The sequence below is a fragment of the Primulina tabacum genome, chromosome 14, assembly GCF_025594145.1.
Source record: "Primulina tabacum isolate GXHZ01 chromosome 14, ASM2559414v2, whole genome shotgun sequence".
In the NCBI taxonomy this organism is placed as follows: Eukaryota; Viridiplantae; Streptophyta; class Magnoliopsida; order Lamiales; family Gesneriaceae; genus Primulina; species Primulina tabacum.
This window is the reverse complement of record NC_134563.1, coordinates 37543407-37670786: the sequence shown is the minus strand read 5'-3', so window position 1 is coordinate 37670786 and position 127380 is coordinate 37543407. Positions and strand designations below refer to the sequence as shown.

Here is a 127380-nt window from a genome sequence, read left to right as displayed (position 1 = left end):
TAAAATCTCGGGCCTTACAATTCTCCCCCTCTGAGACATGATTTCGTCCTCGAAATCGTAGGCAGTCAAATCATATCAGATAAGAATATATAACAGAAGCTAAAATAAAAGACTCACATCAGTGAAATAACTCTGGGAATTCCTGTCTCATATCTGATTCAGTCTCCCAAGTAGCTTCCTCAATGCCATGACGAGCCCACTGGACTTTCACAAGAGGAATAATCTTCGTTCTGAGTTGTTTTTCTTTAGGATCAATAATCTGGATTGGTTTCTCGATGTAACTCGGAGATTCATCAAGTTCTGCCTCGTCTGGCTGAATAACATGTGAAGCATCAGGTAGGTATTTCCGCAATAATGATACATGAAAGACATCATGTATCTCAGATAAAGAAGGCGGTAAAGCGAGTCGATAGGCACGATCTCCTATCTTCTCGAGAATCTCATACGGCCCAATATATCGCGGAGACAGCTTCCCTTTCTTGCCAAATCTGACAACTCCTCTGAAAGGTGAAATCTTCAAGAACACTCGGTCTCCTGCCTCAAATACCAATGGTCTACGTCTAACATTGGCATATTTGGCATGTCTGTCTTGAGCTGCCTTCATTTTTTTCTGAATCATCTTCACTTTCTCTGTCATATCTCTGATCATATCAGGTCCAATCTCAGGCACCTTAGAGATATCATCCCAATAAAGAGGGGATCTGCATTTCTTCCCGTATAACGCTTCAAAAGGAGTCATCTCGATACTCGTCTGATAGCTTTTGTTGTAGGAAAATTCACAAAGCGGCAATGCATCTTGCCAGTTAGTGCTAAAATCAAGCACTACAGCTCTCAGCATATCTTCCAGTGTCTGGATAGTCCGTTCTGACTGTCCGTCGGTCTGTGGATGATACGCGGTACTCAAATGTAATTTCGTACTTAGAGCCTGCTGTAAACTCTGCCAGAAGTGCGAAGTAAACCGAGGATCACGGTCTGATACAATCGACTTCGGCATTCCATGCAATCTGAACACTTCTCTGACATAAATATCGGCCATCTAGTCATGTCTGTACGTCATCTTGTATGGAATAAAACATGAGGATTTGGTCAATCTGTCAATCACAACCCAAATAGCATCACAACCTCTGGAGGAACGTGGTAACTGCGTCACAAAATCCATGGAAATGTGATCTCATTTCCATTCAGGAATAGATAAACTGTGCAGTAGACCTCTTGGTTTCTTCATCTCGGCTTTCACTTGTTGGCAATTCAGACATTTGGATACAAATGTAGCAATATCAGCTTTCATCTGTTTCCACCAGTATTGTGTCTTCAAATCATTGTACATCTTCCTGCCACCAGGATGAATGCTAAAACGACTGCTGTGCACTTCTGCCAGTATCCGCTGTCTCAAATCTGAAACATTCGGCACAACAATACGGTTATTCACATACAAAACACTGTCATGAACCTGATATTCCGATTGATGTCCAGCTCTGACCATAGCAATCGAATTATGTACATTCTGATCAACTTTCTGTACTTCTTTGATTCTCAATATCAGTTCTGATTCGACCCGAATAGCACATAATCTCAGAGGCTGACAATCTGTTTCAAAAGCTAATCCAGACAAACAGCAATCTTCTATCAAATTCGAAACATCCAATCGTCGATAAGGATAAAGAACATACCTTTCGACTTAGTACATCAGCTGCTGCATTGGACTTTCCCGGATAGTACTTGATTTCACAATCGAAATCTTTCAGCAAATCAAGCTATCTTCTTTGTCTCATATTCAATTCAGACTGTGAAAACAGATATTTCAAGCTTTTATGATCAGAATAGATTTCGAATTTCTCACCGTACAGGTAATGTCGCCAAATCTTCAATGCAAAGACAATGGCCACCAATTCAAGATCATGAATTGGATAGCGAGTCTCATGTGGCTTCAACTGTCTCGAAGCATAGGCAATGACATGCCCTCGCTGCATCAACACACAACCCAACCCTCTGTGAGAAGCGTCACAATATACAACAAAATCACCAGTACCTGATGGAATAGTCAACACCGGAGCACTGGTCAATCTCTTCTTTAACTCAACAAAACTGGACTCACACTCCTCAGACCAGACAAATGGAGCATTCTTCTGAGTTAACTGCGCAATAGGTTTAGCAATACTCGAGAAATCTTTAATGAATCGGCGATAATATCCTGCCAAACCCATAAAGCTGCGTATCTCTGGTACAGATGTCGGTCTCGGCCAACTGATCACAGCCTCAACCTTACTAGGATCAACTGAAATTCCATCACCAGATATGATGTGACCCAGAAATATAATTTGTCTCACCCAAAACTAACATTTCGACAGTTTGGCATACAATTTCTCAGCCCTCAAAATTTTCAACATAGTTCTCAGATGTTCAGCATGTTCTATCATATTCTTCGAATAAATCAAAATATCATTGATGAATATAATCACAAAATCATCAAAATATTTCTGAAACACACGGTTCATTAATCTCATAAACACAGCTGGAGCATTTGTTAAACCGAAAGGCATGACAATAAACTCATAACGTCCATACCTGGTTCTAAACGCTGTCTTCGAGATATCAGAATCTCGGACTCTCAGCTGATGATATCCAGATCTCAGATCGATCTTGGAGTAAACAGATGATCCCTGCAACTGATCAAACAAATCATCTATACGAGGCAATGGATATTTATTCTTTACCGTAGCCTTGTTCAGTTGCCGGTAGTCAATGCAAAGTCTCATTTAACCGTCTTTCTTCTTCACAAACAACACTGGAGCACCCCAAGGAGAAACACTCGGTCTGATGTAACCCTTGGCCAGTAAGTCTTCTAACTGCTCTTTCAATTCTTTCAATTCAATTGGTGTCATTCTGTACGGAGCTCTAGAAATCGGAACTGTACATGACATCAATTCAATGCTGAAATCTATTTCTCGAATCGGAGGCAATCCCGGAATCTCATCGGGGAAAACATCTGCAAACTCGCATACCACTGGCAAATCAGTCAATGATGGGCTCGATTTCAGTAAATCAACTGAATAGACAAGGAATCCCTCCGCTTCTTTCTGCAATAATCGAGTCATAGACATAGCAGATATCAAAGGAATTCTGGATCTAGAACCCTTACCGTAAAATTTCCACTTCTCAGCCATCTCAGGTCTGAATCTAACAATCTTATGGAAACAATCAACGGTAGCTCTGTACTTGGTCAACATATCGTTACCGATAATAGAATCAAAATCAGATAACCCAAGTACAATGCAATCTAACTCAATCTCATGCTCATCATACCGCAATATACAAGATCTAACAGATGTCACTGATATCAAACATGTCCCCAAAAGAGAAGAGACAGATACTACAGCAGCTAGGGACTCAACAGGCAATGCATGCATCAATGCAAATCTCTCAGAAATAAATGTATGTGATGCACCAGTATCAATCAATACATAAGCAGGATAACCAGAAATAAAACAGTTACCTGCAACAACATCATCAGATGCGTCCTGAGCCTGCTCCTCTGTCAAGGCAAATACTCTGGCCTGCTGTCTAAGAGGCTGGCTAACAGTCTGGCTTCCTCCTGGCCTCTGCTGTGACTGGGTCGATGGTGCTGGCTGAAAAGAGTGAACAGATGATGGTCGTCTCCCTGTCTGAGCCACTGATACAGATGACTCTGCTCTCTGGAATCCCTGGGAACCTCTCTGGGGACAAACTCTGGCAAAATGTCCCTACTGTCTGCATATACGGCAACTGCCAAACACTCTTCGGCACTGCTCTGTGGAATGTCTCCCTCCACAAGTGCTGCAATAAGATCCTGTATAACTCTGGCCCTGATCGGTCTGTCTCGAGCCACTAGAACTGGATGAACTGCTTCCAGATCTCTTGAACTGTTTCCCTCTAGCTTTCAACTGATCTTTCTTTCCACTGCCATTGCCACTCTCAAATCTGGGAGGAGGTTGTGGAAACTGAGCTGAGGATGGTTGCTGTGGTCTCGCTGCTGGTGCGACATACGAAGCTCTTTTCTGTCTAATCAGACTAGCTTCGGCTCCCTTTGCTCTATTCAAGACATCAGCAAAGTTGTTTGGTCGTCCAGTGTTCACCAATGTAAAAATGTCAGGATTCAGACCATTGATAAACTGATCAGCAACAACTTCTTCATTCTCAGCCACATGCGGAGCAAATCACAACAATGTAGAGAACTTGGCCACATACTCCTCAATGTTCAGCTGACCATGTCTCAGATTTGCAAATTCTGCCCCCTTGTCTTTCCTGTACGATACTGGGAAGAATATTTGATAAAACTCAGTTTTAAAGACATTCCAGGTAATAGTCGTACCTCGATGCTCCAAAGCCCTCTTTGTCGTAATCCACCAGTTCTTTGCAACGTCATGCAACTGGTGCCCAATCAGTTTCACTCTCCGATCATCTGTATAATCCAATGTGTCAAACAGCATCTCAATGTCATCTAGCCAACTCTCGCAATCAACTGAAGTCTCAGTACCTACCCTTCAGAGTCGGTGGATGAAACGACTGAAATCTCTTCGGCAATGTTTCCATTGGTGTTGCTGTCACATCCATTGGAGGATTCGAAGTACTGCCCTGTTCTGAGATTCGTCGGGGAGGCATATCTGATTATCAAAAGGGTTAGCAACCAAATGCAACAAACCTGTTTCAGTCCTCCTCTGATCATCTTACTGCTGATCAAGAATTGGTTCTGATTCATTCTCAATTAATACACATTACCAATCAAATCAGATAATTTAGGTAAACATGTATTAAAGCAGTAATACATGCTAGCAATCACAAGCAGGAAAGAAAACTCAATCTACCCCGCTCACTAGCTTCTATCTCAATCTAGAGGATCTATAGCTCTGATACCACCTGTTGTGGGGACCCGGACGCTAATTCATTTCTTAATCGTCTGTAGGAATAATTAAATCAATTATAATAAACATGATCTAAATTTTTATTTATTTTTTTTATACAAGTGTCAAGTGCGGAACATAATGGAATTCATTCGAATATATACATCGAAACAAAGTACAAGTCTTGTATCATATACAGTCATTTAAAACTAAGGTTTAACAACTACATCTCAAGTGTTCAAACCCTATCTAGAATCCAAGTCCGTAGTCTCCACTCTACTCACGATCTATCTTCATCTCCTCGACCCTGATCATGTCCCACCTGTTGTCATGCACACATAAAAACACGACAACAGCCGGATAACTCCGGTGAGAAATATATCCCAGTATAAATCAACGATACATGCAATCATATAATCAATATAAAGCATGAGACAGATATCAGTAATATGAATCAAAATCTGAAAACATAATTCAATATAAATCTATAAATCAACTCCTGACTCTATATCTCATATTAGACTCATTCCTAGTCTAGGGATCCCGTTTTCCAGACGTTGGCATACTATATCGAATCTCAGTAATAGAAGTAAATCCACCTCTAATCAAACATCGATATAAACCAAGCATCCAGTGTCTTGACCTATCCGTCAAAGACTTTGGCACCTCCGCCAATCACTATCCTGTGACAATGTGCAATGGGCCAGTGACGATTCCATCACCATTTGACCCTTCTGTCACAAGACCAATCATTTAATACATGCTTCTTATAAATCAATAGAACAAGCATATTAATCCAAATCAATGTACACAATAACAATCAGTATGTGGTTTAGGGAAACTCAAGTATTTCACACTCGAGTCATTCTCCCGGTTCGACATTGACTTATACATTTCGTTCGTAGTCTCGGTCTGAAGAATTGAAAATTCTGAATTCAAGACTGTCTCTGTCAATCTGAAATGACATATCGAGAATAGTAATATCAACATTCCATTCCCAATTCAATACTAAATCCGATCAATCTGAATCTAATTCAAAATTAACAGCATAACGGCACAATCCCGATATCCATGTCAATACAATATCAACAGATATCAATTACAAATCATAACCAATATCCGATACAATCCAGAATCAGTCAATAATCCAAATCTTTTCAATTTTCAATTAATATAATCAGAAAATCATAACAATTCCATAATAATCTGTTCTTCGATCTGACTTCGATTCTACGATGTCTAACATATCCAGAACACCACATAATGATCAAATAATAATTCCTCCAATATCATAATTTCAAATGATAACAGAACTCAATAAAACTTACGTCCAGTTGTTGCTGTTGACAAGAGGAGTACAGAACCGTGCTCGGATTGAAATTATGATAGACGGATCGTACAAAATCAAATTCTAAGCACAGCTGAAGCTTGAGAGAATTTGCTCTGGAGAACTCTCGGTTTCTTGCTTCTGAATTGTGAAGGGGATTGCAAATATATATACTTCAATACATAGCAAGCCAAGTGTCCCACTAAATATCATTAATTGCACTTTAGTCCCTGAAATCTTCACTCTTTGCAATTTAGTCGTCACAATTCTTTTTAATTCAATTTCAGTTCTATGGAATTGTAAAACCATGGAATATAACTCAACATTCCATAATTCATAAATTAAGTAATCTCGAATTAAAATGATAAAATCTCGGATCTTACAGATCAAGTCTTGGAGATATCAGTAATTTGTTTCCTTAGTTTTTTATTCCCTGACATCTCTTACGACATTATTATTATTATTATTATTATTATTAGATAAACAGAACTGAATTAAGATTTGCTGAACTTGTCAAACTTGAGTTTGCAAATAATAATAATTAATTAATAATAGTAAAAGAGACACCCAGAAACAAGTAAAATAGAAAACCAAGGCTTGAAAATACACATAATAAGAATCGAAATTCATTTCAAAGAACCTGTTTTTACATGCATAACATGCATTGATAAAAAAGATTGTTTTTTTAAGATTATTTGTGTGTGAATTATTTCCCCCAAAATTCTCCCACAACACCACGCACAAATCCAATTTCTTCATATAATCAAGAAAATGTTCCATGCATAAAATATTTCCACAATTTCATGAAGAATTCTGTACTTCGAGAAATGCAAGTTGTCAAACAATAATGTGTGTTGATAATTTCGAGTTTATTTAATCTTTAGTTTAAAAAAATAATCTTTATTTTATGAAAAAAATTGAATAAACAGACAATTCTGGTAAGCACATACTTTGCAGCAATGGAGTTATTCAAATCGGCGAACGCTGGTCGATGGAGAGAAGTCCTCTCTTCATACGAAACCCTGATCAAATCTCACCCAAAGCCCAATCTCATTTCCCTCGATCATTTCTACCGCAACGACCTCCCAAATCTTCTCCACCACAGGAACCCTAATCCCTATATCACTGCCGACGAGCTCTCCAAGCTCCTGCAATGGAAACTCGCCCGTGGAAAGTGGAGGCCACGCTTGTTAGCCTTTGTCTCCTCTCTAAGCGACGACATCGTTCGAGCCGCGTCTGGGAAGGCGTTCGATTCATTGCCTGACGTTGCCAAGGCTGTCTCTGAGTTGACTGTGTTGAAGGGCGTCGGCCCCGCCACTGCCTCCGCTGTTCTCGCTGCCTACTCGCCGGATGTTGCGCCTTTCATGTCCGATGAGGTGTGTAAAATTCGAAGTTCAATTATTGAAATATTTTTTTGAATTTTACTTATGCTTTTTTTAATTGATGTGGTGGAAGCTAGGCAATGGAGGCAGCTGTCGGAGATGCAAAGGATTATTCGTTGAAGCGGTATTTGCAGTTCGTCGAGAAGATTCAAGCCAAAGCTGAGGTTAGTAATCCCGTTTGTGCTTATGCAACTTATCAGCTTGATGCCTGATTAATCTCTCACTTAAAACACTGGAGTAGGAAGTTTCAATGATCTCTGGCTCGATAATATTTCATCCACAGTGGTTCTTCTACATCTTTGGGGTTATGAATTCATTGCACTTATATTTTTTTGCCCTTTACTTCTTTCTTCATTTGCTTGGATCCATAGTGTTGATACGAACACTTCACAGTTCACTCTATAGTATCATGGTGGAGTGACGTCTCCAGCTTAGTAATGGCTATTTTCGTAACACATTCAATTACATTTCATCGATAATCATTTTCACCCTTGGAGTTCTCCAACCTTTTCTTGCTAAATTTCCTCGTATTTCCCAGGAGCCTATAAGAAAAGTTGCTTCAAAACTGAACCTGGTAATAAGACTTGAAATTCAGCACGAGCCTTAGAGTGAGAAAGTTGCCTTACAAACCTCTGAGTGGGGTTTGGAATTCAGATAATTTATAATTGTTGGAAATAAGAGGTCCAATGGTACATATGTTATTTTAGCTATACCTCTTGTAATCTGTTATATTCTGCTTCACACATTCATTTTCTGATGTTGTATGGCAATGATACATCATGTTTTGAAAATTTTTGACGAGTCAGAATCCTGTAGTCTTGACATTTTCTCCGCTTTAGTAGTGAGTAGCTCATGATTTATTATCCTGACAAGCATATCCAGGAAATCAGTTCCATTATTTAATGTGATGTGGCTATGCACTTGAAATAGTATTTCACTCTCTCTATGTTGTGCTGATGTGAGCTTGCTTCTCAGTATTAGGTCGTCTACGTTACATGGGAACAAACGCTCACCCTAGAATACATCACAGGACGTGTGGGTCAATCGTGAATTTTACATGTTCTAATGCATATAGCTGCATATGCTCCATGGCTAATTCTTTCAGTGTATCATGAACTAAATTGTTAGTATTAATCCACCGCTTTGCTTAAATGATCCCAGGAATTGTCGACACTAAAGGAACCGTTCACTCCATCAGATGTTGAAAGGGCTTTATGGGCTGCTGCTATAGGTTCCAAATCAACTACCTCGTCATCGAAAACAGATGAGGTTAAGTTGGACAAGAAATCCAAAAGAAAGAGAAAATAGTGACTAACTTGTATTTTAACCAAATACAAACAGTGTTGCCTGTAGGCTGTAGGTGTATCTTTGTGGAACGGGACCAGGCATACATGTTTTGTTTTATGTTGTATGTATTGGTCATGGGGAGTTTTCTAATATACTTGCATTTTCAACCTATAACTATTAGTAATCTTCAATATCAGTAACTATGTTATTGCCTATCTATGTGGCATATTGTGCCCTCGAGTATCTGTACTTACATTTATTTTGGATCGGTAATGGATGAATAACTCGAAAAATATTGTGATAATTTTGAATAGCGTTAACATTTATTATGGTTCATAAAATTATGTATGCTTTTTTTTGTTTTTTGCTGAAAATTTATATGGGATGCTTCCCTGTTTACTGGTGCGACAGCTACTGTTTCCGTTGGTTTCATTTTCCCTGCTGCCATTTCCCACAGGTGAGTAGAAGTTGCAATCACAGTTTAAACTAATGGGATTTAGTTGGAAATCCTAACTTATGTTTATTAAAGTCCAGTGCTACAGTTTCCTTACTTTGTACGGTCCAAAATCACCAACCTAAGTACTCACACACTTTGTTATTTTGGGATTAGACTGATTTCCCAGCTTACCGAATGATACATGGATGCTCACGGGAATCGCAACAAAAAATGACAGTAGTTTCTTGGATCATGATATTCTTGGCTGTATCTTCCAGCGCTGTGGCCATCTGCAGCGATATATACAATGTTGTTAATGATAGGTAAGGAGCTGAAGCATATATTGCAGCTTTGTGTTTAAAAGTATGTTGGGTTACTCTATTCGTTGATCTCAAACTATGCCCGGCAGCCTGGGAAATAAAACACCTGAACTATATGTATCGACCTCAGATAGAGCATAAATCTTGCCCTGCGTTCTCTCTGTTCCTGGTAAATCTTTACAGCTCTCGATTTTCTGATTCATTGTAAGTGTATTTACTTCAAACATTGAAAGGGTGGTGCATCCAGATTTTAATGATGCTGTAGACTCACAAAATTTTGGCATTTGTCTGTCTTCAAAACTGCGGTTTTAGGTAAATATTTGATTGTCGATCCTTTATACAGATGACAGAACAGCTTAGTGTAGCCTTTGAGAGGTGATTTGGTGCAAATTGTCTTGATTGATATATCGCAAATGCAGCATTGGGTTCTGCGTATGATTGATTCATTATCCCTGTTGTCAGCGAGAGTTAGTCGGATTCGGCTTCTTATATTCTTATGTGTTTGAGATGGTATTCGAGTATGGTTAAATTATTTCAGTCTTTGCAAGTCTCTCTGGTCTTGGGACGGATTTCCTCGTTTTCTTCAAACACACTAGCTAGCCAAACTCCAGGTATTTAACAAACTGATTAGCGTATATAAAACAAACAAAAATGAAAGTTCGAAGCATTCTCAATATTAGATTCGAATGTTTTGTTCGGACAAAATTAAATTAGTCACGAGTGATTCTGTGAATTGGGAGTCGACGGTTTATAGAATGAATGGACAACAAAAAGTACATGTGACCATATTTTAAAACATCCACTAGGCCTGATGTTTTTTTCCTTGTGAAAACTTTATGACGAAAGATTTAATTAATACATATACCACCACACAAAGTCGACAGTCCCGCTAAAAGACCTCTCAGGGACTGCTAAAATTTAAGCAGCGTGAATTTGTAAACCAGAAAAAAGTCCTTCCTGATGATAAGCAAACGCCAAACGATACTTGTACATAAAATTATTATACACAGGTCTAACAAGAATGGTTGTATCCTCTCACAAAAGAATGATATTTTTTTAAAGAAAAAAATTAGTTAATATTTGACAGTTTCATTACAGTATAATTAACGAAATCGAGCCTTGTTCGGGGCGGGGTGGGTGTTATAATTATAATTATAAATTACATACGCTTACTGACTAATATGTCATCGTTAGAGACAAAAAGCAGAACATTGACAGTTGAGCTTCGTTTGGCTTCTCTCGCACGTTCTCACAATTTGTGAATTTACCAAATTAGACATAGAAGTGGAGGAGGGCCAATCCGTCGCCGCCAGAGTTCAAGACATCACCTTAAATTACGCAAAACTCGTAATTGCCGTTCAACGGGTCCATTTTGACAAAGGGCGTACTGCATGTTTTGTTTAGAAACATAAGCATCTCTTATTTAGCTTAAATTTTTAATACATAAAGGAGATCTATTTTTAAAAACATAACACACAATAAATCCATTGGTTATAATTTTCTCTCCTTTATATTCACATGAAAGATTATATATACTAGTGGACAATATTTGTGCGTAATATAATATATAAATATATACTTGCATGTGTATAATATATTTTAATGTTCCAAATATTTAATTAATTTAGTTCTGTGGATTTTTTTTTTAAAAAAAAGTGCTCTTGGATTATATTTTTTGATGAGTTTGGGAAACCATTACAAATTGTCTGTGTTGTGAAGGATAATTCAATTTACAGTAAAAATAAAAATTAAAATTGTGATGTATTTATTTAATTAAGAACATGTTAAATGCAAAAAAATCGCGGGTTAATCAAATAAATTGTAATTGTAAACTAATTAAAAGTGAGAGTTGAATCCATGTTCTAATCAACAATATGATGTCATTACATGGCGCTAATCATTCGGAACAAATCGAATGACTATTTTGTTTCTCAATTATTTTTAAGTTTCTTTTTAGTCGATTATTACATTGCCCAGTCGCATGCATGATTTTCACACATCTTAAAACACGGCTTTGATTGATTATAAGCCGCATTTATTTTTACTAATTTTGAAATTTCAATCACCTCATATTAATGATCGTTTACCTCTTAAACTTAAGTGATGATTTCTATTTACTAATTTTAATTTATTATTATACATGCCATCTTAGTAATATTGTAAAAGAAGTTTATAACATATTCAATTAAAATTTTAATTTGTAAATAATAATAATGATCTCATACCCTTTTTTGCATTCCAATTTCCACACCACGTTGATTGGTCTTTTTAGTATTTGTCCATTTTTTGGTTATTTTTCCATACGTTATTGAATTTTTTTGTTTTCTTTGGCTAAAAATCCTCCCATACCATTGGCCTTTTTATTATTTCAATCACCATATTTTCCAAAAATTAAAAAGGGAAAATGAAAATATGGAATTTCCTTTTTATTCTTTTGACAGTTGTGATTCTGACGTTGAAATGAAGGTGGCTATGATTTCATATTTCTGTCTGATTTTGATTTTCCAAAGTAGATTCAAAATCAAATACGTGTTGAGCTGTTACCCTTTTTCTTTTAACTTTTCACGAGTAGAAAAACAAGAAACGAACCAACCTGGCAACTTGCTAATCTGTTTAGCAATATGGTCAAAAATATTTAGCCACAGTTTTATGCTTACATATTTTTCAAAAAATGCCGAATTATTATCATCACTTGCAAGCTGTAAATGAATCGCAATAATGAAAATAAGGGACTTTGGTACCTTTCATACCAGCATTAGCCTTCCCCCATTCCTTCTTCTTCATATCTCCGAATACGTGTGAATATAATATTGTATACAGCAGTACTATAAAGTATAGTATTGAATTTCCGATATTTGTGCTGTATTATATCTGTGATTTCAATATTCTATCTCCTTAACACGCGTCCATTGTTGCTTCTCTTCACCTCCTCCATTATTCTATATCTTAATGTCATCCGGAATGAAGTTTTTGTAGCATTCACTGTCTCTACTGCCGCACCTCTTCCCTCTTTTTTTCTGGACTTCTCTTGGTGATTTCAGTGTGTGCAATAATCAGAAACCCCTGAAGAAAGGCTCCTATGTTTCTAACTTTTGATGTTTCTTCGGCATTTTCCTCGTTAATGCCCCTTCAAATACCTTGAAAGCCAGTCAAGATTGTATCTTTAGGTGTTTCTTGAGCAATTCCCCTCCTGGATTTTCACCATTTAGCTCGAAGAAGACTCACTGAGTCATTTCTTTTTCGCCATTTTGGCTTATTTCCTCTTCTGGGTTTTCAAGAACTTGTTTTTATATAATGACCCCATCCTTGTATTGGTGGGCAAAGGAAACTCACAGGGGGACCCCTGTAGTTGTGAAGATGGAGAACCCAAATAATTGGTCAATGGTGGAGCTAGAATCCCCCTCGGAAGAAGACTTCATGTACCCGACCGGCGCCGTTCCAAAGGGCGGCCGTAACAGGAACGCCAAGCAGCTCACTTGGGTTCTTCTCCTCAAAGCCCACAAAGCCGCCGGCTGTCTCACTTCCATCGCCGCTGCATTTTTCTCCCTCGCCTCCATCGTCCGCCGCCGCCTCGCCGATGGAAGGACCGACTCCACCGACACGTCGGTGGCAGAAAACCCTGCCGTCAAGTCAAGATTTTTTACCTGCATTAAAGTCTTCCTTTGTTTTTCTTTAATCCTGCTCGGGTTTGAAATATCTGCTTATTTCAAAGGGTGGCATTTTGGAGCTCCGGATCTCCAATTGCAGTATCTTTACACGCTAGCAAATCCTTCAACCGTAAAGGGTGTGTTTGATTCGCTTTATTCGACGTGGCTTCTGATCAGAGTCGAGTATCTTGCTCCACCGCTTCAGCTCTTGATCAATATATGTATAATTCTATTCCTTATCCAAAGCGTGGATAGGCTAATTCTGTGTTTGGGTTGCTTCTGGATCAAATTCAAGAATCTCAAACCAGTCGCCAAAAAAGAACTTGTTGATCTAGAGTCTGGTGATGGGGGTGGCTATTTCCCCATGGTCTTGGTTCAGATACCAATGTGCAATGAAAAAGAGGTGACACATTGATTTTAAAGCAAAAAAAGGATCAATTATTGGTCGAATTCCTCATTTCTTGATTGGTTTAGTTAGTTACTCGATATTGTTGGGTTTTGCATTGTGATAGGTTTATCAGCAATCTATTGCTGCCGTGTGTAATTTGGACTGGCCAAAATGGAGAATGCTGATTCAAATCTTGGACGATTCGGATGATCCGACGACCCAGTCGTTGATCAAAGAAGAAGTACATAAATGGCAGCAGAATGGTGCCAACATCATATACAGGCATAGAGTCATTAGGGATGGATATAAGGCTGGCAATCTTAAATCTGCCATGGGTTGTAGCTATGTTAAAGATTACGAATTCGTCGCCATATTTGATGCTGATTTTCAGCCTTACCCAGATTTTCTGAAAAGAACAATACCTCATTTTAAGGTATTTTTACTACTTACAAGTTTGCATAATTGCTTGGGAATTGTTGTATTAACTCAATTTGTGATCTAGAATTTCCCTTGTTCAACTTGGCAGAACCTGTTTATCATCCAAATCTCATGAATGTGGCATTTATTTTGATCGGTACTGATTACAGTTTGGGATAATATATGCATAAAAACTTGACAGATAAAAGTGTCGTGTTAATTGTCGCTGAGCCAAAATAAACATGTGGTTACTATTTGGATTGTAGGATAACGAGGAACTAGGATTGGTACAGGCCAGGTGGTCCTTTGTGAACAAGGATGAGAATCTATTAACAAGGTTGCAGCTCATTAATTTAGCATTTCATTTCGAAGTGGAGCAGCAGGTTAATGGAGTTTTTCTCAACTTTTTCGGGTTTAATGGGACTGCTGGGGTGTGGAGGATAAAGGCGTTGGAAGAATCCGGCGGTTGGTTGGAGAGAACCACTGTTGAAGATATGGACATTGCAGTACGAGCCCACCTTCATGGTTGGAAATTCATTTTCCTCAATGATGTTGAGGTATATCTCAATGCGAGAATGATAATGATTTTTTCGCTTTCTGATCCTTGTAGTTTATTTTTCTGTCTGAGTAAACTATTCCGTCGTGAAATTCTTGATTTTAATGTATTTAAGCTGTTTGCGAACCAGGTTAATTAATGTTGATTTATCGAAATTTTCAGTGCCAGTGTGAGTTGCCCGAATCTTATGAAGCATATCGGAAGCAGCAGCACAGATGGCATTCAGGGCCGATGCAATTGTTCCGTCTCTGTTTTCCGACCATAATCCGTTCAAAGGTTTGTGCAGAATCTTAAGAGGGGATTTCTTCTTTATGATTTTTCTTAAAGACCAAAACGTATAATAATGTGTTGTAGTATTGATGCTAATTCGTTGTGTTTCCAAATTTGGTATGTGCAGATTAGCATTTGGAAGAAGGCCAACATCATCTTTCTCTTCTTCTTGCTAAGAAAACTCGTACTCCCATTTTACTCGTTCACCCTTTTCTGCATCATTCTTCCAATGACCATGTTCATCCCCGAGGCGACCCTTCCATCGTGGGTCGTTTGTTACATTCCCGCAGCAATGTCATTTCTTAATATACTTCCGGCACCCAAATCTTTCCCCTTCATCGTCCCCTACTTGTTATTCGAGAACACGATGTCCGTAACCAAGTTCAATGCCATGATCTCCGGCCTCTTCCAACTTGGATCCGCATACGAATGGGTCGTCACTAAAAAATCAGGCCGTTCATCCGAGGGGGATCTGGTATCGTTGGTCGATAGACAGCCGACCCCTCAAAGGGGTAACTCAGAGGCGAATCTAGATGAAATGAGGGTGGAAATGAAGCAGCAAGAAGAGAGGGATATTAGGAAAAAGAAGCACAACAGGATATATACCAAGGAGTTGTCCTTGGCTTTTCTTTTGTTAACAGCTTCAGTAAGAAGCTTAATGTCTGCTCAAGGGATCCATTTTTACTTCTTGCTATTCCAAGGCGTGTCGTTCTTGCTTGTCGGGCTAGACTTGGTAGGCGAGCAGGTGTAAATGGAGTCTTTCAATTTTATTTTATTTTTGTAAATAAAAAGCGCGAGCAGATCCAAGATGATGCGTGGCAAGTTCAAGATGGCTACGAAGGGAAAATGGTCTTACTAAATAAAATATTACTTTTCCCTTCTTCTTTTTTTTTCCTTGTAATTTCATTTATTTTATGGGATTCTTTTTTTGTTCTTTTTGGTATATTCTTTTTGAACGAAGAATTGGTTTAAAATCAATGAAAGGGTATCCACCTAATAATGTTCTTTACTGATTTAAATATCATACTAGTCATTTTTATTAGTGTAGCTGCTCGTACTTTGTTGATGATTTTGTTAAGACAATATTCTTAAAATAATTATATATTTTGCAGAATTTTATGATTCAAGACGAGTGAGTGAACATTCATTGAGTCTAGCTGTCCTTATCTTCTTTGTGGCTACGATCATTAAATTCTTCATTCAACAATGCATGCACGCGAGTCTCGGCAATCTGGGAAGGTTCGACACTACCTGTGGGAAGGTTCGACACTACCTGTGGGGAAGTGCTCCAACAGGATCTGGGCCATTGATTTTAAAAAAACTGATGTATCTCATGTATGTGTGTATAAATCTGGGCCTTTGATCTTTTCATGGGAGCAGTGTCCCACAAGGTAGGATGAAATCTTCCATTTTCGACATGTACGTATTTTGTATATTTACTCACTTATTTTCAATTAGAAATTGAATTTTTAAACATAAATAAATAAATAAATATTCCATATAAAAGCTTACTCTTTTTTTTTGGCTTAAAAAAATAAAATTACTACTAAGTTTAGTGGTGGGGTTGCTCCATTTTCACACGATTTAATTTTTTAAATTTTTTTTGGGACTGTCGATTTGAAACATGGGAGATAATTTTATTTTTAGTTTGTCTGGAACAACAACATGCCCACACATGTCACCCATACTTATATGAAAACACAATTGTGTTTAGTTTCTATGCTTTGGCATTAGATTATTGATTGTGAATGGCATAATTGACAATAATTACAAAAGCAAAGACTTTTGAAATTTTAATAAATTATAATATATATTTTTTGGAACGCCTCCCCATGATCATTTGCATAATTCACCAAATGTTGGTGGCTTGGTGGTGCTCGACCTCATAGTGATTAATAAAATTTCAAATCTTTCAATAACGAAACTGATAATAATATTAAAAAATTCATAACGGATTTTGAAATTAAATATTTGAAGTAAATAAAAAGAAAATGATTTTGTGTCATACAAATCATACAACCCAATGTACAACTTCAACTATGATAGTAACAAAACTGTTGCATGTGAAAAAATTAACGAATAAATTCGAGACGTCGAGATTTGAGGTGATGCTTATTTTTATTTGGATAAAAAATTGAAAAGTTGTGTGACGTAAAATTGAGTAAAAGGTGCATGGAGGAATGTTTAATTGATTTTTTTTTAATTGTATTTGTCTTTTAAAAACATGCGAAGGACAATTATACAATTTTAAAAAAGTATTTCACCATTATTCTAATAGGTTTAGCTTTAATCAGTTCAGGAGTGTAGAGATTTAGGTCTATACTATATTATAGTAACCGATTTTGTTCAACAGTTCCATTTCCGCCCCAATTTCGTGTTTGATACGCAAATTTCAATAAACGGACGTGTTATATTCTCTGGTATTGAGCTGTGTAAAAATGGGCTTCAAATAAAAGAGAACATGGAGCTAATACAATTTGAAACAAAACAACAGATATAGGATCATGGTAATAAAAGCTGAATACAACAACAAAATCAATCATCTTTCACTATTCCCAATCCAATCCGCATTTACAATAAGGTTTGGTGAATCTAAACAGTCATTTTCTTCTGCTAAAATTCGAAGAACAAATAGTTAGGACTCATAACCTATAACACACCACAATAACAAGATAATTTAATCATATCTCAGCATTTTCTTAAGAGAGAAGGAAAAAAAAATCAATCTCCAATACAGGCAACATTTTGTTTGAGGCGAAACGATCGATTCCCAGCTTTTGACAAATTCTACAGCTACTCTGAAAAGGAGGATAGCATGTTAAGGAGATGATGAAGTTAAAAAAAGATTACTAAAACAGATATGTTTTAAGGGGAGTACCTTTTTGCCCTGGTGGATTGGAACTGGATCCGGTTTGAAGGATACTTCGGAGTTCATTGTCAAATATAGTCTGCATGAGATGCAAACATCTTATCAGTCCTTTGAAGACACTTCAATACAAAATAAGCTGAGGGATCTTTGTGTTACCTGTGGTAAGGGGTAGAACGGCTGAATGGTGCCCGGGAGTCCGTTGAAGTTTCCGTGTGAAAATCCTCGAAAAGCATGAGATGGACTCAACCCAGGGTTGATTCCATGTGTTTTTGCAATGCCACCTTGCGAGTTAAGCATCTAATACGAGTGAATGAACACAAATGGTTACAAAACCATATGTTTGCTAAATTACAAAAATACTACCAAATCCGAGTTTATATTGTATGTTATATCTCACATTTTTTGATAAGATCTGGTCTACATCCACATTCAGTTCTGGATTTACAGTTGCTAGCTTCATCGACAAAAACTGCAACCACGATGTTTACTCATCTTCATGATATACTAAAATATAACATGACAAAACAGATCAAACTATCTATTTTGGGGAGAAGGAACAAAAAGCTTCTATATTTTCCCAAGAAAAAAAGAAATCAATTCTAATTAATGATTAGTACAGCTACCAGACATACCTCAACCTGATGCTGCAGTGATTGAACATAGTTGATAATCTCATCAAGCATCACTGCTTTCCCAGTAATCTTGAATTTCAAACTAACAAATTTCAATATAAAATTGAGCAAAATAGATTTAACCAAAAGTCAAATCAAACAAGCCCGCTACCTTGTTGCATCCCGGAACCAGTTCTTGCAGCAATTTCATCCTCTCACTAATCCTCTCCCTTCTAACCTGTAAACCATATTATCTTGCAGATTTCATTTCAAAATTTTAACAGAAATTTTTCTTATAATTCTACTTGTTAATTGAAAAATTACCCTTTCTGCAAGACTGTGACTACTCGTGGCCTGACCCCTTTTAGCTCTCATATGAAGGTAATTTTCTTTAGAAGGTTCAGCACCAACAGCATTATTATTTGCTTGATCGACACCTTGCTTGCCCCGTAAATTTGTGGAGCAATTTTGATCGACTTTTTTATTCATCTCGTCATGTTCTTCAGGTGATTCATTATCCTCAGAGGGATCCTTACAATATTGTTCTTCAGCTTTCTGCAATAAAAATGACACAAATCAAATGAAAATAGCCAATATGATGTCAATTAAACTCCTTACATGGTACATTAGACATTTAAAGAAAAAACATTTGGATTAATTACCTTAAATGAAGCTCCAAACGATACTTTTCTTTTCTTCTTCCCATTCAAAGAATCTCCTAATACCCTATGTTCCGAATCTTGGCAGTGATCCAGAGAAATTACACCATTTCTTGAAGCCCTCTGAGTGATAACTCCATTATTTTGAGCAAAACTTGAGCGAATGTCGCAAAATGAATTGTCCATTTCTGAAAAGCATTCACTTCCAAAGTTGGGAGCCTTTGGCACAAAATCAACCAGATTAGAATCAGATGGGAAATGAACCAGATGGGATGCTCTTGCCATAATCTGATTTTCTAGCACAGCTGAGTAATGCGGATCGTTAAACTCATTTTGAGCAAAACATGAAGAATTTCCGAGATTCCCACCTTGATTTAATGATATAATTGAATCCCAGTTAGATCCATAAAAAGGGTCTACTTCACTTGAAGCCATTAACATACCCCTATCCATATTTTCCTCAGAACTCATGATCAAGAAACAAACCCAAGAACTTGGAACCCTAAATCTTCTTTTTTGGGAAGGAAATTAACTAAAGTTAAAGTGGGTTGATTTTGACCAATAACAGCTGGAAAAATCTTGCGAGACTTAGCAAGGAACAAATAAAAATGTCAGCTTTAAAGTACTGAGAGGTAAGTTAAAGCAAACAAAAGAGACCCCTGATTTCAGCATCCTAAATTCTGAAGTCACAGAGAAAAGGTTTATATATCTTAGTAATAGGCACGATATCTACACAGCTATCCAAGTCATTTTTTTGTTGAAACCTAGCATTAATCCTACTCTAATGTGGAAAATAATTCTCCCAGGACCAGAATGTAAGAACCTTCATAGCTTAAAATAGAAAATGGAAAAATTAAAGGCATTGGGCCTATTGGCTGAGCAACAGCTCATCAGACTATGATAACAGATTCCCTTATTCACTCTTTTGATTACATAAAATAAAATATATCTCATTACAAATATACTGAACGCTTAACTCAAAATTTAATCTAACCAATACAAAATCTATTCACCAAATATGAATTGAGCTTGTTACTACAAAGGGTCCTAACTCTTAACAAAAAATGGGACTATGCTTAAGCTGCTGCTTGACCAGAAACTTTGACTAGGAACTGAACAACCCTATAAGTAGGCTAAGAATCGAAGAAAGGCAAAATTGCAGGGACCCTTTTGTGATATTCTCATTGTGGGTGGCTAAAATCGATAAAAAGGGATCAAATATAAACAAACAGAATATGAACAGAGTTTCAGAGGTATACAGCTAGCCATTCGGGCATCAATATTAGCTTAAATTCCACCCAAAAAAAAAGAAACAATAAACAGCAAATTTCACCGGCCTGACAAATCATAGCAGAAACAATGCAGCATATGTATCAAAGTATACAAATTTATAGATAGTTAAAATAAATGCTTGTCTTTAGCACCCAAGTAAACAGATGTGTGATGATTTTAAAAGAAAAGCTAACCAGTGTGCCAACTACCCTAGCAGATTAAATTATTTTAGAATCCAACCCTTTTTCCCTTCCTCCCTAAAATGTAAAATTGTCCTCGTTTATCTAATATATTATTTAACACCATCATAAAATAAGGTTCTTCACTTGAATAACAAGCTTACTGACATCTTTTACTTTTTTTTTCTCTGACAAATTTGCCAACTATTCTTACAGACTTGTCCTTGCTGTTACACACTCAGTTCTCTAAGTGCCAACCAACCTAACAATTCTTTAGATAACCTTCATCGTGAACTTGAGGTCCACCTTCTTCTTGTTGTACATATTGAGCAATTTGATGGATTGACCTGCCTTTGGGTAGATGGATCACAAAAAATAAGTTTACTTTTTTTATTAAAAAAATTGACCAAGATTAGTTTCGTAACTGCCCGAAAATAAATCTACCTAACTTGATTGATTTTCAATTCGTTTTCTTGTATCCAAATATATATGTAATAAACGACAAGTTTAATTCTCCTGTTAGGCTTGTCTCGTCGAAATTCTATAATTGGAGTTGCATGTATTATTTTCATTTGATACGTTGCCAATTTAACAACCTACTGGGCTGTAATATGGGCCTACGAGAGAATTTGGACTCAATCCTCGGAACATATTTCATCCTAGGTGTTATGTCCAAATGCTCAATTAGGAGGAAGTATGTGACTGCATGCATATATATTATTCAAATTTATTAGTTTATATAAACAAATATCACATGTTATTTATGGAAAATGGAAAAATTTTGACTGTATTTGGCCTGTAAAGCACATTTTCATCGCAACTCAGTCTTACTTTCATGAAAAAGGAAAAAGTTCAGGGAGAACTCATTGCAACGGAATGGATGGGTAGTTCGGGTCTGGGAATGCCCGGAAGTTGTCATTGTATACTCCCGCGGGTCAAATGACTTGTAAAAGAAGCCTAAAAAGTTTGGTGTAAGAAAATACTCAAAAAAATTATTAGTAATCAGTACACAAAATTTCTTATGGATGTAAAATAGAACAAGGGGAGAGGGTGGGGTCATTGTTTAGACGGCTAAGGAAGGATCCGAACCAACTCGGACCAGATTAAACTCATCTTAAAAAGCAAGCGACATACATAGCACTAAGTTCTGATCTTGAAACTGAAGCTATCATTTCCCATTTAATGCCGTCTGTAGATGACCAATGGAATAGTATTATTTGTGCGTCATTTGCGAAAGTTGAGGTTCGCAAGGCTTTATTGGTGAAATATAAATGTATAAATAAATACAAAGTATTATTTTATTAAATATTATGAGAGGAAAAACGGAATTTAAGTGATGGGTGGACTGTCCTCTGCGGTGGTTCTGCGAATGAATGCTCACTAATTACGATGGGCCACACACCTATTTGATAAAAATCACTGCAAAAACTGGACCATCATTCATGGGTCGACTAAATATTTTTTCCCAAAACAATATAAATAAAATTATTATTATTTTTTTGAAAAAAACACAAATTATTATTATTTTTTTACAAATTTATTATTACAATTATTATTATTATTACCTCGTGAGACAGGAGTACTTGTAGTAAACTTTGAATGATGTAAAAGGACAAGTAGAAATTTGTTGTTTCTGTAGGTTTATCTGAGATATAGACTTATCGTGTGATGGGCCAAGCTGAGCGGATCTGTTGGGCTGGGACTGAATTAAAAAAAATAGGGACCATCAATTTTTGGAAATTAATGTGGGATAGTTTCATGTTAGGAAACAAGTCCCCCTGTGAGGGGACATTTTTCACCGTATTATGGGGCATTACATTTTATTGTTTAGTTGATGTCAATAATATTACTAGGACATGTGACCATCGCATTCGGCATACTATGATGCTTTCCTCCTAAATTGCATAATCTATGAAAATATTTTAGCTCTGTAAATGGAACTCATCGGAGGAGAGGTCCACTTCACACATATGCTTTTATATTTTTGTTCTTTCTATCAAAATAATTTAAGTTACTTAGGTTAGTTTGTCTGGTCATATAAAATAATTGGATTGGATTGAATGTCCATTTATCCTTACGTAAAATCAAAGTTTTTATTTTTCACAAAGTCCAACTGTAAGCAACATATAAATTGGCAATCGTAATCATGAATCTTGACTAATAATAAAGTGTGAAGAATTTCGAATCAAATGTTCGTGATTTCCATACATGATTGAATTGAACAACTACACTTTAATTTGCTTTTCTATCGAAATTTCCAGCTGAAGTGTAATCCTTTTTGACCCAAAAATGCCTTAATGGTGCCACTTGATAAATAAAAAAAAATTCGCCCATTGAACCTTATTCACTATCACAATATCCGACTCAAATTTCTAAATTTTTTGACCCAAAAATTAACATGATTTTTGTAATATAATTACGAATAACTAATGTAAATGAATATGATCATCTCTTTTCAATATTTAGTTAACAGAACAAGATATGTGTCTGTGATACAAATATAGAAATTTAACAAATGAAAGAAACCACTTACGATTGTGGTCAAACAAAGTTTATTGTGCGAGATTGTAAGGCCCGAGAATTTGATTACCGTAATCGAAAATGATTTGGGGTATATTTACCGTAATCTGAGATTATTCTAGGATGATTTCTTGATTAATTGAAGTAATTATAGACGGAACGGAGTGGACCGGGAAAGACGAGAAAAGACGTGAATATATGTGCAAAGGTGTGTACTCGCGCACATGCGCGGCTGGAATGCGCGTACATGCGCGAGCATGGCGGCGCATATGCGCCGGATGGAGGCGCGCATATGCGCGAGTTGTGCGGAAAGAGTGGTGCGTGACCAGAAGGTCTCGCGCATATGCGCGACTTGTGTGCGCGCATATGCGCGAGTAGTCCTGTAGCCAAAGTTTTGAGACAGAACCTTTGGCGCATATGCGCGGAGTTGAGGCGCGCATATGCGCCAGCAGTTGTGAAGCAGCGCATCGAGACCAGTAGGTCTCGCGCATATGCGCCGGTTGGGGTCGCGCATATGCGCGAGACATGCAGATTGAGGAGTCGCCACGTTTCTTTGGCATGCAACATATGATATATATATATATATATATATATATATATATATATATATATATATATATATAACAAACGTAATCCTCAGAATTGAAAGAAGAGGAAACCGAAGGAAATTGATTTTGGTTCTTCAAGTTACAATCGTTCAAAATCCGTCTGTCCGAATTGTAATCCGACTTCAGTACTGTGTTCCTATCAACGCAGGCTACAACTGGACGTAAGTTTTGTTACGTTTTGATATGTCTTGAAATTATGATATTGCCAGAATTGAATGGAATTCATATATGATGTTCTTGACATGTTAGACATCATAGAATCGAAGTCAGATTAAGAAACGGACTGATTATGGAATTATTATGATTTTCGGAGTCGATTTGATTAAGATTCGATATCAGATTGGTGTTATTATTGAAATTATGAATTGCATCGATATTGATTATGAGTTCTGGTATTATATCTGTGGTGTTGGAATTGACGGGGTTATTGAGACTGTATTTTTATGCCGTCAAAACATCAGTAAATTGATATTGATCAGATTCGGTATTGGTTGAGATTTTATTGTGGTATCGTATGTCGATTGGCATTGATCAGATTATGTTTTGATTTGAGTATTGATCAGAACAGGTTTTGAACTGAGTTATATACTGATATTGTATCTATTCGATTGTCATTATCAGATGGGGTATGGACAGAGTTGACTTCGATACTTCGTCTTCGTCGGACCGAGAAGATAAAGGTATAAATTAATGTTGAGTTGGGATTGCACAACTCGAGTGAGGTTTGACTCGAGTTTCCCTAAATCACATACTCTACCTTATTGTATTGATTTGATTGATATACTTGTTCTCTTGATTGATAGATAGCAGGTATTAGACGAGTATCTTGGGACAGAAGTGCCTGATAGTGGTGGGATCGCCACGGGCACATTGCACGATGTCACAAGATAGTGTATTGGCGATAGTGCCAAAGTCTGTCACCGGATGGTTGGCTATCGATGTGGATAGAAATGTGGCTTCTTCTATTACTGGTGATCGGTACTGTATCGATGTGGATAGAATGTAACTCTTCTATTACTGATGATCGATATTATATCGATGTGGATAGAATTGGAGTTTCTTCTATTACTGGTGATCGATACTATATCGATGTGGATAGAATCAGAGCTTCTTCTATTACTGGTGATCGATACCCTATCGAGGTGGATAGAACTGGAGTCTTTTCTATTACTGTTGGTCGATATGGGAATGCTAACTTCTGGAAACCGTGATCCCTAGACTAGGATTGAGTCTAGTCTTAAATGTGACGTCATGAGTCTAACTGATAGTGTATATTGAGTTATGTTGATTATGTTCCTGAATATGGTACATGATGAGTTATGTTCCTGATGATGGTACATGTTTAGAATAGGATTTATTCTTGATATGGATTTATATTCTGATTTGAATACATGTTAGACATATCTGTTATATGCTTTTATATTGTTTTTATGATTGCATGTATACATGATTTATACTGAGAATGTAATTCTCACCGGAGTTATCCGGCTGTTGTCTTGTTTGTATGTGTGCATGGCAACATGTGGGATAGGATCAGGGTCAAGAAGAGAACGAGGCTGGACTAGATAGCGTGGAGATCCGGGATTCGAAGCAACTTATGATTCAGCACTGATATATAGTTGAACCTAGTTGAATTCTTGTAGATAATACAAGATTTGTGTAATTATGTTTAATATGTAATTTGAATTGAATTACATTACGTTTTCGCTTTTTATTTAAAAAAAAATTTAGACCCTGTTTATTATAATTATTTGAATTATTTCTAAAGACGATTAAGGAATTAATTAGCGTCCGGGTCCCCACAACATGTGGTATCAGAGCATTAGGTTCCAGAACAGTAGGTTCTAGAACTGTAGTTCTTGAAATTAAGATAGAAGAGAGTGAGCGGTGTAGATTGAGTTATCTTTCCTGCATGTGATTGCTAGCATGTGATTTACTTATAATGTTGATTTACATTGTGTATGCTAGCATGATATTATGTTTTACTGCCTGGATTTATATAGCATATGATTGAATATAATGTTGAAATTATATTGTATATGCTAAGATTTCAGTATGTTTTTACTGGCTATTAAGCTACATGTTACCTGGATATCTGAGTTGATTTGGTAATATGTATTAGTTGAAACTGGATCAGAACCAATTCTTGATCAGAGATAAGCTGATCAGGATTGGGATTGAGACGGATTTGTCTCCTGTTACCACTAACATCTGTGATTATCAGATATTCCTCCTGGAAGAGTGCGAGAACGAGGTAGTACTTCGACTGATCTGATGGATGTATCAGAAACTCTGATGGAAACACAGTTGATGAGATTTCGGTCATTTCAACCGCCGATTCTGAGGGGTATTGAGGCACCAGGCGATTGTGAGAATTGGCTGGAGGATATAGAAATGTTATTTGAATTTCTGGGGTTCACAGATGATTGTAGAGTTAAACTGGTTGGGAATCAACTACGGGAAGCCGCTAGGAGTTGGTGGCTGGTAACTAGGGAAGCCATAGCACAGAGTGGTTCCATGATTACGTGGAAAATTTTCAAAGTCGAATTTTATCAAAGATTTGTACCTCTATCATACAGAGAGGATAAAGGTGCAGAGTTTATAAATTTAAGACAGGGTCAGTTGAATGTCGATGAGTATTTGGCCCAGTTTTTCACCTTACTACATTTTGCTCCTCAAGTGGCTAGAAATGATACAGCTGTATCTAATCAGTTTATCCTGGGATTGAATCCGGAGATACGCACATTGGTGAATGTGAAACCACCGAGTAATTTTGCTGATACTCTGAATCGAGCCAGAAGAGCAGAAACCGTTCTGATAAGACAAAAAGAAGTTTCATATGTTCTTCCCACATCGATACCACAACTACTGCCGTCCAGACTCGAGATTGGCAGCAGCAGTGGTGGAAAGCAGGAACAATTGAAAGCTCGAAAGAAACAGTTTAAGAAGTTAGGAAGCGGACCGAGTGGTTCATCTAGCTCCAGTGGTTCTAGCCCGAGTTATACTGGAGTTTATTGCAGGACTTGCGGAGGGAGACATCCCATGGAGCAGTGCCAGGGAGTGACTGGTCGGTGCAATATCTGTAAACAGCAAGGACACTTTGCTAAAGTCTGTCCACAGAAAGGTTCCCGAAGATTTCAGGGAGCAGAATCATCTGGTGGTAGTGATCGAGGAACAGACCCAGGACACATGTGATTATATAGTGGCAGGTAATAATCTGTTATGATTATATTGCATATGTATTGATATATACTAATGCATTCCCTACGATTATCTTTGACTGAGTTGTATTGATATATGTTGTACCTGCTGGGTCTGTATTACTGTAGTATTGATCCTTGTACCTTTTGGGGAAAGGAATTGATATCAGTGAATTCTGTGATATATTGGGTACTGCAGTAAAAAGAGAATGAGATTGAATTAGATTGTATTGTACTTGTGTTATCTAATTTTGATTACATTATTGATATTGATATGCTAACAAGTACAGACTATTATAGATTCTTGCCAGGAGATGGTAAGATTCGGACCTGAAATGGCCGATGAACGAATGATATACGGTAAGGATTCTCGATTTTGAATTCATTTATATCCGTATTATGTATGATTCGATGATTATCGAAAAGAATGGAGTAATTCTTTATGTATTCAGTTGATTACTGAAGTTGAGCCTGTCTGGGAATGATTTGTCAGTAGCAGGAAAGTTGCTATAGTCGTTCCATATGAAATTCCGGATTTGTCTTATATCAGGGAGAGTGACTTCAGCCTTGATTTGATATCAGGTATGGCTTTCATTTTAGACTTCTGTACAGAATGATATTGATTGAATTGAAAGAACTGAAATGTCAGTTAGAAGATTCACTGCCTGAGAGTTAGAGTTACATCTGATTATGTGTTTCTCTGAGAAATACTTCAGTTCTGTATATGGGTTGATAAATCCTGTGTTCCGAAGTGTTCTGATGACCTTATGCTCGTTTTATCTATGATATTTTGATATATTCGCAGCGTATGATTGATTAAATTGAACAGTTGAAATTTGTATTGAATATTCTGGGAACTGAGATTGTTGTATACAGAATTGTTCGGCTATGAATCCAGATTGTAACATATTACATTCAGAATCTGTGATATCTGAAGATAGTATAATGACTGATTATATAAACCATTGAGATTATATACAGTCAAGCCGGCTTAGAGCTGATGTTGAAAATTACAGCAGTTCCGAAGTTTAATCATATTGTTCAGAACTTGATTTCGATAGTCAGAACAATGTGTCAATCAGAATACCAGGTAGGTAATGCTTTATTTTATATAATTAGCTGAATTGTTTGTGCTAGATATTTTGAATTTGAAATGACAGGTATTGTCAGAGGCACACGGTAGTAGATTCCGTATTATTCTAGCAACAAGAAATGTGTGATAATACGAACGGACAGTTTTGATGTAAATAAACGAAATCAGTTATGTCAGAGTTGTATTGAAATGTCTAAATCGCTAACAGATGAAGACAGGAAGATAGAAACCAGGAAATTGGTTATACATATTATCGATTCTTGAATAGAAATGGGGGTACATTTCTATGAATTTCGTGATGAAACTATCGAAAATCTTGCTATGACGGTGATATGATGTGATTACTATTGAACGATTGTTCAAATCTGCGGATGTTATATTGTACAGGATGACGTACAGATATGACAAAACGACTGAGAGGTAAGTCAGAAAAGGGGTCAGATGGTATTGAATGCCAGAGTTAATTATATTATACCGTGATTTTTGGTTGATTTTAAACTTTTGGCAGAATGTATAGCATGATGTTTTATCTATGGATTATGGATTGACGGATAGTTGGAGTGAACTATCTAGATACTGGAGGATATCCAGGAACTGTAGTGCTGGATTTTAGCACTAGTGACCTGAGATCTTGTCACTTTATGAATTATTGTACAATAATAGCTATTAGATGAGTATCGAGATAGCTCTAGTCGAGGTATTGTACAGTGAGTACTGTGGATTTTTTTCTGAATGGGAATGATATTACGGTGATATCTGAGATTGCATTTGATAACAGCTGATGATATTGATTTGGTATGAGCTGTTGATTGGTATATACGAGTGTTGTATAGCCAGTATTTGCAAGTAATTTTATCAGAATGGTTTGATAGAATGAATTTTCTGAAGTAACCTCTAGTATACATTTCTTCTTTATCTGATTTGATTGCCCGTGATTTCGAGGACGAAATCATATCTTAGAGGGGGAGAAATGTAAGGCCCGAGAATTTGATTACCGTAATCGGAAATGATTTGGGGTATATTTACCGTAATCTGAGATTATTCTGGGATGATTTCTTGATTAATTGAAGTAATTATAGACGGAACGGAGTGGACCGGGAAAGACGAGAAAAGACGTGAATATATGTGCAAAGGTGTGTACTCGCGCACATGCGCGGCTGGAATGCGCGTACATGCGCGAGCATGGCGGCGCATATGCGCCGGATGGAGGCGCGCATATGCGCGAGTTGTGCGGAAAGAGTGGTGCGTGACCAGAAGGTCTCGCGCATATGCGCGACTTGTGTGCGCGCATATGCGCGAGTAGTCCTGTAGCCAAAGTTTTGAGACAGAACCTTTGGCGCATATGCGCGGAGTTGAGGCGCGCATATGCGCCAGCAGTTGTGAAGCAGCGCATCGAGACCAGTAGGTCTCGCGCATATGCGCCGGTTGGGGTCGCGCATATGCGCGAGACATGCAGATTGAGGAGTCGCCACGTTTCTTTGGCATGCAACATATGATATATATATATATATATATATATATATAACAAACGTAATCCTCAGAATTGAAAGAAGAGGAAACCGAAGGAAATTGATTTTGGTGCTTCAAGTTACAATCGTTCAAAATCCGTCTGTCCGAATTGTAATCCGACTTCAGTATTGTGTTCCTATCAACGCAGGCTACAATTGAACGTAAGTTTTGTTACATTTTGATATGTCTTGAAATTATGATATTGCCAGAATTGAATGGAATTCATATATGATGTTCTTGACATGTTAGACATCATAGAATCGAAGTCAGATTAAGAAACGGACTGATTATGAAATTATTATGATTTTCGGAGTCGATTTGATTAAGATTCGATGTCAGATTGGTGTTATTATTGAAATTATGAATTGCATCGATATTGATTATGAGTTCTGGTATTATATCTGTGGTGTTGGAATTGACGGGGTTATTGAGACTGTATTTTTATGCCGTCAAAACATCAGTAAATTGATATTGATCAGATTCGGTATTGGTTGAGATTGTATTGTGGTATCATATGTCGATTGGCATTGATCAGATTATGTTTTGATTTGAGTATTGATCAGAACAGGTTTTGAACTGAGTTATATACTGATATTGTATCTATTCGATTGTCATTATCAGATGGGGTATGGACAGAGTTGACTTCGATACTTCGTCTTCGTCGGACCGAGAAGATAAAGGTATAAATTAATGTTGAGTTGGGATTGCACAACTCGAGTGAGGTTTGACTCGAGTTTCCCTAAATCACATACTCTACCTTATTGTATTGATTTGATTGATATACTTGTTCTCTTGATTGATAGATAGCAGGTATTAGACGAGTATCTTGGGACAGAAGTGCCTGATAGTGGTGGGATCGCCACGGGCACATTGCACGATGTCACAAGATAGTGTATTGGCGATAGTGCCAAAGTCTGTCACCGGATGGTTGGCTATCGATGTGGATAGAAATGTGGCTTCTTCTATTACTGGTGATCGGTACTGTATCGATGTGGATAGAATGTAACTCTTCTATTATTGATGATCGATATTATATCGATGTGGATAGAATTGGAGTTTCTTCTATTACTGGTGATCGATACTATATCGATGTGGATAGAATCAGAGCTTCTTCTATTACTGGTGATCGATACCCTATCGACATGGATAGAACTGGAGTCTTTTCTATTACTGTTGGTCGATATGGAAATGCTAACTTCTGGAAACCGGGATCCCTAGACTAGGATTGAGTCTAGTCTTAAATGTGACGTCATGAGTCTAATTGATAGTGTATATTGAGTTATGTTGATTATGTTCCTGAATATGGTACATGATGAGTTATGTTCCTGATGATGGTACATGTTTAGAATAGGATTTATTCTTGATATGGATTTATATTCTGATTTGAATACATGTTAGACATATTTGTTATATGTTTTTATATTGTTTTTATGATTGCATGTATACATGATTTATACTGAGAATGCAATTCTCACCGGAGTTATCCGGCTGTTGTCTTGTTTGTATGTGTGCATGGCAACAGGTAGGATAGAATCAGGGTCAAGAAGAGAACGAGGCTCGACTAGATAGCGTGGAGATCCGGGCTTCGAAGCAACTTAGGATTCAGCACTGATATATAGTTGAACCTAGTTGAATTCTTGTAGATAATACAAGATTTGTGTAATTATGTTTAATATGTAATTTGAATTGAATTACATTACGTTTCCGCTTTTTATTTAAAAAAAAATTAGACCTTGTTTATTATAATTGTTTGAATTATTCCTAAAGACGATTAAGGAATTAATTAGCGTCCGGGTCCCCACAGAGATAGTTAGAAATTATATTTTCTTGGGTTTCACTTTTGTAAAAAATGTTGGGTGCGATAATTGTTCTTGTTTGATAGGGCGATCGAACCATGGTGTTACGATTACCACTAGCTATAGTTTTTGTTAAAGTGATAATGACGCGGTCTTAAAAAAAAATTAATAAGCAAAAAGTTGTATTTAAATAGATAGGCTCATGATATTGGGTCCAACGAAAAGACAGTCGTCTTATTATAATTGAAAGTCTCGTCTCTCGATTCGAAATAAATGAACATTAGTACATGTAATTTTTGGAACACTAATTTCACTCCATGTTTTTTGGTATATTATTGACTTTTAGATGGAGATCGTACTTAAAAAAAAATCAAATTAAAATAAAAAATAGGGGAATCGCCTGCTGACCAATAATATTTATTCAGGAAGAAAACACGAACCTAATATTAACTTTAAGTGGCGTCATTTTACCATATTTTGTGGCATTATTTCCTCCTTGTCGCCTCATAACATATAATGCAGATTGAAATATATGCACACCAACACAAGTTTGTCGATAGCTTCTTTCTCTCCATATAAAAGAAAAATAGAAACCCCACCCAAAAGTTTTAATTAATTAAAAAAAAACACTGTTATGAAAAAATAAAAATTTATGGTAAAAAGTAAAAATCTCAAACTCTCAAAATTTACCAAACTACACACTTTATAAAATTTTTCCCTCTACTCACTTGTGAATTTTTTCACAACTGGTGAGACTATTTATAGAATTTGTTTACAAATAATCCAAAAATAAATTCATCATTACCTACATCATCACACACTAATTTTCAATATTTACAACTCTTATTTTCAACATTCAAATATTCAACATACATGTTTTAAATATTAATTTTCAACAAACCAAGTTTCTTTGGCTCGTTTATTTTTATCCTATTTTGAACTCTTAAATATAGAAGGTTGAAAATATATTTCATATTTTGTTTATTTTTTCAATTAATTATCGTGGCAATAAATGTGATATATTTGAGATAGAGAAAAGACGGTCTCATCGGTTGTATTTTATTATACGTATATTTTATTTGGATCATTCATGAAAAAATATTATTTTTTATGTTAAGAATAATATTTTTAATTGTGAATATAGGTAAGATTGACTCGTCTCACAGATAAAGATTTGTGAGACCGTTTCACAAGAGACCTGCTCTTTAAAATAATAGGATGATAAAGTGGCATATGAGGACATAATTTTGCTTTCAAAGTCCAACATAGCAGCAAGTGGAATCAATATCTTAACATAATATCCCCTGTAAATTCAAAAGCGTGCCGACTAAAATCCCCTCTAATCAAAGAATCTCCTTCCCACTCCTTTTTGAATTATGGGAGGGAATGTCTCTTGCCTTTTGGTAAAGCCAAGTAGGATATATTTTTTTAAAGAAAGAGATAATGTTTTTGATTTTATTATATTTTGTCAATAATACACATGAAATTTATCCAACAGCATTCATATATAGGTCCACTCCTGTGATAAAAAAAGTGATTATGGAAATGATTTTGTAATGTAAATTTACGAACATGTGAAATCTTGATATTTTGGTCAAAGCATTAAGCTTTTTCTTTCATTATTGCCGGAACATGAGCTGGTTTTTTTGTACTTGACATGTAGAAAAAAGAGAAATTAAAGCTGATTCACTTGCAAAACAATTAATCATGAAATTCCCTTATAATCATATTAAACATTCCCTCCATTTCGCAAAATCTTGATCCCATTAGCAAAAAGCTTTTTTTTTTTAAGTTTGGAAAAGTTTCCAAACACTTAAATTCACAAACACATAACTGGCTCCACCTTGTCTCCCTCACACAAAAAGCTACCAAATTCCATTTTCATCTTTTCTTTTTCGCCATTACATCCTCATCGTCCAGACAATTACATTCATGCATCGTCCCAGGACGCAAAAACAGGCAACTGAGCCATAGTGAGTGGCACATGCCTCAGCTGTGCAGTAGGGATCCAAGAATTGATATTGCTTGAACCCAAACTTGCAAACACGATAGGGGTTCGTTTTTTGTCAGGGCTGGCCTCCCTCGAGCTGCTAAGACTCGTAGCCAGAGAAGATGGATTTGAAAAGTGTTGAATCACATGAGTGCTCGACTCATCCACCATCGTTTGGCTGGTGTCAATGCCCATCAGATCATGCAGACCGACCGAGAAAGGATAATTTTGATAGTTCCCAATGTTCATGGTTCTCACGTTATTCGGTTGTGGTGTTGGATTTTCTTGATTGTGCAGCACGATTTTCCAATCAGGGACATTTCCGATACTTTTGACTTGGGCACATTCAGCGTTCCCGGGAACGACTGGGTTGTACTCAATGACCGGCACCTCTACAATAGGGTCCCTGTCCTTGTTTCGCCTTGCTATCTCTCCAGTAGGCAATGTGTTGCTTGCCATAATTTTCTCCACATCGTACCGAGATATATCAAAGTTAGTGACAGCATTTGCGCCCCGGAATTTAATCGCAGCAATGTCATAAGCTTCAGCAGCTTCCTCTTGAGTACCTGCATAACAGATTGAGCAAATTAAAAATTTTTCTTCACACAAAACTCAAATTATAATCAAGAAATCACATAAAGACAGACCATTTTATCATCTTTACCATTTTGTCTCGTACAAACAGCCTTAAGAAAAGTTATAGTCCCACTAAAACCAGTCCCTCAGAGTCAAAGTTGATGTATGGTCAGCCTTATAAAAGCATACACCGATAAAGGAGAAGCATGAAAGCAAATAAAGACATAAAACCGAGTCCAATAGGCCCTGAATAATGCCGGAATCTAGCAAGTACAAACAATGTTCATACATATTTCCGGCTTACAGACAAGAACTGGAGTAAAATCATGCCAAAATAAAAAAATTTAACTGCCAGAAAATTTGAAAATATCAAACACAAAAAACTTCATTCATCATAACTTACTGAAAGTTCCAAGATAGAGGTCCTTGTTTCCGGCTACTCGACCAATCCTCGCTTGCCATCTGCCATGCTGATGATGCCTGTCGGCAAACACAAACCTTAACTCCATCTACATAATCCTCAAAAATATAAAGATGATATATAAAACACAATATTTTTACTTTACTTTACGTCGAGGCTTTCAATATGCACAGATAGTCATTGAGTAATATAATATAAGTGAAAATAGAATCGGAATCAACCTTGTGACGCCTCTGTACATAGAAGCACCTCTTGAAAATCCACTACTTCTCCTGAAAATGATATAAGAGATATAATTTTATAGCGACCAAACTCGAGGAGTGAGCCTTACAAAGTCATCAAAGAATTCACCTTCTCAAGTGAGCGACGTACTCCTGCCGAGTCATGTTTTTCATTTCCTCGAGTTCATGATGGTAGTTTTCCAACTGTGACAACAGCAATAACATAACTAAACTCTGGAGACGTACGTATCATATAACTGAAGTACAAATCGATACATACCGGAAAGTTGATGTGGGTTGAAGCACCCCAATACTTAAGAGCAGCAAGATCATAAGCTCTTGCAGCTTTCTCTTCCATATCATATCCTCCTAAATATTCATTATCAATAGCAAATTATGAATTCAATATATCTATACAGAATCCTCACATTAAACCAATGATTTTTTATCTTGCAATAAGAAGATGTTCTTACCGAGATAAACTGAGATTACGCAATTTGATGGAAACAGCATAGGCAGAACAAAAAGAGACCAAATATAAAAGGGGTTAGAACTTTAAAATGAAGCAAATGTCGAAGTCTCAATTCATCGGTTTCATAAAATCAGCGGAAAAGTCCATTGGTTTCTTGTCTTGATAAGTACCTTGCCTTCCTTTTCTCGTTTGCCCCTCTTTCTTACAAGTGTTATCCCACAAGTGAGCTTCATATCGGCCGGTCCACCTATGCCTTTGGGCATAATCATATAACGGCAAAAAAAATTGCAAATCAAGTAGAGATTACACTTAATAATGCCCAAAATCGATAGAAATCAAACCAAATCTTGAAAATAGAGGCGGTGGGGGATGGAGGGAGGGGAGAGGAGGAAGAAACAACAAATGAATATAGAAGTTGAAGAAATGCAAGAAATTCTACCATATCTTAAAACTTTTCATATTGAAAAAAGGCAACAATAACTACTAATACTGTAATCATGATACCGCAAGGTCAAAGTAAGAAACACACTCACCTTGTCACTCCTCGGTACTGTGAAGTTCTTTGTCCAAATGTGTCAATAGATTTCCTGTGAACTGTTTGCTTCTGAGGTATTTTCTCAAGCCCTCTCTTCTTAGTTTCCATGGTTACACCCTCATTAGTTTCAGCGGGTGAAATGTGCCTTGAAGCAGTAACACAGCTTGACTGAGAACCAGGACTCATGGATAGAGTTAAGGATTGTAAATCTCCGCATCCCATCACAACTCTATCATTAACCATATCATTATTATTGCTGTTATTGACCTGATTCTCAAGCACTTGATTTTGATCCATCCATGCTTTCAAACGTGGGATTTCATCCTCGGACATATTGGGCTGTTCCTCAGTTGTTTGGTACATGGTATTGCAGTTAAGGACAGAATAGAAGTGATTTTGCTGTCTATAAGATTCTTGATTGTAAAATGCACTGTCTAGGCTTAAAACCATAGCATCCCTTTGAGGAGAAGGCAGTGGAGCCATATTGATGATTAGCCATTGTTGCGCCTCCCAAGAAGTTTTCAAGTTTTGGAGAAGAATTAGGCACCATAGCTACACCAGACAACACAAAGAAGAGAGAAAACCCATGATTCACTACAAAGTAGCCATTTAAGCTGAAAACTAAATCTCAAACTAGACATAAAATCTAAAAACTGACCTCCAGATTGTGATTTAGAAAGAGCTTCCATAATGCAAAGAGAGCCATCAGATTTGAGTGGCATTACTGACAGGGGGGAGTGAAAGATACCATTTTCAGCTACACCATAACTCAGTGCAGAATTGTGGAGGTGAGAAGAAGAAAGGCAGAAGCTTGCTGCTGCAACCTCATTAGAGGTATGGTTAGCCTCCATTCTCATGTGTGGTGACAGAGAAAATCCCAACCAGTTATTATTGCTGCCATTGCTGTCGTTGTTTAAGGGCTTCATCTTCGACTTTACACGCACGCTATTTTTTTTCCAGTTCTTGAAGACAAGGAGTCAATCATTGGGTGAACATAGAGCAATCATTTCAATAATCTTCTGGTTAAACCAAAAAAACATGGAGACGAAGAGAAAACAAGAGAGAAGCCCAAAAGATTTAGCAAGAAATTTTTTTATTTTTTATGTTACCAATCCACGAATATAAGAAACTGGTCCCTTTAAACTAAACAAAAGGAATGAAGTTGAGCAAGCAACATATGCTGGGAAATGGGTAGCATTCCTCTCTGCAATCTATGGGGATCTGTGTACATATTTATATATGCATACTCCAAAAGCAATGTGGTATCTTCTAACGAAGAATTAAGACACTCTCGCTACTTTAAAAAAAAAACCTTTGTTATTAAAATCTTAAACTTACTTAAAATAAAATCTTAAACTTACTTAAAACCCACGATGGGATTTAAAACATTTGGCATGTATCTTGATCCAACATTGGATCTTTTAGTCCAGTTTTATATATATTACTGAATCTTTCATTTCTGTCCTTTTAGTTTCTGTTTGTTGTTGAATTTCCTTTTCTTTTCTCAATTATTAATGATGAGCTAGTATCTTTCTTAAATACTTATTTTAAAACTCATAAACATAAGAAAATATTTATCAAAAACATTCTTAAAATGTTCAAAATTATATCGATATTTATTTTTATCTTAAATTATTCTTCGGTATGTGTTTTCTTTTATTATTTTATCCCATCCTTTTGACGACTAAACAAATAAAATTTAAAATTTGAAATGTATGTAACCTTTAATTTTTTGAACAATGAACTTTAATATTCGGGTAATAAAGCATTTATAAGTTTATGTATATAATAATAGAATATGCAATAATTTATTTTCAAAAACAAAATAACATGCAAGAATTTTCAATAAAAAAAAAATCTCCTAATGTCATTTTGTCAATGTGTAATTGTTATAGTGAATCTAGTGGTTTAAAGGGCCAATGGGATGAAAGGATGCTCAGAAATGGTAAAATAAAAGGACATTTTTACTTTTTATAAAATTAATTACAGTGGCTAGCTAGATTTGACGGACAGGATCTGTAGATCTGCCTGCCCATTCAGTCACTTCATGCTCTACAGCCTTTTCTTTTCTGTACCATAATACATACACACTCCTTTAGTCCTTAACATATTGTCGTTTGTACGAGGCTACTTACGACTTTCCACGCTCCAAATTAATGACTTCAATTACATAGAAAAATCTAAACAATAGATATACCTCTAGCTTATGTTATACAAATTCAAAAATTTTATAGAGACAGATGGATGTTATATATCAATATTAAAATCTAATAATAATAATCTGTCATATTTAAGCAGATTTGCTTATAATCTAAATTTAGTATCTCGGAATAATTAGTAATTAAATTCCTTTTTTTAGAAATAGTAGTGTATTAGTCAACACCTGCTTAGGGCATCTCCAATCGTCCTCCGTAATGGAGCATTGCTCCATTATGGAGGATGAAATCTTCTCCAACCGTGCTATATTTTTTTCATCCATTTTAGAATATGCAACAGTGATCCTCCCTATTTATGGAGTATCACTGTTCATATAAAGGATTGAAAAGGGGTGGAAAATAATTACAAAATATACATTTTTAAAATTGCAATATAGTCCTTTTGAAAAAAAATTAGGAAAATATCACTGCTTATCGATCCACTGATGACTTGAAAGAAAAGATCGACCCACACACAAACTTGGTCGACTCACACACCGACACTTGAGTCGACCAAAGCAAATTTGGTCGTGCTTTGGTCGACCAACCAAAGCACCATGCTTTGGTCGACCAAGATAAAGTTTGGGTCGACCAAAGTGGGTCGATCTTGTTGATCAAACGTTGTTTTAAATATATCGAGTCGAATATACATGTAGTTGTGTCATATTTAGCGAATTAATTAAGTTTAGTTAAATAATATATTATAAAATTAATTAATTATATGTCAATGTATGTGCATTCGAAAATGAAATAATTTAAAAAAAGAAAGTATTTGGTAATATTTAGAGGATATGGGTTGAAAATGAAATAAATTAAATAAATAGAGTATTTGGTAATATTTAGAGGATATGAGTTGAAGAATGTTTTGGATGATAGAGGATGAAAAATAGAGGATATGGATTGAAGATGGTCTTAAAGAGAGAAAGTAGAGGTGGGTCTGTTTTTACTCCCTGAGTGATTATCAAAGGCCTCGATAAAATCATAATGTCTTTAGAGATAATACAAATAATCTTTTTTCTTAATGTAAGTTAATTATAGTAATTAATTTCCGATGCATCACTTTGCCAATGGATTAATTAAGGAAATTAAATCCTTTTGCAAATTATTAATTGAATACATTAATGTTCGCCAAGAGTTGTAAGTTTGAGGATGTAATTATGATGATTGATTTCTAAGTAGGATTCATTATGCTTTCAAAATATAAATTCACATATCCCGTGCGTGTGGGTTATTTGCATGCAAAGTGCATGAAAGTTTTAATTATTTGGAGACAGATTTTCAAATGTAAATGATTTGGTTTGAATCTTTAATGAAAGAAAGTTTTTGGGAGGGAAAAGAAAGCAAGAGCGGATGGATGGAGTAGCAACACTTTTTCCCATTTTTCGATTATTATTATTATTATGCGGCAATGATGAGCGAATCCACCAATTTTAACACAGAAATGCAATGCCTGTCTTACCAAATTATTGGGGCATGCAAATCATTGTATTTAAAGCTACTAAATTTGTATTTTAACTATAAAAGATATTCCTTTAAATTATATATTGGCTTTTCTCCATAAAATTGAGACAAATAATGAAAATTTACATACATAATTTCAGTATTGTTTAAGAAATCGCAGAATATATAATGAGAAAATACATGGGGAGCTGCTGGTCTTTAAATTTTATAGTGTTTGTACATGAAAGTGAAAAGGACAGGGATGGAGACCCGCTGCGCCCTGCTTGTTTCTATTTTGTAATGAACCGCCCCCACCGTTTAGCCTGGAACATTGGATCCCAGTTCTGAATTTACTGTCATCTTATTTATTTTTACATAGAAAATTAATGAAAGAAACAAGCGGAATATCCATTCCTACATCAAAATCCACCGTGTACCAAAAAAATAAGATGAATTTTAGATCCATTTGATTGTTTGGATGAATTTATATTGGATGAATTTCAAATTTATCACTCTCTTAATTTATGTAAATAATACAATGACTCTGATGTATTTGAAAAATCTATACAATATGTGCTTCATTTCCAATCAACTTTTCAAATCCCTCCACAAATTAAATACATTCATCGGATCCAAGTTCAACATAAAGAATAAGAAAGAGATTTAAAAGATTATAATTTCTTTAAAAAAAAAATTACATTGATTAGTAAATATCAAGGGATCATTTTCTCGCCTGCCAGATTGGTATATGTATGAAGAACGTATATGTATTAGATTAATACATTTCCCTATTTTTTATATTATATTATTCCCTCTCTCAACCAAAGAATGATATGTCACAATCTAAGCCATATCGTATGGTCGCAATCATCTTAGATTCCTCTCTCTCTCATATCAGATAAGTTGAATTGCTCACAAATTGAGCAACAACCTAAGATACCATAATTTCTCATCACTACTCTAAAAATGGGATTAATATGAGATTACTCTGTCGTTTTATCCATTCCAACAAGCGGAATTTTCGATAAGCAAACATTTGTGTGAAACAGTCTTAAGGACTGTTGTTTTGTGAGACGGATCTTTTATATGAATCATCTATGAAAAAGTATTGATTTTTATGCTAAGAGTATTAATTTTTATTGTGAATATCGGTAGAGTTGATTTGTCTCACAAATAAAGATTCGTTAAACCGTCTCACAAAAAACATACTCTTCTTAATAATATATATGTGTTTTTTTTCCTTGATAAACGATGAGTGCGTACCTATTAAACTTTTTTTTGTGAAAATATAGAAATTCTATTAAAATTGAAAGTTTCAAATATAAACAAAGACAAAAAAATTATTAGGATGTGGTAGTTATATAGGATACACAAATTTATCAGAGAGACTGTGATATAATGTGATTTTGAAACATAAAAATGAGTAATGCCATCCTTGAATATGAAAAAGAAATCGAAATACTCTGTGAAATATTCTGACAGTTGGAATGTGACAACTTTAATGAAAAAAATTCCTTTAAAACAAAGAAATTGAATTGTCTCTATGTAATCCTCAAAAACAAACAATATTAGGTGGACATGGCTCGTAAAATAAATTCGATAAAGTTAGGTGGAGCAGTGCTGTTGTTTATTTAAGTCTGCAGCAGCTGCCTGTTACATTTTTCGAAATTGAAATGTGTGCTGATGCAATACCCCGAAAATAATTCATTAATTTCTCCCCAGTCTAATTTCCTTTGGCTAAAAATGGATGAGAGACTACGAGATTTCTTTACTTACAATGGTGTGTTTGGAGATTTATGGAGCTAACATGTCATGGCTTACCTGGAAAAGTGAAGATAGCTAACATTTGGTAAAGAAAATCAAACAGTACTTTTCCATCTTTAAAGTTTCTAACTATTAATTTTGGCATATTTCTTCCGGTATGGTCCCATCTCATCAATATTTCAAATATATATCGTCCTTCCATTTTTACTCTCTTCTTCGGGCTACGGTGCATTATAATATAAATATCATATAATTTTCTTGTTGGAATATGCTGCCTGCACCCGATAGATTAAATTCACAAATTATTATTTTATTTAAAAAATGAAGTAATTTACGTTAAATTTTAAATAAGCATTATTAAAAAAATTAGAGTATAGAATGTCACGATTGACGTCAATCATATTTATTACCATTATCTTACAAAGATAGAGCTTTGACTTAGTAGGGGGAATACATACATATTGTGATGTATACATTAATAAATACATACACCAGCTAGGTAGCTATATGATGTGATGAATCAATAAAAAAAAAAAAGGTAGGCTAGCAGTCAAACTTTGGATTTTATATCTGACATTTTTACCAAATGTCAAATTTACAAATCAATCAATGATATTATTATTATTATTATCGTTAGTTAATATATAAGATACAGACGGAGTAAATCAAACCATTAATTTGTATCAATCACAGTTATTTCATTTTGGATAGCTATATGCTGTTAAGTGCGTCATGCACGTACAACACTGGTTTTCTGGTGACATCGAAAGATGTAAAGTAATTTTTGTAACAAAATTCATTTGTACATTTGGTATGTAGCTTGATAGATAACCATTGTTTCAAAATCAGCCATTTCATTTCCAAAAAAACTATCGATCATAAATTCTTAAGTAATTCTAGGAATTGCAAATATGTTTTCGAGTTTGATGGGGGGGATCATAGAGAAGGCTTATTTTCATATTTTTTTGCCAGAAATAAAACTATATCGACTATGCCTACTACTAAGTGGGTAATAGCTTAACAAAAGCCATCTTTCCCATTTTCACGTAGATGATTCCACAAGAATAATAACCGAGGAGATGACATATACTTTCTACCATCAACGAAAGGATTTACATGTATACCATCCATCACCTTCAAAGAAAAACAAAGGTCCTCCACAAAATCGCCGCAATTTTCACCAACGACGTAAGAAGCTGCAAAATATCAAACATAGTCTCCATCAGGAACCCGCAGTTACATGACCTTAAGGTCATACTGTCTCATACATATATAAATCGTCTCAAATGCCTGTGAAATCGACTCCACAAAATTTGCATCCATGGAGTAAACTTTTAAAGTTCATTATTATCAAAGTTTAATTCTAGCTCCAATATATAAACCAAAATTCCTTATCTCACACACATTTAACAAGCATTTAAAAACTGGCGAACAAAGAATATCTGATGCAGTGACTTGTGCAGCTTCTTATGAGGTCAAATGGATCATGTACCTCAAACAATTCAAAAGGATTGCAGCGCTTGTATGCATCATCTTTCTTGCCATTGTTAGCAGGGAAAATGCTAAATAACAGTGTTCGCCATCCAATCAGTAATACAGCAGTGCTGCCCATGGTGACTAAAATGAAATTGGTTGGTGGTGTGTGGCCTATAGTGGCTGCCCGAATGATTAATCCCAGCTGCAGTGAATGAGGAGATCCAGTTAAATGCAAATATAATTTTATGAATACTGCCACGCGCACAAGAGTAGGTGAAGGGACACAGTTGCTAAATTGTTCTCCAAATATTCAATAATAAGTTGTGTCAAATTGACGAATAACCAGTACAATACTTCGAAACTGCTATATAGCAAACATAAAAAAACAAGAAACTATCCAGAACAATAATATTCAAAAGGATAATTCCATTGTTTAATTAGAATCTTCCTTACCGTTCAACGGAAAAATAAACAAGAGTCGGAATACAAAATGAATAATGAATTCAAAAGGTGTAATGGAATAGTCCGTTATGTGCTTGGTGCTTGGTTTGAACAAGAGTGACTTGAGAATTAGAATCAGTTTTGATCCGAACAAATTGCTGTACCTGATTTTTGAGCGAATAAATATAACCAAAAGAACCCATTCATTTGACTGCTATGCAAAATAAACTCTACAACTTTCCAGAATTTAATGCTACCCCTAAAATGAGAGCAAACTACCCTAAATAATTGTTTTCATCGATATTATGATGAGGAGATTAAATTAGTACATCATGCTTATTGACATGGTCAAAATTAAAGAAGTTCACTTAGCTAAAGCCCTTGCTAGACTTAAATCGGGGTACAAGAAACTTTTTGCCAATGGTTTGCCTGTTGCATTCCGGTCATTCAACCAGGATCTACTTCTAATAAACTTAGTCTCAATATCACCACAGTCTAAACTGTTGACAAATAACATGGAAATGAGGCAATAAAAAGGCATTCCCATGCATGACATGATCTTCGCATGCATCTAACTGTTGAATAAGATTCACCCAAAATATATTTACACCGGTCTAACTCAATAGCATCAAGAATTCATTAGGTTCCCGAAGTTAGCAGACTACAGTTATTTATGAAGTACAGTTGACCCTCGAAGAAAAAGGGTAAATACACTGAACCTTAACACATCCTAAAGAATGTTTCAATGACCATTGCGATTATAGAAGCATGGAAATTTTCCAATGTATTACGATCTCAATTCTTCATTTATATTACACACAATAAACATTTCCATCCCAAAAAAAAAAATAACATGAACTCACAAGAACTCAATGTTCTACCCCAGTTCACAAACTTTTTCTGTTGACCTAATACAGATAACTGCCAACATTTTGCATTCTTTACACTGTCTACTAAAATACTACCCGCCATCTTTCTCCATATGTCAAGCATGAGAAGCGATGATACCAAATTCATTTCCAAAAACAGCCTCAGCCTCAAATTAAAAGAGTGACTCACAAAGATTTTGTATATCATCTTTCTTGTGCATTCACAATTTTAGTATCTTTCCAACATTTTAACCGAAAAATGGTTTCTATTTTCTCTAACACAGTTTTTTTCTCCATTGCATTGAATTCAAACAACCTGCGGGTCTACAAATTTAAACAAAAAATTAGTCCAATTATTATATGTAAGGCCCGAGAATTTTATCCTATTAATCTGAAATGATTTGGGAATAATTGATATGATTATAGACGGAAACGATCGAACCGGGAAAGACGAGATGATGCATGAAAATGTGCGAGGAACAGTAGCCCTCGCGCATATGCGCGGCACAGATGCGCGCATATGCGCGACGTGGGCAGAGGACCTCGCGCATATGCGCGAAGTAAGTCGCGCATGCGCATATGCGCGAGCTGCCGAGAAGCTTATCCACGAGGCCCGTAGGTCTCGCGCATATGCGCCGATATTAGTCGCGCATATGCGCGAGACGTGCAGTATGCACATTGAGCCACTCGTCCTTTTGCATGTGCGTGGATGTATATATATATATAAACGAATACTACATTCTTCAGAAAAAAAGAAACGAGAAGGAAATCAAGAAAAGGTTTCTGAAAAAGGGTTGAAAATCCTTACGCCTTTTGTGAGAAATATGTCCGTCCGATTTTGAATCCGACTTCGGTATTGAGTTCCTATCGACGTAGGCTACAACTGGACGTAAGTTTTACTACGTTTTGATATGATTTGAAATTATGGTATTGTCAGAATCTGATACGATTCTTATATGATGTTCTGGTCATGTTAGACATCGTATAATCGAAACCAGACTGAAGAATAAATACCATATGGAATTGTTATGATTTTCGGAGTTGTTTTGGAATCGATTTGATATCAGAATTGAATTATTACCGATTATGAGATGTTAGAATTGATATCTGACTGAGATGATATTGCTGGGTATATTGAGACTATGACGTTGTGCTGTTGAAACAGAATTTGATTGAATTCTGATTATATCCAGTGTTGTTTGAGTGGCGTATTGATACCGTACCCTCGATATTGTTATTGTCAGATTGAGTATTGACAGGCTTTGAGTTCGAGACTTCGACAGAGTCAGAGTATCAGAAAGAAATGATATAAATTAATGTTGAGTTGGGATTGCACAACTCGAGTGAGGTTTGACTCGAGTCTCCCTAAATCACATACTTAGTTTATTACATTGATATTTGTAATTGATGAGATGGATGTTTATAGTGTATTGATTTATAGCCACTGCATGTATTGACTACTGATTCGTTTAGTTATTGGCTGATTCGTCTAGTTATCGACTGATTCGTCTAAACTTTGGCTGATTCGCTTAATTACTGACTGATTCGTCTAATTATTGGCTGATTCGCTTAATTCTTGACTGATTCGTCAATTCTGCGGCTGTTTCGCCCAGACACTGGATATATGAATTATATCGATACCGTTTAGGGTTTATTCATTCCTATCGACTGAGATTCGATATAATTATCAATATCCAGACATTGGGATCCCTAGGTTAGAGTTGAGTCGAGTCTGAGACGACGCGTTGTTTGAGTCGAGTCTGTGATGACTAGTTGATTTACAGTTTTATATCATTCATGTTTGTTGATTGGCTGCATGTGAATGATATTTGTTATATGCTTTTGTATATGTTTTTATATGATTGCATGTTTACATTGTTTATACTGGGATTTATTCTCACCGGAGTTATCCGGCTGTTGTCTTGTTTTGTATGTGTGCATGACAACAGGTGGGACAGGTTCAGGGTCGAGGAGATGAGGAAAGATCGTGATTAGAGTGGAGGCTCCGGACTTGGATTAGAGATAGGGTTAGACACGTGATATTAGCTGTTAAAGCTTAGTTGAATAAATGTATGTGGTACAGGACTTGTACTATTATACTGAGATGTATATACGTTTTATTTCACTAAGTTCCACATTTTAAAAAAAAATATTAGACCCTGTTTTTTTATAATTGATTAATTAGTCCCAATGATGATTAAGAACATGATTAGCGTCCGAATCCCCACATTATATAACAAATTAAAACATAATATTCATGTTAAGCACCATAATTAGTTATACACAGTGTGATCATTTGTAAATAATATGAAGGGCCATCTAAACTTCTCATCAGAACAACGTACTCCGGTCAAGGCTTGATCACATACATTATCTTCCCGCAAACCATCATACCAGAACTCCCAAATACAAAAAACACTCCATGGAGAAGGCGAAAAAGTAGGAAACAGAGTCGTCACAAATCTTATAATTGCGAGCAAGAAATCAAATTGATTTGCTTATTCCGTGCAGAGGAGGAAACAAAATTGGAAACCACATGAGAGGCACAAGCATACATACCGGTACGCCAACATCCCATGACTTGGCAGCTGCAAAAACAGCCTTAAACAAACCATTGATTCCTCGGCCATCCTCCGCGTATCCGCCAAGAAAATAAGCACTCAAAAACCACCCTATCATCATAAAAAGAAAGGCCAAAATTTTCTAAAACTCGTTTCTCTGATTGCATGTGCGTATATAGCTTGCTCCAAACAAACACCCGACATAATACTGCCATAGCTGATGAAATTAACTAACCAGCAATGAAAGGATCCGCGGTTTTGAAGGTCTCGAAATCGAAAACGGAGAATCCATGACTAAATCTCCCGATTGCAGAGAACAAAAGCAACGCCGCGACATCACCCCCAGCTAAAAGAGTCACAAGACTAGAAATTTCCCAATACAATTTCATCAAAAGAAGGAAAAAAAACGGACGCAAAGCGAGAAAAGAAAAAACATCAACATCCACGTACCCCCATATAGCAAGAAGAGAAGAAGAATGTGGCTTCTCGAACTGAATTACACCTTCAAGTGGGACATTTTCCTGGCCCACGAGAGAGATAGAGCTAGGGCCTTCATCGTTTACAGGAATGGTGACAGAGAAAGCCGGTTTAGAGGCGGCACTGCTGCTAGAAGACTCGGCGGTGATGATTGGTGAGTGGAGGAAAGCAACTCAAAACCTCCGCCACCGGTTGCCCGGCTAAGCAGGGGCACCATTGGATTTCACGGCTGTTGTAGAAAACAAAATGTGGAGAGCACTATCGAGATTTGAATTTTCCAAAGCTTTAAATATCAATTACTATATATTATATGGATATTTGAAAATATTTTCTTCGTAACACAGTACATAATTACTCATATGCGCGAGTTAAGTAAGTTAGGAATTTTGACATTATTTCGTTGATAATAATTCAATAAATATTACAATCGTAATAATATGAAATGTGATTATATTATCAGATATGGCTGTGTTTGGTATGTGTGATAGATTAATAATACTTACCAAGTTCTAGTGATAAAGTAAGGATAATGAAAAGATGAGATAAATTTATTATGTTGTTTGGTATGTTTTATGTGATGATTAGAAATTTTTGATTACCCCTGAGAAATTACCACATTACCCCTTCTAACCATTTAATATATACTTCTGGTAGAACTCTGGAGCTCACTTTCGTAGATTTGCTTTCTCCAAATACATATTGTCTCTTAGGCTTCAAGCTTATTGTCAACAGAACCTACCACAAGATTTCTCCACACCAGATCTGCTAAGAATGAGCTGGTACGTTAATGATTTCTTCTGATCTGGTTTTTCAATTGGTCTTTGTTGTACGAATTTCAGTGTTCTTGTGTTTTTTACTTTACGGCGATTTGTGCTATGCGTTAACCTATTTTCTTTTTTTTTTCCTTGTATTCTGTAAACTACCATCGTTCTGGAGCTAGGTTCGTCGCTCGGCTCTTCGTGGACACATCGGTGTACTGACTCCATCTCAGATTCGAGTATATCAACATTTATTTGTGTGTTGTCCTCTGAAATACGATGGTGATGTTTTCCTACACCTCAATTTATTAGTTAGATACTCAATATTCAACTACATCTATGATTTTCACCTGTTTACGTAAACAACTTTCGTGTTCTGGAATAGCGGCTGTTTTATGTTGAATTTGGTTTTTGTTCCGTTGTCTGGACGCATTGATTTAATAATTCAGACCGAGCTTCAAACATATTTGGTTAAATAAGGTATTATAACAGTAAAATATATGTGTTTGAAACACTTTCAATTGCAATCGCAGACAAAAACATATATTGTTTTCGTTGGAAGAAAAGTTGGCATTTTTGAAAAGTGGTCAGATGCACACGCCCGAGTTTATCGATTTCCTGGCGCATGTTACAAAGGCTACGATACTAGAAAAGAGGCTCATGAGGCCTTTCATCACAAACCACCACAGGAACCCCAATCGAATGAACAAAATTGTTCGAGTTCTACTTCTACGGGATCGTCTGGTGGGAAAGTAAAACATTTTGAAAAATTTTCTGACTGTTTGAAGGCTCAATCAGAGCTAGCTTCTGAGATTCGCAATCTCTGTTCCAAAATGGATAAGTTATGCGAAGAGATACAACATGAATTGCATCAAAATGAATAGAACGATTACTGATGATCCACCTACTAGGTTAAGTTTGTGTAATTTTGTTGTACTGAATCCTTATGTTTATCAGGTGTTTAATTCCTTTTTCTCCTTGTCTGTTTTTTAAATTTCAAGTTAATTTGTTTCTTTACTTTGTTCCTTTGTTGCAAAAAAAAAATATTTGTTTGTAGGTTCATATGGTTTGTGTCTTTATTTAATTTAATGTCTTATAACTGTCCACTACTCCTTTAAATACCCAAGAATTAAACAGAAAGAGGCAAGATGTTTTTCAAATGGAACCGTTGATAACACAGTAAGAGTTTTGCTCCACAAACAAATATATTTTTGTCTCCGACCGTCGGATAGTAAGTAATGGGATCTGAAATTGATTAAAACCAAAATTGAAAATCGCATACCAAATCACACTTCTGAAATACACAGAATGCATACCTGAAATAGGCGCCGCTACGGAATGTTTGAGATTCAACTATGGAAAAGGCTCGGTGAATGTCGAATGGGTTTTGTAGGGCAAAGGCTAAATTGGTCACTACAAGTTATGTATGCAATAAAGTAGCAGACAAGATTATTAATATCGTGGCCCAACTTGGGATTATTATGCGTTGTTTTCTTGAATGAACAGTGATATTATCCAAAGTATGTAGTTATCCCTAGTGTCTAAAAAACCACACAAACAGCAGATTAAAAATTAATCACAACCTAATCAATGCTACCAAACACAGCCTATAACATGTGAAAAAACGAAAGATGAATTATATGTCTTAAATCATCAGCTTCTTACCGAAAAAATATATGTGTGTACTATTTGATTCATGAAAAAAATAACATACACTCTCAGAGTCCACAGTATATTTTCTCATATAAAATCGGTAAAAACTATTGAAAATATTGTATGAATATATGATATTTGAGTACCAACTGTTTTATATATAATATCGATATTCGATTTTTGAGTACTCAAACATTTTGAACAAATTTTGATATCAATAACACGTCTTTATTCGGATGAAAACTTGTATAAAACATTAAAATGTAGCAATAATATATAGTATTTAATTATTAACTGTTTCAGATCCGATACTATTACATGATATTTGAATACTCAAACAAGTGTTGCTATTAATAAAATTGAAACAATTCCATATTTAAAATATTATCTTTTTGTACCAAATAAAATAGTTAATGCTCAAATATGATATATTTATATCATAATTTTATTGTTTTTATACTGATTTTCATATGTAGACTCATTAAGTGCATACATTTTTTTATGTGAATGAGTGAATGCGTAAACGTTTTTCCTGATAAGAACCGAACACAAACTCACATTTGGATTTAGAGATTTAAAAATAATTTTTCATTTCTTAGTCATCAAATAGGTTTTAAATAATGTAAATGAAGTAATAGAACCTTTTCTAAACAAATTATTTTGTTTGTATAATGCTTTTATAAAGTAAAGACACGATCCAACACAATACCTTGTCATGCTTCAAAGGCACGTAACAATCAAAGAAGGAGGACTTCATATTTTAAAATAAAGGCTGTGGTTTTTATGTCAAAATATTGTGAATTCGAATACAATCAGCCAATGAAAGCCTTTACTAAAAACATCAAGACAGTCAGTCATCCAAAGTATTTTATTTCAGAATTTGATTTCATTTCTTGATTTGAAAATAAGAAAACGTCTTAAACTTATTTCTGCAATGGTTATTAATTAGGTAAAAACTTGTGTGAGACGGTCTCACGGATCGTATTTTGTGAGACAGATCTCTTATTTGAGTCATCCACGAAAAAATATTACTTTTATTCTAAAAGTATTATTTTTTATTGTGAATATCGGTATGGTTAACCCGTCTCACAGCTAAATATTCGTGATATCGTCTTACAAGAGACATACTCTATTAATTATTATTTAATTGGCTATATCTAAAACGAAAAACACGGTTGAAAAATTTGTAGCCAAAATTATAATTATATATTCTTTGTTCAACCTTTTGTAATAACACAAAATTTCTCGTGAATATTTGGATTATGACAACCTATAAAAAAAATAAATAAATGGTTCCGATTGATTGAGTTAGAAAAGAGTGTGGTCCTGGATTTTCTCAATGATATGCCAAAATCCCTATAATTCGTAGACCACTAGTTTTTTTAATAATGAGGTGTGGGATTTATTTATTAATTTATTTAGTAATATGTTCCTATTATGATTTCCTCTTTCTTCCCCAAAACGGAATCAAATTCTGAAATTATTCTAATTACATGCAGTTAGGAGTCGAGCACAACTTAAATGCTGTCTGATTTTTACAAATCGCGTGGCTTTAAAAGGATGAAGTCTGAGAGAAGCCCAATAAAGGTTAGAAGAATTTACTTGTCCAATGGGCTTGCTTAACTAACGGGCTACAAAAAATCATGGGCCGACAACTTAAATTACAGGTTCTTCTAAATCAAATAACACGTGATGGTGCTATAAAAATATATAAAATTTATGTCAACAATGAAACAAAAGTCACATCTTAATATTGAAAAATCTATCTTAATTAAAACGAAACACCGTATAATTATGAAAAATACAGATTTAAAGTTTATTGTCTTGTTTATTTAAAACTACAAAAATACATATTAAAACTCGAGACGAATTTATTAGCATCTTTACTTTTGGATGATCAAGCTTTTTCGGGTGTTTAGGTTACAGAGACAACACCTGGATCGATACAATCTTTAGTTTTAATGATGCGTAGCATTGTATGTTGCCTTAATTCATACCTTGATTGAATTAATTACTGGGTGACAACTTGTTGGAATTCGATCCAATGGACTCCGGCCTTGGATTTAATCCAGGTTCATCTTCAACCTTCGAAACTATCCGTTAATTATATATTCAACCAAATGAACGAATGGATAAAGAGTCGTGAAAACAAAATTTGTCGCATTATCCCTCCATTTGAAATCAATCTGCTTTTATATCCTTAATCTCACGACTTGTTTATCTTTTTTTAAGAAAATAATTTTAAAAACTTAAATGTAATTGTATTATGTATCAAATTTAAATTTATATAATTATCATTAAAAGTTCGTGTATTTCATTTGAAATTTCGCACACATTTTATTTAACTTTTGGTACAACGCCACATCATCTGAAGTTGTCAATCAATGTGATATTTCTGTCTTCGTTCACACACACACACACACACACATATATTAAATAAAAAAATGTTTGAAATTTCATATGAAATAGACAAACTTTTAATGTTCCTTTTCAATAATTTATTTTTCTCTCCAAATTAAATCAACAACCTCTAGAGAAAGCAACAACGTCTCGGGAGTCGAGGTCATGTCGATACAATCGGCTTTGCAAAATGGTGCAAAAAGTCAATTCTAAACTACAGTTTACGATCTAATAATCGTATAAAACGGTACTGAATTTGAAATATTATAATTATCTTGTTTTTTATTATTTATTTATTAAGATATATATGCATTTCTCGAACAATAATATAATATATCAAATTTTAATATTAAAGTAAAAATTCCGAGCCAAAGGACCGCAGGCACATTTTAATTCCGAGACATTATTTAATCAGAAATTACAATGACATAGCCATGGGACTAGACTATATATATATATATATATATACATAGGTGTAGCATTTAATTTGTCGTGTTTTTACAAGGCGTGCATCGATTTCCATCTACGCCTCGGAAAGTCCCATCAAATGTCAGCCGCAATGGATCGGGAAACTGACTTTTTTTTAAAAAAAATTAAACATTTCAGAAATTTATCATTATGATATCCTTTTTTCTTGGAAAAACAAACACAAATAAATCTTCAATTTATCAAATATCTCCATCATATTCACCGACAGAAAATAAAATGAAGCGACTGTGCACTAATACCTAAGAGAAATTACAAAAATCGTCGAAAATTATATGATTTTAATAACACAAAACCAAAAGTGCAATGTTCTCAAAATACTCACTTTTTTATTAAATGTAACGTTTCACTCTTTCAGAAGCCAATTTTTGCAAGTAATCCAGGTTTTTTATTTTTATCTCAGAAAACTAGAATGATAAAAGCTGGTATTTCACAATAATTACTTTAAAACCAAATAAATACTATATTATATATATACAGTCCAAATAAATACTTAATTAAGCACACTATATATAGGTGGGCATGAAAGTATAGGGTTAGGTTCACCCTGCATGGCTGCACGCTTACCAGCTAGCTAGGCTGCTATATATCTTATCTACATTTGACTCGCAGTTGCCTAAGGAATGTGACAAAAGACCAATTCTAATTAACTCTACTTGTAGGCCGCCTTGCCTTTCTTCCCTCATCCGTCGCTACATTACAAACTTTAACCACCCATGAGTTTTTGGTGATTTATTTACATATATAAGCTCCAAATCCATAACGTTGGTTGACTGCATCCACGAGTACATGCATGCACGCCTATAATTACTCATAACTTCGGTTCACCGAATGTAATGCAATAACAAAATATTAAATATATATATATATATATATACACACACACACACATATATATGTTGGAAATAATATGTAATCAATAACTGAAAAAAAATTAGGGCTGAAAGGACATAAATCCCATGGATTCAGGTACTAGCTAGCTATAATATTACAGATTCGATATAATGAAATATGGAGCCAATAAAATCAGAGAAAATATCTCGTGTCCCTCTCCATTATTAATTAGTAACTTTCGGATAAGAAGAAGAAAGATTGGAACCAATATAAACAATAATTTATAAATTTTGATGGCGGAATAAACTTATCGGAAATTAAAATTTTGATTTGTTATCCAATTTCTATGGTAATTACTAAAATATTTCCCCCTCTTTATTTTTGCGTTTGAATTTATATAAATATAAGACATGAATTTTGATCTTAATCATGAATAATAATATGTTCTAATACCCCTTGCATCACATGCCATTTAACCAATTGTCATTCGTAACAAAATCTTGAAATTGGATTGAATGTTATATGACAATGTTCACGGTTTTTAATGAATTGATTGAATGTACTGTAATAAATGTAACAAAATCTTGAAATATCTATTTCGTATCAAAATTTGACTTGAAAGTGGCTATAATACAGCTTGAACTGCTCAAGTATGTCATTGGGTGAACTCAAATATTTTTAATTCATTATTTATTTTTATAACTTCAATGTTTTAATAGTCATTTTTTTAATCAAAAAACAGCCTAGGATTAATCAGTAATTTTAATTCATTATTTTCCATAACCTCAGTGCTTTAATAGTCATTTATTTTTAAAAAAAGCCTAGGATTCTTACTCAGTCTTAACTTGTCTATGATCAATATGAAAGAAACATTGATTTTGTCAAAGCTTGAGTGATTCAAAAACCTAATGAAGTCGTCGATGCTTTGTACTCCATCTAACTCCAACATTCCATAATTATGATTAAGTTTCAAGTTGGTGACTAAATTACAATAATAATTTTCTTAATTTAAAAATAAAAACCTAATAGAGTAAAGTCGTGAATCAAGTGAGATCGAGGCTTCGTGGATATTTTTAGGACAGGTATCCTCTAATGAAACAAATGCAGTGTGTTCTAGTTGACCACTAGTACAATGAACGTGAGATTTTTATCAGCTGATCATGTGACAATGTTTGGCACAATTGATGAATAATAAATTATGAAAGAATGATTAATTTTTTTTCGTTTTCGTTTTTTGAAATAGACTGATTTTTCATCATGAGACTTAAATGTCCACAATATACAGTGAATGAAGTGATAACATAGCTTGTCATAAACATCACAGACAGCTTCCATTCTAGCACTAGTATTGCCCCTCTCTCTCCAATAATTCCTTGACAAACATCAAACTCACTAAACAAAACCAGTGTGTCATTTACCCTTTTCAACTCTTCGTCACCAAACATAGCACCAAAAGATACAGGACTTCAAAAATGTTATGTCCTCCGATCAACAAAAGCTTCTGTCTCCAAATCCGGTCTCCTATTAGTCCATTTTAGCTCCTTGTAATCTTGGTTGCTCTTTTTCTGTATGGATTTTGGTTTGGTGGGCTTGGATAACTTGGGGTGCTCAAGCTTTGTAGCTTCTGAAAGTGGCAGCTTTGATTCAGAAAATGGAGCCCAGATTAAGACGCATAAGTTTTGTGGATCTAGATTCTTCAAGCAAGACAGGGCTTTGATTGAAGAAGATTTCAAGGAGACTAAAGTGGCCAAAACTTCTTCCTGTGGTGAGGAAATGCTCAAAATTCCTCTGCAGACATCTAACAACTCTGATTTCATTGAAGGCCAGCAAATGCTCAGCTTCTCTTCCTCAAACTCAAAGAATGTAGCATTTCCTTATATTCAACCTGCATCAAGTTCATTTAGTAGAAGCACAGGTTAATTCAAAAATCTGAATCTTTATTGTTCTTCGTAGCCCACAAAAGTTTCTGTTCCATATGCGATGAGCATCCATCCCTTTTGGGAGAGTTTACTGTTAACACGTACACGTAAGTTAGGTTCCTTCATTTGGGGGGTTAATTAAGCTGGAACTAATATATAAAGGGAAAAGTTTGTGATTTTGTTTTGGTGTTTCTTGATTGGTGTAGTAGAGATTAGATGCTACTGATTTGCTTTTCTTGTTGAAAGGTTTTCTTACGTGGGGTTGGCGGAACTGTTACAGGATGAAATCCCCTACTTTTTAACTGTTTAATTCTGATTCTTGGTCCTATTGCTTTCTTCTGTTCTTCCAAAGATACTATTTCTATGAGCAGTAACAATGTGCCCGCCAATAATTTTCAAGATTTGTTGAAAAAACATGAACATCTTTTCCTAAAAAGGGAAGTATGGTTCAAGAATTTTATATCTTTTTTCTCGCCTTTTAAGTTAAATGTTTTGAATTGTTTGCTTCGGGCTATGGCTCTATAGGGATGACTGGTGCTGGCATGCATGGGGTACTGTCTTGTGTTAGAGGTCCCTTTACTCCATCACAGTGGATGGAGCTAGAACATCAAGCTTTGATCTACAAATATATCGTGGCGAATGTTCCGATACCTTCCTATCTTTTGAATCCCATCAGGAAAGCTTTGGAGTCTGCTGGTTTCTCTACCTTTTCTGGCCTTAGATCCAATGCTCGTGAGTTACTTTTCTACTTCCAACTCGCTGAAATATGTTAGTTCTCAGTGTGTGTGCGTGTGTCAAGATATAAAGGTTTCCTTTATTCTCCACTTTGTCACTTGGCCTGCATATATTGGATTCCGTGCTTATACTTTGGAGAGGGACGCGCAATTTATGATCTTCATGTATATAAGTTGTGCATTTATTACAAGCCGGTGCATCATAAAAAAATTGAGTAGAATTTTCGAGTCACATCGTAGTTATCGTATCTGTATTACATGGTTTCTTGGATGTGTATTGAACAGTGGGATGGGGTGCCTTTCATATTGGATTTCCCAACACTGATCCTGAGCCGGGACGGTGCCGAAGAACAGATGGAAAGAAATGGCGATGCTCTAAGGATGCAGTTACTGATCAGAAATACTGTGAGCGGCATATGAACAGAGGCCGCCACCGTTCAAGAAAGCCTGTGGAAGGCCAATCTGGCCATTCCGCCTCGGGTATCACTAACACGAATGTCAAGCCGACGCCAATTATTTCATCCGCTTCCGCGTCTGTGGTGCCTGCTGGTGGTGTATCCAACAGCCTTGGTCTCTCTCATCGTCAACTCAATAACCAGCAGGTTGATGTATCCAATGCCAATAGGTAAATTAAAGCATTACATATCTCTCTGCTGTGTGTGATCTTGAGTTTGGGTGGTGGAGAGTAAATGGTTTTAAAGATTTAAGTAACTCTTTTTTCTATTACGTTGGCACGTCCAAATGCGCGCTGGAACTGAAATAAGACTAAACATTGGCATGAAGTATTATCTATAAAGGTCGTTTTTGTGTCGTGTTTCTTGCATTTATGTTGAGCCAACCTTCTTTCGTTTCCTTGTAGAAGTCTTTCAAACGTGGATAATGTCGGTGGGGTGTATCAGCATATGGAAATTCTCTCCATGGCATCTTCTGGAAAAGGTCTCCAAGAAAATCAGCGTTCCATCTCCAAACAGCAAAGTGCATATGACGATGAATCTTGTCACCGAGAGTTTGGATTAGTAACTTCTGATTCTTTAATCAACCCTCTAAACAGGAGCACAACCGACGTGACTTGCAGAAATTACAGTGATTCTAACTTCATCCGTGACAATGGCGTCCCACAGCATTCCCTACGGCAGTTCATGGATGGGTGGCCGAAAAACATATTGGCTGAACAACAATCGGCTGTTCCCTGGCTCCAATCTGATCCACAGCCAGACAGAACAAAGCTTTCAATTTCTATCCCGGTCGTTACTTCAGCTTTCATGCCTCAATCATCTCCCACGACCGATAAACTTGAAAGCTCTCCATTAACATTGTCAAGAGAACATCAAGCAATCCATATGGGCTTGGGTTTTGGCTTGATGCCTGGTGAAAAAAACCAAAGAGAAACAAACTGGATTCCGATTTCGTGGGAACCATCTATTGGAGGACCTCTTGGAGAGGTTTTGCACAACCCAAATAATATCTTGATCGAGTGCAATAACGATAAAGCACTCAATTTAATGGAGGGCCGGGATGATAGCTCTCAACAGGCATCATCCCCTACCGGAGTTTTGCAGAGGGGTGCGTTCGGTTCGCTTTCCAACAGCAGTGCCGGGAGTAGCCCACAGGCGGAGACCAACAAAACCCACGATGGAGCAAGTCCGAGAGACAAGCTCATGATTCCAGGTGCAACAAATCCATGGTTCACGACACTGTGATGATTAACTTATTTTGAACGTAATCAAGTCTTGGAACAAAGTTTGCATTTTATTGTGTAGTTTAATCTTGATGTGAGACATTTATTGCATAATTAAATCTGTGTGCTGAATTTGTGTCCACTCGCTGAGTTATGCTTGGTGTACGTCTACATTTTTCTTTAGGTTGGTTGGGAGGAAGCATGCTAGGTGGTTGGGAAATAAGGACTTTGTATTGGTCGGGTATGCCGTCGAGAGTTATTTTTTTCTTGTGAAGTTAAAATTTGGTTGTTGGCCTCGTATATAACTTCATCCTGGTGTAAGAAGTGCTCTCCAAAAGATGGTAAAATTACTGAATTCGTATATATGTACAATTTATTCGATTGATTATGATAAGTAATTTTACGTAAAATATTAGAAAAAGTTGGCTAATTTTTTTTATAGCTTTATATTAAATTAGCAATAAATTAGCAACGATATCGTGCTCTTGTCTGAATCATAACTTGGCAATATACGCGACTGTTCTACGAAATAATGATCTTTGCTCTATTACCCAGTACTCATATTATCAAGAATTATCCTAGTACAAAAGCACCGTACATTATGTTTAACCAGCAGAGATCCTAACCAATTATGTACTCTAAGCCAAAGCCTCCCACCAGTTGAAAGTCTTGAACTTGTTCAGTTGTTGAAAAAATGTGATTGAGCTAGGATTCTAGACAAAAATCAGATACCATAGATCCAATATAAAATATTCCTTTGCACATTGGATTATTATGCAAAGTATCTCAAATTTGTTAATTAAAATATAATTATCAATCAAATCTTATAAATACGGTATAATTATATCAGTTAACAAATTAAACCCAAGAATCGTGCTGGCAGAAAATGACACCAAGGAGAGAAGTGAAAGTGAAATAATCCAGAGGAGATTATATTTGATGCAAAAGGAAGACACCATTCGTAGAAAGGAAATCATGACTCAATATAATAATGACTTTGGAGGTGTGCGTAACCCTCATTTCTAGCACACTTTGTCAAAAAGGGCTTTAAACACCACCAGAGCTTGATATGAGGAGAGGCCAAATACGCATAGCAAATAGGGTTTGATTTGTTATGCCGTTGACAAATACAACTCCTAATTAAAGTTCTCATAAAAAAACTACAAAATAACAGGAATCCATTCAAGGTGGGAAAAATAATTTTAAAAAAAGTCTTGATAATTCTTCGAACCTGAATATGTCAGCATCGGTTGCCTTGTTAATTAAAGTTAGCACAGCTTGGTTTTCAAGATAAAACGAAGCAATGTTGTTGACAAAACGTATCCGATGCTGACATATTTGGGTTTGAACAAATTTATGTCGGGCCGATCACATAAAGCTTCTTGATTAACGAAAGCGTTTTCAAGGAGAATAAGACATATAACCTACGAACTGATTTACATAATGAATTATTAAAAGCAAACACACTGAAGATCTTATTCAACAACTAATAAGTTCAACAAAGCCCCTTTCTTGGTAAGATAAAACAGGTGGAACCTGATAGAATAGAATTCAATCATTGTACATGCATAAAATGCAATCACCTTAACTCCCAGATTCAAATTTATCGAGCATTTCCAATGTAAAATTACTTCTAAAAAATTTGAAGTGGATCACTAATTCAAACAAGATCGGATTTTTAATCTGTAAAAGGTCAAGAGGCAGGCACGCATTACTTGATGCTTTCTCATGTAGATTCCCTTCGGATGTGGCTGGATGAGTTTATTACGTAGTAGAAAAAAATTCGATTCATTTGTCCGCAAGTAATTTTCCTCCATTTTTCAAATAAAAACTCTCATCCAAAGGTTTGACTCTTGTTTTCAACAGGATTAGGTTAACGAATCACCGTTCTACCAGGAACAACATAAACATACAAATCACGAAGAAATGCAAGAAACAAAACAAAATATACACATAACAGAGGTGTAATAGGGTGGTAGCTCATATTCTATGGGTGTATAAGAGTCTGTCAAGCCGTGACAACAGCGTTCAGTACGAGGAATTACTGTATAATCATCGCCACTCACCCTTATTTACATCTCTAACATTTAAATCAAAAGTTGAAATCCCAAGTGTGTGAAGTCCTCTGTCAAACAAAGAACTGAAATGGAAGAAGCAAGGGGCGAGAAAATTGACTGAAGTGGGAAAGAATCAAGCATAAAATAAGCGCATACACTTACAGAACAGAACGGTGGCAAACAGGGTGCGGCGATTGATTGATTTTATAGAGGGAGAGAGCGGAGTTGAGGTCGTATCCCTAACCCTAATTTTTGTAAAGATCCAATTTTTGTTTATTTTTCTCGTAACCTGTTGATGATCCAGTTTTGTTTGGGCCATTTTTTAAAATAAGCGATCGAGGAAATTAACGTAGCTGGCCCATTCATTTGAAAATGCTATATTTAGACCAATTTCTCCATCTCCACTCATCTATACTCGTTATATCAATTATTTTTTACAAAAATATCCTATATATTTAGAAATGTAATGTTTTTTCATATATGATAACTACTTGAAAATTCAGAAATTCATATATTATTTATACAATTACGTATTTAATATGATTGCATTATCATTGTCTAAATAATAATTACGAATTATAAAAAAATTTTATGAATCAATTCGATCTGTTAATGATCATGATATATATATATATATATATATATATATTGTCTAAATAATAATTACGAATTATAATAAAATTTTATGAATCAATTCGATCTGTTAATGATCATGATTCATATATATATATAGTTATTTTTAACTTTGACGAGCTATTCTCTTGTATTAAGTATACAAGTTATAATATACAATTAATATAGTATTGAGAATAAAATTACTGCATTTTAAATTTGTTCAAATAATTTCTTATTGGGATTTTCGGATTTAAAAATAAAATATTCAATGAACCCCTAAAAATTTAATTTACTGATATTTTCTGCCATTCTTTAACATAATGTTGTTGCTTTTAATTGCTAAATTTCGTTTATTTAAATATTTAATTATAAATTATCATTTTCTATGCAATATCAGATGTTCTTCCTCTCATATTCTCGGAAGAATGCTTCATGGATTTTGATTTTTCATATTCAGACTTCAATTTGACGAGCTAACTTTTATTTTTAATAAAAAGGTAACTTTATTACTATTAGTATTATTATAATTATATTAAATTCATTATAAACAATTAGGATGAGATGATTTTTCACGATTTGATTTTATCTTGGAAGTTAAATATATTTAATTTAGTGACCTCATCAATCCTAATTCTTATTTGATATTTCAGATTATTGCTATCGATGTATCACCGTTGATCTTATATTAATAATTCACGAATTTAGATGCCTAAAATAATTAGAGTAATATTAATTTGTTCTGGATGATATTATTTTTTGTTTAATTTTTATATAAAAAAGGGAAGTTGGTTGATTTAAAGATGACTGGAATGTGCGTTTAAATTCGATTATTAATATAAAGAGAAAAGGTTAAAAGGACAAGCTAGTTTTATAAATAATAAATTAACTAATCTAAGCCTGAAAGTGATTATGGTACATGGCCCCCCCCCCCCCCCCAATGTTCAAATGTGTGCTAAACAATTTAAAAATTACTTTTAGTTGGGCACTAATCACAACCTAGAGGTGTGACTGATAATTTTATCTAATTGAAATTTGCTTTAGATTTTTTCCATTTTAAATTCGAAATTTTTTGGTGGTTCTAAATGTTTCGATCGAGAGGGACAAAAAGATACGTACATAACAGGGGTTATACTCATTTTTCCTTCCAATTTCTTGGGCACAAACAAAACAAAATAAAACAAAACCACGGCCTGCCCAAAATTGTTACACATAAACTTTTGTAAGATAATTTCACGAGTCAATTTTGTGATACATATAACTTAAATTGTTACACAAAATTTTTTGTAAGACTGTCTCCCGAGTCAATTTTGCGAGACATATATCCTATTTGAGTGCAAAAAATATTAACTATTATTGTATATATGGATACAATTGACATGTCTCACATATAAATATCTGTAAGAACGTCTCGCAAGATACGTACTAAAATCGTTAAACAATCACCATCTTCTCTGACTTAAATAATTTGTTTATGAACTAAAATAAATTGTGCTTAAAATCCGATGGGAAGTTTATTAGTTGATAGTTTAGCAAGTGTGTTAGTTTTAATTCTAAAATCATTAGTCATTTGTAAAAAAATAATTACAACGCCAATATAATTTGCCACTCCGGATTTTATGGTTTCATTTAATTTAAATTTTATAAAAACACAGACATATGATGATAAATAAGAAAATTTATAACCATGTGATTGGATAGTATCTCAATTTGTCGCATGCCTTGCTTGACTTTTCAAATCCTACCAAAATTATTTAGTCACGTTACTATCGTACATACACAGACAATTTCGAAGGAAGCAAGTGCAAACAAACACGTTTTCCAATGTCATGATCTAACAACTCCTCCTCCTCTTTTTATTCATGGATCGTCGTTCCAAAACTAATAACAACTAGTCACATAATCCCTCCCATTCAATAGTTTTGGAGTAATCAAACCACACGGTAAACTTGATGTCCACCTGTAGAAAATATAGGTGCGTATTCAACTCACCAAACTTTTACAACTTGCCCGTATTTAATTATCATCTACACACATTAATCTTTATTCCTTCTTTATCTATTGTCAAACCCTTTCTTGGAAAGTTATAAAGCCACCAGTTCACGTTTTATTTGCGTGGCCTAAGCCTATATTTGCCGTTGAATAACAAAAAGTACATGAACATCATCCGATAAAACTCTCTCTTTTTTTTCCTTTTGATTAAAAACCCGTTTATAAATACAAATATATTGACGTATAAACCATTGTCCCAAATCCCAACTCTATCCAAGATGAGCAGTAAGGTTCACTCACAAGGAAACGTGCCCTTCTCTTGGGAGTACAGGCCCGGAGAGAGCAAAGCAGCGCCGCCACGAGATTTCCTCGCAGATCACGTCGACGACCTCCTCGAACCACCGAAGACGTTGCCACCTCCCCCTTGTCCACCAGAGCATCCAAGGGTTTCCTTTCACGACATGCCGATCCCTTTGCCACCATGTGCCTTTTCGCGAACGTTTAGAAGCTCGTCTAAAAAGGGTCTGAAAAAGTTCGACGATCCTTTTCTGATAGCATATAAAGAGGTCACTAAGAACAGTACTACTGAGAAAGGTAAGTTTTGGAGTGCAGATAGATCGGGGTTCCGTCGTGAGTCTGGATTGAAGAATGTGTCTTTCTTTACATGTAAACAATCTTCATCTGTTCTAACGGAGGATAGTATATTGAAATTACCACAAATTCCGGATTCAAGATTATTAAGGCGAGAGAGTGATGATTAGAGACGATTATTTTCTCTGGTCATGTAGCTTACATTGCATCCACCGTATTTTATCAACTTGGGATGGTTGATTTATTCAGTTGAATCAAATTTCCACAAACATATTGATGCTTATAATTTTGATCTTTTAGAGATTGAAGATATGTGCAGTGTGCGTGTGCGTGTGCGTGAAAGGCTTTATGATTTTTCTTATCTGCTTTTCAATGGTGTGTAATTATCGAAGCTTTTAAATTTTGAATAAACGTGCGTAGTTTGGAAATTTGGGATAAAAATATCCGGAAGAACAAAGAGCTGATTGAAAATCTTATTTTTAAGTAGCGCTTCAAATTATTGGTAGACTAAAAAGAAACACGACATAATTATTTTGGAAAGTTTAGCCATAGACGGAATCTTAAATATAAACTAGTGCATCGACGCACGCGTATCGTACTTGTATAATATTTTTTATAATTCATTTGATTTATATTTAAACGAGGATCAAAATATAATTATAAGAAATAGTGAGGGACTACACTGTAATTTTAATATATAAATTTAAAAAACAAATTGAAAAATAAAAGAATAAAAAAATGACTTTAGTAAGGAATTGTACCTATAACTTAAATCTTAGAAAACACTAACTATATCCGCTGAACTACATATAACTTACATTAAAATTTTAAAATGTTATTATTATATATAGTTATTAAAACAGACCATGACACCAAAGTTAATTAGTTACTTTAGGTGCCTCAAAATTAATAAAATAGTATAGATATATACATATTACTTATTTATATAAAGTAGAATGAATTTTAAAATCAAAATTCATTGTTAACATGGAACATTATATAAATATACAAAAAATGAATTTCATTTATTTAAAACTACAAAAATTCCAATTCTAATATAAGAGTATGACCTTATTTTCCATCCCATACATGTGCACATTACGTATTCAGTGGAGTTGATGGCTTTTTCAATCACAAATTCATAATGGCGTGTATTTATTGAGTCTGCCGGCTTAAAATCTAAATTTAGGATAGTAATTTTGTATGTTATAGACGAAGACGCGTGTTTATTTCCACACCACAAGATAACAATTAAAATTACAGTTGGGTCAGAAAAAGGCCCAGATTCAAACACAAGCTGCCCAATTTACTACCTTCATCCTAATTAAAATTACATTTGGGGTCAGAAAAAGGCCCAGATTCAAACACGAGCGGCCCAATTCAGTGCCTTCATCCCAATTCCACAATGCTTCTATCTATATCAGTAGACAGCGAAATCAACCATCTGGGGTTTATGATAAATTTACACCAAGCCCTCTTTTTCTTGAAATTCTGGCAATAGCAATATTCACGGGGATTCCTTTTTCTGGTTTATCGCTGGTAAATTCCCAAGCAACCTGTTCACTTGTCCTGTTGGAAATTTGCCGCTCTTTCACTTCAGTTCACATGCAGCGTCTGTCTTTACATTGATATCGTATTCACCCCATCATTTTCCTACATTAGTGGAGTATTTAAAATTTATTTAAATTTCATCTTGAATTTATTATTGCTTCGATGATAGGTGGGATCATAACATAGTATGAGCAGTTTCAAGTGTTGTGGAGATCTTTATTTGTTCGTTTTTCTTTTGGATGGCTATGAGGCTAAATAAGTGTTGCCGTTGCAGGCTTCGTGGGCGGTTTTTGGTTCTTGCTGCAGCCATGGCAAGTAACCCTCCCTCATCCGGTTCTTAGGTAGAGCTTGATCCGATGTTGGAATGTATGATTTGGTTTTGAGGAATTTCTCATGGATTGGACATGGGAGCAATGAAAAAAATGAAATCTTGCCAAGATACGGCAGCTCGGTACAACAGTGAATTATTGACTTTGGTATCTGATCACATGAGGACTACTAATATTGAGGGAAACCATTTGAAATTTGATTAATGAAGTGTGTAATTGGTGTTATAATTCTTCCATTTTGATCGATATCTCAAAATGGACAATACAGTTGGTATATAATTGTTGTTTGTACTCTTGGTTGGATAACGACTATTGATTTTTTTTTTTGAGTTTGTTTTCTTCTTTCTTTTACAGAAGGATAAGTTAAAATTTAAATTTAAATTTTAATTTGAGGTTCTAATATCTTTTGATGCATTTGTTTACATAAGTCACTTTGGCCACCACCGACATCTGGATCCATGAATTCTCCGGGTTTTGCTTCTCCCTATGCTATGCAAGTATGCAATTTTTTTGATATTTTCTCACATCATAATTTTCTGAGAGTTATAAAACTCAAACAAAGTGCATCATGGATGTTGTTTTTCGTTGCCACAGTTCCATCCGGCTGCTCCCTCACCACAAATACCGCCATTTATTCCTGCATCAGCTACTCAGCAATTTCCTCATGTAGGACAAGGACAAAATCTTGGGGTCCCTCCTGGTCAAAATCATCTTCCTCCTTTTTCACAACCAACCCAACAATTTCTGCCACGGAGCGGTCAGCTTGGACTTGGGACACCATCTTCATATGCACAAAGCAAATATGTCCATCACATCAGACATGCCACAGCCTCAGGCTACTGCTCCAAGCCATGGGCTTTCATTTTCTCTAATATCATTCAATTTTTTTTAACTTATTTAATGAAAATGGGCTGGGCTTTAGGGAAAATGGGCTGGGCTCTCACATGCATGGTGTGCTTTCAGAGAAGTCCGAAGAGCAGAGCATCGAATAATTAAAAGAAGGAAAATATCGATATTATTTATTAAAATGACATATGAAAATGGAAGAATCAACGGTATTCTTTTTTTTTAAAAGATTTAATTCTTTCTTTTAAGTATTTGGCTGTTACCCAGCAAAAACTCTACAGTCTGATTGGAGTTATGAAAGAAGGGATAAAAACCAATCATTTATGAGTGAAGTTAACAATTTCACAGGGAGTCCGTGTGTCTGCCCATTCCAAACCTTGTCATCTTCCTGTCTATGTGGGGGTCCATCCACTATGCACTGAAGTTGAGTCCCTTTTGAAATTTAAATTGAGTTACTATCAAATTGATTTAATATATTTGGTAACTTAAACGTTAAATTAATTTGATGGACATATCTTTTTTCTCAGTCCGCTTGTAGCTTTGTGTAATTTAGCATATTGATTCATCTCATTTTTTGCGTATCTTTTTAAAACTCGAGGGATAGAATGTGTATGACCAGTATATGAATCTATCAGATACTTGTCTAATTCTTGATCGGTTGAAACATCAATGTCATCCATTTAATTTCCATCTTCCCACTCTAATTACTTCATATGCTAATGGCATTATACAATTTATCATATTACAGTGGCTAAAACGGACAAAAGGAGTGTTAGCTTTAAAATATATGGATCCAAATTCATCCTATATGAGTAAATTTTTAGATCCTTTTTAGCATAATACAATAGTAAGATTCCCCTTTTCTAGTATGTGACAATCTCATTAATGACATCCTCCAAAATAGCATCAGCAACGTCCATCCAAATTCCCTTTTTGTGCACCTCAAAATCAGCACTCCATTCTTCTGCAGAGGCCAAGAAATCATAATGCAAAAGATGAATTATGTTTGTTTCGTGTATTGAATCTTGACTCCATAGCCATACATTTTCACAAACAAGTTTCCAGAGCTCCTCAGCTCCCAAGATTTTTTTCACATGCTCTTGTTTTCGGTAGTTTTCAATAACTTCTTTCACACAATCGATCAAAAGCTGCCTTGTTTGTTGCAATGCCCTCTTGTTTCTAATGTGCTGAGTATACGGACTCGAGGCCGGTATCTGTCGCAATACTTTAGCACTATAATTTGTTGGCTGCTTTGATCTGAATTGAGATGCTGAAGTTGAGGATTCCGCTAGTGTTGTCTTCTTGATATTACTTTGTTCTGTTCGAAGTTAGTCAAATAAATGACAGAAAAACGATGTCATGGTTCAAGAAATCTAAATCATAATGGAAGGACAGATACTTCAACGGGTAAATTGTCTAAAAATTAAACTTATGAGATCCTTCTTCGTTACGAAAAATGTATTATATTACATTTTCAAGAAAAATGAACTTACTATAATGAAGTGGTGAGATTTCATCAGATTCTGCAACTTCTAAAACTGAGACAGGGCTGAGTAGCTGCCTGTTATCTTCCACACGTTTCCATTTCAGCTTAACATCTGCATCAACCTGTTAATGTCATGAAAATGGACACATGAATCGACGTTCCTACATTTCTGAAATACAGAATGATAATTACATTTTGAAACTATTTGCTCATCAAGTAAGAGGAAATTTCACCTCTTCTTCCAAGAAAAGTTTGCTGCTTTCTTCTACACAATGGGTAGAAGAACTGAACACGATTCTTCTACTTTTCGAAACGAAGCTATCCCTGCTTGCATTCTCTTGGTTTGTAACTTGATCTCCATCGATCAAATTCTTGATTTTCAGATTGGTTGTTACAGCACCGAGCTGTTTAAATACAGCTTTCACAAAATTCGAACAATTTGGTAACAAATTTATTCTGTTCATTAGGACATACCCCTTCAAGATTTTATCAGAATTGAGAAAATGGGATCTTGAATTGAGACTTCTTGTACCTTTGGCACAGCCTCTTTCGAGAAGATAGACCTCCAAAGAAAATGGCTCTTGTTCTTCTTGAAGGAATTCTCCAAGAAAAATTGGCATGGTTTCAAAAATAGTGACTTGGACTCGGATGTGACTAAGTTCGATGGATTTGGATGAAAGAAACCGTGGGGGATTTAAAATTCGAGGGCTGGTAAGGACAAAGAGGTGTAATGATGAAAGAAAGACAGACTTCTTGTTAGTTTTGATCTGAACAGTGGCAGAGGATTGGAGATTCTGATGCCTAGAGATATAAATTGGAGCATGGGTATAGGATAGACATATTACATTTTCGAACTTTTGGTGCTTAAATATATATATATATATATATATATACATATTTTGATTTTTTTTATTGTATTATCTTTTTATGATCGACTAATCAGTCTCGTACATTTTATTTCCTAAGTTTTACATATAAATTCAAGTTGAGTCGATGTAAATAACGTGGACAAAAATTATATCCAAATCGTATGAAATTTTGCTTATTCTTTATAAACTCAAATAATACATAACCGCGTGTTTGAGGAATTTCTGAAATTGTATTTCTCCAAAACGTGTGTATATACCCCCTTGCAATTGGAAAAGAAAAAAAGAACTCCAATAGATACATCGATACGTGCAACAAAAATGAAGCTTGATACTCACGGGAAATTTAGGGTCCGATCTACGCAAGCGTCACTAATCCAGACACGGGCTTCAAAATTACCCTGGGCCTGAAATCACAAATAAGACCGTTAGGAGGGGGCCAGGAAGGTGTCCCGGCGTAGCCCCTCCGACGCTCAAGTCAGAGACTGAGGATATATGAGGGGAGCAGCTAAGGGCGCTGCTGAAAATAATATAGTGAATCCATCAACTGAACACCCAAACCTGATATTTATAGGAGAATACATGGGCTTGTCATGGGCCCTTCACCTGTGGGCCCTAGATATGGGCCGAGAGTTTGGGCCAGATCTTGATGGGCTCATCCCTAGGGTATCACCAGTCTCCCCCTCCCAAGTCGAACTGAATCGCAGGTTCGAATTTCGATTAATTGTATTGTCCTCGGTATGCAACATGTGAGTTGTGCATTTTTGCTCTGCTGCTCACTAGTCTCCTCAAAATTTCCTGTGCGTTACATTCAACAATTCTCCTTTGCTTACACATCACCCCGCAAATCACCGTCCGCGCCAACCGCCCTAGCCACCTCGCCCAGCCAGCCTCTCCGCGCGCACGCCCTGCCCAGCCGCGCTCTCGCCCACACAACCCCGCCCTCGCCTGCTCCGACGCTCAGCAAGTCAAGTGCTCGTCCCATGCAAGAGCCCCGCGAGCTCGCCCCGCAGCATGCCGCGAGCTCGCCCAGCAGCCGCGAGCTCGCCCTGCACGCTCGCCCAGCAGCACGCAGCGAGCTCGCCCACCGCCTGCGTGCCATCTCGCCCCTCGCCCCTCGCCCCTCGGCAGCCCTGCACACCATCTCGCCCAGCAGCACGCGCGATCTCGCCCAGCAGCACGCGCGCTCGCCCAGCAGCACGCCGCGCGCGTCGCCCACCGCACAGCAGCGCCATCTCGCCCCTCGCCCCTCGGCAGCCCTGCACACCATCTCGCCCAGCAGCGCCATCTCGCTCCTCGCCCAGCAGAATGCGCGCAGTCGCCCAGCATGCCCGCGCGCCCGCCCTGCACGCTCGCCCAGCAGCGCCATCTCGCCCCTCTCCCAGCACATAAGCTCGCCCCCACGACCTGACCGGGCAGGTCGATCCCTGTAATGTTGCCCCCACACCCCCACGACCTGACCGGGCAGGTTGATCCCCGTAATTTTCGCAGCGGCAAACATTGTTCGTTAACGACAAACAAAATAAATTTTTCTAACACAATATGCCCTCGTCGCCCCCATCTTCAAGGTCCTTTACTAAGCTTTTGAAGGAAAATAGTTTCCACTTCCCCGTGCCCTTGACTCCTCTGATAAAATAGTTCATAGAAGGAAAATAAAATCAACACCTCCATCCTCTAACTCCTCTGCTAGGCGATGCCTTAGCAGGAAAATAAAATTCAACGCGTCCACCCTCTAACTCCTCTGCTAGGCGATGCTTTAGCAGAAAAATAAAATTCAACGCCCCTACCCTCTAACTCCTCTGCTAGGCGGTGCCTTAGCAGGAAAATAAAATCAACACCCCCACCCTCTAACTCCTCTGCTAGGCGGTGCCTCTGCTAAGCCGGGCCTTAGCAGCAAAAATCAAACTCTCACCTCATCATCTCATAACTCCTCTGCTAAACCGGGCCTTAGCAGGAAAATAAACCTCATCATCTCATAACTCCTCTGCTAAGCCGGGCCTTAGCAGGAAAATAAAATCAACACCTCCACCCTCTAACTCCTCTGCTAAGCCGGGCCTTAGCAGGAAAATAAAATTCAACACCTCCACCCTAACTCTGCTCCTCTGCTAGGCGATGCCTTAGCAGGAAAATAAAGATTCAACACCCCCACCCTCTAACTCCTCTGCTAGGCGATACATTAGCAAGAAAGTAAAGATTCAACACCCCCGCCCTCTAACTCCTCTGCTAGGCGATACCTTAGCAGGAAAATAAAATCAACATCTCCACCCTCTAACTCCTCTACTAAGCCGGGCCTTAGCAGGAAAATAAAATTCAACACCTCTACCCTCTAACTCCTCTGCTAGGTGATCCCTTAGCAGGAAAATAAAACTTCTCCTCATCCCCAACTCCGCTCACCCCCTAACTCCTCTGCTAGGCGACACCTTAGCAGGAAGACAAAGATTCTCCACCCTCACCCCTAACTCCTCTGCTAGGTGACGCCATAGCAGGAAAATAAAATTCAACGCGCCCACCCTCTAACTCCTCTGCTAGGCGATGCTTAGCAGGAAAATAAAATTCAACGCCCCCATCCTCTAACTCCTCTGCTAGGTGACGCCTTAGCAGGAAAATAAAATTCAACGCGCCCACCCTCTAACTCCTCTGCTAGGCGATGCCTTAGCAGGAAAATAAAATTCAACCCCTCCACCCTCTAACTCCTCTGCTAGGAGATACCTTAGCAGGAAAATAAAAATTCTTCTTTTCCACTCTGCTCCTCTCATTGCCGACTCTGCTCCTGTGCTAGGCGATGCCTTAGCAGGAAAATAAATATTCTCCACCTCACCCTCTACTCCTCTGCTAGGCGATGCCTTAGCAGGAAAAATTTAACTTTTCTCCCCCCTCCACTCTTCTCCTCTACTAGGCGCAGCCTAAGTAGGTAAAATAAAATTCATATAATCCTCATTATACAAGAACAACCACGTACTTAATATAAGAACTTGGCTTTATTAAATATCAACTGATAACGTAAGACAAATTCAGGAACGAAATACATCAAAAATGAAGTAAAGATATTCTCTAAGATGGTAAGCGTTCCCATGCCTCTTTAGAGCCTTACCCAGCGCATTCTCCAACTTTCCTCTCAGCTCCTCTTGTACTTCTACGGGACAAAGTTACCCATTTAGAAGCTTCTCCGAATAACTATACAACTGCAAGACTGAGCTCAAGCTTCCATGCGAATGCTCGTGACCTCTCTTTTCTTCTTCCTTCACGATTCTTTCATAACAACGACGTGCGACTTTTTGGTCCCCGCACAGGACTCCAACTCCTCTTCCCACAGAAAACTTAAGCTTCTGATGATAACTGGAAGCTACTGCTCTAAAATCCTTCAGGGCTGGTCGTCCTAGAATTCCACTATACGCTGACGGGGTATCTACTACAGTGAAGGCTATCACCCTTGTTACCCGCCGAGGATCAGTCCCCAAGGACATGGGAAGAACAATCTGACCCAAAGGCAAGATGACGTGTTCTGCAAACCCATACAGCGGGGTGGATACCGACTCAAACTCAAATCCTCTCATCTTCATTTGATCTAACGTGCTCTTGAACAAGACGTTCACGGAGCTTCCATTATCAATAAAGATTCTCGCCACATCATAATTGGCAATGGTGGTCGTTACCACCAAGGCATCGTTATGTGGAGTCACAACGCCTCGGAGATCTTCCGGCCCAAAGCTGATGACGGAGTCTTGTGGTAAGTCTGCACCCCTATATATCTCAAAGTTCTCCAACCTTCTCCCATGTGCCTTCCGAGCTCGCCCAGAGTCTCCATCAGTAGCACCCCCCGAGATCATATGAATCATTCCTCTCGTAGGGTGGTTATCCTCATTCATTCCCCTCCTCGGTTCCACGAGCTCCCGAGGGACATCTTGACATCCACCTTCCCCTCTCTGCTCACCCATCCTCTGATTTATCCATGGAGGGCCTTGACCACGCCTAGGGGGCGAGCGAGACCTTTGTCGACTCCTTAATGAGGATCCTTCTCGTCTATCCCGTGAAGACAATCTAGCACTGTACCCAACCCTTCGCGACTTCTCTCACCTCCCCGCGGGCTCCCTCACCTCCATCACCTCGTCCCGACTCCTATCTAGGGGAACATGGGATGAGAATTGTCTTCTACTACTAGTTCTGTCTTCCTCTCTTTCCCCCGCACCCCTCTTCCTTCCTCCTTTCTCCGCTCCCTCAACTCTACTTCCTCCGGGCCGGCCCTCCATCCTTCTGTACCGTTGGGCATCTTCCAAGTTTACATATTTCTCAGCTCGAGCCAACAGATCATCATAGCTCAACGGAGGCTTTTTGACCAGCGACTTGAAAAACTCCCCTCCCCTCAGTCCTTGTGTGAAGGCATTTATCATGATGTCAGGGGTAGCCGCTGGTATTTCCAGCGCTGCACTGTTGAAACGCTGGACAAATTCTCGCAAAGTTTCATTCTCTTGCTGTTTCATCACGAACAGGCTCAAATAATTTTTCTGGTGCCTCTTGCTGCTGGCAAATCTGTGCAAGAAAGCTGTAGCAAAATCGTCAAAAGACTGTATGGAGTTGGGCTGTAGGGTATTAAACCATTGCTGGGCTGACCTCACCAACGTGCCCAGGAACACCCTGCACCTGACTCCATCTGAATATTGATGTAACAGGGCCGCATTCTCAAATCTCCCCAAGTGTTCCTCGGGGTCAGTATGTCCATCGTACTCTCCCACATTCGACTGTCGAAAATTCGGAGGAAGCCCTTCCTCCAATATGGCTAGTGAAAAAGGGCTTCCTCTCTTGGGTATCGGCGCCCTACTCCCTATCTGCTCCCTCAACCTCCGTATCTCCTTCCACATCTCCCTCATCTCACTAATCTCTCCACTTTGTATGGGTTGCGTCTCCTCCACCCTACTCTGGTGGACTTCAACATTTCCCTCATGCTCCTGACGAGGGGCCTGTTCCCCAGCACCCATGGACTCTTGGTTCCTCCTCATGACCTCATCTACTGTACGGGCGATGAATTGGCCCAACTGTTCCAGGGTCAAGTTTCCCACGTTCTCATTAAGACGGGTTTGCTCAACCCTCGTCTCGTGACGGGGCTGCTCAGCTCTTGTCTCTTGACGAGGTTGTTCCTGTCTCGTCTTCAGACGCGGTTGTTCCTGTCATGTCTCAACATGAGACTGTTCGGGTCCCCTCTGAGGACGCGATGATGCTGAGGTAGCTCTTCTACCTCCTTTCCTGCCTGCCATCTCTACGTATTAACTCAAGTTTTCCCACAGACGGCGCCAAGTGATACTCACGGGAAATTTAGGGTCCGATCCACGCAAGCGTCGCTAATCCAGACACGGGCTTCAAAATTACCCTGGGCCTGAAATCACAAATAAGACCGTTAGGAGGGGGCCAGGAGGGTGTCCCGGCGTAGCCCCTCCGACGCTCAAGTCAGAGACTGAGAATATATGGGGGAGCAGCTAAGGGCGCTGCTGAAAATAATATAGTGAATCCATCAACTGAACACCCAAACCTGATATTTATAGGAGAATACATGGGCTTGTCATGGATCCTTCACCTGTGGGCCCTAGATATGGGCCGAGAGTTTGGGCCAGATCTTGATGGGCTCATCCCTGGGATATCAAAGCTAAATGAAGAGCAGCTGTACATGGCATTGCTGGATTTGTCTCTTCTCAAAATGCACGTACACTGTCTGTTACTTATTATTTGTTATCGTATTCAAAAGGCCCTATGTGATATTAAACACAGCATGCCATTATTGTGGACCAATATCAGCTCCGGAAATACTATAATCCAATATTTTTGAAATAATAAACAAAATCGTGTACTTTTATTTGAACAAACGATTACTTTATCTCTACTTGTCACTTTTGATATATTTGAAATTGATAACGATACATGGGCAAGGTGTACTCATTCCAATATAACGGTATCTAACACAAATATAGTTAGTAAGTGGAAAGTCGATTGACTTGTACATAGAATTATAATTTTAAATTTACTATGTATTTCTCAAAAAAAATATAAACTTCTTAGACTATATGATCCTTCTCACCCTAAGTTTAGGGGGTGTATTCATTCTATACTTTCACAGATTTTTAATGACTTTTTTAAATGATGGACTTTTGTGGAGTTGATAGATTTTTATTGACTTTTATAGAATCTCATAGAATTGTAAAACAATTTCATAGACTCTTATAGACTTTTTTTCAAGATTTTTGTAGATTTTTGTAAACTTTTTCATAGAATTATGTGAATTTTGTAGTTTATAATTGTGATTTATTTTTTATTAATTTTTTTAAAATAATTATTGGACATAGATAACCTCTTCAATTTTAAATTATTTTTTTATTTATGAATTTAAATGAATTTACTTACTTAAAAGTTAAATCAATTTAATTTGTGAAAAACGACAAATGAACTATCCAATTTATTGAAATCAAAATTTCAATTCTTTATGTCAATTCAACATATTAATGAATAATATTTTTATAAGTTCATAATAAAATTTTATTAAAAGAACACTCAAAATAATGAGTAGTCTTTTATAAAAAAAATCTAATCATTACTGATAATTTGATCAACATCGTTCTACATTCCATTGGCTATGATATCCCTCCATGCATTAGCATTTGCTCGTTGTTGTTTTTGAGTATTAAATAACTGATCAAAGTCGTCACCTTCATAAACTTGTGCTGATGAAGACAATTGAGCTTCATTATCTAGTTCAATTTGAAATTCATCAAATTAACACTTCTTTCAAAGAAAATTGTGTAATATAGCACATGCCAATACAAGCCATGTTAGGGGTGGGAAAAAATATCGAATTTTCGATATACCGAGATTACCATAACAAAAAAATATTGAATTTACCGAATTTTAAGTATACCGAAGATTTCGATACGGTACGGTAACAATACCGAATTTTTCGGTACGGTAACGATATCCAATTTGAAAATTTTGGTATATACCGAAATACCGGAAAAATATACAAAAATTTTAAAATATATAATATTTTAAAACAATAAATTATAATTTTTTTAAAATGTAAGGTTTTTTTGATTCGGTATACCGAAAATTTTGGTATAGTATCGGTATGAATTTGCTTATACAATAATTTAATATATAGATTAACTAAAATTAAAGAAAATAATTAAAAATAAAATGTTATATAATAATTAATAAAAAAATTAAATTTTAATTATGTTTTTAAACAGTACAAATAAAAAGAAAAATAAATAGATGAGAAAAGAATGAAAGTTTGTATTGAATTTGGGAGATTTCTCAATTAAATGTACATCCAAATCTTTAGGTTGAATCAAAGTCTTTTGTTAACATTTTATTGTTGTACCTTAGGCTATAATTCTTGTACTTAATAGAATTCTACAGAGTCATTAAAAGTCTATTGACATTTTGAATACCTATAGACTTTTGTAGAGTTTTTAAAAGTCAAGTTTGAATATCACATGATTTTTTAAAATTCTACAAAAGTTTACATTGAATACCACTAAACTTTTATGGAGTATATAAAAGTCTAGTTTGAATACCTCTAGACTTTTAAACTCCATAAAAGTCATTAAAAGTCTATAACCAATACACCCCCCCTAAGTTTAGATTCAGCCTACGGACACTTCCATCGTTTCTATTTCAAGTTTCAAATGTACATCAACCCATTACAAATTCAGAATTTTCACAAACAATTGACAGCCTAAAAAAGATTGGAAAGGGCCACTTTCCTAAAAAAGATAACCTATTTCCCATTTTAGGCCCTACTTTTCATGTATGGCTGCCAAATAAACAGTTGTATTAGTGGAATGACCAAACCAATTTTCTGAAACCTATCATGTTTCTATATTTAATCTCAATCACCGAGATTGAGAGTTATCGTTGCAGTGTATTTAAAGTCTTCTGGTTTTTACTTGGTAAATCTCGGTTTGTTTCAACCTACCCGTGCAGGCAATGCCTGCACGGGCAATGAACGGCCCGGATCACTCCACATAAGTGATCCGGGCCCACCTCCCTGTAAAAAAAAAAAAAAAATTGGCTCGAAAAAATCCGAGTCGTTGGATCGACCCCTGCAGGCAGTGCCCGCAGGGGTAGGGTCGACCGAACCGTAAATCTCTTATCTAACAAAAAGAGATCTGGCGTTTGATTTTTGGATAAGGTAATAATAACTGTGAGGTAGGGTGATGGGCAAACTAGTAATATCAACAATAAGGATTCGATATACTTTGAAATATAAAATTCATATGCTTTTCAAAAGAAAATTACATACAATTTTTTCATGTGAAAGAATCCCGCTCCTACATGTTGATAATTCAACGTGGCTGCAGCCTCACCGGAGGACATAGCCCGTGAAATCGAGTGATTTGAGGCAAACTCAGCTACTAAAGTATTTGATTACGTAGAAACATTCCCTGAGCAGATAATTCAATTCATAAATGAGGGGTTCGGCTGGTTGGAAAGGCCATGTTAAAATATGGGGGTATTTGTCATGACATGAACAACACAGGCCATGTCAGTATTGTGGTCCTTTCATTTGCACATAAAAGGATTCAAACAAATAGCCCACAATTAAAGTTTCAATACAGCCTCTGCAGGTGCAGTGACATTTCAAAGAAAATTTATAAAATAAAACGAGATACATACTTCAAGAAAGCTACATCGCCTTCAAGACAGAAAACACAAGCGTTCTGCGTCTGTTGCCATTTTCTGGCTACCTCGATCTGCAAAAGATTTAAAAGTATTTTTTCCTTTAAATAGTTGAATTTATACTTCGAATTACACCCATGAAACTATATAATGAGCAGTGAAGTATAAATCCTTCATTATCTCAGGTCTCCAACTATGATATTGAAGAAACATAAACAAATCATGTTGCTATATGACAGATAATTAATTGAAAACATGGAAATAGTACATAAAATACCGAAGTTTAATGTCTTCAGTATCAACAAGATTTGGATAATGAAGACTTCATTGTATCAAGTATAGCTTTGAAGTCATCGTGGAAAGAATTTAATGACCGCTGTCGACCTGCAAATGCAATGCTAAACAATTTGATCTCTTCTTCGAGATTTTTCTTCCTACGAACTTCTGTTTTCAAATCCTGAAAAGCGCTATCCTTTTGTCCTGTTACTAGCTTGAGCATTTGAGATAAACTGGAAATTCGTTGAACCAGCCCTTCTTTATCTTCTTTCAGAAGATACAACTCCCTTTCCAAGCTCTGATATTTACCCTCAGAAATCTCAAGAAGCTTGTTGCTTAAATCCCTCTCATTTTCCAAGTTATTGTACTTTTGTTTGATTGTTGCGACTTCATTTTCTATTGCCTCCTTCCAATAAGCAATTTGCCCTCCCAAGGTATTTAACTATTGTAAAATGTTGAGAGAAATGCAGGATAAAAAGGTAACCAAGAAATCCATCATGAAAACATGAGAGACCATCATTTAAAACTCAATTGAACCAACGATGGAAGGAAAGCTAAGCAGAAAAAATAGATTCCGATTGTTAAGATGGAGACAATTAAGAAAATTGGCTTCGGAAACCTTGGTATATATGTCAAGGGAGTTACCTTGACTTTTGTGCTGATAAGGGAACCCATTGTATTTTCATCCTTTAGAGTTGATGCATCTGGTAATACCAATTTTGATATTGTGCTATTCAACCTCTTACAAAGCACACTACATTGCTCTTGAACCGACATATAATCAATCGCGGGGGATCGTTCCATACCATCCATTGATGTTGATAGATGAAATTCTAAATTTGAGAAGAGGCACAAGCCAGCTTCACTTGTTGTCGATAGTATTTGTGCAGCAGCAGATCTCTCGTCTGGGATGAAGTCCTGATCATGCCAAAGACAAATATTACCATTTAGTTACAATTAAATGAAGGATAGTAGAATTATACCAAGGCATCACCTGTAAAATTTTAAAAACATCCTTGTATATATCTTTACCATTTGACACGATCTCACGCAGGTTTTGTGGAAATTCTCTAATATGAAGTACCTCTTGTTGAAGTTCAGATACCTCTCTTGTTAATTGGCTATTAAATGACACTTGTTCAGCATACTCTCTCTGATAAGCATGTATTGAGGCATTAGATGGAGAATATGAATTACCACGTAGTCAAGGTAAATAATTAGAGGAACAAACAGAACGCTATTTTCAATGCATTCCATTTACATAGCCCTTTTCGTGATTTAGGACAAATTACAGTAGCAGCAACAGACCTTAAGTTCATCTCTTTCCTGAACCACAAGGTTTAGCTGTCTTTGGAGATTTTGAATCTCTTGACTGTGATTCTCCATCAAGAGATCCTGTGATAGACAGACACCCAATATAAGAACATACTTGCATCTCCCACAATTCTGATAAATAAATGAATCAGAAATAATGTTTTTTAACTATAAAATATTATCAGCATTGGATCTCACAAAATAATGTGTGGTTTCTCAGAATTACACATACTCGTTCCAAATCCATAATCATGAAAAGCTCTAGGGAATAGGAAATATTATTTCACTATGTTTAAGAATTAATACCACTTATTATATGTATTAGACCTTCAATCACAAGTTATGGACAGAAATCTGTGTCCTTACATATAAACTAGATGTCGACTGATGATTAAAGTAGCCTGCCATCGACAATTCCCAGGACAGTGGTATAAAAGTAAAACACAGCATTGGCAAGGTTGATGGACAAATATACACCAACCATTTGAGTCACATTTATTTATCAATTACATAACAGAAAGACAACAAATAATATGATAATTCAGAGCGAATAAATACCTCATTAGATGGAAATGATTGAACTTTCCTCGCAGGAGTCGTGTGGAGTGAATCAAGGTCAACCATGAAACCTTTATTCATTTTCATCCACGTGTCTTCATCAGCAAAATTACTAAATGAATCTGGAAGTGGGCTAAACTCGGATTGCATCAAGTGTTGCGATCTCTTGGCAACAAATACATTTGGAGCTGCTCTATAACATGGGGTACTAAAACCTTTTTCTTGGCTCATGCTGTGACAATCCATGCTTCCATCTCGAAGGCATATTGTGACATCATTCTACAACCATTATTAGACGCTTGTTTGAAACAATAAGATTGCCGATGATGGGTTCAATAGAAGTAAGCTAGAAAAAAAACGAGCAGAATGTTGTGTTTTCATAATGGCAAATAGAAAGAATAAGATTATTTCACTTGTTCGCCATGACCAAAATTTTTTCTCAGTCCTTGTGGGAGAGGAAGTATAAATAAGATGATGGAAATTGAAATCGAATCATCATTCATGCAAAACCAAACTCGTTTGATGGCAATCAGAACACCAGCCAGGAGGAACTGTGGTTGCTTGTGATCAAATATCAAGGTGTAAACTGAGAAATATAGTGAAAATAGTACACACAGAAATGACTTTAGTAAGGGTTCAACGGGTAAAAAGTAGCTTAATTTTGCAGGGTAAAGAAGAGAGGAAAATGTGCTGAAAATAAAGCCTTATGGGGATCTCTAAGTTTTACCTGGAAAGAACTTTCGTCTGAGTTTGACAAAGAAACCAAATGGCTACGATGATCAATTTTCATATTCTGTTCCCTAATGCACTGATCGCGCTCTTTATGCGATCTTCTTTCCTCCTCCAATGCTGTAGCCAGCTTCTCCCTCTCCAATTCATACTGACAAAAGGTTAAAAGAATGTTATTGTGAGAAGATATTAAAGTGTTTGCAACTCCAATAAATACATAAAAGTAACCTGAAGCATCTCATTTCTCAGTTTCAGGATTTCTTGCTCTAAAACTTCTGCATGAGATCCCTGACAAAATAATTTTACCGAGATTATTTAGTTCAAGTCCACGTCAAATATATAGCAAAACCATAGTTACCTGAAGTTTCCTCCTTAGTTCCTCAATTTCTAGTTTTTGTCTCTTTAGCAAGGCAGCATCTGTCACTACCTGATATTAAATCAAAAAAAGATTAGCTATACCATCAGATTGAAATAAAGGATCCCATATCAATTCAGTGTACTGACAACCTGCGGAAGGGTACTCCACAAAAGGGTCCAATATACTGATCATTAATTCTTAGACTTATAGTACCAAGCAAGGGTCAGACTGAATTTTTGCTAGGCAGGAACAACAAATCACTAATTTGGAAACAATAAAGCCACTACTAAGTACAATGCTGTCAAAATAAAAGAAGGAAATCTGATTATTTCAATTCTTAAGCTCGTCTTTAAATAATCATTTCCTTTACTTGGATGATAAAATCTTGAATGTTTCTTCCTGTTACTGGTAAATTTAAATGAATCAAATCTTAATTGCTGAAATTGATTCAGTTGTACAAGCTTATAGTTAGATTCTTGACAAGCCATATCTCATGTTGAAGGAAGGAAAATATACCTCTGAAAACATAAATTTACTACACTTACAGGACATCTTTACAGACCTCATTCACTTTGAACACAATTGGTGATTCGTTTTGCTCTACTGGCAAACTGGAGAGTTCCTTTTGTTTCTTCTATGTGAACCTACAAATTAAAGTCGTTTCCAAAAGTAAAATTGATATTAAGCAGATGTAATAGCAACGTTAAAAAATAAAAACAGTAGTTAAAGACCTGTTCTGGTGCAACAGTGCAAATTATTGAAGTTTTTGCATTACCACCTAGAGCAGGTTGAAGAATACGAGTAAGCTTGCTATCACGATAAGGAATGTGACCTCTGCACAAGAAATTGGATGAGTTAATAAACATTTATCACTATATTTATTGACAGACGCTTCGACTACTGACTACCTTTGCTTTCCATCCTCGCTTAGTTTGTTAATAACATTACCAAGAACCATTAAGCTCTTGTTAATGTGTTTTCCTTCTTTCAGGCGAACGCCCCCAACCTGAGTTTTAGCAACTCTTTCAGATCCAGCTAAGTCAACCAAGTTCTACATTGAAGAAATTAGACAAGCAAATGTGCAGAGATTAAAATACAAATATGATATATATCATCGGATGCAAATCAAAAAAATTGAAACTTACCTTCAGTACACTAGAAAAACTTCTAAGATAAGTATGAAAAATAGACTGTAACTTTATTTTAAAATATTGGTAACGCTAGTTTGTGTGCATTGGTTGCAGTTAGCTAGTAGTAAGGAAACTAACGAGAACCCATTCACTTTAGTAAACCAATAGTTTGGTCTCAAGTGGCAAAAACGTTACTGACTTTTTAATAGTTCTAATGCAGGATTACGAACCAAGATCGAGACTCGAATAGCATCATCTGAACTTGAACCCCTACTAGAGTTGGAAGCCTTTTGATTGCTTTCAATTACCTGGTTCATGATAAATAATTAACACTGATGATATAAGTGGGAGATATAAAACATTTATTTTAAGAAACGAACATGACAAGTAGCTACCCATAAACATGGCATCAGAAAATTCAAGAGCATACTGCGTACCATTCTAAAAATAGTGTGTGATCTGCTACTGCGAGCATTCATGTTAGTATCACCAAAATGCCTACTAGCTGGTGAAATAGAAATAAAAAATATTTGATTCGTATGAGTAAAAAGACTAAATTCAATTTATTTTAAATTGCATTCTGATCCAAAGTCAAACCTTCTCCAAGTTGGAGAAGACCAAGCACTTGGTCGATGCTGTTTACAATTTCCTCCCTGAGACCTGCAACAAATACTCCATGCTGGAGGACAAAAAAATTAAAAGCCTTTGTGTGTTAAAAAGAGTTAGTTACAATATAAGTTTTGTATCCATAAATCACCTCCAAGCTCTCATGAATTTGAAGTTTTTGATTCTCCACCGCAAAAAGGTCAATTATGTCTTCATTATAAATTTCCATATAGGAAACTCGTATTAGAAACTCCCTATCAGATGCCTAAAATACAAAAGGTAATAGTTCATTAGAATATGATAACAATTTTTACTGTTGAAAAAAATTAATTGGAACAATTTTTATTGTTGAAAAAGATTGATCTTATCACCTGCTGAATATTAGCAAAAATATCTTTCACGGCCCTATGGATAATTCCAGGATCATTTTCCGTGCCATTCATGGTAAAAGTCTTACCACTACTCGTTTGTCCATATGCAAATGCAGTTCCTAAATTACAATTCGATTATCATTATAACAGCAAGAATTTAAACTAGAGCAACATATCATAAACCAGACTCGGAAGAGATGTCTAAGTTTGATGACAGTATAGGAAAGCACGTAGCAACTCAATAAAAAGAAAGTATTCTCCTTCATATAAAACCTATCCTTAAATTAGTCCCCATCTATTGCTTCAACAATCAAGAATGTCCAGATTAAACAGAATATATTAATAAATTTACACCAACTTCATGTTTGACATATGTTCTTACATTTTTCTTTAACATATCGTACTATTAAGCAATTAAATTGGCCAAAATAACTCAAAAAAGAAGATGAAAAATAATAATAGTCATCCGTAATTACCGTTGAATCCTTCCACCGCAGCGTGGATAATGTTCTTAATAAGAAGCTCATAAACCGTACCATTACTGCAATCCTGGTCGAATACATGATCTAAGAAAAAGCATAAAATTAAGCAATCATTCCACGGGTCCAACTCAAAATACTTTTAAAACTTTAAAATAGTTCGTAAAATCGCTTACCAAAAGCAAATGACATTCCAGAAACTGGAGTATTATGAACTCCATGTAGCGAAACGCAATTATTTTCAAATTTCCAGTGATAGGAATTTCGCGATTCCTCATTAGATGATGGTCTCACTCTCACGGCGACGCAAATCTTCTCCATTTTCAAACGGGCAGCCTTTTGGCAGCGAGGCAGTAGATTTTGTTTTTGAATAATTTGGAAGCTCCAACGGGCTGCAATCTGTATTTTCAATCAATAGAAGGGAACGAGTTTATCAAAATACCCTTTAATTTTTGGGCTGCTACTTTTGGTTTAGTTTGATTTAGACCCGTTAGGTATTGGGCTTAGCCATTAATTTTTGACAGAATTCGGTGTTTACGGGCCACAGCAAAGTAGATCACCCGTGGGTTTGGAATTTCTTACAGAGTAAAAAGTAGAGATCCAAGTAAAACACAAATTGAGAGGAGAGGATATGGTTAGTCGTTGGGTGGTAAAAAATGTGCTTGAATCGAGTGAGCTCTTGTATTGACACGAATCATGCATCTAGTTGCATGAAAAAAGATGTTGAAGCAGCAGCGTTTATAACAAACATAATATTGAAAATTTGTTTGCTTTAGTAGGCAAGCATTATATTTGCTTGTGACAATTTTTTTTACGCAAACGAGCTCCATCGGAACTGGATTGTGTTCCAAAATGAGCTACATTTTTTTTTTAATGCAAATGAGTGATTGTATTCCAAAAACACAGGCTATATACAAATGAGCTCCACCGTCTTTCTTTAAAATATAAGTTGTGAGTCGTGTTGGAGAACCATATTACAAAATATAAGTTGTTAGATAATCTTCTATGAGTTTTGTAATTAATATATCGTGGAGGTGAACTACTAAACTAAAGGCGCAGTGACTTTATGGTTAATTAGGCTTCGTTTGGTAATTTGTCATGTATTAACAATTATAGAAAATTTGGGGGGTTACGTTAATCAATGTATTATAGCATGTTTCATGACCATTATTCATATCAATCTATGTTATGTGATATTAAAATATAAGAGGTAGAGTTAGCATTACATTTAACTTTGAGCTAACGATATTTGTGGTATTAAATTTTCTATAACATTTTTTATTTAATATATTAAATATCATGAAGTTATTTTATACAAAAATGCCCTTTTATTTTTGGGCTGCTACTTTTGGTTTAGTTTGATTTGGACAGGTTAGATATTGGGCCTAGCCCATTGATTTTGTTTGACAGAATCTTGTTTACAGGGTACAGAGCACAGTAGATTATCCAGTCGGTTTGCGATTCATGTTATTATCACAGAGAAGATTATCCAGTCGGCGTGCGATTATATTTGGATCGTGTCATGATCATGTAAAAATAACTGCCGCTGTTTTCCGTGTACCTTCGGACTAATGCAATATTCTGCAATATGCAAAATGTGCTAAATTGACAAACTCACTCAAAAAAATATTAAAAGAAAACTCCTCACAAACGGGGGCTCATCTACACCACCACCCCTTGGGGTCGTTGCTGGGTATTCAAAAATATGCTTTAGCCCATGAGCTCTTGTATTGTAATATTCCATATTCTGGTTATCTGAATGCACGCTGACTAGAACTTTTAGTAGACATTAATCATCCATATAGTTAAATGAAAAAAGATGTTGAAGCAGCGTTTCTAACATAATATGACGATCTAGAATTTTTACTGTGTCGAATTTGTTGTAGTAGGCACACATTAGATTTGATCATGTAGACGCTCTTTTCCCCCAAGGGTCCAGGTGAGCAGAGATAATCTGAGGATGAAAGTGCGCTAATTTTCTGGCCCGTAACTGAGTGAGTGTATAATTTTATTATTAGTACTGTTTTGGCAAACTGCAAATGTATTCTAAAAACACAGCTATATACAAATGAGCTCCACCGTCTTTCTTTAAAACATGTTCACCTAGTCCACGCACCAAGTCAATCAATCTCATCGAGGTCCCTTGATGTCTACAAGTTCACAGGAGGACTCCCCTGCATTTTTCACATCAAAACGAAAGTGAGGATCAAATTTTCAACTTGTGATAGATCTAGTAACTATATCTCATCATTCATGTGAAAATAATTCTCGTCGCAATCGTTTGTGTAAACATTTTAACTATGACTTTTTTCCTGAAAAAGAAATCATGACAAGTTCTCCAATTGGCTTCCAACATGATTTACTGTTAAAATTCTTGATTAAACTACCGGAATAAGATTGGAAAAAAAATAAAACTTCTCACCTTGAATAAAAGATCTTGAGCAATGTGTTCCCATGGTAATGATACGGACATTAAACGGCAATTAAGGGGAACCATCTCTTCTTCTGAAGGTCGATTGGCAGATGCTGCTGCATACGCATGTTTTGCCGCCATTGATGCAACAGAGGCTGCTGTACGAACCATAGTCCCTATCCCAAGTCCTTTTTTAGATATTTGAATTGGTGAGTGAGGACCTGATTCAATTTTGCTTCGATCTATCACAGGAAGTTACAAAAGTCAAATTAAATGCATATTGACTGCACAAATAAAATATTCATCATGGAAAAAGGGCTGGGTAGATGATACCCATATGGGTAGTATACCCTTATCCAGTCCGCAAATGACGCGTGTGCTAAGTGGATGTGGATAAGAGCACTACCCATGTGGATAGCACGAACAAAACCTGAAGAAAGGACTAGAGCTATAGCCAGTATCGTTTTCAAATTTAACTGATTAACACAAGTAGCAATAAACCAAGATATCCACAAGTACAGCAATAAAGTTTAATAAAACTCAGACCAATGTTTCTCAGTTCACAATACATATAAATAACAAGAGAAAAGTCAACTTACCTAGAACACCAAACACAGCTACTTCAACTTCCCCACGCCCTCCAGGACCTTTCATGTAAATTCGGTCAGTTTTCCCAGAAGAATGCCCAAGAGAGAGAATGTTTCCAAAACCAGTCCTTCCCGCTGGAACATTGACAATACGAAGGAATGAAAGGCATAGCATTAGAAAAATATTTCAACTGCAACACAATTGAGCATAAAAATTATTTTAATAGAAAAACTTTTACTTTTATACAAGGAAACTTATAAAAGACATTCATCCTGATTATGGTGGTCCCAACCCCAAAGGCAACACAATAAGGTGCAGAATGGATCAAAACACTAGCTTGATCTTTCTCTAACTCATTGTGAAAAGTAAAGTCCCTAGATATTTTCATATTGATAATATAAACCAGCCACATAAACATCATATAGAACACAAAACAATACCGAAGACGTAAATACAAAAAAGAAATAAAAAGCACAGTATGATGCATCAGATATGGACGAAGTAAATTACCATCATATGCTTCTCGGACCATTTGATAACTAACAAAGCCTGAAAAAAGAGTGATCTGCAACCATAAGCCGTAATAGCTGTAAATATGTTCGTTAAAGATGAATCAGAAAGCCATGCAGCAAAGAAAAAAACCAACAAAAGCTTCACGAGGCGAAGATCTCTTTTTAAATGATAGGCTTCAATAATCTCCGGCACATGCATGAACTTGAAATGGTGAATAGTCAAAGTACAAGTTCGATGCAACAAAAATGTGAGTGCAATTTTATGCAGCAATGGCTTACGGGAGAGCTGAAAAACTTAAAAACCACATGGAGAATGGAGTTATCGAAAGTGCTTTTGGAGAGCAGTAAGATGCCGTGTCAAGGCATCAGGCTAAACACCAGTTGGATATGAGAGGAGAGCCCCTCTGTTTATGTTGTTATTTGGAACTACATTTTTTTCTTTTTTTATGTGGGACAAGCTAATTGGAAAGTACTAGGGAAATTCACTTTAAATTTATGTTGCAGCAATAAATAACGTGAAGGGAAGGTGCACTGCAAGCATACTAATCCTTTTCTTAATTTGAAAAATTAAAACAGAAATTTAAGTTTTGGGAAGTTGAAAGCTACTCCAGGCCCAAAACAACACAATGATTAACATGAAAGAATGTTGAAAAGTGGTACAGGTACCAGAGTCTGAATTGATGAATATTCAAGTACATGCATGGAATAAAACTACAGGGCAAGTTTCTTGCTAATCCCATGCACAGTACAGACAATGGGAACAGTATCACCATTTGTATTCATAAGGTCCATGATACCCCGTTTCAACAGCTATTTACAAAACAAAGAATCCATGGAAGAAATTCAGAAAAACACTTAATATGTGTATCGCTAGGTCAAAAATTTTCAAGCCCACTAAGCCAGCCCTGGGAAATTCTAGTACTGTTTAAACTGGGTTCCTCAGGAAGGCCCGGAACATATATGGCCTTTTGCCGATTAACATTTGTACATTAATATTTTTTGCAGTTATTGATGAACAAAAGTAGGTACTATTTTTTTTTTCTTCGATCGAAAAGTAGGTACTATTGATGAACAAAAGTAGATACTATTTCGTAACACCTCCCACTTGGTTAAGCCAAGTAAGACTGAGGCAGACAACTAGGATGGCTGTTATGGCTTCAATCAATTGCAAAATAATTGTTGCATTACTTACAAAACTGTTTATATGATTTACTGAACGCTACCTTGGAGTTTGTTCTCTCTCCAGCACTGTTGACAGTCTCTGAGGAAGAAATACCAGAACCACCGCCAGATTGCTCCATATTTTCGCTAGGAAATGCTGCCCCATCATGGGCATTAAGCAGTACACAATAGCAATGGTCTGTATCAGTTAAGACCTGTGGGATTAATAATTTAAATTTATATCAGCAACTTCTGCAAAATAAATTGAACTATTTTCGCTTCAAAATATGTAAGAAAACATCATAAGAGGTTAGCCATGGTTCATTCTTCTATACATGTACATTGCCTATTTTTATATCCTCTCAATAATATGTGATATTTAGCTGATTCTCTATAATTTAATGTAAAATAAGAATTTTAGTGCAAAGTATCCTGAGAAATCTAAATACTATCAAAACATTACTATTTAATAAAATACGTTTATAACATTAACGCATGGTAAACCCCAGAAAGACAAAGCTCAGGAAGACCAAATACATTCAGAAATAACATCCTGACAGCACCACCTACAACACCCATCCTATCCCGAAAGAAATAATTTATGAGATCCCTAACTGCTAAAAGTACGGGACAATCTTCAAAATCCTCAAACAAATTTGAAGAGATGCCTCCTCAAGTCGTTGTATGGCTTAAAACCAAACTAAAAGGATCGGCAGAGTCATGATCATCTTCTCATGAATTGGATAGCAGCAACCTTTCAAGGAAGAGCCAAACTGCTTAACTAAAGAAATCTAACTTGTTATGTGTTACTTACTGTGGTGCTCAGGAGCTCTGAGAAAGGGAAATTAATTAAAAAAAGGGCACAAAAAACATCCTTAGGAAAATACAGATCGAAATAATTCAAAAGCATCATGAAATATCCAGATTAAATAAAACTAGCACCTTACCACTGCATCAAAAGTGGAATCAAAGTCATCAACCGCAAAACATATATCCGGATAGGCAGACATTGTTTCTACTTCCTGATTGCATGTGTAAAGACTGTCATTATAACCAACAGGGGAAATATTTCGATAATAGAGCCAACTTCCTTGAAAGCAGGGGACTTACCTTCCTTGAATCTAAATGAAAATTAATGCGACTCGGAGATGCATACACAGTCTTTACGACCTGTGTAACAAGAAATGTTTGTTTAAGTTTCTCCTATGTCTTATGAACGAGGATGGAAATGAAATCAACAAAAACAAGCACTGACATAAATCACTGATATAAATCACATCAAGTTAAAGATATTATTATGTGTGATGTAAAATACCAATATTTTGGCAAAATATACATCCATAGAAGTCTTGAGAATAGGATATTTGAGTAGTCTGATTTATTGCTACATATGTCCAGACTCCAGTGGTAGATTTTCTCATGCAATTGGACTCACAAGAGCATTCAGAATATTTGCAAAGACATGTTTATGAACACAATAATATGATTTGAGCTTATTGCTAAGTTAGCAAGCCAATATCTAAAATGAGCTTCAAAAAAATCAGCACAGGATTTGAGCAGCCATTTTTCCCTCTGGTGGAGCATTTGGTTTCTCATGATATAGGTCCTAAATTTGAGATACATTGTGATAATTCAAAGAGGCCAACAACCTCAATCTTGATCCATCAATATAAATGATGACATATAAGCACATAAGAGAAGATTTTACACTTGACAACAAGCAGATTTCAATTCAGAACAATAGAAGATACCTTATAGATAGGAGTCAAAGGTCTGCCTTGGGAAGATTGATATTGTTGAAGGACCTGATGGCTGCAGCGGAAAATAATATAGTAGATAAAATTAAAAAGGAAAAATGTCAATAATTAAGCAAATAAATGGATTGATAATAACCTGCAAATGGCTACAGTGACACTGAAGGAAGTGTGAGCAATCAAATTTAAGTAAAACGAGCGCCTCCAATCTACGTCCTCTGAATTTTGACCAAGTAATTCATCTAACTGATTGACAATAAAAGATTAGTTTCATCTAATGACAAATTAGCATAATCCTATCAAGTAGAATGTAGACAGATCCAGACACCGGTTTTAGCCAAGCAATCCAACTAGTCTATGTTAATAATAAAGATTATTTATTGATACACAAAATCTTTTTGCAGCAACATGTATATAAGAATACACACATGTTACAATCAATTATTTTATTGTTTTACAGATATACACTCTCATACCGCACACGCACGCCCACACACACACAGAGTCTAGACTTGGGAGCCTTGTTACTTTGGCCAATGTTCAGAAGGTATAGTTTAATGTCAGAATTTGAAATAGGAGGACAGTCACCAAAGTATTTTGTTCTCGGTTTACCTTAGAGGCCCACCTGCGTACAAAGTAGGGAGAGTTGGTTTCCACATTTTCAGTGAGTTTCTGTCCTGGCACACTCTTCACAGATAAATGCATTTACATCAGATTCCACCACTAACACAAAAATTGACTGATGACAACATATTATAAAGCTTAGAAAATACCATTTTCCGAACAAAGAATATGAGATCGTCATCTTGACGACCCCTGGACACTCTACCATGAACAAAATATAAATCAATGACGTCACGCCAGAATCCTGAATCCATTTCCACATCCGACGTTTCTTCCTCATCCAATACAGTTTTCCCAATCAACTTTGAGTGTTTCCTCACCATACTCAGTAATTCATCCCTGCCAAAGTTTTAATTTGAAAGCATTATTAAGTAAAAACAATGATAACGTACAATTAACTATACATCATCTGCTTATCAACAAGTGCCCTTTTCGAAGAAGCCACAAAAGTTATTTGTGGGTTTGCACCCAGAAAATAAGGAAAAAACAGACGCAGAAGTTCAAACTTTTCGACTTTTTAATACAAGAATTAAACAATCAAATTCAAAAACGAATTAACTCAAAAGTTTTAGAAAAAACTTGCTATCACGCCCGAGGAGCTAAAATCAGCAACTCAAAATTCCGAAATGCACTATTCGATCCACAAAAATAAGTAACTTGTCCCATTTCATTGAACTAATTAACACATCGATAATCACAAAACTAGTTTCGTTATCTGAATGACGCCCTTTAAACGTAAAATCCAATCAAATGAAGCAAAATTGAAGCTCACCGAGTGGGGGTTTCGGATTTATCATCTAGCATTTTCTAAGTTGGGTTTTCGAGTCTTAATCCAAAGCAGTGATATTTGGCGACCGAGGTTGAATTAAGATAACTGCCAGATTATTGTTTCCAAAATACCAACGGATGAATATTTTCTTCTTTCTTAGCTTTCTGGCTTGTTTCAAAAAATGAGAAGATCGAGAAGAGTTGGTTCATCGTTGGATTTTATTTTTACAGATTTTCATTTAAATTTTGTAATTCCAATTTAATCCTTTACAGCACACAAATTATTTTTAGTTTCAAAGGAAGCTTGGCAGAACTTCAGGGACCTATCCAACAAAAAATAGGCTAGATGTGACATAGCTACAACGTTGGGCTTGAGTCTTGTAATATAAATTGGTTTTGGGCTTTGATTGTCTCGTCGCCTCAAAAGTCGACCTCATCCATTATAATTTATAAACATAATTAGGAGATATTTTTATATCATAGGTAAAAGTGTTGTAATCAATGATGAAGCGCACTTGCTAATCATTCTGTCAAGCAATGCACGCCTGCTTCTTTCCAACACACGCATGTGCATATGCAATATGATCAAGCTCATCACGGCTGTGAAGATAAGAGACCATACTCTTGTATTCGCTAGCAAAACGAGATGACCAGCAACCCACCATTTAGCTTGACGAGTGGTCGATTCTAGATAATATATATAGATACAAAATAGTTGCAGTGAATTTTTATATTTATAAATGTATATTATGATTTAAATCATTGTTTATGTTAAAAGTTGAAGAGATGTTAGTAAACAAATAAAATTAAACGTCATAATTATTTAATTTTGTGTCATATCTAAAATTAACTCCGTAAAACCCAATATGCACGCGCGATGCGTTAACCTGACAAAATGAATGATCAACGTAGACCCCTACCCCAGCCACCACCCAAAATTAATTTAAGAGATTAATGAATAAATAATAAGTCCTCAATTAAATTAAAACTTCGGCTCTCCTCACTAACACAATCTCTCCTCACTGGCATCATCATTTAATAAACTCTCCACTCCAACACCTCAAAAACCATGGCTGCCACCACTTTCAACCTCAGAGCCAGCACCTCAACCACCGCGACGAGGCGGAGTGGTGCCGGCATGGCCACTTTGCTCATAAACGGCTTGGTCGGGGCGTTTTTTGCATCGTTGGAATGGTGTTCTTGCATCCAAATTTCCACCCACGAAGATGATTTTGGATCAGATGAAGCAACTGATATGCCTCTGATCTTCAATGACGCCAATTTTAGAGGTGATCACCTGCATCCGCATGATGGGAATCTCAGGAGACGAAGAATAGGCAAAGGTAAGAAAAGTAGATTACTGTTTTGATTGATGATTAATCAATTTCTAAAAGTGGTTAATTTTGTGTATGAAATATTAAATATGTATGATCTTTATTCTTCATCTTTTTTCCCAGCTCTGCAATTTATTATAATAATTAAATATTTACAAAGTTGAAACATGGTGTAGCATAATTGAGCATGCAAAATAGTTTTGTTTGCCTTTTTTTATATGTATAATAATTGTGTTAGCGTATATCATAAATGAACAAGGGGCTAAAAGATACAGTGAAAAATTAAGAATTTGAAATCTTAAGGAAACCAAAAAAAGGTAATAATATAAAAATGTTTGGAAATCATATGAAAAGGGAATGAGCAAGCTCAGCAGGGTCGACTTGCCTTTATTTATCCAAGGGTATTTCGCTTTTGCTACAACGATGCAATTTGATTTTGCACAAATATCTAGAAATATTTTTAAAATAATAATAAATAAAAACCTAATAGTGAAATTGAATGATGGCACCGAAGTTACTTCATATATATACTAGTGTATTCGCACACCCGAAAAATTGATTTTTTTTTTTAAACTTAATTTCAATAAAAAATCTAATAAATTTATGAAAGAAAAAAGAAAGGTTTTTTTTTTTTTTTGGGTTTTTTGCAATTAAATAGTTTTGGCTTTTTTTTAATATTATTATAGTGGCATACCAAGAGAACATAAGACCATATACATAGTTAATTACGTTAGATGCTTAGACATGTTCAGAACTAGATATCTACGACGCATGATACAGGATATATCGATGCCATATGGACATAAAAATTAACCAAACGAAATCAAAATCATTGAAATTTCACGAATGGGGAACAAGACAAACTGATGCAATACAGGACAGTTCAAATCTGTAAGATTCAATATCATTATATAACTAGAAACAGGGTGATCAATTCCCCAAATCAGAGAGATTAATATTGTAGCCGCAATTGTGAACTAGTACGCTACTCTTTTTTTTTTACCTGACAGATACACATCCTCAGGAAGCCAAGTACAGAATGTTCGTATCCTGAGTTGCTCGATGATTTTAAAGCTAACAACGAACTCTAAACATGAAGTTTCATTGGCCATCATTTCATGAATCTAATCTATATACACGAATGGAAACTGCAGAATGTCTTGTCGTCTCTTTGGCTACTTAAAAGAAGTCATAAAGTTTCATGCAGGCAACATAACCCGTGTGTTTCCCACAATGTATAAAAACAACATGAGACACAGGGTGAGAATCACAGAAGATTTTGAACCAAAGTATCTCACTACTTCAAATCCCCTCTCCACGACCTCATCATGAACCACATTAAGACTCCTTTTCAAGAACTCCATCGTTCTCCACAAGAAATACTCGATCACTGATCTCACAGTTTCGAATGTCACCCTACCAGTCACATCTAGCAGAAACTTACGGTTGCTAGGCACTGCTAATGTTGATGACACGCTACTCATCCATCCATCTTTGTTGAAGATCGATGGATCCATTCATCTCTCCCCCCACTTTACCCAAAGAAGCCTCTGACTCAAAACCCTTCTTGCTTTTCAAACTCGAAGCTTCAGTATGATCAATGATGGAAGAAGAATCATTTGATCCCAATATAGGACCTGATTTCGAACTTGTCAGCACTTGGTGAGATGTCTTAACAAGAGTTTCAACCATCCCATTACAGAGAGAAACCAAGATGCTCTTCATATCATTTTGATGTTTTGGATTAGTCAACCCCGAGAACATCTCATCGTAAAAATTAACGTCCATGGTTTTATCAAGATAAACTGCAACAGCAGTGCCAATAAAGGTCTTGATACTGTCTGCTACTAAAACCCTACATCTATCATCCGAAATCATATCTAACCATCTAGACGATGTCATGGAACTTGACTTCATATCCGACTGACCACTTTCACTTGGTCCTTCCGCAGAATCATTACCATAAAACCCCAAAACCAAATTTCTCGCAAAACTCCCAATAATCACAGAAATGAATCCTGTCCCAGCACCTGACATCAATTTATCCATGATCCTATCAGGAAGACTCAGTTTATCCATTTCTTGCAGCTTGATACCGCCATCCCCTACCTTATAACCTCTTAAAACCCCTACAGTCATAGCCTGTGAAACACGGATTACGGATTCCGAAAATTCCTCCGACCGAGCGATTTTCGACAATTGCCTCAAAGTATTAGGAATTTCATCTGAATCAGATTTCAGAAACTCCTTTAAATCCCTAGATACGAGAGAAACGGCCTCAGCAGAATCAGAAACCATTTCAGCCATGGAAACCAAAGATCCCAAGATTTTCATTATTCTCTCTGTTTTCCTAGATACAGAGGTTATATGGTACACTTTATACACACCATAGGTCGAAATTCCAATCAATCCCAGTAAAAAGATCCATCTTTTCTTCCTTCCAGCAAAATTTAAGCGGCTTCCCACCAACCAACTTTCCATAAAGCTAAGATGAAGGTGCAACAAAACCAATTTCCAAATAAAACTACGAAATTACACGTCACCAACAGAATCAAGATAAAAGCAAAGAAAGCTAAAACAGAAAGCGAACCCCGGAGCCCAAATTAATCGAACCCTAGGCCACGCGACCAAAGAGGGGAACGGATTAAAAGGGTTCTTCGATAATGTAAAATATGAGCGATTGCAAATACCAGAACCTTTTACGGGATTCGTGCACTCTGATTGGTGTAATGACCAATAAATAATGGCCACTGGATAAATTTTGGAACGCTACATGGATTGAGGGACAAAAGACCATACCTGTAGAAGATGAGCCGACGCAGAGGAAGAAGATATGTGGGTTTGTTTGTTAGTTTCTTGGTTAAATATAATAATTGTGGTGAGACTGAGAGGAAAAAAACAAAGTGAATTGACTTGAGAAGTGACATGGAAACAACAATGGCATATTTGTTTACGAGTTCTTCACAAATGGGGCAGTGGTTGAGTTGAAATCTGGGAACTACAGATTACATTCACTAGCTGCAAATTTGGGAACAAACTTCATCTATTACTATTTATTTTTAAAAAAACATACAAGGGCACCCGCATTCGTTATTGTTATAACACCCACCACCTCATCAAAAATCGTAGGGTCCACATGCCACATACATATTACATTAACACATCTATTCTCCCACGTTCATTTTAACATTCACACTCATTATTTGTAGGTCTCGCTGTCCACTCATTCATCTTATTATTACTTTAAATTAAATAAATTCAATTTCAAATTTTTTAAAAATTAAAATTATTATTATTTTATATTAATAATAATACGTTTTTATATATTTAGTACGTAAAATAATTTAATTGTATGAGTGTCATTTATTTAAAATTAAATATTTATTATAAATCTAAAATAAAACGGTACAACATATAATAAATGAAAATTACAATGAATGAAAATTATAACAAATGAAAATTACAATAATCGAAAATTACAATAACTGGAAATTAAATATTCCATCTCCCCCTAATCTCTTGACATAGACGTTCGTGGATGATAAGTTGCTCATATGTCATTTGCGAAGTATCCTTCGAAAGGATTGCATATTCTTTTAGTTGAACTTTGGCTATAGCAGCTTTGCTTTCTTCTCCTCTACTTCGAGTTGTTTTTGTTTCATTTCAACTTCAACTTTTTTCATGCTTGTATATTCAGTAAACTTTGCAAACATATTGTCCAAGTTTGTTGTCATACACTCCATGTCCAATCTCGTTTTACCTTTTCCCTTTCTTTTTGTTGTCTTCTGACCCATTGGACGATTTTCTTCTTCGTTTAGGTCTACATGTAGACTCGCATCTTGGTTGGTTGAGGTGTTGCTTGCTCCCGACTTCGAGGTCCTTGCCTTCTTCGTGCTAACAAGGTGATCAACGGACTGTGGAGTAAACATTGGACGGTCTTTTATGATCCTCCACACATGCTCAAGATTAAATGCGATGCCGTTATTTTCCTCACGATATTTTTCATATGCAAGCCATAGTATATCCTCATCACTGCGGCCGCTACGATATGCACTATAAATACTATTGTAATTTGCATTGAGGCGATATACTTTTTTTTGGATGATATTGTGCCAGTGCGATCGTATGACACTTGCACTTCTATTGGGTGTACCTGCGGGACGATTGTCATTGTAGTAGCTTGCAACACGTCCCCAGAAAGCTTCCGCCTTTTGATCATTGCCGATGATTGGGTCATCGCTGATAGTGACAAACGATCTCGCAAAGACCTCGTCTTCAACCTTTCTCCAGGTTGACCGTTTTTTTCTACCTTCAGCGCCAGAATCCACATTCTCCAAATTTACGACTTCAATTGGGGATTCACGGTCGGACAATTGAGTCTCTGGGACGAAAGTCGGAGTGGCCGGTTCATTTTCCGTCTGAGTAATAAATGGCACACTGGTTGCATGTGGATTAGATGGATAGTTTGATGGATATGGATTATATGAATAATTTGGTGGATAGGAATTATAACGATAATTTGTTGGATATGGATTTTGTGGATAATTTGGTGGGTATGGAAAATATGGATAATTTGGTGGAATTTGTGAATTTTGGGAAGAAGTATTTTCTTCCGGCTTTTTTTGAAAATTCACGAAATTTCTAAAAACCCTCGGTAATTTTCATCCATTTCGGAACAAAGTAGGATTTAAGAAATTTAAAAAAAAAAGAATTTGAGATGATGAAAATAGAAGAGAAAAGATTTTTGGAGTGAAAAATAATATGTTTTGATGTTTGAAATAATCTGTGTAGTGTGTGAATATTTATAGATGAATATATTATTTTTTTATTAAACTAGCCGTTAAAACAATTTTTTACTTTTATAAATAAAAACAACTCTTAGTTTTGTAATTGAACATTATTTTTAATTTATTTTAATATCCGAATTTCTTTTTTAAAAAATGAAAATTTGAAATTTAAACCAATACATTAAATAACATTAAATAAGGAAACATCATCACGTGTGTGGGGCCCGTGTTCAGCGACGGTTTGTAAAAATCCGTCGTAAATAGCGATGGTTTTGTTTCATTTTTTTTTAAAAAATAAGCGGATAGAGGGGCGTTCAAACATATGAACGCCCACGCCCACTCACAATGGAGAAAGGGTGTTAATATCCGTTGTGGTTGCTCTAACCGTGTATTCAAATATACATGAGATTGATGAAAGGGTATTTATTGATGAAAGGGTATTTTAATAGTGCCAACACCATGCGGATGAAATAGTAATCATTTGGGTAAATCAATTAATGTATCATTTTTGGTACCAAACCGTGTGATTTCTCAAGACAAAACATACTTGGTGTTTAGTCAATCATTTGGGTATCACGTTTAAACACGAAAATACCATTCAGTTTAGGTCAGCTGGACTGAAAAATGTGAGAAACCTGTGGGCATGTTTCACATGAAGTTGGCGGTACCTTCCGAAGTGTAAAAACACACCGCTTGTTTATTTTAAAGGTGAAAAACAACACCTTATCCAAAACAAATGAATTTCAAGTCAAAGCATGTTTCAAGGAGACCGAAATTATTGTGTCTGTCATCTTTCATTTGTTAATTCATATCACATTGTGATTAACCAATACATAAGGTTGGTTCAAACTAATTATCTTGGTATCACTGCCTAAGACTACATTTTACATCTAAGCTAAATAATCGCAATAAATAAAAGTAAAAAAATTATACTTCTTAACTAAAATAAACATTTTTAATTAATTATGAAAAACATTTATTAAAAAAAATATCTCTCGATCTTTTACACAAAAATTAGTGATACTATTAAATATTATACAAAGAAACTAATTACACGAACACGAACACGAACACGAACGTTTGCACATATTTATTAGACGAGTTGGATGGACAATATTCGAACAGATGCCCCACCAAACAGACGAGTTGCAGACTGCTCGTTTCGGTAGCCCGTTTTAACAACTCTAAGTTAAAACTAAATATTTGAAGATGGATTCAATCATTTGAAACTTGCCATATCCTCGGCCGACCACTAAAGAGTTATCGAGTCATCTTACCGGGCTTCAATAATTAAAAATCAAATATTGGGCTCGGACTATATGGGTTGGGCTTTTATATTTTCCAGATTGACTTGCATATTTTATCTTCTGGTCAAATTAGGATCATAAAAAGTTTATTCAGCTGCGAGAGAAACTGATAAATTAAATTGACTCATTTTTTTTTTTTTATTATTTTATTTCATGATCTCTAATCGGGACCAGCGTAGTTATGTTGAAGTTCCCGAATTCAATTCCAGTTGGCCCACAAAACCAATCTTTCTTCTGTTTTAATAATTTAATTTTCGTGGTTGACTAAATGCATTTGAGTACGAGTAGGAGGATTAAGTAAGGCGATTAATACAGAATTAATTTTTTTAAAAAATAATTTTGATAAAAGTATAAAATTTTGAATTAAATAATCAAAATCTCTAAATTCGGGTATTAAGGGAGTGTTTGTGAAAGAAAATATATAAAAAAAAAATAGTAAATACTCCCTACTAATGTTACGAGTATATGTATATAAACATACATATTATTATTATATCATATTTTTTAATATATTATTAGCTTAACTGATGTAGCAATTTCCCCACCAAACAAAGCTGAGATTAGTGGCTGTATATTTTTCTTACTAGCTAGTTTATACTAGTATATAAGATATAAATAGATATTATTAGACTATATATATTGTCAAATCTAAAGTTAAAATCTGTAGTTAACTTAAAGGTTAAAACTGATCTTTCTGCATGCAGACAAATTTTATTTCTTAGGGTCTATACATGAAATTGAAAATTAAAAATAACATATTTTGAAAGTTATAGTATAAATGTTTCTTTTTTTTTTTCCCCTAGATTTTGTCAAATTTTTTTTATGTAAATTATGTTTGAAACTTTTAAAATGCAATAAAAAAAAGCGAAGAAAAAATCATATATATTTATGTCGAAGAACATAAGAGAGTAGAAAAATAAAACACGTTTTTTTTAAATTATAAAGAAACTAACAATTTATAGATTGCAATCAAAATATCATTTTTTTTTATTTCGGGTATTTTAATTTTCAACAAATTTTTATGTATCGTAAGTGCTTAAAAAACCTATGCACAACAAAATATGCGTCAACTATAACAAATTAATGAAATTAGGTATTTGGGACATTGACAGATCAATTTCGACCATAATTGATATTTTAGGTTAAATGAATTATAAATATTTTTCATTAGTATTCAATCTATATTTCAGTCTAATTTTATATTTTTATCAACTGACTGATTTATATTGACAAACCTGAAAGAACTTATTCATATTTCAGGAAAAAAACCAAAATATTCTAAGTGTTTATTCAATCTCTTCTAAACACTTAAACTTCTTAACCGATCCTATAATCAACAAATATATGGATCAATATATAATTTACAACATAATAAAGATCAGTGTGTGTATATATATATATATATATATATATATATATGATTCGGACCTTAATCAATGTATCAAACATAACTAACAAGAAGACACGCATCAAGTCAAACATTGAAAATCGACTGCATTTAATATAATTATTAATTTCGTTCAATTCAAGTTTGTCTCACTGTCAAAATGGTGGGCGCCATCTTGAGGGGGGCAAAGAAATCTAAAACCCAACCGTTAACCCTTTCTTTTGTTCATATTAATATTATATTAATAATTTAAAATCTGTTATATATACAATATGATATGATATAGTCATTTGTCTTCTAAGTTCATAAATCCAAAACCAAAAATAATAAAATAATTAATCAGTTTCTTCACAAGAAGAAGTACTTTCATGATATTCTTCATCAATCTTCTTCCACAATCCAAACGTGGTGGTTTCTTATTTATTTCAAAAATTATGTAACCATTTTCTTTTCAGATATTATATGTGATCACAGGGCTAGTAAAGAAAGTGATTTGTTACTTGCATGAAGATCATGAAAACAAAGGAAAGCCAAGAAAACAGGTTCCTGCGCATCATCACGATTCCGGTTCGCGCTTTGGCCAAAGTTCGAGACTTGTACGTGAAAAGCATGACGCGATATGCCGACAAGATCAGTTACAGCAACGTTATGGGGTTGCCGCAGTTTTCAGGTCTACCGAAGAGCTTCAGCGTGAACTCGGCTGGATCATTACACGACGAGGATTTCCGGGAGCTGGTTCGGGCTGCCTCGGCCAGAAGTATCCGCAGTCGAGTCGATATGAACATGTACATAAAGGCGGAGATGATGAAGATCATTCATGAGGCGGGCTCCGGAAACGGCCCGCGGGCTATGCATCCTAGGAGCAGGAGCGTGGCCATGGGTAGAATTGATGAAAACAAGCCTTGTTGATTCTTTGGTGAAGAAATAATTAACAATGGCAATGATTTTAAGTACTCTACAAGTAAAAGTCATGCTGTTGCAAGAAGCACTGCCTTTTGATCAAGTCCAGTAAATATAGCAGTAACTTCAAATAAATTAATAATATGTCTATTTCATTAAAAAAAGGTTTTAACTTCTATTGCTCCCCGGAATATTCATCTCTTTGTTATCTTAGATTAGATGTAAATTGTTCCTAACTTAATCGGCTCATAAAATAAATATATGGTCCATGTGGAGATTTCACAATGCATTCATTTTCTCTATTATCGTTTCAGTCCCGACATTTTATAGGTATTCAAAATTCAAGTTCTAATTACAAATTAATATCTTTTTCACAAAAGCCTTAAACACACACACACTCTTGTATAATGTAGTATAATAGAAGGTGATAATATTTTTCATGTTCTCCTCACATAAAAAAGACCATCTCTTTTTATAAAAGTGGTCTTTTTTTAATAAATAAATTTATATATGTACATTTTTCTTTCTTTAAATAAAGATCAAATAAAAGAATTATTCCGACGAACTGATTATTTACTTTTCACAACGTTTTATTTGCTTAAGATAAGAATGGCAGTCTAGCTAGCTATCTCATTTTTATAAAATATTAGGAAAAACGATGTGACATAATTCGATTCGGACGGTTATAAAAAAATTTGATCACTAGTTGAAAAGGAATTACAGAGTTGTTAGGATGCAAAATAGCTTAATTAATTTTATTGTTGGGCAACCTGTTGGGTATAACAGCTACTGGCCTCTCTTTGCTCTCACTCATCACACACACGGTGACTCACAGATAAATCTCAATGTAACACCAGGTCAAAGAAATATCGTGTAGCTTACATTTAATTATTCACACTATTGTCTCAAATTCATCAGAGATTCATGCATATTAGATCATTCAACGGCATATAAAGCGTGCTTCACCCGATTCCATATAGACTTGATATTGATTTACCAAGGTCACCATGAACTATATTAACAAGTAACATCTAAACATTGAATTACGTACATGCTGTTTAATTTATAAAGGGATTCTAGGGATATGTCAATGGTCATGCTGGATCAATATCAATAGTCGTATGTCTCCAATGTTTTTACAATTTCACAGTGCTATTAACTTGACGAGTATAAGAAAAATCCTGACCATCCTAAAATTTCTGCTTGGCTAAGCTACTCTCTTCAAAGTTACCATCTACCGTAAACATGGCCTTTTACCAAACTTTTTTACTTGATTCTTATTCCGAGCTTTTAAAGTTACACACGGCGACCCAAAACATTCAGGATTTTGCTCATTTCTTACAACAAAACAAGACTTTTAAAGTGACTGAACCTCCACTGACCTCAACAAATCTTGACCCAAAAGTTGGCCGTGACTCCTCAAGTTAGTCTACGTTTCATCTTTGCAAGCCAAGCAGCTAGCATGAAGCACATTAATATTCCTCGAATGATCATGAAGGCAATAGAATGTTCTTCCATCATTTGTCGCGAACTTCTCTTTTAGGAAGTAAATCCACTCTTCTGAATCTGAAATTAAACCTAATGCCTGTAATGAAATAAAAACTGGCCAATATCAGGTCTGCATGTACTATAAATTTCACAACTACAAACTGCAGGAGATAAAGAAGGGCCGATCAGAACGATCATTACGAGTTGCGTTTCTCGAAACAAACTTCAGTATCTCATCAATTATTATAACCTGCAATGGAGAGATGTACGATGTGAGACGAGGAAACATATTTTATCCACAGCCAAAGATGTTTCACACAATCAATACTTGAAATTTGAAGCAACCCATAAGTTTACAGGAGAATCATTTAACTTCATAGGAACACAAACTTACAGGAAAGGACAGATACAAAACAACGGTCCACTCTGCCCAACTTAGTGGTGTAACCTAGGACAAGAATTTAGCAATGTGAAAAAGACGAATAATGGTTCTCTGCTTAGCAAAGAAAGGGATAAAACAATAATGATTTTCTAAAAGAAAGAAATTGTAACTTACAGAGAAAAGGGCAGAAAGTGGTTGCACGTAAAGGATGAGTACATGAAGCAGCATTGTCAGGACAATTGATCCAAGAAGCCATAAATTACTCCAGGGTGGGATGACCCTACAAGTTGAACACCTAAAGACAGTAATCTATTGTTCACCAAGATAAAAATCAACTATTTCTTAAAATAATTGTTGAATTCTAACAAGAAAAATGTAGTCGATTGCTCATTTGTATGGATTTGCACAATAACCGTGTCCAATCATACAAGTGTAAACAAACAACTGAGAGAAATTGTGAGTTTTGTGATGTTTGAGAGTTTTAAGTTAAAAAAAACAAGAAATACTGTTAGTTACTAACAAGAGCGATTGATTTTCACTGAGGTTGTTCAATGCATTGAACATCTCGACAACCACAAGTACAGTCATCGAAACAGTTGACGGACGCCGATTACTAAACACGGTGCAAGGATAATCAGTTTCCCTTGTTGAGCAACTATCGAAATTTATCTGGGTACACATAAAAAAGTATTAGTTCGTGATTGCTAAAAATTAAGAAACAGCAAAACCATATTGGCATCAAACTGTGACAATTATGGGCAGATCTGTCAACAGAACACACAAATCAACTTCAAAGTATATAGTTACAACAATAAATACTTTCCATGTAGCTGGCCCATGAGTTCTACCGAAGCAGTAACTTGAGTCTCAAGTTAGCAAACTCAACTTGACAAAAACTCAAAAGAAAAACTCATAAAAAATTTGATTTCACTCAGCAACTGAAAAAAGGTTAAAGAAATACATGACCATGAAACACTTTAATACAAAAGGGAGAGAACTATTTTAACTAACATCTGTTCCTGTTCTCCTAAATCTTACCAGTGCAGAATAAGGTAGTTTAGGCCCGTTATCAGAGTAAAGAAACCACCATACAAATCCAGCAATGGTAGCAAGGCCAACATAAACTGCACCATACAAATCTCACAGTTAAATAATTAAATATTAACAAGAATCAACCTACTCTCACCTCAAGCTACTTCTAATGTAAATGTTCTATCCCAATATCTTTTGTAACCATGGATAAATGTTCATGTTAATCCTAATTCCACAAAAAATGCTTGTCACTCAAAGGAATAACAGTAATCCTCCAGTTAGACTTCTCTAACTTTCCATATCTAACTCAAAAGCATTTAATGGTAGGCTGTCAGATATCTTTGACAGTCTGTTAATCCAATCCATAAATAGGAAAAAACTGTATCAGCTTTCAACAATCGAGGATGGATGTTCTTAGAGCTAATAAGTTGTGCTACGGAGCTTAGAAGACAACGGTGATCAATTTGAAGTATCACCAGCTCATACTGTAAACAAAAAAAGAAGCTATTCAGCAAAGCAGTGATATAAATATCACAAGCTGTTAAAAATTTAATTTTCAAACTTAAATTTTTCAAAAATGATATTTATATTTTTTGTTGAAAATAATTGCAAACTAATTTTCTGAACCTGGATCTTCTATATTAGTATAATTTCAAGGGAGATGTAATGCCCGATTCAAGAAATCAACCACAATAGAACTCTCTACCTTTAATAGGATGTACACATTCATCCACCTTTACTCTGTTTCTTGCAAAACCTTATTTTACTACATTGATTCATTGATTCAGTCCAAAGGCACCAGCAAATTACGGTAAAAGGCTGTCTTTCTGAAACTTATCTTCACGTGCATGAAGGATATGTGTTGAAATTTCCGTTCCAAATTTTCCGTTGTGGCGTTTAATTTATTTTTCAAGAGAGCTTGGAAGCTAGAATTTTGCTCTAAATGATTTAAAATGTCCCCATTAAAATTATCACAGGAACTAAAGTCACAAAGTTGCTAATTAACAGTAAAGTTATATATTAAATTTTAGTTTTTTCAGGTACAAACAGAAAATTTTGAATGAAATTAATTGCCTTCACAAAAAGTCAAGTCATTTCACACTTAATCATCTGTATTGCACAAAATAACTTAAGTTGATAAGTTAACTCACAAATGAAATAAAAACCATTATTAATCTTGTAAACTGAACAAGAGAAAAATAGTAAGGCTCGAGGAAAAGCTAAAACCATATGTATAGGTTTCCAACCTCCAATAACCAAATAGCGAAAGAACAGCCATCCCGTGACAACAGCTTCATTGACCTGGATATAAAAGTTTAAAATTACTGAAAGTCTTTATTCATCCATGAAAAAAGCTCATCGATGTTAAAAAATAAGCTAAAAATGCACAGGAGGAACTAACACATCATGTGTCGACCCATTAAACTATTCATCATCAAAGAGAACATAGGATTGATAATTATTATGTAATAAAAACTGTTTCAGTGCCAGGTTATGCCATTTACTAAGACAACGCGACATGCTAATAGTTATACGGTGACAAAACCCTAAGTTAATCCTGTCCCAGAATACCTTGCGAGGTTTAGCCTTCATAACATCCGAGTCTTGTTTATTGAATCCAATAGCAGTGGCAGGTAAACCATCAGTTACCAAATTCACCCAAAGCAACTGGACCTGCAGGCAAAAATAATGGGTTAATAAAAAAATGTAGAGATTCATTTTGACATGGACAAGTAATCTGAAAGAACTTGATGCATGATTGAGAAAAACGAAAAAATAAAATAAAATATCAAAGTAAAAACATGGGGAAACGGAAAACTGTTACAACAAAACATAGGAAGGCTAATGAGCCTAGCTTGTCACTCACTGGGACAAGAGTGTCTGGTATACCAAGTAGTGCAGCTAAAAAAATGCAAACTACTTCACCAATATTTGAAGAGATCATGTATCTGATGAACTGCTTAGTATTGTTGTAAATCGCCCTTCCTTCTGCCACAGCCTGATTAAAATGCAAGAAATGATGACATGATGCAAAATCGTTGCACAAATTTTAATAATAATTCAAGCTTATATGAAGATATCAATTTGTATTAATGAGCGAAACTCATGGAAATCCGATATATGCACAAAAATCTTACTGCAACAATTGTAGCAAAATTGTCATCCGCCAGAACCATGTCTGAAGCACTCTGGACGAGCAACAGATGGAAAAAACCTAACTTAGCAAATGTGCACATACTGAAATTGAAATCTATTGAGACAGGAAATCCTGCCAGTTAGTTGACTGCTATTGTTTAAAATACAATGATGAACATGAAACCAGTTATTGAAGACTTGCACGTCAGGTTGATAACAAAAAGAGAAAAAGACATATACTTAAAAGTGCCAGATTTTATTTTGTCATGGAATAAGAATCAGGATTTCCTTCACCCTAAGCAAATTCTGTAAAGAACAAAAGGAATGAGAGCTGTTTTCACTGTAAACCAAGGAATACCAAGAAATAACCAAGGAAGTTTTAGGTGTTCTTCCTGAGAATCTGGAAAAATTTTAGTATTTGTGGCCAGGTTAAGGTATTGGAAGGGTCTGGCAGGAAGTATGTGAATTGGATGAGGGATGAGATAACTGGAAATATAGGAGCATTTGTCTGAGTGTAAACTGTGTAATCAGACTATATATCATCAACTTTTGCTCCTTGGTTTAAACATTATATCAAACTGGCCCCACAGGAAGTACCTTTGCTACTGCAGTGCCTGATCCCATTGCAATTCCTATGTCTGCTTTCTTTAGTGCAGGTGCATCGTTGACTCCATCTCCAGTCATCGCAACCTTAAACAGTCATAGTCTAGGTCTTATCATATCAATATTGGGATTATATAAATGGAGAACATTTGCCAAGCTGAATAGATGGAGCCACTACATTCATGTATTGTACAAATATATGTACCATATGAAGTATGAAAGATATAGTACGATGACTAATATTTTGTCTGTGAGAGATAACAGTTCAATAAGATAGCACAAGAGGGTAAAAAAATTGCATTGTCAGCGAGTATTGCCAGGGATTCAAAAAATGAAAGAACCCAAGAGAAAATTAGCACATTTTCGAAGTGCAGAGAAGATGATAACTGTCCTATGCAAATGATGAAAGTTCTAATGGTTTACCACTTCATTTTGACGCTGCAATGCTTCAACAAGCATCCTCTTGTGAGATGGTTCAACCCTAGCACATGTTTAAGCACGTGTGAATTCTAATAGACTAAGAAATGAAAAGAAAAGGCCACAGAAACGGTAAACCCTGAAGCATGAGAAACTCAGATGTAGCTTTAAACCTTTAAAGAGAAAAAGAGGACATTAAAAAGATACCTGGTAAAAATTGTCATCCGCTGCAATGCCACTGTCTTTTGCAGGGCTTGAAGCTCCTCAAACTCAGAAGCAGTGTAAGAAAGCCCCGTGAAGTCATCCAAGTGATCAAAAGCACCGATCCTCCGGCATAATGACTCAGCAGTAGTCTAAAAGTATATAATCAATTCAAAGTAACTTCGAATTTCTAACGTAAAACAAAAAATTTCAGAATTGAGAAAAACAAAAGAATAAAACTAAAATAATATCTGCAGACAATTATTTTATGATTATACCTTGTTATCCCCAGTAACAACTATCACACGAATTCCAGCGGTCATGCAAGAAAGAATAGCATTTCTTACTTCATCCCTCGGTGGATCAAGCATACCAACCTTCATCATTGGTAAAAACGTAAAAGACGCCCAAACAGGAATCCAGGGAAAGCCAAATTAAACATTCAAGGCAAAATGGATCAACAAGGTCAAACCGTTACATACGGATTGAATTTGATGAAGCATCTGGTGTATATTTACTATAAAATCAACGAACACCAATATAAATGTGCTGCATATAGAAGCGAAAGCATACCAACCCAATAAATGTAAGGTCTTTTTCATCATTGAAGGACAAAACCTGTTGCCCCGGTGGCATCCTTTTCAAGGCCAGTGCCAAGCATCGTAAAGTTTCTTTTCCTGCAAAACTGATTACAGGATGTGTTTCGCTTTAAGACTCAAAATTTGCAAATTTCTTACAAGTGCCGAATGCAAAATCAAGCAATGAACAAACAAATGTCAGAAGCCCAACTTTTCTGCGAACAAATTTAACCCAATAGTTGCAGGTGCCCGTTATTATCGATTAAAAATGGTTCAAGTGCTCTTCTGCAATCAATGCCAGCTACATATCACTGTAAGTTAAGGTAAGCTTTACATTGCAAATTTGTCGGTCTTCCTACATGTACTTAAGTGAATAACATTGCAACCTATTTTTTACACGATATATTAACATGGAAATGTACCTATAAACTGGATTTTCAAACAGGGACACATACACAAATATGCAATGCAAATTAGAATCAACCTGTTGAATTTCGACTCTATCTCAGCTCTAATGTTTGATGTTAGAGGAACAGTTGAACCATCATCATTGCATAAAATGCTTGTGCATCTAGAAAGAATACTCTCTGGGGCACCTTTTGAGAACATGATTTCTATCTGTTTCCGGTTACAGAGCACACTCATCATTTTTCGATCACGAGAGAACTCCAACAGAGATACCTAGAAGCATTATAACATCGAGATAGAGATTATAAAATTGAATTCCCCACATGACAGACAAGAAGTTCAGACTATGATTGACCAAAAATATAAGAGTATATGATGTTACCTTTATTTACCCTACACACAAGAAAAGTTCTTCACATGATTATTCAAGGGTTTTCCGGTGACCATAAATAAGTGATTGTCCGAACTTTGGTGGTTACAAATTAATTATCAACTTGATTTCATACCAATACTAAAAAGTTCATATACATAAAATAGAGAAATGCATGATCAAAAATCCTAACATGCTGATAAGATAGTGACAATATTCCATACTCCACTATTGTGACGTCAAAAATAGTTTAATGCATACCAAAAACAATAGCATGCAATTCAAGCCAACCTTTTTGAACTGGCTCTCCCAATAACGATTACAGTAAGATGCACGTTCATGCTTGCTCAGCATATTAAGAGCCGAAGGCATTGAATCAAAACCAGGAAGGCCAATCTGTAAGATGTGTTAAGAGGAGTTTGCTTTATGGAAGAGAAATATGATGAGATAAAAAAAGAGGATTAATTAAAATATACTAGAATCAGTTGCAGTATAATCGAACCAACCTTTTCCGTCAGAACCCTGAGAGCTACTTCAGTTGACTCACCAATCTTTTCATAACTTCGCTTCTCTGGGTTATATTGAATCACAGATTCATTGCATAGCGCTGAGCACATTGCTATATGAAGAAGACAATGAAATTGTGCTGGGATCTCAAGCTGCATTATATTCCAAACAAAACATTTACTAACAACTAAGAAAACAAAGCAATCATCAGGTACTTGCAAAATTGACACATAAGGTATAAAAGAGAGAAAAACAGAGCCAATAGGACAATACATGAAACTCTAAATATCTGGAAAACCCAAAAAAAAAAAGAGCAAACACGGTTTAACAAAATCTTCTTTCTGATGGAATCATAATCATATCCAAGCTAATGTACATTTAGATGATAATAAATAGTAGAAAGCATTATGCCAAGTGAGCCGATTTTTAAAATTTGGTACTTAGACATTAGAGACAACATGGTAAACATAATAATTATGAATTAATTATGGAAGAATACGTGATTCAGGATGAAGTATAAATTACACAGTGAAAGATAAGTATAAATGGAAAACATCAACTATGTAACGAAAATAGCTACCTGCACCCCGGTGTTGTCAAAGAGAAAACCTTCTGGTGCATATGTGGTACCACTTACGTGGTACTCAACAGTACCAAGACCACGATCCACTGAATGAAGCACACATATCTGGCCATTCATAAAGTATATTTATTCACCTCTCAGAAGTCTAAATGAGGAGAGTATCGTGCACCTAAGCAGTGGTTTAAAATATAATGCATCGGAAAAAAAGGAGGCATAATAAAAAATCAAAATTTTAAAACAAGTTAACTTAATAATACATAACTACAATAATGATGACATATCTTGTAGTAAGGCAAGGATAGTCTAATACTATAACTACAATAATGGTGACAAATTAACTGAATCATATTAAAGCAAGGATCCTAAAGGAAAAATATAACATGGGATGCAACTGTAAATAATGAAATTATGAAGCAGAAATATAAAGAACTCATATGTAGGAGAAAAACAGGTCTTGTTTAGAATGTACTGTTTAGAATGTACCATAGGCCGGCTTCCTCGCCCCTCAGGTTATGATTCGTTGGTAGATTCTATTCATTCTGAAGTCAACTCGTAGCTTTGTTTCTAGGGTCTGAGAGCACATTTCTTCGGTGGTTATCTATTTTTGTCTACCCTCAAATGTGTGCTTAAGTGGTACAAGAAGTTCTCCAGATTTTCTTGTATCATTAAGGCTCAAGGCTCAGGTTCTTATTATCTAACAATGTCCATATTTGGGTAGCTAGAAACTAAAGCTTTTTGACAATGAAGCCCCACAATTGACCTTCCAGTACATAAGATAAAACTCATGATTTCAATAAATGTTTCTATATCTCTGTAGACGCCCTTGTGGGATGATGCTTTTTAAATTATCAATTAATTCAATTACCAATCAAAGAAGAAGAAAAAGGAAAGGAAAGAATTAATGATACTAACAATGAAAGTGACCGTGCCAATGCAATAGTTCTCGATCATGGATAAAAATATTTAGGAAAGGGAAAGGATGTGATTTGTGATTTAAATGAAAAACCAAACAATATAAAATAATGTAATTATAAAGAATAAATTCTGGAAAGGATAAACGAACACCTTTGAGACAGACATCATATTGGTAGTCAGAGTACCCGTCTTGTCACTGCAAATCACTGTAGTGCAACCCAATGTCTCTACTGACGGTAATGACCTTACAATAGCATTTAAACGAGCCATTCGCTTGGTTCCAAGAGCCAGACACCTGAAAACATTACAAGGAAAAGTACAAGCTGTAAGTTTTGTGAGAATGACGAGCTGCATCTAAATAAAAGATCATTTGTCACGCAAAACACAATGAGCAACTCTGACGAACTAAACGATTGAAAATCAGAGACTGAATGACAGTGAATCAGGTAACCACAATAGTTTAACAGCCTGAATCCTAATTAGACTGCCAAAAACTATTTCCTTTTATTAAGCATTCAAGTTATGTGCGTGTATTTTGCAGCAGTCTTGAGGTACAGGCAAAAAAAAATCTTTCCACGTGCAAAGGGCAAAATGAGCACAGAAAAAAAAAACCACAGGTGATTGAAATTTATCAGATGGGATAATGTGACATCATGAACAAAGCATGCAAAACTCGGCAAGAAATACAAAACTTCTAAGTGGTTACTCAAACGTTAGAGGGAAAATGAGTACAGTATATTTGGTACTATTGATGCAGAAAAACAAAACCACAGGAGATTGAAACCACTCACATTAACAATGCGGATAATGCGACATCATGAACAAGGCAAGTAAAACTCAGTAAGAAATACAAAACTTCCAAGTGGTTGCTCAGATGATATAGGGGAAAAACTTGGTAATTGAGATAAGACTTCTAACTGGTCTCCAAATGAAACATATATCATTTGAACATAGAGGAAATGAAACTTGGACCGGATGCACAAAACCGATGTTAAAGGAGAAAACCTGAAACTGCAAAGAGTTAAGCCAAATTTTCGTACCTATTCACTACCAAAAAAAATAAGGTTCTTCTGATGTTAATACTCTATGTGAACAACATACACAAATTTCTTAATTCTGCAACATACAAACATCTAATTTCAAATCATTTTTTCTTGAAGAGGTACCAAGAGAGCGTTCAAAATGTAACATCCACATCACATAAATAGCATAATCAAATACGAAGGTTAAGCACCTACGTTGTAACAACAGCAGGAAGCCCTTCAGGAATTGCTGCAACAGCAAGAGCAACTGCAATCTAGAAAGCGCAAAACAAAATTAGCTTTATCACCCATAACATTAAGATATGTCATTATAAACAACAATATGGAGGTTGATATAAAGTCGATATATTACATCAAGAGAGAAAAAATAATAAAAATTGAAGGAAATAGAAGCAAAATCTATTGAATATTTTATATAAATGAATTTAAGAGTTTAAGGGGAAACATCGCTGCACTGAAATGTTTTGGCATGCAACCTCACGTTATGAACCAAAAATAGTTAGTGGCGCATATTTAGTCACACCCGTGTTAAAAACTTTATCCACTTGAAAGCATAGTGGGTATTAATATCTTATGCCCCTACAACTTATCATAGAAAAATTTCACATAAAACCCAGCCTCATACCTTGAAGTAGTGTATTCCACCTTGCAAGAAGCCACCATGAATAGGATCCCGAAAATGGCCTATGTTCACAATCCAAACTAATACACAAATGCCTGCAATAACCTAGAGAAAGCAAGCAATATTAAAAGAAATTAGATAACTAGTAGCATATTCAAATGGATAATGATACATGGATCAAATACAAAAGTACACATAAACCGAGAAGGTTGTAATTTACAATCACCTTAGCCAAAAAGGAACCGAATTCATCCAACTTCTTCTTAAGAGGTGTTGCATCCTGCATTATACAATGGTCAACTGCAACGATCTGAATCTAGCAGCTACTCTGATGAGGATATATATTTGATAGCAGCAATACCAACAAATATCAAAAGGAGGGAACAACATATAAAGGCCTAAGATCAAGTCATCAAGTTCTCTCTACTGTAGAGCCAAAACTAACAAGTGACATGTATTTATCCAAGGGATGATATTTTGCATATTGAGAACGCTATAGAAACAGCCATGAGTTATTGGAGCAATCCTCCACCATCCATCATTTTCTTTACTGGCAATACAAAGGAACTCGATTACCAACCAAAAAGCTACACATATTTGAGAAAATAATATAGAAACTCACGTCTTCTGTGATCAGCATAGAGTCACGTATGCTTCCCATTGCAGTATTAGACCCAACTCCTATGACAACAGCTCTAGCTCTTCCAGCAACTACAACTGTTCCCTAGATAATAAATGCAGGCAAATGTTGAACGTTATGGGCTCATAAATAGCTATCAAGGAAGTTCTTGAAGTAAGGAACAACAATGAATAAAGATACTCCAAGTTGCATTCACCAGCACTAGGCCTTGGGCCATCTAATATGGTAACTCAACAGGTATTTTGGTAGATCCATTTATAATATTCCAGTTTGATAGGTTGGAGTTCAACTATGGCGCTATCAGCATTTTCCATGTTCAGTTTAACAATTTTTCCACTGCAGGAAGTCGATAAATATCTGGTTATAAAATCCAAATCACCTTCTTTTATAGGACAATTATTTACTTACGTCCCAAACCATGTGCTTATAGCCTTATACTATCATGAAATGTGGATTTATGGAGCAGGAGGGGTGATTAAAGAAAACTTGAGTCTCAATTAACAAGTCTCCACATCGTGAAAGATCGGTGATCAGTTTCTTTTCTTTTCGTTTTTCAGTAATAGCAGCAGCATTAACTGGGAAACAAAACTTTTCAAAGTGATCATCAAACATCATCAAAACAGGGTTGCCTTCTATTCCCGAATATAGAATGAAATGAAAAATCAAACAATTAGGCCACTATGGCACTAAAACATGATGAAATGTTCCTAACATGAATGCTTCATCAATGCACAACACTGTCAGCTCACAATCTTCATAATATTGCATGCACTTGACTTCATGTGCTTTGCAGCATAGCCATGACGGCACATATCAAATGCATACCAGGAGAAGCATTCAAAATTTTACCGAAAATAAAATGTTTGTCTTGTCTTGGTATACTGCATTAGTCACATTGGTGGCATCCAGTTCTTTTTCCACAGAAAAGCTCTCACCTGTAGTAGGTCAATGAATAATATCTATTATACCTTTGACAAACACCAAGGGACTAACGTTGAAAGAATGACAAAACCACCGGAAAATATGATTAGATAGTTATTAAATAGCAAGATCATTATGCCACAAAAAATAAATATTTTTAAAACTATACAAATATGACGGTGCGCTTAATAAGCTAGAGATGGAAACTCAAATTTCTAACACGGTATAGTTGTAACTTTCTAACACGGTATAGTTGTAACTAAATTCTTAACACATTTCTCAGCCTTACTCAAAAATATTGCAATAATGAGGGGGGACGAGATTTAAATTTTACTGCAGCTGGTCTCAGGGGAGGAGGTCAATATTTTATACAGAACCCACCTGTAAGAATCGCTTGATCAACTCGTAATTGATCACTCAGCATCTCTGTCATCCTCATGTCTGCTGGAATCTTGCATCCCACTAATAGAAACAAACCACTGAAATTAATTCACTGAAAAATTTGCACTCTAGGAACTTACAAATGCTAAACAAGCAATGACTAACATACCGCTGACCTCTACAATATCCCCAGGGACAAGATCTGTGGCAGGTAATATTGAGAAGCAACCTATCACAATTGTTGAAAATGTAAAACGTCATTACAAATAATGAGCAGTCATATACCACATATATGCAAATGATTTAGCATCAAGTAACGAGAAGAAGAGGATTACAAAGTCAAGATGACAATAATCACATCTCGTGGAAACTACGAGCTCCAAAGGGCCCGAGCTCTCGTTCTCAATACATGAGATATCAACAGCTGAGCAGCACGTGTTTTTAATTTGTGAAAGCATTTATCAAAATGCTAATTGGAAATTAGTGAGAATGCTACTCAACACACCCAAATGTAATCCATACACACCCACACCCAAGCTGGCCAAGCAACTCATACTTGCACAAGGAAAAGTGAAGTAAGGAGCAAGTTTGATCAAATTTGAGCCCTTTAGTTATTGTGGGATGGATATAGGTTTTTCTTGCTGAACTACGTAGTCATGTGTTGTGTTGAGTTATATATTTAATATGTTTTTACTACTTTAAAATTCAACATTTATTACAATAACCATCTAAAATGTGGCAAGGTCTCTTAAACACAGCATATGGTAAGTCTATCAAAAACATGCCAGAAAACAGAATCAGATCACACGTGGGCATCAAGTTCTTCACCCCTCAGCACAGATAGAACAAGAGACATACAATAGCTATACATTAGATAAGCTTCGGTTATAAGATAAAAAATCTATCTCATTCCAACAAAGGACACGAATAATGGATTGACCCATAAACTAGCTAAATTACATAATATCGTCACCAATCTAGGTAAAAATATGACCAATTCATCGCTCTAAAAAATCAATATACTTTGTGACAAAACTATATCAGGCACTAAATATCTAAAATCAATCTATGCCATCACTGAAAATGAGACATCTCCATAACCTCACAAATTTTTTTTTACCATTTCGTAGAACAGTTGCAACATCGGCTTGGTATGCACGCAGTTCCTGCAATCCAAACGGATACGCAATTATATTTAATTTGCTGTGACATCGAAGAAAACACAGAAAGTCATAATTTCGATGATTATAAAAAAGGGAAAAAATAAAATCAAGAGCAAGTGTCTGGATTGAGAAATATTGCTAGTAAAATGTGATCTTGATGGAGAAAATGGTACTGAGAGGAATTCAGAATCAGTGCCCAAAATTAAAACTCTTCTGTTTTTCTAAGTGAAAAAGTCTTTTGTTTTGATCTTTTGATGGAATTACAAAATTGACACTTAGTTGTAGCATGTTACTAAAATTCTTAGTTGATCTATATGAGATTTATATCCAAGGAACACGGACCAACTCTTTGACAAAATAAATTAAGAAGCATTTGACAATTTAAGGATAATGTTAATTTTCATTCCTTGTACTAATCTTGTGAGGAATATGATTTGGTGCAAGTTGCAATGACAACAAGTAGACCAGTACATAGAAGGGAATCATAATTGGATAGGAAGAGCATAAGAAAATTTTAACACATCTCAGACATCCAGAATGCCAAACTGACCTCGAGGGCTTTCTCCGCATTTGTTTCTGTGATTACTCCAACAGCCGCATTTGCAGCCAGTATCATTAGAATAACCTATAAAATTTAATATCCAATTTTTTTAAAAGACACAAAAACATCAGTTACGGTCAACCTTTATTTCCGGGTTACTCTGACAACAACATCTGTAGCCAGTAACACGAGGATAACATATAAAATAAACAGGTTTGAATTTTTTTTAAAGAATCGAAAAATCAGATACACAATGTGGGTTGATTAATAACAAGGTAAACAAACTCCAAAGCTCAATATTGTTCTTCCAGAGAAAGTTTATTTTTACATTATAAGTATTAGAATCACGGGGACACTAATGGTCAGTAAAGCAGTATCAAGGCATAAGGCAAGACACACACCTTAATGAAGTATGGTGCACAGAGAGACATTGCACTACATTCTAAATATTTGAAATAAAATTTCATCACCATGCCTAAATTTTTTTTAAAGATGATAGAACAAATATTCATTAAAAATGAATTAATATCATATTCAATCTCACTTTAAAATCACCATCAATACATTTAATGCGGATTTATAAGTTGCATTTAGTTTTTAACAACCAAGGCTCATGCATCATGACAAAAACATGTGCTACATTGAAGTCCTGTGCGTCTGTGTGCAATTGAGCATAGTTGCAACATAGCTCCTACCCAGCCCATCTCTATCACATAAGCAATATCAGAGCAACATGTAATTGCTCAAGTGTGGTTGCATGATTGAGCTAATTGGCACACGGTGAAACACGATATTATCCCGGTCTCTTAGTCAACTATCACGACCGATCCTAGATAATGAGAATGAGCTTCTAAAGATCTGAAACTTGTGAATTGATTAGGACATTGTAGGTCATGGAATCAGCCAAAATGCACATATAACTGTGGCCCTGTAAAATCTATTAAAAAAATGTAAAAAGCTGTTATCTTACCGAAGGCTCCAAAAAGGCAGATAAGCCTGTCTCTCCATTAGCCAATGCCAAAAGGAAAGAGACAAAAGCAGCTGCAATTAATATCTTTACAAGCAAATCATCAAATTGTTTAAGCACTAATTTCCAAAAAGGAGTGCCTGCAATACAAATGAAGAGGTTAGAAATCACTCCATTTCATGCAATAGCAGAACGAGTCTTATGCATATCAAGAAGTGATTCCAAAAGATATCGAGAAAGATTCAGGTCTACTTACTTGGTTCTTCAGGCAGCACTGGAGCAAGCATAGCGCACATGCATCCAAAGAGTCACAAGACACGTTAGATATGATAAAACAGACAATAGCATATCACAACTAAGTTTTCCTCAGAAATATCTGAAAGTTAGTCAGATGAAGTAGAAGGACTAAAACACAGGAAACAAATAATCATCCAGGAATCAAGTTAAGTCAGAGAATCACCTACATGATTTTATTTGATAAGCTCAGGTAACAAAACTACTTGCATTTCACAATGCAGATACTGTTGCCAATCTGACATACTCTAAGTTGACAATGAATCTCTTTGACAGCAACAATATTTTTGTTTTTATTTGTTGTTTCTGTTAGTTGCAAAAATGATTTTTTTTTTTTTGAAACAAATAAACAGGCATCTATTAAAGAAGATGTTTTTGACTAGAAATAGAAATAGATACCTGTGTGGGAGAAACATTCAAAAACAGGCTTTTATTAATAAGTGACTACATACATTACCAGTAGTTTATTTTCTTATGTATATTATCTTCTACACAAATTTTTAAAAAAAGTTGTTGTACATTTGATTTAACAAATAAAATGGTAAACTTTAAATCAATAAATATCAAAGCATAAGTAAATATACTAATAATATCAATAATATAAATATAATGTACATAAACATGAATTTACCATATGTAAAAAGTAAATTCATTAATTGTATTCACATAAAAGCTATGAAAGAAAGAAGTAATGTGAAAGAAATGAAATGGGTTAAAAAAGTTAAAAAAATATGTAAAAAGGTGTTTTAGTTATAAAAACACTTAAAACAGTATATGAAAACATGGCAAATATAGAAACAGGGGGATTGCTAACTATTTCTCTAGTGATAGGTGCTCCCAAATAAAACTCTTATGTCTTATTTCTCGAACGGTCAAATTCAAATTGTTTTATGGGGTAAAAAAAAGGACGGACAGATATTTAGTTCCGAAAGAAAAAAAATACTTAGAATTACAAAGATGAATATAATTTTTTAAGAAATAATTCTTAGATTTTCCTTTACAAATTTACAGAGAAAAATTTAAGAACCACTTTTTGTAGAGGTTGCAAACACTCCAAAAATTCACACCCGAAAACCTTTTGTGCTGCCACCCACAAAACAATTAAAAAAAATCAAAGATGTTGGTATCGGTTCTCTCGAACACCACATAGTAAAACTCAATCACAAACTACTCTGAGCATAGATGTTCAAGTCCTACGTTTCTGAATTGATGAATTATGACTGTTTATAATAATACAGCACCAACCATTTTTTCCATACAATCTTCCATGCTCTGCCACCTGAAACATCCAAAGATAACCAATTTCAAGAGCAAAACTCCAAATAATAAAAATTACAAGTATCTTCAATCGAATGCTTTTTCACATCGATGGATATTAAGAAAAACAAATTAGTACATGGTAAATTTAAAACGATCGAGCGATGGTTAACGTCTAGAAATTACCTGGAAATCTGTCAATCCCCGGCTTGAATCCACCGCAAAGAATTCCAAAACCTATCCAAATGGTCACGATATCATAAAATGGATTAAAATCTCAAGTTGACAGCTACGTCTAATTGTCGCCTCTTAAAACAATAACTCAAAAGATTATCAATTTCCCATGATCACCGAAATGAGAGAAATAGGAAGGGGAAAAAAGGAAGACTAGTTCCAATAACCACTAAATTAATCCAACCGTTTCCCATTCCTTGATCGAATCTTGAAACAAAAAGCAAACAATAAACATCAAAATCTTAAATTTGGTCAATTCAAAGCATCACCTTGGCTTTCCATGATTAATTAACTGGATCTGAATGAACACAGAGTAAACAAAATAACTAACCTCTGGGACAGATCTAGCATATGCATTTTCCATTCGCAAATTGACGAAGGAAAGATAGACAACTAAAGGAATGCTTTGCTTCTGTCTATCAAGAATGAAGAGAGGAAGCGATCCACCTCAAAATTATAACTAAGCTACCGTTGGTTTATTATTGAGTTTCGTAAATGCAGTTAATTAGGGTTTACGAACCATTATCAAGGATAAAAAAACAGGTTGTAGCATGAGTCCGATGGATGAATTATATTATAAATTTTTAAATGGTCAGAATAATTGGTAACATTGGTTTTATCAATATAGTAATGCAAATATTTACGATGTTAATTATTATTAGCCATTAATCCATTTCATAATTTATTGTAAGAGAATATTTTTGGATATAATAAAATATATAAAGATAATTTGGTATTTGAATTTTCTTTAAATAAGATCTTAAAATATAAGTTATGATAATCAAACTTATTTGTAACAATTTTTTAAATTTTAACAATTTATTTTGGAAGCTCATATGTTTATTCAAAAGAAATTATCACATATTTTCGGAAAACGTACAACTCGTGAACACCTTAAATGATATATTCATTAAGAAAAAAAATGATACATACAGATTTATCTAAGAAAAAAATAAGTTATTAGTTTTTATGAAAATATTATTTAGATAAGTAATATTTTTGATATAATTGAATTATAACTATAATATCTAATCTATTTTAAAAATTCGAAAAAATTATATCATATCTATAAATCACATATATTATTTTATTTAAATAATAATTAAAACTATAATAAAATTTTATGAATAAGTCAATAGCTATTTTTTCACATAAAAACGTTGCAAGGGCATTATATACGACAATTTCGATGGCCCAAACCCATCGGCCCATTATAGATGAGTGGACTCCTCTGTCGAGATCCGAAGAGACGATCGGATCAAACCCGATCTATTATTTACCTAAAGCCCTAAAAACCTAGAAAATATGTTTTCCTCTCCACTGTCGCCACCTTTTCCCTCTCTGTGATGCTTCTTTTTCACACGCCTCAAATAGCTGGGAATCAATCAAATTCACCAAGAATACAGCTCAAAAGCCCAACACAGAGATGCTTAAAGTCCATCGAAGCAGTTCGGTGGAGTGGAATCCATCCCCTGTCGTTGCCCTAGCCACCAGCGCAGACGGCTCTCAGGTCGCCGCCGCTCGCGCCGACAGCTCTCTTGAGATTTGGCTGGTCTCCCCAGGCTCCGTTGGTTGGCACTGTCAGCTTGTACGCCACACCACTCTATTTTGATGAATTAAAGATTTTTAATTTATTGGAAAATTGGTGAAAATGAATGTTTTTCTGTGTAGACCATTCACGGGGACCCCAATACGAGAGTTTCATCTCTGGTGTGGTGTCATTCCGGGCCGACAGGTGCATCTCTGGGTCGACTGTTCTCGTCCAGCATCGATGGCTCTATTTCTGAATGGGATTTGTTTGATTTAAGACAAAAGGTGAACCTTTACACATAAATATAAATTAAATTATATGCTTTAAATACAGTTATCTGTTTACATCATTTCAACCTACGTGTACTGCATCAAACTAAATGGAAGGAATGGAGAATTTCCAACAATCCATGATCTGAAAATCAACTGTGAATGGCAATTATCTCAGCAGTTTGAGTTCGAGAGAATTGTTTTAATAAACTTGTTTTTGTCTTAGCCTTTTTAAGCTGTGAATCCATTGGTTGAATGCATTTGCATGTAAATAGTGCCAATCGGACAATACTCTCCCTCAAGAAAGCGGATGTAAATTAATGTCAATGCAGTTTTGTTTTTGGTCTCTGCGTACTGTAGATTTGATGAGGGAGGTTGATGCAAATACATTTTAAGTTATTTTTGGAACTTGAGAAATTATTTTAACACCATCCCAACATTTTTATGATTTTTTTGTTATCAATATCCTGTGTTTTGAAGCTATGAATATGCTATTGACCGTGTATGTTTCATGCTGTGTTGGCTATAGAGGGTTCTGGATTCGATAGGGATTTCAATATGGCAAATTGCTGCTGAACCATGCTATGATTTGCTCTTCAACGCGAAGCAGGAAATTAATTCTCATGAAAATGGTCACACCAGTTCAATTAATAGCTGTCTTGAAGAGGAGAGTAGCGAAAGTGAAGATGACAATGACGACAAGGATGCTATTGAGCATCATGAGGATATTGATGCTAAGAGTACCCATCTAGCAGCTGCTTGTGATGATGGCTGCGTGCGAGTTTATGGTGTTTCAGATGCAGAGAAACTTACTTACAACAGGACGTTGCCAAGGGTCGGTGGTGAGATGTCTTCCTTATTTTGTTTATTATCTATTTTTCAATCCTTTTTTTTTTGTGCAAAAACCTGATAGTCTAACTTTATTTCACATCTCTCGCAGGACGCACATTAAGTGTGGCATGGAGTCCTGATGCCAGCAGGATTTATTCAGGGAGTAGTGACGGGTATGTGGTACTGTTTACATTGTATCATGTTCATAAACATTGAATAACATTGATTGCTCTATTCTTTTTTGAGCACATATGGGTATTCACATAAATATGGAAATTAAAATTCCTTTAATGCATTAAAGTTCGTATCGTTTCTCAGATTTCCTTTTTTAATTAGATTCATAAGGTGTTGGGACGCTAAGCTAGCTCATGAGATCTACAGAATAACTGTTTCAATTGGAGGTTCCGGGAGTGGAAGTGATCTTTGCATATGGTATTTGCTTGCATTGAGGTATATGTCTATTCAATCGCGTAACATGTATCATTCTGCCTATGCGTGCTGATTATGTATTTGAATTGTCTTTCTATGAGCTATTTTTGCCAATAATATTGTTGGTTTTAGATGTGAAACAATCGTCAGTGCGGATAGTTCTGGTAGTGTGCAATTCTGGGACAGTCAATTTGGGACGCTTCTGCAGGCACATACTTATCATAAGGGTGATGTAAACGCCTTAGCAGCAACTCCTAACCATAACAGAGTGTTCTCCACTGGTGCTGATGGTCAGGTACATTCTGATCTGATTTTTTGGCCTGGTTATTTGTTCCAACATGCCTCGGTGAGCTTTCCACTGTGTCATTCTGTCATTGTTGAAGTGTTGTTTGACACCAGGTCATGGCTCTTTTCATAAAATTAAAAATTAATTTATATGGTTGATCTGGTTAGTATGATCGATTGTGGTTAGCTAAGCTTTGAATTAAGTTTATTGCTATCACTTTGTTTGCCTGGGTTTCTTATGATTGGTGATCACCACATTTTCTCTTGGCTCTGATGGTTTAGGTGTTTACAAGATCTTTTGTTCATCAGAAATTGTCGTATAATGTTGATAAGATTAAAAACATTGCTTCTGAATTACTTATTATCTTAGCTATTCTGACCGTGATTTTGATTCACCACCTTATAATGCTCATTTTGTATCTATTTTTTGTGATATGCTTTACCCAAGCTAGAATGTGTAACCTGCTGTTTTTTGTAGGTGATACTTTATAAACTTTCCAATGGTGCTGTTGGGTCTTGTGACGGGAAGTCCAGCGCTGTCAAAAAATGGACATATATTCGGGGTGTAAGGGCTCATACACATGATGTCAAGGCATTGACTGTAGCAGTACCTATTAACCATGATGGTAGGTTTGTGCTTTGAGTGATTTTGATCGTTTAAACCCTTTTTTTTTATTTGAACGTGCATTTCTTGTTCCTCATTTTTTTTTGAGTCTATTGAATCAAATGGATCTCTTTTCATCAGCAGATCTACCTCCTGAGGAAAAGGTTAAAAGGTCACGTGGCAAGGAAAAGTCACATTTCAGTTACCATGAGTGGGCTCATTTGGGTGTGCCCATGCTTATCTCAGCTGGCGATGACACTAAACTATTCGCATACTCTGCTATGATGTTTGACAAGTTTTCTCCTCATGATATATGCCCTGCACCACAGAGAATGCCCATGAAGCTAGTGATGAAAACTGTTTTCAATCAAACACCATTGCTTTTGATCCAGGCTGCTCACTGGTTAGACATTTATTGTGTGCGTCTAGAAAATTGTTCTGTCTCCGACATCAGCCCTGGGCCGTCTGGTGGGCTTGCAACCACAGATTTAGTGGCGCGAGTTAAATGCAAAGCTTCTCGAAAGATCACATGCAGTACAATTTCTTCATCAGGCACGTCATTTGCCTACTCCGACCATGTGAAACCTAATTTATTTGAATTGAAAAGAAGTAAATCTGGCAGGAGTGTGTGGACAGTAAATAAAAGGCAGCTTCCTGTGGAAATACCATTTGCCCACTGCATGATATTTAGTTCTGATTCTTCACGTTTGTTATTAGCTGGGCAAGATAGAAGGATATACGTAAGTGTCGCCTCTGTCTTTTTGGTTATCATGATTCTTTTACTTTTTGCTTGCTGTGATATTCTCGTGTTGTCTTCTTTCCTTTTGTGCGTCAGGCCCATGAGGATATTGTTCTGCATGGATGTTTGATATATTATTTAACTTATTTCACCAAGCCGATGAGAAAATTAAGTTTATCACTTGATACCACAATTGGAGGCATTTTTACTACGTTCTTGATTTGAGGTACTAGTCTTCCACGTGCTAGATAACACATGGTAGCTCGGATGCTAGTGTGGTGTGACCTCGAGTATATAGTGACACTACATATGAAATAATGAGTGAAATTCCTTGATTGCAATGCATGCTGTGTGAGTGATGCTCATTGGATATGTCTTCAGAAAAGTTGAAATGCCATGGCCATCAGGAATAAATGTTCTACTTGAATGTAAACTTCGAAAAACAAAGTGATTCCTTTGAATGGAGTTCCCTGTTTTGACCTATTGGATGTCATCTGAAGTTTGGTCTTGAGATTGAAAAGATTCGGAAGAAGGTTGATAGAAGAGGGAACGGATCCGGGTGTGGGAGGACTCAGTAGCCAACTGTTATGATCTCAGTGTACTCGTGTGCTGGTCTTTTTCAAAATTTAGTGCTAATCGGCCTTGTGCCTTTGTGTAATGTTGATGTTAATCATTAGGAAGATGTTAGCTGTGTTCCATTTTTTGTCATTCTTAAACAATAAATTTGATTTTATTATTTACTTGTTATTTGTTAAATGCATATTTTGGCATGATTGTTTATCCTTTCTTGTGTGATTTCCAGCTATATTTTGAACCATAGGTGGATATAATTGAGATTTTTTTCTTTTTTCTTTTATTTTTTTTAATGTTTTTAAGCTGAGATAATAACACTGTTTTGTCAGGTCAAATTTGATGACGTGTTCTTTTGTCTAACCAAATGTCTTTGGGTGTCTGTTGGGTGTTGGCAATTGATGTAGATTTAGGCCCCTAGGTTTTTGCAGCCGTTTGTTTTTATATTTTATTTTTGCTTCAAATATTTTTTTTATACATCCTTCTAATCTTTTTATCTCTTAAAGGTTGTAAATGTGGGGAGTGCGGAGGTTGTTCATGTCTTTACTCCTTGTTCCAAAGATGATGTTGAGGAATTGCCACCTTGTGAACCTCCCATTACAAAAATGTTCACGAGTATTGATTGCCAGTGGCTAGCTGCCATTAACTGCTTTGGAGATTTATATATTTTCAATCTTGAAACATTGAGGTACATGGGAGCCCTTTTCTTCTGTCTGTTTGTTTAAATATGACTTGGCTTAAGTTGTCTCAAGTTGCATCTATTTTGGTACTCTTGTTGAGATTTGTTTAATGGATTTGTCCTGTTTTTGCAATTATAACTGCATGGACGGATATTTTAATAAAGTTTGGTGCCATACAACTGATCCAATCAGTGACGACGTAGCAAATCTTTGATGACTAGTTTATTTTTAACAACAGGCAACACTGGTTCTTATCAAGATTGGATGGGGCCTCTGTTACAGCTGGTGGTTTTACGCCTCAAAATAGTAATATTCTTATCATTTCCACCTCATCAAATCAAGTTTATGCATTGGATGTGGAGGCCAAACAGTTGGGCGAATGGTCCATTCAGCATACATTTTCTCTGCCCAGAAGATATCAGGAATTTCCTGGAGAAGTGATTGGTCTTTCCTTCCCACCATCCTCTAGTTCTTCTGTTATTGTCTACAGTCCCAGGTGATTCGCATTCCTTGAACATTATGAGGACAGTGCTGTTTTTATATTCAGAACTGATTCATTATGGTGCTGTAGTATATAAGGTCTGCACTTAATGAAACTGTTGTATCTGTTAAGACATTAATAACCATATAACCTCCCATTATACTTGATGAAACTGTTGTATCTGGAGTAAATTTAAGACATTAATAATCATATAACCTCCCATTATACTTCTATCTAGCTATTTCTATATGTAGCCAATATTCCAATAGCAAAACTGATCTTTTGATGCACCAGGGCAATGTGCTTGATTGATTTTGGGTTGCCTGTTGATAGAGACGATGATGTTGAGTTTGCAAATGATCAAGGATTAGCAAGAAAGCTACACAGCAAAGGGGTTCTAAAGCATAAGCGGAAAGTTCACGAATTAGAAACTAAACATGGTGGTAGAAAAAATTTTGAAATTTGTCCTTTCAGGGATCCTGTTTTATTTGTCGAACATCTTTCAAAAAATTCTCTCTTGGTCATAGACAAACCATGGATACAAGTCGTTAAGACTTTTGATACTCAACCTGTTCACAGACATATTTTTGGGACATGATACATTCAATCCAGGTTGGCTTTTCACACAAGGAGGTCACAAATGCTCCTTATCATTTTGCTCTCTTTTTCTTCTTCGTACTGTTTTTTATTGGTGGGGTTGGGAGAAGGCTGTGTACCATGATGTGCAATGTATCTTGATAGTTCTATTAACAACAGAAAGTTTAATATGTTCATCGATTCACTATGGTTTGCATTCTTACCATATTCTATCTTTATTTTATTCTTATGGTAGATTTTTTTTCCAATCACCCTCATTCGCATTTACCTGTTGCATGTATTGGCACTACCTAATGTTGTCTGTGCAGAAGTTTGCTGGTTAGAAATTCCCCTCTTCATATTTGATTATCAGACTCCCACCAATAGTTTGTATTCGTTGTTGATCATATTCGTAACTTTAAATCAGGAAATCTTTATTATGACAGTGACTTGTGGACCTCCTATCTAGGAGGAAAGTTTGTTTGCGCTGCACAAATCAGGGACCAGCTAGGCTGGGCCACGACAGGAATTGTTCGCAATGGGTGAAAGCTAAACGCCTTCCCTTCCACCATTTTTGGTACAAGGGTGTACATCTAATCGTGTTCACGATGCAATATAGTACCAACATCTCTTAAAAATGTCAAACATTCTTGGAAGAATAATCTTCTTCGATGACCTTATTAGGAATGGATTATATTTCATACTGTAGATGGTAGCATGGAACCATGCGCTTTTCACGTGTGGACATCGAAACTTCATCTTAAAAGTTGAAAAGTATTTTTTTTTTATATATAATAATAATGTTGCATACAAAAACATATATAGTTGTAGCGTATCAACACTCTTCACTGTCTCTGCCCTCGTCGGGGCAGTAATAATTCAGATTAAAATTATACCGACCCTCACAAAAAGTGTGGAGAAATGCCAAGTATAAAAGAATGGTGCAACAAAATATGTGAAAAGATGGCATACGAGTATATGATATCGGACAAAAATCAACAAGAAGACCATTTCTACAAAATTATATATTAAGAAATATGCAAAATAAAAGTTTTATCTAAGAAATCCGTGTTACTAAATTTTCACGCACAAAAAATCATTTGGCAAAAACCACTCTTTTTTCTTCCTAAATTATACTTACTCATTTAATGTAATAATATAAAGTACTTTAATAGAACCATTATTATTTTGGACATATTTTTTTAAATCTTTTTTTTTTGAAATAATTTTTTTAAATCTTAGTATCTAAAATATCCTTATTAAACCCAATTAGGAAAATTTTATTTGGTACAAATTCAATTTAATTACTGAACTATAATGTATTTATATTAAATTTTTATTTAATAATTAAATAAATCTTTTAAATATCTGAAAATATTCTTATACAAGTATGATATACAAAATTTTTATTTCTTGGGGTTTTGTGGACAAACATTTTTTTAAATGATGAGTTTCTTCTGGTAATTCTCCCAATTATATTTAGTCAATATCTCACCAAAAAAAAAATCATAAGAGAATAATTCGGCATTAAAGAGGACAAAAATTTTGTTTTGTTTGTTTTGTTTGTTTTTGTTTTTGTTTATTGTTGTAGTAGTTGTCCTCGCATATAATACATGTATATAAAATTGTAGTAAGACTGGTAAAGATTTTTTTTTGATGAAACTGCCACCCGGGCATTTTTCTTTTTGATTTGATACAGTTTTCCACAACAATAATATGTTTTTATTTATGATTTAATTTCGTTTATTATTTGTGACAGGTGGCCGCTACTCGATTAATTTTCGCCCTCTATTTCTCTGCATTATTTCGCTGTATGCTAATTTGTTTGATATCACTCCATTCTGATATTATTCTCAATTATTTGGGTACTATGAAGTGAAAGCTTGTTAGGACTAGGAATACAGCTGGGAGTCATTGTCTTTTTCCTAAAATTTGAGTCATTGGGCTCCAATTTCTAAGGATGGCAAGAACTTCAACACATTTTTGGAAGAATCCAATCAAAATCAAATTCATTATTCAATATTCGCATCAATAATATTATTAATAAATGCGATGGATTACAGATAATTAGTACAGTGATGTGGCATGATATAAAGAACATAACCATCCTGCACCTAAATAAATAAAATTCTTAAATTATCGTGGGCCCTTAGCTCCTAATCGTTATTACAATGCACTTTGATTATGGTTAACTAATTACAGCGGAAAACGAGTTTAAAATTTCCTTTATAATGAGCCCGTTATATTTCTTCTATAATTTAAATACTAAAAATAGTATTTCATCTCACATCATAAACATGCCCACACGAACTCAAAACCAATCATATACAAACAACTCATATCCTCGGGACATGCCTCAGTATATAAATACATATACATATATACTAGGAACAAAACATAAACCTCAACTCAAACTGTGACTCCCTCCAGAAATACCCTCTCCGGTTTCCTGATAACCTGGAGTACCTGTCATTGTCCACACACAAAGACAACAACAACCCCCCTTGGGGGTGAGCAAAGCTCGTATGGAACAACCAATCATATATACCACATATATCTAAACAATGATATATGGTATGCAATGCATGTATGTCGTGGAGGTATCAAGTCAAATGCCCATCCACTGAGCACATGTCAGAATCAAACGAATCGCTATCAAATCAATGCTCGAGCTGGCACACCGGCCTCAATAAGGGATACTCGTATGACAGCGTCGATAAAGCGCCATCAAATTTCAAATCTCATATCCAATCATCGGGGCCACTAATGTCTATGTTTTTAAGGGTCACATAATACCAAACATAGCATTGTGTTCACAAACCCCAGAATCCAATCAAATCATATCAGGGTATCCAAGGATCATAGCTCAACGTGCATGTCATGTATCGATGTATGCGTCAAACGATGTGTGTTAACAAAACATTTATTTTATACATCGATATCTCAATCTCAATGTCAAGTATGCCACATCAATCAACAAATAAGGCATATAGACACATATTCTCAATCCAATCAGTCAAATCAATCCAACATATATCATATAATACAGATACCTGTCGTATGTTACCCGATCGCAACATACCTCAATTCTTCGTTTCCAGTTGATGTAGCCTGAAGATATCGGTATAATACTTTATCTACATCAATAACATACTCATTCCAATCAATAACATAGTCCAAAATCATTAATATGAGTTTCAAATATCTTTTGAAACTTCAAAAATTCATATCA

General features: G+C 35.6%; 13 protein-coding genes, 2 long non-coding RNA genes, 1 other non-coding gene and 1 pseudogene across 24 annotated transcripts; 6 read left to right on the top strand and 11 right to left on the bottom strand.

Annotated features, from left to right (window-relative positions):
* The first annotated feature begins 6994 nt into the window (after positions 1-6994).
* On the top strand, positions 6995-9214 carry LOC142524071 (uncharacterized). Its single transcript, XM_075627805.1, has 3 exons — positions 6995-7580; positions 7664-7750; positions 8748-9214. Exons 1-3 carry the CDS (start codon positions 7164-7166, stop codon positions 8892-8894), a joined length of 651 nt encoding a protein of 216 aa, XP_075483920.1. The 5' UTR covers positions 6995-7163; the 3' UTR covers positions 8895-9214.
* Positions 9215-12299: 3085 nt separating this feature from the next.
* On the top strand, positions 12300-15841 carry LOC142524069 (putative xyloglucan glycosyltransferase 12). The gene is made up of 5 exons (XM_075627804.1): positions 12300-13679; positions 13789-14097; positions 14348-14638; positions 14800-14913; positions 15035-15841. The coding sequence occupies exons 1-5, from the start codon at positions 12924-12926 to the stop codon at positions 15656-15658; spliced, it is 2094 nt and encodes a 697-aa protein (XP_075483919.1). The 5' UTR covers positions 12300-12923; the 3' UTR covers positions 15659-15841.
* Positions 15842-17429: 1588 nt separating this feature from the next.
* LOC142525393 (transcription factor bHLH74) lies at positions 17430-19846 on the bottom strand. 3 transcript variants are annotated; one of them, XM_075629679.1, is made up of 9 exons: positions 19415-19846; positions 19050-19234; positions 18712-18942; positions 18560-18625; positions 18409-18477; positions 18174-18245; positions 17933-18073; positions 17786-17855; positions 17430-17705 (listed from the first exon to the last, which is right to left on the bottom strand). In XM_075629679.1, the coding sequence occupies exons 1-9, from the start codon at positions 19515-19517 to the stop codon at positions 17701-17703; spliced, it is 942 nt and encodes a 313-aa protein (XP_075485794.1). In that variant the 5' UTR covers positions 19518-19846; the 3' UTR covers positions 17430-17700. The 3 variants fall into 3 exon arrangements, with proteins under 3 accessions (XP_075485794.1, XP_075485795.1, XP_075485793.1); XM_075629680.1 differs by having other exon boundaries at positions 19490-19843; XM_075629678.1 differs by having other exon boundaries at positions 19050-19844.
* Positions 19847-32866: 13020 nt separating this feature from the next.
* Positions 32867-36736, bottom strand: LOC142524751 (AP2-like ethylene-responsive transcription factor ANT; annotated as a pseudogene).
* A 5118-nt stretch (positions 36737-41854) lies between these two features.
* Positions 41855-47295, bottom strand: LOC142524018 (uncharacterized). The gene is made up of 6 exons (XM_075627745.1): positions 47283-47295; positions 46635-46833; positions 46420-46547; positions 46183-46295; positions 42330-42515; positions 41855-42033 (listed from the first exon to the last, which is right to left on the bottom strand). The coding sequence occupies exons 1-6, from the start codon at positions 47293-47295 to the stop codon at positions 41974-41976; spliced, it is 699 nt and encodes a 232-aa protein (XP_075483860.1). The 3' UTR covers positions 41855-41973.
* Positions 47296-54090: 6795 nt separating this feature from the next.
* LOC142524729 (growth-regulating factor 1-like) lies at positions 54091-57433 on the top strand. Of its 2 annotated transcripts, none has more exons than XM_075628813.1 (4): positions 54091-54707; positions 55237-55443; positions 55731-56070; positions 56308-57433. In XM_075628813.1, exons 1-4 carry the CDS (start codon positions 54362-54364, stop codon positions 57143-57145), a joined length of 1731 nt encoding a protein of 576 aa, XP_075484928.1. In that variant the 5' UTR covers positions 54091-54361; the 3' UTR covers positions 57146-57433. The 2 variants fall into 2 exon arrangements, with proteins under 2 accessions (XP_075484928.1, XP_075484927.1); XM_075628812.1 differs by having other exon boundaries at positions 54093-54707; positions 56305-57428.
* Positions 57434-57643: 210 nt separating this feature from the next.
* On the bottom strand, positions 57644-59488 carry LOC142525466 (uncharacterized). Of its 2 annotated transcripts, none has more exons than XR_012815079.1 (2): positions 59343-59488; positions 57644-58659 (listed from the first exon to the last, which is right to left on the bottom strand). It is a non-coding gene; the product is annotated as an uncharacterized LOC142525466 (long non-coding RNA). The 2 variants fall into 2 exon arrangements; XR_012815078.1 differs by having other exon boundaries at positions 57644-57836.
* LOC142525736 (small nucleolar RNA snoR8a) lies at positions 59098-59188 on the bottom strand. The gene has a single exon (XR_012815189.1). It is a non-coding gene; the product is annotated as a small nucleolar RNA snoR8a (small nucleolar RNA).
* A 4253-nt stretch (positions 59489-63741) lies between the features above and the next one.
* On the top strand, positions 63742-65116 carry LOC142524785 (uncharacterized). Its single transcript, XR_012814964.1, has 4 exons — positions 63742-63914; positions 64201-64267; positions 64684-64752; positions 64850-65116. It is a non-coding gene; the product is annotated as an uncharacterized LOC142524785 (long non-coding RNA).
* A 747-nt stretch (positions 65117-65863) lies between these two features.
* LOC142524780 (uncharacterized) lies at positions 65864-67484 on the bottom strand. The gene is made up of 3 exons (XM_075628877.1): positions 66821-67484; positions 66595-66709; positions 65864-66419 (listed from the first exon to the last, which is right to left on the bottom strand). The coding sequence occupies exons 1-3, from the start codon at positions 67481-67483 to the stop codon at positions 65965-65967; spliced, it is 1233 nt and encodes a 410-aa protein (XP_075484992.1). The 5' UTR covers position 67484; the 3' UTR covers positions 65864-65964.
* An 8788-nt stretch (positions 67485-76272) lies between these two features.
* Positions 76273-82644, bottom strand: LOC142525410 (kinesin-like protein KIN-7N). The gene is given in 18 exon segments (XM_075629698.1): positions 76273-76832; positions 77036-77308; positions 77385-77543; positions 77699-77785; positions 78263-78541; positions 78990-79142; positions 79220-79279; positions 79350-79444; positions 79921-79993; positions 80081-80183; positions 80258-80400; positions 80710-80787; positions 80917-80984; positions 81077-81158; positions 81237-81350; positions 81457-81575; positions 81933-82022; positions 82112-82644. Coding segments are annotated over 18 exon segments (2541 nt in total). The 5' UTR covers positions 82257-82644; the 3' UTR covers positions 76273-76412.
* A 1231-nt stretch (positions 82645-83875) lies between these two features.
* Positions 83876-90413, bottom strand: LOC142524814 (uncharacterized). 4 transcript variants are annotated; one of them, XM_075628923.1, is made up of 12 exons: positions 90271-90413; positions 89137-89326; positions 88976-89050; positions 88503-88609; positions 88361-88421; positions 87720-87779; positions 87557-87631; positions 86672-86808; positions 85447-85523; positions 84948-85070; positions 84358-84590; positions 83876-84109 (listed from the first exon to the last, which is right to left on the bottom strand). In XM_075628923.1, the coding sequence occupies exons 1-12, from the start codon at positions 90348-90350 to the stop codon at positions 84086-84088; spliced, it is 1242 nt and encodes a 413-aa protein (XP_075485038.1). In that variant the 5' UTR covers positions 90351-90413; the 3' UTR covers positions 83876-84085. The 4 variants fall into 4 exon arrangements, with proteins under 4 accessions (XP_075485038.1, XP_075485039.1, XP_075485040.1 ...); XM_075628924.1 differs by having other exon boundaries at positions 85447-85501; positions 86672-86824; positions 90271-90404; XM_075628925.1 differs by lacking the exon at positions 90271-90413 and adding an exon at positions 89760-89976.
* A 1564-nt stretch (positions 90414-91977) lies between these two features.
* Positions 91978-94086, bottom strand: LOC142524511 (protein PHLOEM PROTEIN 2-LIKE A10). Its single transcript, XM_075628536.1, is given in 2 exon segments — positions 91978-92585; positions 92587-94086. Coding segments are annotated over 2 exon segments (1281 nt in total). The 5' UTR covers positions 93571-94086; the 3' UTR covers positions 91978-92288.
* A 614-nt stretch (positions 94087-94700) lies between these two features.
* Positions 94701-98436, bottom strand: LOC142524017 (glutathione S-transferase T3-like). Its single transcript, XM_075627744.1, has 2 exons — positions 98419-98436; positions 94701-95507 (listed from the first exon to the last, which is right to left on the bottom strand). The coding sequence occupies exons 1-2, from the start codon at positions 98434-98436 to the stop codon at positions 94701-94703; spliced, it is 825 nt and encodes a 274-aa protein (XP_075483859.1).
* Positions 98437-99083: 647 nt separating this feature from the next.
* LOC142524016 (uncharacterized) lies at positions 99084-99479 on the top strand. Its single transcript, XM_075627743.1, has one exon. It carries the CDS (start codon positions 99084-99086, stop codon positions 99477-99479), a length of 396 nt encoding a protein of 131 aa, XP_075483858.1.
* Positions 99480-100458: 979 nt separating this feature from the next.
* Positions 100459-117671, bottom strand: LOC142525375 (calcium-transporting ATPase 3, endoplasmic reticulum-type). Its single transcript, XM_075629654.1, has 34 exons — positions 117485-117671; positions 117106-117156; positions 116908-116941; positions 115625-115642; positions 115372-115508; positions 114411-114485; positions 113818-113863; positions 112867-112926; positions 112698-112778; positions 112245-112330; positions 111378-111479; positions 110982-111035; positions 110759-110860; positions 110329-110387; positions 109241-109385; positions 108173-108280; positions 107592-107744; positions 107377-107481; positions 106792-106988; positions 106303-106414; positions 106008-106106; positions 105736-105881; positions 105535-105592; positions 105106-105198; positions 104511-104561; positions 104240-104371; positions 103945-104046; positions 103620-103674; positions 102379-102464; positions 101861-102009; positions 101515-101620; positions 101353-101406; positions 101160-101208; positions 100459-101055 (listed from the first exon to the last, which is right to left on the bottom strand). The coding sequence occupies exons 1-34, from the start codon at positions 117515-117517 to the stop codon at positions 100988-100990; spliced, it is 3006 nt and encodes a 1001-aa protein (XP_075485769.1). The 5' UTR covers positions 117518-117671; the 3' UTR covers positions 100459-100987.
* A 778-nt stretch (positions 117672-118449) lies between these two features.
* Positions 118450-124369, top strand: LOC142524131 (WD repeat-containing protein PCN-like). Of its 2 annotated transcripts, none has more exons than XM_075627908.1 (11): positions 118450-118741; positions 118825-118968; positions 119483-119795; positions 119894-119957; positions 120121-120234; positions 120346-120508; positions 120977-121124; positions 121244-121842; positions 122918-123099; positions 123330-123587; positions 123867-124369. In XM_075627908.1, exons 1-11 carry the CDS (start codon positions 118580-118582, stop codon positions 124168-124170), a joined length of 2451 nt encoding a protein of 816 aa, XP_075484023.1. In that variant the 5' UTR covers positions 118450-118579; the 3' UTR covers positions 124171-124369. The 2 variants fall into 2 exon arrangements, with proteins under 2 accessions (XP_075484023.1, XP_075484024.1); XM_075627909.1 differs by having other exon boundaries at positions 118451-118741; positions 121247-121842.
* Positions 124370-127380: the final 3011 nt, after the last annotated feature.

Coding starts and splice junctions, on each gene's coding strand:
- LOC142524071 (XM_075627805.1), top strand. CDS start 7,164: ATGGAGTTATTCAAATCGGCGAACGCTGGTCGATGGAGAGAAGTCCTC. Junction 7,581..7,663: donor CGCCTTTCATGTCCGATGAG/GTGTGTAAAATT, acceptor GGTGGAAGCTAG/GCAATGGAGGCAGCTGTCGG. Junction 7,751..8,747: donor AGATTCAAGCCAAAGCTGAG/GTTAGTAATCCC, acceptor AAATGATCCCAG/GAATTGTCGACACTAAAGGA.
- LOC142524069 (XM_075627804.1), top strand. CDS start 12,924: ATGACCCCATCCTTGTATTGGTGGGCAAAGGAAACTCACAGGGGGACC. Junction 14,098..14,347: donor GAACAATACCTCATTTTAAG/GTATTTTTACTA, acceptor TTTGGATTGTAG/GATAACGAGGAACTAGGATT. Junction 14,914..15,034: donor CGACCATAATCCGTTCAAAG/GTTTGTGCAGAA, acceptor TGGTATGTGCAG/ATTAGCATTTGGAAGAAGGC.
- LOC142525393 (XM_075629678.1), bottom strand. CDS start 19,517: ATGAGTTCTGAGGAAAATATGGATAGGGGTATGTTAATGGCTTCAAGT. Junction 18,478..18,559: donor TGGTTCCGGGATGCAACAAG/GTAGCGGGCTTG, acceptor TTGAAATTCAAG/ATTACTGGGAAAGCAGTGAT. Junction 17,856..17,932: donor CGTTCTACCCCTTACCACAG/GTAACACAAAGA, acceptor CATCTCATGCAG/ACTATATTTGACAATGAACT.
- LOC142524018 (XM_075627745.1), bottom strand. Junction 46,296..46,419: donor CGCGGATCCTTTCATTGCTG/GTTAGTTAATTT, acceptor TTATGATGATAG/GGTGGTTTTTGAGTGCTTAT. Junction 42,034..42,329: donor ATCCTTTTGAATTGTTTGAG/GTACATGATCCA, acceptor GATATTTTGCAG/CTTCTTACGTCGTTGGTGAA.
- LOC142524729 (XM_075628812.1), top strand. CDS start 54,362: ATGGATTTTGGTTTGGTGGGCTTGGATAACTTGGGGTGCTCAAGCTTT. Junction 55,444..55,730: donor TGGCCTTAGATCCAATGCTC/GTGAGTTACTTT, acceptor TGTATTGAACAG/TGGGATGGGGTGCCTTTCAT. Junction 56,071..56,304: donor GATGTATCCAATGCCAATAG/GTAAATTAAAGC, acceptor GTTTCCTTGTAG/AAGTCTTTCAAACGTGGATA.
- LOC142524780 (XM_075628877.1), bottom strand. CDS start 67,483: ATGTATATATATATATATATATATATATTTAAGCACCAAAAGTTCGAA. Junction 66,710..66,820: donor AACTTTTCTTGGAAGAAGAG/GTGAAATTTCCT, acceptor TGACATTAACAG/GTTGATGCAGATGTTAAGCT. Junction 66,420..66,594: donor AATCTCACCACTTCATTATA/GTAAGTTCATTT, acceptor AACTTCGAACAG/AACAAAGTAATATCAAGAAG.
- LOC142524814 (XM_075628923.1), bottom strand. CDS start 90,350: ATGAGCTTGATCATATTGCATATGCACATGCGTGTGTTGGAAAGAAGC. Junction 89,051..89,136: donor TATTCTTTGTTCGGAAAATG/GTATTTTCTAAG, acceptor TTATCTGTGAAG/AGTGTGCCAGGACAGAAACT. Junction 87,780..88,360: donor CTTTGACTCCTATCTATAAG/GTATCTTCTATT, acceptor CTTGTTACACAG/GTCGTAAAGACTGTGTATGC.
- LOC142524016 (XM_075627743.1), top strand. CDS start 99,084: ATGAAAACAAAGGAAAGCCAAGAAAACAGGTTCCTGCGCATCATCACG.
- LOC142525375 (XM_075629654.1), bottom strand. CDS start 117,517: ATGGAAAATGCATATGCTAGATCTGTCCCAGAG. Junction 112,927..113,817: donor TGCAACTGTTCTACGAAATG/GTAAAAAAAAAT, acceptor CAATTGTGATAG/GTTGCTTCTCAATATTACCT. Junction 101,621..101,860: donor AGTGAAAATCAATCGCTCTT/GTTAGTAACTAA, acceptor TTCAACTTGTAG/GGTCATCCCACCCTGGAGTA.
- LOC142524131 (XM_075627908.1), top strand. CDS start 118,580: ATGCTTAAAGTCCATCGAAGCAGTTCGGTGGAGTGGAATCCATCCCCT. Junction 119,958..120,120: donor TATTCAGGGAGTAGTGACGG/GTATGTGGTACT, acceptor TTTTTTAATTAG/ATTCATAAGGTGTTGGGACG. Junction 120,235..120,345: donor TGGTATTTGCTTGCATTGAG/GTATATGTCTAT, acceptor TGTTGGTTTTAG/ATGTGAAACAATCGTCAGTG.